This window comes from Anastrepha ludens, chromosome 5, assembly GCF_028408465.1.
Source record: "Anastrepha ludens isolate Willacy chromosome 5, idAnaLude1.1, whole genome shotgun sequence".
Classification (NCBI taxonomy): Eukaryota; Metazoa; Arthropoda; class Insecta; order Diptera; family Tephritidae; genus Anastrepha; species Anastrepha ludens.
In genome coordinates this window covers 45,999,314-46,143,492 of record NC_071501.1, presented here as the reverse complement: position 1 = coordinate 46,143,492, position 144,179 = coordinate 45,999,314, and the positions used below count along the sequence as shown (strand labels likewise).

The following is a 144,179-nucleotide window of genomic DNA, read 5'->3' as shown; positions in this document are numbered from 1 at the left end:
TCATATGTTAATCCGACCATTTGTTTACAAGTTACAATGCTTTAAGTGACGCTACTTTTGAGTATTTAAAAAAAATGAATTCAAAGCAATTCCGTGTGCTGATTTATCATTGTTTTTTAATGAAAAAAAAAATACTATTCAATACCAGGAATGGCTTGAAAAACATTATTCGGACTCTGCTCCATCAAAAAGAAGCATTTGTTATTGGTATGCCGAATTCAAACGTGGTCGTACAGACACCGATGACATTCCATCTACTGGAAGGCCAAATGACGCTATTATTCCGGAAAACGTTGAAAAAACACTGAAAATCATTATGTCCGACCGTAAAGTGAAGGTAAGGGAGATCGCTGACATTCTAAAGATATCAGTAGGCAGTATACACACCATAATACACGAACATTTGGGTACGAAAAAGGTGTTTTCTAAATGGGTGCCGCGTTTGCTCACACCGGAGCAAAAACAACAACGAATCGATGATTCAAAGAGCTGTTTGGACATGTTTACGCGCAATAAGTCGGAGTTTTTGCGTCGGTACATCACAATGGATGAAACATGGATCCACCATTTCACTCCAGAGTCAAATCGGCAGTCTGCTGAGTGGCATGCAGCCGGTGAAAGCCGCCCAAAGCGACCAAAGACGCAGCAGTCGGCTGGCAAGATTATGGCGTCTGTATTTCGGGATGCGCATGGAATAATATTCATCGACTATCTCCAGAAGGGGCAAACCATTAACAGCGACTATTAAATAGCCTAATTGGAGCGTTTGAAAGACGAAATCGCAAAGAAACGGTCTCATATGGCGAAGAAAAAAGTGTTGTTACACCAACACAATGCACCGTGTCACAAATCAATGAAAACAATGGCGAAATTTAACGAATTGGGCTTCGAATTGCTTCCCCATCCACCGTATTCTCCAGATTTGGCCCCCAGCGATTACTGGATTTTCGCAGACCTCAAAAAGATGCTCCGTGATAAGAGATTTGGCTCAAATGATGAAGTAATCGCCGAAACTCAGGCCTATTTTGAAGGCAAAGAAAAATCGTTTTACAAAGGCGGTATCGAAAGATTGGAAAAGCGTTGGAATGATTGTATCTCCCTAAAAGGGGAATATGTTGATGAATAAAAACGAATTTTGGCAAAAAAATGTCTTTTAATTAATTAGTCACACACATTATGGAACGAAGTTATGTATATTCAAGGTACTGTTAAAAACTCGCAAGCCCCCACAACGCTTGTAAGGCAGCTATCAGATATTCACAGTATTCAGAAAATGCCTGTGAATAACTCGAAATTGAGGATTAAAAACATTTTAGAATATTTTATACAGTTTTCAGTACTTATTCATAGTACCCAGCTACTGAATTTCTGTTGTTCCACCAACTCTGTTCAGTCATAGCAAATATACATTCCGTCAAAAAAGTACCGGGAATTGTTCAGTAAAACGCAATGTAATTGTTTAATCATCGAAACTTATTTTTAAACGCATTTGAAGAGATTTTCTTCAGCTCCTTCAACGAATTCTCCTTAGTAGCCTCTATCAACTCAGAGCGGCGTCCACGGAGTGGCAATTTAAGTTTGGGGAAAAGAAAAAAGTCACAGGGCGCTAAATTCAGTGAATACGGTGGTTGTTGGATGATATTTGTCAAGTTTTTAGTCAAAAAAGTGTTCACAATATGAGCTTGTGAGACGGTGCGTTATCATGGTGCAAGATTCGTGCGGTTTCTTCCCATAAATTGGACCGTTTCCTAAGCACATTCTCTCTCAAACGTGGCATGATTTCCAAATAATATTCTTTATTTACCGTTGAAACATTTGGAATGAACTAAGAGTGCACAACACCATGATAATCAAAGAAAAGGAGTAGCATGACTTTCACTTTTGACTGACTTTGACGTGGTTTTTGGGTTTTGGCCCATGTGGGTCAGCCGCCTGTTGACTGGTTTGTATGTCAAACTCATATACCCACGTCTCATCACCGGTCCGAATTCACTTCTTCAAGCATGTCTTCAGCCACTTTCTTTCGATGAATTCGATCAGCCACGCGTCTTGGCGTCTCATGCCCAAATGTTGGTGTAAAATGTTGCGAATTGATTCGTGAGACACGCTAAGTTCACGAGCTACCTCACTCAAACTTAAATGATGGTTTCATGGTTTTCCAACACCATTTCCTTGACTTTGTCGACGTTTTCAGCCGTTGAAGACGTTGATGGGCGCCCAGATTGGGGCAAATCTTCCACGACTTCTCGGTCCTCTGCAATACCACTCGTAGACCCGTGTTTTTGATAAATCACTCTCGCCATAGGCCTTCTGCAACATTTTCAACGATTCGGCACACGAAACCGCGTGCAAAACTTAACGTTCAAAAATTTAAGACAAATTCCTTGTTCAATATTTTTATCCATAGTGAAAATCGCAGAGCACACCTGCCCCACACACATAGAGGACTGTTGTTCATTCCTGCAAAACAAATTTAGACGTAGTTGTTTGTGTAACGCGCGCTTTTTAAATGAACAATTCCCGATATTTTTTTGACAGAATGTGTAAGTGCATGCATGTGTGCATAGGTATTCAGCTTTATGGGCAACGGAGCTTTCACGAAGAACGCTAATTTATTATCATCATGAGCAATGCAGTAGTAATGCCTTTGTTCCACATACATACATACATGCATGGATGTAACTGCCACAGAGAAGAATTTGAAATTGCAACAAAAATACATAACAGAATACAGAATAGAAAAAATGCGGAAAGTAAAGTAGTGAGGCATAATATGCGAATTGACGAAAACTTATGGCAACACAGAAAACCGAAAGAAAAAAAGTATAACATAAAAATAAATTTCAATATTGCAACAGTTAACGGTTGTGCGAACGGTGCTTGGCGAATGCCACTTTTGTCACAACCAATACAAGCATACACACACACATACATATGCACAAACATATTGTTTATAAGCATGGAGCTCCTTTGGCGCACTACGCAGAAGGCTAGCGGAAATAGGCGTTTCGGCCGGGCGATTTGGTCCAAAAAAAGCTGTGACTTGCTGACTTGTTGCCTTGTTTCTGCTGTTCGCTGCCATTGGCTTGCAACAACTTACAGCCTGCCAGTGTTGACGCTTCAATGCTGTTGCAATTGTTGCAACTATACAACTGTTGACGGATCATCTTGTTGCGATTGCAAAGTTGTTGCTATTGCAGTTGTCACTGTTTGTTTACACACCGCTGGCGAATTATACGATAAAAACACAACACATACGCATATACATACAAACAAGTACAAGTACTTTAAACTGGTACACGGTGAACGAGTGCGCGCGTGCGCATTGCCATGGCCGACAGCGGCTCAAATTGCTGCACAGTGGCACAGTACATATGGTATTGTGGCAGTTGCCACAACAACGACCGCTTGGTACTACAAGAGATGCTACTGCGCACATAATGCCCGTGTGTGAGAAAAGTCACTTCTTATTGTATGTATGTATGTGTGTATATATAATTTTTGGCAAACAAACAATTCGCAACGCCAGAGCGACAACGCCAGTGAAGTTCAACCGAGCTCGATTTTATATCGCGCCAATTGCAAATTGTTGCTTTGGGGGCATTACCGGCCTACAGAATAATAAGCGCACACACACATACACACATATTTTTATTTGAACAAATATATGCCATTATGATGGTAGTAAATTCTGTGCATATCACAAACAAAAATCAACTGTCATGTCGAATGCACGTACATACAAATGTGCATATGTATGTAGGTATATGCGTAGGTATATCAATGACGGAAGTCACATGTGCACATACATATTTACATGCGTACATAGAAACTTAGATGGGCACGTATGGCTCTACAAAGCCTACTATCAACTGTATCTCCAACTATGACTTTGGCTCAGACGTTGCTTTCAAGTGAGTGCCTACATACATATGTACATATTTATGTATTGTATTATACATACACACATGCATTTGTATATAGGTTTTATTTGTTGCCAATAATATTGCTGATGCGGTCTATGTTGCCTATATCTTTATGGTTGCTGTTACTGTTGTTTTGGTGTTTATGGTCTTTTGTTTTTTTTTTTTTGTTTGTTGCCGCGCGTATTTCGCTCTTGCAGTACAACTGAAATGGTCTACAAAACTTTATATAAATATAATCATATACACATATTTGTATTTACTTTCGTATTGCTACTTTCATATCTATTTGGTCAAGCTAATTGTGTATAACTCTTTGGTACTTGTAAATTTTATCTGAGATTTAGTGAAAAATCGCTTGCCGAAAGTACAAATCGTTTTTTACAAGCGCACATATACACATACTTAAGCCTACATACATATATTACATACATACATAGCTCCCGACTTATGAGCTTCACGCTCGCAGCTCGCGGATTTGTACGAGCGCGTATTGGGGAAACATACCTACGTCTATAGCTGCTACCTACCACCCAGCTTAACTCTGACTGAAGCTACCAGCATCCTAAAGAATCTCGCCCAAGATATTAAAGACCATAGACCTGTGGTCGTAGCTGGTGATTTTAACGCTTGGGCTGTGAACTGGGTATGCCCGCAAACAAGTCCAAGCGGTCAAGCGCTTTTGGAAACTTTCGCCATGTTAGACATAGCCCTTATGAACACAGGGAACCAGCAGACATTCCAAAAGGCAGGAACGGGATCGATAATAGACCTTACCTTCATGAGTCGCAACCTTGCTCGCTCCACGAAATGGTTTGTTAGCCAGCATTATACCCGGAGTGACCATCTCGCGATAATTTGCGAAATAAAGAAACATGGCGAATCAAAGGTGCCGTATACTTATGTACATACGACGCGAGATACAGGCTCGACTCAATGGAGGCTGAGGTAATCGAAGTCGTGCTGGCAGATGTAACACTCACTGGTGATGCAACTGAGAAGGCTACGCAAGCTATGAAGCACCTAACAAAAGCATGCGACGCAGCCATGTCTAAAACAAGGCCTAACAGGCATAACGGTGAACCCGTTTACTGGTGAACAGCGGACATTGCGGAATTGCGTAGCGAGTGCAACAGAGCAAGGCGAGTTTATCAACGTTCTAGGGGCACGCACAGTTTCCAAGGGAACCCGCTTCAGTATAAGCAAAAAATGAAGGCCCTGAAAAAGGCAATTAAAGGGAGTCAACGACAATGTTTCCTCCAACTATGTGACGAAGTCGATAGTAACCCTTGGGGACTCGGGTATAAGCTAGTCATGAAAAAACTTAAAGTTTTCAAGCCACTCCCAACAACGTGCCCGGCCGCACTGCGTAATGTAGTTGAAAGATTGTTCCCAGCACAAGATGCTCTCCGAGCATACGATTTGGAAAAATGTTGTGAGGGGGACCAAAATATGCAGTTGACAGACAAAGACGAGCTCTTGATGATCACTAAACGGATCAAAAACAATAAAGCTCCTGGCCCAGACGGAGTCCCCAACGAGGCACTAAAAGTGGCAATTCGAAGTCATGCCGACATTTAAGGCGGCGAAAGATCCTACAGGCTACCGCCCCTTTGCATGCTCAACACCGCAAGCAAAATTCTAGAACGGTTGATCGCTAATCGTCTAGAGGCTGCCATTGATGACGCAGGCGGTCTATCATGCTCGCAATTCGGATTCCGCAAGGCTCGCTCAACCACAGATGCTGTAGCTGCGGTTAAAACCATTAAGCAGAAGACAATCGAAGGAACTCGGTGGTTATACGGTAGCAAGGAGTACTGCCTAATGGCAACGCTAGACGTAAAGAATGACTTCAATACCGCGAACTGGAACCAGATCCTGATGGGGCTTGATTGCTTCCAGGTTCCAACGCACCTATATACGCAGGATTATCGTCAGTTATTTCACTGACAGAACCCTTTGTTATAATACCGATGGGGGTGTTAGGGCATATAAAATAACAGGCGGAGTGCTACAAGGCTCAGTCCTAGGCCCTTTGCTGTGGAATATTATGTATGACGGAGTCTTACGTCTCAGTTTACCCCCAGGGTAAAAAAATTATAGGGTTTGCTGACGATATCGCTGTTATGGTCGTAGCTAAGGTACTCCACCAAGCTGAAGCAACCTGCAACCAGGCTTTCCGTATGGCAAAAGAATGGCTGCGCAAGAACGGTCTAACTCTTGCGGATCATAAGACGGAAGCAATGCTCATTAGCAGCAAGAAGGAGGTGGAGTCGGCACATATAATGGTGGGCGAAAAGACCGTAGGATCGAAGCCGTTCGTTCATTAAATACCAGCACTGACACGCATAATGATGAACACTAGAGGCTCTAGGCAAAACGGCAGGAGCCTACTTAATACCGTGGACTCATCGATCTTGCTGTATGCAGCTCCATCATGGGCGGAGGCAACTAATTGCAGCTCACATGTGAATTGTATGAAATCAGTGTATCGACTGAGTGCCCTCAGAGTGTGCTGCGCGTTTCGCACGGTATCGGAAGACCCCATTATGGTTATTGCAGGACTACTCCCAATCAATTTAATGGCAAAATAGTACGCTGAACTTTACCAAAACAAAGCTACTTCAGAACGGCAGATAATACGCAAGGAAGCAAGAGAGCGTAGCTTGCGTTCATGGCAGGAAAAATGGAGTTCGTCTCTGAACGGACGCTGGACGTACCGTCTGATTCCCTTAATAGCCAAGTGGGTTAACCGTAAACATGGACAGTTAGACTATTATTTGACCCAAATACTGACGGGACATGGGTGTTTTAAATCCTATCTATATAGGTTTAAGCACGAAGACGACCCGTACTGTTATCATTGTGCACCAGCTGTAGAAGAAGCAGAACATATTTTGTTTGTCTGTCCGCGATTTGTGTTCGAAAGGGAGGAATTAAGCACTAGGGTGGGAAGCCAATTTCGGCTGATAACCTAGTGGATATTAGGTTAGAGCCAAGAACATTAGTCCGCTGTATGTAATGTGGCAAAAATAGTAATCTCCAAACTGCGTCGCGCTGAACAACAGCGCAGATCTTCATGAAGAGGCAATAGGCCGCTCCCCCTCCCGCGAAGTCAGGCGGCGGCGGCCATTTGGCCGATCTTTTGTTCCATACGTAATTGAGCTATACCAATACTTTATCATAACAAAGAGAAATTACAATAATTTCTTAAGGGGGTGGTAGGGTTTAGCGCTAAAAAAAACACTTTTTTTTGAATTTTTTACAGAAATATGGCTTAAGATACTTTAATAAAATCAGTTGCATGTTATTGTACATCTTTTCAATAAGTTTTTAAAAAATATTAATAATAAAATATTGACAAATAAGCCCATGACAGAGTTTTTTTGGAGATATGTTTTTCGAGAGGTGCTCTGCGGTGCCAATCGGCATTCGTCGTAGAATCATCTGAAACTAAAAAAGGCGAATTTTTCAGTTAAAGTAAGACGTAATGCTCCCCCTCCCCCCCCCCCCCCCCATTAATAAAATTGTTTTTTTTTCATTTTTGTAGTTTTGGTGGCAAAAAAACGTAAAACGAGCATTTTTGGCGAAAAGTTTCGCCATATTTGTAAGTGAAAAACAACCTTAAAAAAAAAAAATAAAAAAAAAACAGTGGGAAGGGGGGAGGTATTTTTGATTTAAAAAACGTGTGCCAAATTTGAAAAGAATCGGTTGAATAGTTTCGGAGTTGTGATTGGCACCGACTTTTAAGAAGTCGTTTCGGGAAAAACGCGTTTGAAAAAATGACTCTGAAAAAGTATCGATGCTCCGCATTCGAGGTAGAGTGCCTACAAAGGCTATAACTTTGAGAGTTCTGCTCCGATCCACTTAAAATTTTGACACAACATTCTTGAAATGATTTACTATAAGATGAGTGAAGAAAAAAAATTTCGATTTTGTGACCCTACCCCCCCCTTAAAAAGATGTATTTTATTCAAAATCAACACCGGCCCTTGAAACTTAACCACCCTTTACAATAATTTTTCACACTGTATTGGTAATTTTCTTTATTGAACTACATTGAATCACTTTTTGTAGACTTTATGTAATGGGGCGGCATTAGTCTTGGTGCCTCAGTATGACACATTAGGCAACTCCGGTCCTGGCCAGGTATGTGCACAAAAGCGTAGTAGGAAACTGGAAAGTAAAACACTTGAAAGTATTGTTTTCTGAAACCTAAGTAACTACTCAAGTTAATGAAACTGTGCGTACTTACTTATAAGGCAGTGGAAGCGAGCAGAAGTACAATGAGCAGTGTTCTACGAGTGCTTTTGAACGCACATACACACATACGGGTACATCTTCACATACATATACATACAATACATCCATATAAGAATATTTTAATACAATTACAGTTAATAACGCATCATAATTAACAACAATATTAGGCAGATGCTCATAAATATTACATCTACAATAACAATGCAAACAAAGGCTATCAAGTAAAGCTACAGTAAAACTAAACTTGTGGGATATACATACATACATATGTACAATATATACAGGCTTTGAGCCATAAAGGAAAACGCAAAATGGAAGAAATAGAGATTGGAGAAATAAATGCAGGAAAAAGTCACAAAAATTGGATTTTTATTGCAGTCATAGTTACCGTTAAATTTATTGCCTATATGCAATCGAAGTCACAGTGGCATGCATTCAAATCGTATATACGTACATACATACAAATGTGGATGCGTAGGCCGTTAAAACTTCCGCTATCATTGTCACTCTCTGCCCGTCTGCACAAAAGCCCATAAAAGTTAAATACAACAAAAATTAATTTTTTCGACAAATTTGTAATCTGCCATAAGTTATATCATTTAACAGCGCATGCTACGCGCTCGTAACAGCCATCAGTACAATAACAGCAATAAAAACAGTGACACAACAACAATAATGTCACCGATAAAAGCGCTCTGGGGCATCTGCTTCTCATTGGTTTGGCCTCAAAGCACCTCGACAATCAAACTTTATTTTATTTTGTATTTTGTTATTGTACTTTTTTTTTTTTGCTGCTGCCGCCGCCACTACATTGCTGCTATTCGTATTATTGCAACATTACGTAGTGCGAGATGCAAGAAAATCCTAAAGCAGAAAAATGAGGAAGACACCGAAATACAGCAGCAGAAAAAATGCAAAACCAAAGGCTTACAACAACAATAGCAATGTGCATCTTATCAGCCGGTAGCAGTCGAGTGAGAAAAAATCCTAAAAAATAAAGATCAATTTGAACCTTAACCCGGGTAGCATTGCAGCCAAAATAAATACCAACGCCAGTAAGGAGAAAAACTTCAAAAAATCGCTATAATAAACCTTCAATATACTGTGCATAAATTTTGTATTATCTTATTTTCTTTTGCCTCATTTTGTTTTTATAAGATTTAGGTTTTTTGCTCTTGTTCGTAGGTCCGAGAGAATTTCGTACATGCAACCGCTGCCGCTGTAGCATCCATATTTGCTGGTTGGTCGATTATGTGGCACTGTTTCACATAAAGTTCAAAGCGCGGGTCAGTAATCGATCGAAGGAGGAGACGTAACGCTGTGCCGCGCAGACGTGCTGGCTGGCTGACTGGCTGGCAGACGGCGGTCTAGTGTATGGTTAGACAGTTCGGCAGGCAGTCGGTGATAAAACATCCGAGATCATAGCAGAATCAAAGGTTATGTCATACAGTGTTTCGGAGTTCACAAATTTCGCGTTAAAATTTTGCTTTTTTATTTAACTAAATTTTATGAAGTCGAAAGCTTAGTCTCATCGATACTTTCTTTAACCCTAAGACACTAAGCACCACCTGAAAGACGCAAGGAACTATTTTTAATGTGATGCTTCACGATCGCTTTCAAATATCAACACGAGCCAACTCCGACAAGTGCGATGCGAACTTGTGTGCGAATATTCATCGCATGGGGTTTTTTGTTTCGAGAGTAGTTAGTGTCGCCCGACGAGTTTCTAATGTCGCCTGAAAAGCGAGATTTGACATTCTTCTTCTTAATTGGCGCGATACCGCTTACGCGAGTTTGGCCGAGTTCAACAACCCGACTAGAATTACAGTGAGGCATGCTGAAGAATCAGTTAGGCCCGAATTAGGCAGGCCTTACTGAGGCACGCCTCACTATTACCTTACCAGGCCCACGTTAGGCAAGGCAAAGATTGGCATGCCAGAACAATACCAAATTTGGTTGTGGACACGAAAATCTGTGGCAGTGTCTCACTTAGGCATAAATTGTAAAGGGCATTCGGAGTATTACCGAAGTTCGGTTTTTCGAACCTGCGCCTAATGAGGCAGATGTGTGGCGATATCTTTCGGGACTTGGGCCTAGTTTGGCTGCCTTATGAGGTGCAAATTTGGAATACGGTCTGCCTTATTTGCGCCTAATCACCGCCTTACCAAAATTTCTAGTCGGGAAAGCGCGCCAGTCGTTTCTTTCTCGTGCTAACCGGCGCCAGTTGGACACACCAAGTGAAGCCAAGTCCTTCTCCACCTGATCTTTCCAACGCAGAGAAGGCCTTCCTCTTCCTCTACTATCACCAGCTGGTACCGCATCGAATACTTTCAGAGCCGGAGCGTTTGTATCCATTCGGCCGACTTGACCCAGCCAACTTAGCCGCTGGATCTTTATTCGCTGCGGTATGTCTATGTCGTTGTAAAGCTCCTACAGCTCATCGTTCCATCGTCTGCGATATTCGCCGTTGCCAACGTGCAAAGGTCCAAAAAAATCTTACGCAGAATCTTTCTCTCAAACACTCCAAGCGTCGCTTAATCGGATGTTGTCATCGTCCACGCTTCTGCGCCATACGTTAGGACGGACATGATGAGAGCCTTGTAGAGTGTTAGTTTTGTTCGTCGAGAGAGGACTTTACTACTCAATTGCCTACTTAGTCCAAAGTAGCACTTGTTGGCAAGAGAGATTCTACGAGATTTGACATTAGCGCATTTTTAAGTTTTTGCCCTTAACTATGATTTCGACCGCCTTTGTTTTAATTTTTGGCAATGTGTGCCTCTGAGCCCCAGTATAACAAAACTGATTGATATATCATTAAATGAAAGTAAAACTGTAATTAAGAAGTGCATTCTGATTCAAACTACAGCTAAGCTGAGCCAAATTTGATTGCTGAACCTGAAGATAACGTGGCCATCACCGTCGGAGACAATCAACAATCAAATATCAATTTTATGTAATATTTATAATTGGAAGAATGAAAAACCCAGGTGTTAAATGCGTTAACCAACGCGTGTCGAGCCTTGGATCCCCTTGTATCGGAATAAAGAGAGTAGGATCATTACAATAGAGTCAATAGCGTGCATAGCGCAGCTTTTTACGCCCCATTACATGTTTTAGTTAATTAGTTTAACTTAAACTTTAGTTAAAATTTCTAACAAAATTTCCGGAACGAATAAGGTCAGAATGGGGCGACGTCTCTCTCCACCGGCAGGTTAGTAGTAGCCAGAACAATAGATTACTAGGTTTCGCCTTTAGCTATGGTGAAAAACCATATTGAGCGAGTAGGCTTCAACTGCCACGTCTTTGTTTGTCCGCTTATTTCACTCGTATTCACACACTCGTTCAATCAGTCGTTGTTCAGACGGCAGCGAGGCAACATGGACGAAGACTGTAAATCACCAGCACAATCTCAGTTTTTTTGTAAACAGTCCGCTGCGTGAGCCAATCAGCTGATGTTTTCGTTTAGAGTCGCTCTGATATTGGCTACACCTTCTAAAGTTTTTCACCACGGTCTGTGCTGTCGTTGTTAATGACTTTCTGAAGACCAGTTCCTCCAGAAGGAGCTGCTGGATGATTGCTTATGTGAATGACATGACACTTAGACACTTGTTAGAGGGAAGGCTTTGGATACTTTGCACGAATTAATGCAGGGCCACCTAACACAGTTGTCAATTGGACCGCAGATTGCGGCTTAATTCTCCTCAAAACCGAGTTCGTGCTATTCACCAGGAAATATGAAGAGCTCAACTCCCTTCAAAAGGAGATGATTCATTGGTGATTTTTGATATAGTGAAATACCTAGGCCTATTTCTTCACAGAAAGCTGACGTGAAAGCCCAACATTGAGAAGAGTGTAAGGAAGGCTACAATCGCCGAATACGTATGCTAGCGCTTCACTGGGCAATACTTTACGCTGATTTTGGAACTTTCAGAGATTACTCAATATAGTCTCAACTATCAAAAAAGCCTCGGGGATAAAAACCCCGTATTCTGATTTAGAACTCAATTTCGTATGTACGATGACGTATCCCTTCTCCTCAAAAATATGCTTTGATATAAACTGACACGCAGCTTTTAGACGAAGAGACCAGACGACATGCAAAATCAGCAGAACGTTGTGGCCCACCTGCAACCTCAAAAAACATTGATAAACATAAAATCACGGGACGTCTGGAGACTCATGGCAGTCGTATCTGGTATTTAGTCTGTCGTAGAATAAGCAGCCAAAACCAGAGAAAATCAAAAATCGTTTCCTGCCCTGCCTTATGGAAGGATAGAATATCAACCCTGGGCAAACCACTGTTCAAGAGTCTCGAACAACTGTCTGGCTTAGATGTCAAAGGTTCTAATGAGGTTCTTGAACCGCACAGACTGGGTATAGTCATGCCGGAAATAACTGGAAAACAAGTTGATAACGAGGATGTGGCAACAAAATGGTGCGGAAGCGCAAGTTGGATTCTGGATGAATCCCCACTTCAACCAACCAACAAACTGACTCTCCAAAATTTTTTTGTCACATACTTCTCCAAATGTTTCACTATGCACCACCGCAAACTATGTTATGTACATCTATGTAAACACAAAAACATACCAAAGCGAGAGTTTTTTGATATTTTAAACACTGCAAAATTTATGACTACCTGCAAGCGAGGCATGGTCATTTAGGTTGGTTTAGTAGGTGGCGCTGTGGAGAGAGGCGTATTAAAAGTTACATCACACCGACGTAATGAAAATGCGCTTGCCACTAAACTGCACAAGTAATAAAAGACACAAGTATTTATGGGTGCACAGCTATGACTTTTCTTATGTGGGTTTTAATAGACTTCCCATGGGGGTCACTGGCGGTGGGCAAAAACCTAAGAAGAGAGAAGATTGATTAAAAATGTTATCACATGTGTGAAGAACTGTTTTTAAACCTTCTAAGAAGATGCTGCATGAAACTCTCATACATGGAATAAAACTAGTCAGAAAATATTAGCTAACATCTTTGGAGTTTAAAAAAAATATATCGAATTAAAAAAAAATGTTAAATTTATAAACTTCGTTAGTCAGGTGCGAACAAAAGAAGATGGAATTAGCCAACGCCAACTTTCACAATGAGAAGTCAAAAAAATCACAAATCCCACAGATATTCGCCATCAGCTAATATTATTTCACTTACGCGCTTTATTTGTTCTTTCTTCAATGATTTAAAAAAAAAAACAATTCGCCCTAAGATAGAACAACTCGTGAAAATGTTCGTGCAACGATTTATTACGATTTTCGAAGTGATTATCAAGACAGGAGTGCTGATTGCTTAATTCGACTTTTGGCGTTGCAGCACCACACTTAGCTGCTGTGATGTTGGTTGAACTGTTGGTCGTCAGGAAGATTTTTTCTTATTGGTTACCGCACGGTTTGACAATTGCCGAAAAAAGACTCCTGTCGACTGATGTAAAGAAATGTTGAAGAAATTCAGTCACGGTGGTTCAAAGCACGTTTATGGCATCGCAGGTGGTTCTAGGCATATGTGCTGGAAACAAAACATCAATCGACAGTATGGATGTTCCAAAACGAGCTTAATTCAACAAAAGTTATTCGCAAAAGAAGCATTTCAAAGCAAACTTTCGAATGTTTTTTGCGAAAACCTAGTCATATCGCAACTGTACCACTAGAGAAGCTTAAATCTTGATGGCCTATGCTCCAAGGTAAACGACTGCCTCGCCAGCCTTTCTCGCTTCTTCACTGCGAGGAACTTATAGCTTTCCCCCACTAAATCCACCGCGACCCTTTTCCCCACCTGGGCAAAGGAGGTCAAGCTACAACTCAAGGTGAAAGTCGATGATACACAAATGATACAAAATATTGGGAGTTACCTTTGGCAGCTTGCTCTCCTTCTCAGCGCATAGAACCGCTATTGCAACTAAAATACAGAATCGCAACAAGGTCCTCCAGTCGCTTGCCGGCAGCACTTGGGGCAAAGACAAAGAAATGTTGCTATCGACTTTCAAGGCAATAGGCCGGCGGGTTCTAAACTATGCTGCGCTTTCTGGTCGCCTGGAACCAGTGATTCGCAGTGGACGAAGCTTCAGACCTGCCAAAGCACTGCATTAAGGACCGTGACAAGATGTCTTCTGATGTCACCAATACAACACCTATGTACATGATGAGGCCCTAATGCTACCTGTTAAGAAGCATAACAAATTGCTCAGTAAGCAGTTTCTGCTAGGCTGTTACCGCAGGCCTCACACATGCAGACACCTGCTCGAGTCGAGCCACCAGGCAGATCAGGAGGTATTTCCTCAACTACGCGGACGAGATCCTAGACAAAACAAATAGACAGCTACTGGATCGAACAGTGTACAGACAGGCCATAAACGACATTCATCGGGGACACTCACCCCCTTCTTAAGTTCCCGACCCCCGAATGCCGTTATCGGAGTCCAACCACCACCAATCGCATACGAAGAGCTCCAACTTCCCCGAGAGTCCCGCGTAACTTTGGCACAATTACGTTCTGGATATTGTAGCAGGTTAAACTCCTACTTATCCAGAATCGACCCCGACATACTAAACATATGTCCAGCATGTGAAGGCACCCCGCACCACACTAACCACCTTCTCACATACCCTATTAAACCCACTCATCTAACACCCCTCTTCCTTTGGACCGAACCCGTCGAAACAGCTAGTTTCCTGGGCCTACCGTTAGATGAGCTAGACGACAGGGCAAAGGTACTGCTACAACAACAACAACAGAAACTTAAAACGATAAATTCTGAATGGTACACAACAAGTTTTCGGAGAATTAAGGAAAGTCGAAAACGAACCATCCTTCACCAAGCCAATGCAAGCTCTCACGTATCGGCTCACACAAGAGAGTTTTAAAGCACTCCAAATATCGAATTATTGGGTCATCCACTTTACAGCCCTGATTTGGTATTTAATGATTTCTTTTTGTTCCAGAAGATCAAGAAAAAAGTATGAGGTCACCGTTTTTGAACGCCTGAAGGAGCTGTTGGAGCTTTTAAACAGCTCATTTTGAAGGTATCTACTTTTGAGTGGTAAATCGGTTTAAGCGAATGCGCACTGCATTGACTTCCAAGGAGAATGTTTTGAAAAACAATAAATTCATTTTCATTATCATATTACTGGGTTTTCATTATTGGGCGCAAAATATAAAATGCAAGCCTCATACAATAAGGTGTCTTACCTTTTTTCTTTATCTCAGCTTTTCTTTCCAATGTTATTGTAAAGAAATAATATAGAAAAAACTACATTTTATCAAACATACAATAAATTATATTATATAAACACTGGTTGTTTTAGGTGAGCAGAGAAGCAATATTTCCGTGCTGATTGCCATCTGTGAATTGGCCATATATTCGCACAGCTGAACAAGTGAAACATCATTCATATGAATTTGAATATAATTCATTTAAATCTTGCGTTGACTAGCACTAATCAACTTGTTAACAACTGTGTAACTGTGTTTTGTGTATTTATATGAATGGATGAGTGCATGTATGTGTGCCTGTATGGGAATGTATTTGCTTTCTTAGCATGCCTCCTTTGTGCTCATTCCTTTGGCTTATCTCCATGTACTATTTAAATTAGAAAATTCATTTGTTCGCCGCTTTGTTATGTTTGCTATTGTTGTTACAGTCTTGAAACATTTTGTCAGCTGCGTTTGGCTAGATTGCTGATGATTAGTTAAGTTGCTTTTTAAACGCATATTTTTTCTCGCTTCTTGCATTTTATGATAATTTTATTGCTTCCTTATCGCCTCGCGTCCAGTCACTGTTCGTAATAATATGTACATGTCTATGTGTGTGTGTGTTTGTACATAGTAGATATACCTAAGCAATATGTTTTATGACTTTAAAACGTCTTTCTTAGTGCAGTTTTGTTTATTTTTGGCTTTTCTGGTGTTATTAAAATGCACAAGTGTATGCAGCTCATTGTTTAGTTTATCTGCTACGTTGCTGTTCTTAAACACGTTGACCCACATAGATATTTCTAACATGAGCGCAACTGTTCTAACAGCCATATATATGTATGTATGCATATCCATGTAAATATGTACAGGCACACCTACATATGTATGTAAGTGCATACCTGCATACAGGCCTTCTCTATGTTCATACTTGCAGACGGACGTTTCTATGTACAGGGTCGCTCAAACTCGAATTTCGTTTTTAAGAGTGCTTTTTTCTGCCGATTGTCTTATGAGAAATCATAAAAAAATAGTAAAACCATCTTCGAAAATAGGGGATCTGTTAAATCTATAACATATTTTGAAAAAATTTAGTTATTCTCCGTCATTAGAAGCAGCCAACAGAGACCGTAATGAGAAGTTAATCGAAAACCTTGAATCGGCTGACTGCAAACTAAATCTGGCATAACAAAGGTAATGAAAGCGGTTTGTTTACGGCAGAGATTGGTGATATATGAAAAAATCAACACAGCCATTGCTCATGTTAGTCCCGATTAACACACAGAGACATCTGGAAGCGAGACATTGGAAATTCTCTTTTGAAGTTAGGATCTTTTGACATTTATCTCATTTGTGCGGCCGTGACGTGGTTTTTAAATATTAAGAAAAATAAATAAAATACTTTGTTTTATGGACTTAGGGGTAGTCAGGAGCCCGAGAAAAAGATGATTTTCAATCATTTTTTCCCTAGTCAATTGCTTTATTTACAAAAATAAAAACATAGTATTAATATATCATGTTTCAACTTGACTTTAGCAAAATTTCAACAAAAAAAATTAATAATTGTAAAAGTTATCGCTGTTTGTGTGGAGCCCGTTTCTCTAGAAGTCCCTTGCGGTGATCATCACAAGTCCTTGGAAATTCATCTAAAATTACTCGGACACTTGTGCTTGATTGATGCGTTTTTGTTTTTTTTTTGTTCAAAATTAACAATATGGCGGCCTCGTGAAATATTTTTCAGATTTTCGAGAAAAAACCGACAAATAATTCTTTCAAAAAATCGAAATTTTTGGAAAAAAATCCTTCGATCAGGCACAAGTGTATATGTATTTCAAAAGCATTATAAATTTTATTGAAATCTACCAGGTTTTTAAAAAAGCGCTTTAAATGCCGGAGCGCTCGAGCGTCCTTTGTTAAGTATTGAATAACTCGAAAAGTATTTGTCGGATTCACTTAAAATTTTCACACAAAAATTTTTGAAAACTCTGGCTACCCCTAACCCATTATATTTAGCCCCAAAAAATATGATACTGCAATTAAAGCCATTAATTCCGCTAAATTTTAAGTTAAGTATTTATACTTGAAATATTTTTTATAATTTTTTTATTCAAATACAAAAATTTATGTATATATTTAAATTAAAACAAAATTATCTATCATTCAACCAATACAATTTGCCTTCTTCACTGAAATATTTAATAAACTATTGAGGAACGTTCCCCGCTTCACATTTTCACGAATTCTAGAATATATCCAAACTAATTGAGCGGTTACTTGTTTAAATGCAGCATCAATTTTTTCTCATGCTTGAGATCCAAAAGTGGAAACAAAACTTTAGAATTTAACATAAGCATGTCCCATAAGCTTTTCAAGTCATACTTTCCTTACCAGCAAAAATCATACCTTATTTCACAAGCAGCCAACACAGAACTTTCTCACACAAAAGAAGACAACGAACGAAGCAACCGCCAACAATTGTTTTGCAGCCCATTTGATAATACGAATAAGAAGCACAAAGTGTGTCGTCAGTACGTGAAACAAAAACCCCTCTTTCTTCGCCGTCCGTAATTCTCCCACAAACAAATTGTTTCCCTTCCAAATATTTCCCTGTGTAAATCAAGACTTAGAGATACGAAATTCTCTCATTTAATGTGAGAGTGTGCCCGGGTATTTGTTTGAGTGCGTGTCAGCACTGCCAATGCCTGGAATGATGACGTTAATGCCGCGATATGCACATTTTGCAGGAATTTATATTAAAATAAGAGAGAAAAATAAAAATGCAGAGAGTAAATATTAAAGTTACTGCAAGGTCGATGTTTTGAGTTTTCAACTTCCCCAGCCAGCAGGAAGAAAAAGCTGAATTGTGATCTCTTTAATTTGTGATATTTTACAAAATGTTTACTAATTGCGCTTATTTTTATTCTATGCATAGATACCAAATGTATGTCTGGTGTGGTGATGTAGAAGCTACAAAACTCCCAATTTTTGTTTAAAACATACCCAGTGTGGCTAAAAAAAGAGTTTTACACCTGGTCACCTATGGCGTGTACAACGACTGATTGAAAGAGCGTAAGAATACATGTGAAATGACCGAGCACAATACGCTGACCAAACTCTTGTGATGTAACAAGCAAAATTACTCTCAAATTTTGGCTTCGGACGGCCAACGCTGTAATCTATCGTCCTTGGCTGATTCATAGAAGAAGATCAAAGTGCAGCTACGGTCTGCAAACTGCGATATCGAGATTTGTTAACAAAATTTTGTTAGCCTAATGGCGATGATACAAGAATTATAGAATAGAAGTTCGGGGCTTCCCAAGGGCCGTGATTACAGTACAGAAAATATGCAAACAGAAAGTAGAGTAGAAGAGTAGGCGAAAGTGAATGGAAAACGAAGAATGTGGAATAAATTGGACACCACGGTTTATTTATTTTCTGTACTGATGTCACTCAATTGCCAAATTCGCCAAGGAAAACGTAGTAGTTTTCGGAAGGCGCTTCCTTCTGTATTCTCTACATCGTGTCGATGATTTTATGCACTGTGCACTTTCTATTCGCCCTTTCTTCGCTCGCTATGTTTCGGTGCCTCTCGTTTGACAAAAGATCTGAATGTGAAAGTCACAGCACTGGTTATTTTTGAGCGCAATAGACTGGATTCATACAGGGTAACTCTTGTAGCTTAAGCTCGTAACTTAAATAAGTTATGAAGAAAGGAAAAGAGAGGCACCAAGTTGCTCTACCAACATGCCTTATGGCCTCATTTTTCTCAATATTGTTGTTGGCTGTAGACTAAAAGCTCAAACAATTGCAAGCAAAAGAGAATTCGCAAAGTTGAAGCAACAAAATTTTGCCTATGTAAACGCGCGAATTACTAATACTCACTAAACGAATATAATAATTGGCTGCTCTAAAAAAGATATTTATTTATGCAATTTGCTTCATACTATATAATCGCCACTCGCTAAAGCATGGCGAATCGAAGACGCTTATTAGTAATGTTCTCGAACGTGGCAGTTTGTACCGTCCTTTGAGTACAAGACAAAAAAACAACACTTGCAAGGAAGGAGAAATTGAGAGCGCACAGTGAAATTTCATTTTGAGGGGAGGTTGTACATTTTTATTGGACAAATTTCTACTTGTTAGAATTAGTCAGTAAGAAAAACAGCTGTTTACAAGCTTCTGCTCACACAATAATCAACGAAAAAGCTGGCTATGAAAATATCTGTGCTAAAAAAGTTTTAATAGAAACAAGTTAGCATAAGAAAAGTGTGCAGTCATACTTAGATTGAGGTACAATTTCCCTTTTTTTATTTCTTTCTTTGTGCGCCATGAGAACCCACTGTGTTTACAATTTTTGCGTTCTTGTACTTTTAGTAATATTTATGAAATTTGCCTCTCCAAGAGCAAATATTCTCAAGCTCTTAAAAATTGATTTAATTTAATTAATTTTATTTTTATTTTATTTAATTTTTAGTGGCATAGATTTTGGCGATATGAGCTGTCAGCAAGACGGTGCGTCATTCCACATTGCCAACAAGAAATAAAAGATGTCAGAGAAAAATTATTAGAAAATATTATACGGCAATGAGGCGGCCAAAATCGCCTGTTTCAACGTCGTTGGGTTATTTTCTATAGGATATAAATAAATCAGCTAAAAACTAAGCTTTGAAACATAATCTTCGGCACAAAGTTGTCGAGATAAAGCTCCAGTTTTGCTTACTGTTCTTCACCAGAAGATTATAAATATAAAGGGTGGTTAAATTTCAAGGGCCGATGTTGAATGTGAACCACACTTAAACGTCAACGACACCGTTGGACTTCTTTCTTTGGGGTTATTTGAAAGAAAAGGTGTACATCGATAAGCCAGCAACAATTCAAGAGCTAAAGGATGAGATAATTCGGCACATTAACGGCATAGAACTTCAATTATGCCTCAGTGTCATCGAAAATTTGAACCATCGGATGGAGGTGTGCCGCGGAGGCCGTGGCGGTCGTTTGGCCGATATTTTGTTCCATACGTAATTGAGCCATACCAATACTAGCATAATAAAGAGCAATGACAATAATTTCCTAGAAAAATTGTATTTTATTCAAAATCAACACCGGCCCTTGAAACTGAACCATCCTTTATATATGTAAGTATGTATGTTTTAAGACTAATTTGTTGACTGCGCAAATTCTACTTCTCGCAAGTGTTCTAAGTGGTTGCATTTGTTTTGTTTACTTTTATGATAACTATTTTTTCAAATGCTGTTTAGCCCTACATATTTAATTCATATGAAGGTAAATCTGATACTGCAATACATAAATTCTAAAAGTGTTCATCGTAAATTCCATAGCCTCAAAAAAATGTATGTTGATAGCCTGGTTAAAAAATATATTACTGATAAACACTGTATGTATGTATGAATCCTGAGATAAGCGCATATTTGATAACCTCACTGAGATATCTATGCATGCAACTATGCGCATATTTGTCTCTCTATCACATGATAGCTAAGAATTTGTCCCACTGCGTCGATGGAGTCCCTTTTATGACTGACTCCTCTTCACATATTTTTACAAGCAGCAGTGAATACCTAACGAAATATTGCCAAAAAGCAAATGGCAAGCAGGTATTTTGAGTATAATTGGGAATTTGCAATCATGGACTAAATAAACCGGCCTTGGCAGGAAATTTGCGGATTGAGAAGATTTCGAGCATTTGTTATATGGAAGTAAATGCATAACACCGGCAACCAAAAAAAAACACAAATTATCAGAAATAAATTCTAGGTTTGAGCCACTTCAAAATGTTACAATACTGGTTTAGAATTCAATGCACTGCAAAAATGCATACCTAGAATTTTTCTAAAATGCTGACTAAAGTCTTCAAATTTTGATAAGAATTATTATTTTTTTTTAATTTTATAGGAGGCTTAACTTTTTAAGTTACATGGATTTTGTTGTAGTGTAGATAATATTTTTATAAAAAATAATATTTGTATAAAAAATAATACAGAACAATTTTTATGAAAAGTAAAAAAAAAACATTTTTATAAAAAATCTATTGTAAATCAAAAACGTATAAATAGTTAAATTTTTATGAAAAAAAAATTTTATAAAAAATATAAATCAAAAACATATTGTATAAATAATTAAACCTTTGCTATATGACGCGCTGCTATTATTCTGGACACAGGTGTACATACATATAAATGGATCTGATACTAAGCTCGATATGGCGATGAGTGTTTCAAACTGATGCCCTAGCAATTTTATCCTTTTCCAGCATAAACCACACGAATGATTTTAAAGACGCATTTATTGTCAACTTTTCAAGTGGAAAAGCTGCTCTCATATTTCTAATCATATTTTCATATAAATGGGGATCAGATTGTAGGCACTTTTTTCAATATGGGTTTTCCGCCAGATCACGCGTGATTACTGTCAAACTAAATATATCATTATTTTCAATATTGATTGATATTTCATCGTGGAAAGACTTACGCTTCAACAACGTTAACAAATCGGTCAAAAAAATCGACGCTCTGTGAGAAATGTTCATCGCGCGCTCAGGCCTACTTATGGTGTTCAGCAATGATCCCCTTTTATGGCTTAATGGCTACGTCAGGAAGCAAATTTGCTGTAATTGGGCTGAAAAGCAATATGAAGACATTCAAGAACAGCCATAACATCCATTGAAAACCACCGTTTCGTGCGGTCTACGGGCTGGAAGTCTACTGGCTGAAATCAGCGGCCCATATTTCTTCAAAGGCGGGGCTGGCGCCAAGGTAACAGTGTTTGGCGAACGCTATCGCGTCATGACAAACGACTTTTTGATACCGGAAATTAAAGCGCTTGATCTCCACAATACTTGATTCCAAGAAGACGGCGCTACTTGCCATACAGCCCGTGGAACCATGGATTTACTGTGTCGTCATTTCGGTGAGCAATTTATCTCTTCTCTCGGACCAGTGGACTGACCACCAAAATCGTGTGGTATCACACCTTTGGAATTTTATTTGTAGGGGTATGTAGAGTCTAAATGCTTTGTGTTTAAACTAGCTTCGATTGAGGCATTGGAAGCCAAAGTTATTCTAATTACTAAAGTTATTCACGAGATGCCGACCGAAGATTGATGTAAGCCAGTTGGATAGAGCCCTCTGAATGTTGCATACAGGTTACCTCACCGGTCATAATCGCTTGCGTTTACATCTGCACCGATTTGGTCTTTCTACTGAGACAGAATACGGAGTTGGTCCGGAAAACGATGAAAAGCCTCAACAGATTTTCTGTGATGTGAATGCCCGGCCATGGCTGGATCTAGATTAATATTCCTTAAAAAAAGTATAACTAATCCCTTGATCCTGTGGAAAGTAGATACCAAAATCATGTCAGCTCTCAATAAAGAGTTTGAAGGTGGCTTCAATACTTGTACATCGGGACGTTATATCGTAACTCAACAAACATCTTTTGGCAGGCAAATATCTGCCAGCTAAACTACCACTTTCATGACGAAGCTCCCGAAACGACCGCTAAAAATGGTTTCAATGGTGCGAAAACATTAGAAATATTAGGAAACTGTTTCGGTAATGATACTCTTAAACAGGCCAACAGCCGCTAACGATGGGCATGAACGCTTCAGAAGAGATCGTGAGTTCATCGAAGATGCCGAAGGTTGTGACAAGCCGTCGACGTCGAAAACTGATGAAAACTTCAATAAAGTTAAGGAAAAGTTGATCAGTAACCACAAATTAACCATCAGAGAGACTTGGCAGAGGACTTGAACATTGCTTATGGATCCGCTCAGGACATTGCAGTTACTGATTTGAGTTTGCGCCATGTTGCTGCAAAGTTGGTCGGGACCTGAATTTGATGAAAAAAAGGAACCGACTGAATATCGCCAAAGACAGATTTGATTTCCAAGACAGACGAGACGTGGGTTTATGAGTACGATACGCAATCCAGACATCAGGCGAGTGAGTGACAAGCTCCGAATGAACCAAGACCTAAGAACCACGTTGTTTTCAGTCAAAAGGGGAAGCGATGCTCACAATTTTTATGGATCACAACGGTATCGTATAGCACGAAGTTTTCCAGAAGAACAGTTAATATGGTCTATTATTTGGTCATTATGAGACGTTTATGTGAGGATATTTGCAAACACAGAATGGTTTTGTGAGAAAATAACTCTCGGATTTTGCACCATGATAACGCACAGTCGCACATTGCCATCATTATCATTGAATTTTTGACCAAGAACGAAATAAATACCATCCAACAGCCATCGAATTCACCTGATATGGTTCGCTTGGGCTTTTTCTGTTTGACAGAGTCAAAAAACCATCACCATCATGGCAGTCTATGCGTAGCATTTTAAAGATATTTCGTCATTCCCGAAAAACACTTTAAACAGCTACGTAAGATAAGAAATTTTATCAGTGTAGAAAACGAAATATTTGGAAATATACTATAGATAAATAATACTTAGTATATAAACCACGCAGTGATTCATAATCTCTGATGGATCAAAGTACATATAATAAAATTTTATATGAGGCGACGATATTTCTTATCTACACTCTGGGGTAAACAAAAATACCAGTGAATTAATATAAAAAAATGCATTTTTTTTTATATGAAGTTTTAGGGCATCCTTAATGTATTTATAAGCAAATTTCTTCTCACAAATGTTCTTAGCTGTTGTTGCTTTGCTTCGTAGCTGAGAAAAGTAATTTCATGTCGCTCGTCACGTAAACCATTTTTTACACTAAAGGATTTTCCCACGTCAACTCAAGGACTCCACACAAGAGGTTCCTTTTTGACCTACTCACGAAGAGAGTCATAAAGCATTTTTTCTTGCCAAGTGAAGCAATCTCGTAGAGAACAACAACAACAAGAGTGTTTGCGAGTAAATTCGGTATTTACCCTTTGTTATTAGGCTTTGTATGAAGGAGGACAGCCCAGCTGTTCGGATCTCAAAGAAGGTGTGGTGTACGTACATACATATATATTGGAGCAAGTGTATACACGCGCAACCGTTGTTGCATGTGGGCATAATGTTGTAACACAGCGCACAACATTAAGCGAACAGGTATGAAAATCTTGCATTCTAGTTGTTTTTGTTTTTTGCTGTTCACTGATGGATATTCTGGCGCTGCTATTGCCTTCATAGCGAGTTGTAACAAATCAGGCTAATAACGACAACCTCATTTTTGTTTGGGATTACAACAACAACAACAATAATAATAGTAATAACAACAGTAGCTGCAATAACCACTTGGCGCACAGATTTGAAATAATTGGTAGTGTTGGCGGCGGCCGAGATTGTGTTAGTAGAGTGCATGGCATCCCTGTGGGGAAAACCATTGATTTCGAACTGAGGCAGTTCTATTGGATTCGTAGTAATGACTGGTATGGTTTCAAGCGGGTAACCACACTCACGATTTGCGTAGTCGTAACGTGCGTTTCAACTAATATCCGGCAAGAGTAGCCAAGAGTATGCAACTCAAATCGGAACGGTGCGAGTTTTCATCTGAAGTGGATTGCAAAATAATCGCATCCGGGCATCGGAACACCCGTAAGAGACTGTTAAGCCTTTATGCGCGAGAAAAGCACGAGACTTTGGCGCAAATTTTGTTGTAGTGGCATCAAATGTCTATTTTTTCTAACATGCTACTAAAAGCTCCATTTTTTGGAGGCTGAAATTGCAGACAAGAGCTTTTGTTTCAGCAGAATGGCGCGTCATAGCAGGCAGTCTTTAAAAAGTTATCTAACTTGCTATCAGTTGTCACACCTTCGAGGTTAAGACTTGATTCCACTGCCATTTTTCTGAAACGCACTGAAAGTGCGCGCAATCTCGAAATGAGGCAGACCTGTTCGTACTAATAATACGTAAGATAGAGCCAGAAGCATAATAATAGCGTTCATAATAGTATTGGAAAATTGGGTTGACGGGATGCCTGACTATTGAAAATAGAGGCATGTCGTGCAAGCCGTACGATTTTAAATTGGTAATAATTTTTAATATTCGTAATGAAAGTAATAAATTTTTCAAAAGGAGGTGACGCTTTCGTCATGTTTTGGAGAAATCATCAGATGTTCCTGTCATTTTGCCTTCTAAAAAATTTGTCCAAATATCCTACCCTAACCCTAATTTAACTGTGGGCTGCAAAGATTATAACTACGTTTTGTTTTTTTAATACAAAATACCGGTACTAAAAGTGGTAAATTTTACAGAAAGCAACTTTGCTTGACCATAAAAAAATTAAAATAAACCATTAAGACCAAGAAGAACTTTGGCGAAAGACCAATCGAACCATCTAGTAGCTGGTTCCCTTCGAAGTTTTCCTCAAAATAGCTGGTGCATTTAAAATTTATTGTATGTAAAATAATTTTATCTGGTAAAGCGAATGATTAGAGGCCTAAGGGTCGAAACGATTTTAACCAATTCTCAAACTTTAAATGGGTAAGAGCCTCACCTTTCTTGTTACGAAGGTTGAGGTTATGATATAATGTGCCCAGCGGGCCAATTTTGGTATGCAGAACTGGCGCTGTTGGGTGAACCAAACGTAATGTTACGGTGCCAGAAAACTGACTCAATATATACCTCTTTTACAAGCAATGTATATTTTTACAGAAGAAAATTTTTCTATCATTTCTACGGCGGACGCCAATAACGAATTAGTGTCAAAATATTCACCTTTTTGTTAAGAAATCTCCAAAGTAGGTTTTGTAAAGCACACTGATTTCAACTCATACGATCGTCTGTTACTGTAATATATCGGAAAAAATAATTTCTTTGTTTTATTTTTTTTTGTTTTATTTTTTTTGTTTTATTTTTTTTTTGTTTTATTTTTTTTTCTTTTATTTTTTTTTTTGTTTTTTTGTTTTCGTAAAAACAAACTTTTATCTACTTCACATTTGCCAAAATAACACTAGTTGCGAACTAGTAATTTGTGTGCCTAGTTCAGTTTGTTCCTGCAGGGTAACTGACTGCCTTAGCGGTGATGAGAGCCACTAACCAAACAAAGGCGCACACACACACACACACACATTCATACACATGCAGGTTGGCAGGCGGCCACATATTTGGAGTGGTTATGGGAGGCGAGTAGTAGTCAGGTAGTACTGCATACTAGTAGGTTGGCCAAGTGCGCTTGGCTGTTTGGCGGCTTGACTGACTGGTTGACTGGTTGTTTGCCAACGTCGCCTAGTGGATGCTTAAATTGCATAGTAGCTGCAACAACAATCACAATCTGACAATTTCCAAGCAAAGTCCAACGGTAGTAGGCAGTTGTGGCAAAAATACGAATAACACAAAGGCAAAATAGGAATAGCGAAAGAAAAAAAAATCAATCAATTTGGGTTAACCGACAATAACAACTCATTGTTTGACTTGGAACTAAACTACTTAACAGATTTTTGCGCTGTTTGTTTAATACCTGTAATTGTTTTTGCTCTTGCCGTTGCTGTTGCCTTGCGTTGCACTGCAATTGCAATATTTTCCAGCAAAAATTTACTGTGTGAATTTTAAGTAGCTATGCACGCAAAAAATAAACAGTGGCTTGCAACTATTTTCATCAATTGAATTGTTCTTGTTTCCTTTAATTTTTTATAGTTTTCCAACCATTTTTCACATCGGCCTAACATTGAACTCCCTAACGAATAGCTTGTTTTAAATTATCTACTTGCATTCAATTTTTTTGCTGAAATTTCAATTTCGAGTGAAATTAGGGCAGCGGAAAATGAAGCAATCATGTGCCAATCATTGGCTAACTATTGCCGATATGTACCTGAAAAAGTTTTTAGTTTTTCTGCTTTACTTTTCCAACTAATACAAAATAGTTTTTTTTCTGTTTGTAGGTACTTTATTTTTATTTTTATTTTTTGTGGCAGGCATTACTTGCTTCCACATAAATGTAATTGGGTCAGTGGTATCAGTGGGGCAACCCAGCTATGCGCACAAATACTAATCGATATTATCATTTTTGGCAGAAATTTGGCAACTACCTGAATATACATAAATATATTTTATCGCAATGCTTTTTCTACTTGCTGCTGCTGCATCTCATTCAAAGGTTCACTAAATTCAAGTGCTCGTATGTACAGCCCGCGATAAATGATAGCACATCAAGATTTTTACCAGTATTGATATTTTTTTCTTTATCCTTTTTAAATGCGCGTTTTTTTACAAAAGTGTATCTCGTTGACTAACAAAAACCATACAAATTTGAGTTCCATTCCATTGTATTCCAAAATTAGAAAAATTGCTTTACATCATGAAGAGAAAAATATCATAGTTTTATTATATGGCGAAAAGGCACAAAACCGTCAAGCACAAAAAAAATTTTAAAAATCAGCGGACTGGGGACCTAAAAATTCTTTTTCTTTTTAATTTTTGTCTGAGGAGACCCCTAGTGATATGTGATGGCGCATAATTTTCCAGAACATTTTAATCCTCTGCTGACCTTCAAAGTGCCATTTTTTTAAAAGGGGCCAAAACGATCCTTTCGTGAGAGAGCTAATGGGTTAAAATGTTCTACAAAATTATTGGTCGTAAAATTTTAAAATTTAATATTAAATAATATTTAATAATTCAATGCACCTCTTAACTCTTTTTTCATTTATTCTAAAAACACTTAGGCAAAAAATATTGCAAATTTGAAATGGCCATAGCAAAGAAATTTGACCAAAATATGCAAAACGATTTTGAGGTTGCACTATCAATTTCAATTTCAAACTTTTATTAACAAAAAATGGTTACAAATTTAATCTTTAGCGACACATTTTTTCCATCTCTCAGGCAATTTGTGGATGCCGCGCCAAAAACATTGGCCGTCTTTGGCCGCAAACCAATCATCGAGCCATTTTTTGACTACTTCGAGAGAATTGAAGCGCTGCTCGGAAAGTGCGTGGCCCATCGATTCAATCAAATGATAATCGGAAGGCGCCAAGTCTGGTGAGTAAGCCGCATGCACCAGCGGTTCCCAATCGTACGTCTCCACCAATTCCCGGGTCGCTCTTGTTCGATGTGACGATGCATTGTCACATTGTCAGTTCATGCGGCACCCATCTTCTAACATTTAAAATCATGCCCATGTCTTTCAAACGTTTGGAAATGGTTTTTTGGGTCGCTCTCAGCTGCTCTGCCAGCATTTCTTGCGTTTGACCATCATCTTCATCCAACAATGCTTGCAATTCGGCGTCCTCAAACTTTTTCGGTGGCCGGCCACGGTCCTCTTTCTCCACGCTAAACTCACCACTTCGGAATTTTTCAAACCACCTAAAGCACTGTGCTCAACTTAGAGCATGCCCACCATAAGCTTCTGTAAGCATTTGATGAGCTTGAGAGGCGTTTTTCTTCAATTGATAACAAAAAATCAAAGATGTCCGGAAATCGTAGTTTGAAGGCACGAAATTCGACATTTTTAAGAGCGGCACAAATGCATTGTTGTATGAAATGTAAGAAACAATGAACTGAATATTGTTGACAGACGACAGACGAAAAAAACAAGACCTTGGGGAAGGTTTAAAAATACTCCTAGCGACATCTATGGACTAATAGCTGAAGGTATCATTTCATTATTGGGTGTTTGGCCAAGTTCCTTCTCCTACTTGTGGTGTGCGTCTTGATGTCGTTTCATAAATGAAGGAACCTTCAGTTTTAAGCCGACTCCGAACGGCAAATGGTTTTTTATGCGACGCTTTTTCATGGCAGAAATACACTCATACAATATTCATTCCGCTACGGCGACCGCCGTTAGTTCTACCCTTTCTAAACCTTCCAGCGAAGGTATTTGAAGATAAGCGAGGACAAGACGAGGAATGTTCTGTCTTCAAAGTCTCATTTCATAGATATATGGCTCTAGGACTTCCATCCAGCGGTGGAATCATTCCGCCCCAGACAATAACATTCAAATTATTGCGCAGTGTATTAAATGAATAAAAAATGGAATAAAAAATTAACCGTTTTGCCTTGTTCATCACAGGAACAAAACTCGGCCGTTTTAGTATCAAATTTTTTTCTCTAAATCGAAAAGTGCTTTAGGATAAAGTGTACCAATTCTTTTTTGCACAACTTTTTTGATGCCACCTAAAGTGGCTCCTAAGGGAGGTTTTCGCCTGGATGTAGGTAGGTAGGTGAAATGGTTGAAGTGCCAATCTGGCACTCCTCAAGTAGCACTGAAGCGCCATTTTGATGGGATTTAGGTTGGCACACTGCCCCAGGCAGTCGAAGAAAGGAGCACCCAGTGATCTTAGTCGTCTAGCTGCCAAGCCCGGACATTTACAGAAAAAGTGCTCAACAGTCTCCTTCTCTGAAAGGTCTCCACAGCTGCTGCAATGGGGGTTAACTGGTAACCCTAGCTTTTCTGCGTTTTTTGCCGATCGTCCAGTGACCGGTAAACACAGCTACAAGTTTGGAAAATGAATGCGAGGAGTCCAAAGGACTTTCTGGGTACTCCATATATTATACTGGGGCCAAAGGGTTTTCGAAATAGCACATGAAGAAATGGAGCTCCACCTTTTCTGCGCTTTTCTGAGAAATAATTTGTGCAGTTCCCCTTTAACAACAATCAGGGGGGTGCCGATGACCGGGTAAGAGGTCCCTGAGGCCAATTCAGTCTCCTTCCTGGCAAGTTCATTAGCAATTTAATTTCCCTCTATGTTCCTATGACCTGGAACCCAGATTAGAGTAATGTTACCTGCACACCCAAGAGACTTGATCTCCTCCTTAGAGGAGTTTACTAATTTCGTTCTGCATCATGGCGTCGTCTGAGCCTTAATTGCGGCTTGACTATCAGAGAAAATGTTGGGTGTAGATTGTTCAGCAAAACTTTGCGCTACAGCAGCAATATTCACAACAAAATGTTCAGTGTTTGGTCTGCCAGTCCTTTTTTCTATCCTCGACAGTTTCTTTCAAATTTTTAACCAGCCTTTGAATTGTCAATTCCACCAAAAAAGTGTCGAATTTTGCCCTATTTTGTTCTTTAAGACGCACTATTTTGATAATAAATAAAATAATTTTAACGCGTTGTTCTGTAGTGTAAATTTGTCAATCTGACTACTTGACAAAGTCAAAGATGACATCAAACGAGTATCGTTTAGGAACTATTCGCTACTGATATCTGGGCGCCACTTTTGAAATACCCTTTGTATATTCACATATCTCCAATTGAATTGCAAAAGACTGTAACTAACAAACAATTTTTTTTCTTTGCAGCTGAAGCTAAAAACGATATAAAATAAGAGTTGATTAGAAAGGAAACCCGTGTTTGGTAAATTTTCACAAAATACTAAATCCCAGTTACCGCTCAAAAAATGCATCACAATCAATCAAAAAGCGAATTTTGGATTGTTTCTTAGTTACGGCTTTTGCATTTCAGGCAGCGACATGCGCTTACACAAGGATCCATATAAATATATACGTTTGCATGCATGCCTATGCATATATGTATGTATGTGTGTAAGTATGTAGGTATTGTTCGCCAAAGTCTACCTTTCCAAAAATCAAAGTGAAAAATCGGTCAACTTGAAAATGAGTTCGTCTTAAGTCATTAACAACCTTGCGAAAAAAGCAAAAAAAAATGAAAAGCCATTAACGTTTGCCACCATTAATTTGTTGCAATTATAAAATTACCGCTTAAATGCACTAACAACCAAATGGAAGCAAATTTTCAGTAAACGAGTTGGCAGCAAATTAGAAACAAAATTTAAATAGAAAAAATATATGCCAACTAAATGTGAAAGCAATTAGGGGAAATCGGTCATCTTAAGTGCTATATAGCGCATCCACATTAATTTCCGCAGGAATTTTTAAATACCTTTCAATTCTATTTATTTGATAGATTTTATTATTATTTTTATACTTTTCCTGAAATTTAAGGCACTGCATTTCGCTTAAGAGTACATTTTTCCTTTCAAGAAAATAATTCACATTCCTATTAACATGGCCGACCAGTAGAAGAACTAGTAGCATTTTGTCTGGTACACAAATTGGATAGACTAAATAAATGAATAGCGAAATAAAAGTTTAGAAAGTTGAACCTGGAACTAACCGAACGTTTTGACCCATTGACGAATTGCTGTTGGGGTTGATCAGTGTTGCCGCTTTGTACCGGGTGTGCTTTTGTGTAGAATCAAAGCTCATAACGCGTAGCAGGTTTTGGAGAAGTAATTCTCTTCCATGAATAAGCCTAACTTTTCATTACTGTTCAAAAGTTCGCTATTAGCTTCTTAGCTCTCTTGCATTTAAAATAACATACGCCTCGGCAAAGTTACTCATTCTTCTATTTTAATTTGTGCAATGTTGTATTACGTTATTCCCAAGAATGATAGAAAGAAGATTGCGCCCATCAGAGAGTGCGTGACGTCACGTTTTTCCGTATGCAGTATTGCCAACCATTTGCTCTTCGCAATAACTTTAGTGCTTTTTTATACTCAAAATGCGAAAATTTTGAAGTTTCGTGTTTGTTTCTTTTTTTTTTTACTTTACAGCTACCGAGAATTTAAGTTAAAAAAAACTGTAAGATTAAAAAAGGCCACTCTGACAAGATTTTAATGCTAATGAAAATTAGTTGGTTATTATAAAATTTGATATTTTGAAAGTGTAAATTTAATTTTTTGCTCCTTTCAAGGCTATGCAAGAATATTAAATGTACCTCTCTCAACTCTTCTCTTCTAAACCTTTTTACACATTTTAAAAGGCGTTTGAATTTACTGAATGCGGATTAAAACCATAGAGGTGTAATCGTTTCTTTCGGCCATCAATCATTAGTGGGACATAGGGCATCAAGAGTTGTATTCATTGTAAAAATAAGCCACAAAATACCAGAATACTGTGTGGACCATTAAAACCACTGAAATTAATTAAATAGAAGCATATATGCATGGATATATGGAAGAATTCTAAGAATACCCTGGACAGATAGAATAACAAATGCTGAAGTATTGCGTAGAATTCAACATGATCGACCATTACTAACCATCATAAAAAGCAGAAAAGCTTCGTATTTGGGTCATATTATGAGAAACGACATATATCATGTATTTCAACTAATCCTGCAAGGAAAAAAAGAAGGCAAACGAGGCATAGGCAGAAAACAACTATCCTGGCTGAGAAATATAAGACATTGGACTGGAATCGGCAATGTAGGAACTTTATTGGAGGCAGCGAAAAATCGAGACTTTTATCATGAAATTATAACAAATTTATATTAAACGTAAAATATTTTTGTAATTCGATATTTAATTGTAATACTATATATTGTATAAATTGTATGATCACTTTTAATCGGAATCGAATTGGCAAATAAAGAAGAAGAAGGTCACGCATACTCGTACAAAGTTCTTTAAGTAGTTCAATAGAAATTTGCTGTTTTATTTTTTTTTTAATGGACATTTGAGTGCGTTTTTATATCTAAAGCTAGGCAACACTGCAGTAGCATGAGAGAGATTTGACTGCCGAAAGCAGAAGAACATCAACAACACCTGCAATCGCGGGCAATGCTACCAGATGTTAAAAAAAGTAAAGTGAGTGAATTATTTAACTAATTTTTAAAAAATGTATATTTCACAAAATTATGTATAAACATTACATTTTAATTAGAACAGGCTAGAAAAATGCCATGAAGAAAGAACTAATACTCCGAGAGTAAATAACAAAAAAAATACTAAATCCAGTTACGAAAATGGTAATCTGGTGCTAAAATCACTTAACTCGTTGTCAAATTCGCTGAGAGCAAAGTAATGGACACGGCCAAGTTACTCATTCTTCTATTTGAATCTCTGCACTATTTTATTACGTTATTCCTGAATCCGAAGGACTGGTACTAATTGTTGTCGTTTTCCACTCTTCTTCATTCGACAATAGAACAGCAGAGGTTTTCCGCTACTTTGCTCTTAGTGAATTTGACAGAATCGCTGTGTGTGTGACATCGCACTTGTGCAATTTATTCCCACGTTGTTTGTGTAATTTCTTTTTCTTCTTGCATTATTGTTTGCTTTTTCAAAACTCTCTCATGCAACTGCAATGCAATGTGACACCATGTACTCTCTGATGAGAGCAATCTTATTTCTATCATTTTTTAAGCTTTTCCTGTTCGAAAGAGAACTTTGCTACTCAATTGGCTACTCAGTTCAAAGAGTAACCTTACTTTAGATTTCAAGGCCGACTTTATTAACGATGTTATGAATACTGGTTTACAAATAATATAGTCACACATGATATAGACGTGAAGTCAACATCAGACCGTTAACTGGCGCTCAGCGACTTTGATGGAATGAGCTGATTGGCTGGCGCAACCGGAGAACGCAGTTTGTTTACGAAAAAACGGAAATTGTGGTGATCTTATATGAACAAAACAAAAAAACCACACAGCCCTCACTCATGTCGCTTCGTTCCCGTCTGAACAAAGTCTGATTGGATGAGTGTGTAAATGCGTGTGAAGTGAGCGGACAGAATTCTGCTGCCGAGACCTGGCAGCCGAAGGTACTCTCACAATTTGGCTTCGGATTACCAAACCTGGTAATCTATCATCCAAGGCGGGTCTATTATAGCTGGGATGGCATCCATTTGGGTATGAATAACTTCAAATTGATTTATTTTGTTCACATCGATGTATTTACTTTACCATTTGTGTACATTGATACTTCATAGCTTGTGATTCAAATAATATCTAAAGTGATATCAAGGGTGGTTAAGTATCAAGGGCCGGTGTTGATTTTGAATAAAATACAATTTTGTTAGGAAATTATTGTCATTTCCCTTTATTATGATAATATTGGTGTGGCTCAATTACGTATGAAAAACAATATCGGCCAAATGACCGCCACGGCCTCGGCGGCACACCTCCATCCGATGTTCCAAATTTTCGATGACGCTGAGGCATAATTGAGGTTCTATGCCGTTAGGGTGCCGAATTATCTCATCCTTTAGCTCTTTAATTGTTGCTGGCTTATCGACGTACACCTTTTCTTCCAAATAACCCCAAAGAAAGAAGTCCAACGGTGTCATTAACGTTAAGGTGTGGTTCAGATTCAACCACTGCCCTTAAAAATAAACCACCCGGTATAACAAAAACCAAAAAAAACATCAAATTGTGTGTGTTGTGCTTGAAAAAGTTAAGTGGGGTAAAGAACCATTTTTTGACGTTCCTGGTGAGGAACCGAAACGGCAAGCGTGAGGCAAAACATGCTGATTTTGACGTAATAAAATCAAAAAGGGGGGGAAAAAAAATAAATACACGTATATTTTTACTTATATTCGGATGTCATTACCTGTAAAAAATTTGCCTTGCTATTATCCTTGCAATGAAACGATAGAGAAAATGAATTCTAAGTGCATCCAAAGACTCTCTAAAAAGTCTAGATTTTCATTATTATTTCTAGTCTTAAAGAATTTCATGCAAATCTGACTGCTTTCAGTTCAAAATGTCTAATATGGAATATCTATCTTTTGACAAAAAAATATGAGCATCGGTATGTATAGTAAAGTGGTCCCTACAGCGAGAAGATACAGCAGATCTACAAACTCGTCTGTAAGTATTCCCTTGCATTTATGGGGTCTATTCATTCACTCGAATGGTGCTAATTAAAAACAAAAATAGCCAACCCAGCTCAGCCCTACCAGTTTCATTGCCAGCCCTAAGAATCGCATTATTTATTTCTTATCATTTATACACCATAGTTTACAAGCGCACACATACACACATATACACCTATATAAGCTTAACAAAATTCCTACTTTCCTATTCATTTAAATTTTTTGTTACTAACTGCTTTTTGGCAATTTGTTGAATAAATAAAGTAAACTCGCTTTTACAACTGTTTCGCACTTAAACACGGCTCCCCCTCCTCCTCTACCATTCCACACTTGTACATGCATAGCTTTGTATCTACACTTTCAACTCTTCCCTTTTTCTTTCACCTTTTCAAACTCACCGATTTGTGCCTAATTTCCTGCTCGTGGCTACTGTGGTGTCGCTGTCAAGCAATCAATCACGAAATCATTTCGTATTTAACTCATTGCAAAATGTTGAATTAATTTTTTGTTATTGTTATTTGTTGTAACATTTTGCATGGCACGTGATCGAAAGCAACAATTTCAAATATTTTTGAATTCTTTTTTCTTGGGGCTTGGCCAATGAAAATTAAAATAAAAATTTAGCTTTCGTTTGGATTATAACGAGTTTTTGTATGCCCTAAATTCTAGTTAGGTACGTACGTACATAGGTATCTACTGAATAGTTAGCTCTGCAAATATGCACGTTGAATGTTTACTTACTGGTAATTTTTCAAAACTTAAGCATCTGGATATGATCGGCATACTCAGATAATGGCATTTGAACTGTCAGCTTCGAGGAGGCCCAGGCGGTGGAATGCGTTGTACGCAAATAAGGGAAACAAAATCATCTGCGCTCCCTTTTTGTGAGCTGAGAGTCTTTCAATCTATTCAAACATCTTAGACGACATTGATACCCAGACAAAATTACTTTAATTCCTGAACTTATTTCGTTCTTTTTACTGTAGCACTTCCAGAGAAAAGAAACACAAAACGCGATGTTTTCTTGTGTACGAAAAAAGAATAATTTGGTGCATTAGAAAATGGCATTTCTAAATACGTTTTGTAGGGGAAACAAATTTAAACAAATACCTTGTAATTCAGACAATTTTGAGCTATGCCGAGACCAACGTAAATTAAATATTAAGAAGATTCTTCGGAAGATTTCACACTTCTACATTATAAGCAGTGTAAAATGGAGAGCTGTTAGTAAAGTAACTTGCCAGATTTTCTATATTTATTTAGCAATTTAGCTGGTTGTTGCTGTTTTGGTAGCAGTTTAACAAGCCCGGTCGTCATCCTCTATCTCATCTAAGGGTAGGCGCAAGAAATATGCTGTTTTGACGGCTTGGATCCAAAGGGAGAGGAGTGTTAGTTGAGTGAGTTGAAGTGAGCACGTGAATAGGTGGTTAGTGTCGTACGGGGTACGTTCATATACCGCACACATGTTGAGTATTTCGGGTTCAATTCTGGATATCTAGGGGTTTAACCCACTACGTAGCCTTCCCAAGCCAGCTGGTTCCGCGTACGGGAATGACTCGGGTTTTCCCCGACCAAAGGCTGCCGGTAAGCTAGCTCAGCCTAATGCGCTCCCCCCTGAACTAGCCCTGTCGAGTGCAATAGGGCTGGTCGGTGCTTTCGGTGTGTCAACATAGAAAAAATGTGTACCACGTACAGTTTCAGTACTGTCTTCTCTCATCCTCAGATTTAAACTCAATAACATTTTGTTCATCCTCGGACCCAGTTATTTGTTCCAGAAAAATCTGTCTTTCCTCAGTAGTTCTTGAATTTCCAAAAGGAAGAGCGACCGTTATTCGAAAACACTTTTTCTTTATTTTGGTGTTTTCCGGAGATTCGAACCCATATTTTTCAAATGGTGATTACGCACCATCTAAACAGCTATGTTATACAATATTATTTCTTCTTTCAGTCAGTCCCATAACCACTGCAAATGTAATCGACAAGATGCTAAGCAGCGAGGAAACGTGGGAAATCGTCAGTGATGTCGCTGAAAAAAATTCTGAATGAAAAACCCTGTTCACAGGCACACAAGCATAGACCTTGTAATGAGGAAACTGGAACGCCACTCTGAAGTAATGCAAAAGCGGTCCCAAGGTGGGCGATGGTTCCAAATGAGGGGAAGTGTTTTAGACTTCGGTCATACCATTGCTGCGACGGCAGCTTTGATGATGAATTAGGCATTTTAATCCTCGTCATCTTGAGTTCTCAATGACATGACAAATATTCACTGTTGTCAAACGTTCCAAGACTAAACTGGGCAATAAAAAGACCTGGGGAGGGGTTATCTGAAACCGAAACCGAGAACATGAAAACAATGGTACACGAACGGATCCCAGATACTCGGAGGCGCTTGGCAAGAATACAAGGCTTTTTCAACAGGAAATCTGCTCAATAGAAATATACGCTCACTTTAGCTTTGAACCCCAATTTAGCCTGATAGCCAGACAACAATCAAGGCTGTTAAATTTTTTCAGGTTACATCAAAACTGGTTCTGGAATATCTTGATAAGCTGCATATCTTCAAAAAAGACAACCGCAACGCGCTAGTATGAATTGATGCTCTCACGGCAACTGAGTGTCCTTGGTAAATATCTAGGAAGCGATTACCCAGGAAGCGGGTGCATTTTTGGTGTTGTAACGTAAATTTTTTTTTTTTTAGTTGGAAATTTCACTGATCCCACGCCCTTAATTCTGTTAAATATGAACACACATGGCATTTAGGTACTTATTGTTGGCCCATAGACTTTTCTTTCTCAATATATCCCCTCATCTACTTTCTTCAACAAATTAGAAATAAAAATTTTTTGTATTTGACTTCGCCTCTTTGGCTTCAGTTTTGCCTTTTCTTCGTTTTTTCCCCCTGTTCACTCCACTCGGGAGCATAGGGCCTCGACAAGACACAGTTTTGCGTTGGTTTCGTTGTTAATCTTTTTTTGCTTTCTGGTAGGCTAGGTGATTAGCCTGCCGCTACCAATTCGAAATAGTGGGAATGTCCACCTGTCGTTGCTTAGGAACAACGCCTTCTAACTGTTTAGAGCGCCATCTGCGTTTCAAATTTGTTTGCCAGAAGGATCACAAAGGTGGTTGAGGACTTCGCTAAATTTGATGTGTCTGCGCTATTACCGCGATTGCCCGCTTCTCTTGCTGGCGCCACTGATGCAATGTGTAACTGTGTCTTTTCCTTTTGGATTTTTGCGTGTTTTAGCAGCCAATGCGCAGACTTTCGTGCGGGAGTAAGGATTGGAAGGATACGTTTTTTGTTTCTTTTGGGGTTGAGGAATGATTTTTTTTGTTTTTAGAAAGTAGGAAAGTAGGTAAGTTTGGAAAACACACAACCTCTGGGAGGGCAGGCTATTGACTACCGAGGCCGCTTACAAGTACGATAAATTCTCATAAAACAAGTTCCATGATTTTTGGTGAGCAAGTCCCTGACTAAAAGATAGATCCTGGCTTGGAATGGAATGAAATTTTGGATAGCCAAGCCCTCAAAAAATATTGCTCATTCCGTTTAAGGCCTAGAGAGGAGATTTAAAGTATAGGTGAAAAGAAGCAAGAAAGGAATTCATTCCTCTGAAAAGCACCCAAAATTTTTTTTAAATATTACAGTTTATTGAGAGAAAGGGGAATAATGCAGCTCGGCCATTCTCAATAAATCCGACCCATAAGTGTATCATCAATGTTTGAGGAAAGTCGAAAAATGCTCTGCACTGGCCTCATGCTCCAAACAAGATGTACACAGCGGACCGTCGATGATACCTATGGTGATCTGTGGTCGTCCCCATGGATTGTGCCCCATAATTACTCCAATTACGGCTCGTTGCTTACTTCACCTCTGTCTGAGAAGGAATTTCGCTACCATCCTGTCAGACTTTTTCAAGAAACACTTGGCTCTTTCGATGGAGTCAGTACTGCACCAGTGGCTCTCATGAGCTCTATTAATGAAAACCTTGATGTGCTCGTTCGACTGGATGCTCAAATTCATCAGTCAGTTCGTTGTCTTGAGCACCAGCGTCCTGGTATGCACATAAGTCCAAGCTCATTCCACCTTTCAATCGAGCTTAGCCGCAGCTTACATATGTACGAGTGCATACATCCCTAAACAATTTAGATGAAGAGCGAGTGGCTCCTAAGGCATTTAGAGCAGCTTGACTGTCAGTGAAGACCCTGATGTGATATCGCTTTTTGCCTCAAAGTCACTACAGCCTTTTCTTTAACTTCTGACTAAATACTGTAAATCTGACTAGTATCTAAATGGACAAACTTGATGCGTGTACATATGTTTATATGTATACTATATTTGTGGCTACGCTTTGTGGCAAATAAACAAATTGGCTGCCTCTTTTCGCACAACTTTGTTGAGTTGTATAACACAGCCCCGTGTTGTGCTGTTGTTCTAAAAAAAACTTACATATGTCTGCATTTATGTATGGATGTGTGTATGTATTTTTGTATTTTATGGTACATGACTGCGTTTGATCGCGTGTACGCAGGTATTGAGTGGCGTGGCATGGAGTCGTACCGGTTCAAAGTCATTGTATTTATAAATGTACAACAAACATGCAAGAGACGGAGGAGGATCTGAAAAGCAGCAACGAGTAAGCACAGCAGCTAAAGAGTATAGCCAATGTGCCAATGCACAAACATACTTACATACTGTAGTACATACAAATCGAGCTACTGTTAACGGTATAAAATTCAATTACCGATGAACGAGCGAACAGAGAGCACAACCAACGTGACAAGCTAGAACAAATGGAAGAAATACAACAACGCGAGAGCATGAAAAAATAAAACCCACTGATAGAAAGAAAAACGTAGCAATCGAGTAAGAAGCAAAGAAGTTGTCCGTGTTTCATCAGGTCTAACTTACGCTTAAACTGAGCGTCTACAGATCAGTGATGGAAATGTGGGTAAATCTAACCTTTTCCGTGTCCTAAATGTACAAGGTGGTCCATCTAGCGTCTGGAATTTAATTTGATTCAACTAAATATAAATGAAAGACGCGTAAATATTTTTCAATGAAATTTTTTTTTATTGGGAAGAGGCAACCTCGCCACCAAACATAGAACACAATTTCACTCAAATGGCTTTCAGGGCTGATTTACAGCAGCGCATCTTGTCAAACCATTCACTATCAACGTACCTTGTCCCTGTCGCCCCTTCTCTTCGCCATTGACCTTGGTGACGTCATGAGCCAACTGTCCCTGCACAAAAAAGGCATCATATGGAGTTTCAACAAACATCTTGAGGACCTGGACTTCGCCGATGACAACTGCCTCCTCTCTCACAAACTCTCTGACATGCAAGCGAAGGCGGACAAACTAGTCGCGCTGGCACGCACTGTCGAACTGAAGGTCAATATCGCCAAGACCAAGTCTACGAGAGTTAACCACAATAACGCAAGGCAGGTTTGACGGATGCTCGGTGGAATTCGGCGGAAGCTTCTGCTACCTCGGGTGCCTCATCACGGCAGATGGTGGAGTAGATGAAGATATCAACTGCAGGCTAAACAAAGCAAGGGCAGCATTCGGGCGAATGCATACAGTGTGGGGAAGTTCGCTAATCTCCAGGCGCACTCAACTACGAATATTTGGCTCACGCGTGAAGTCTGTATTGTTGTACGGAAGCGAAAAATGGCTGGTATTTAATCATCAAAGGCTACAATCCTTCATCAACAAATGCCTCTACATCATCTGCAGAATATTCTGGCTAAACACCATCAGCAACGGCGCACTGTGGAGATTAATGAACGAGGAATCCATTCTTAGGCAAATCAAACGCAGAAAAAGTGGCGATGGATAGGTCACACATGAGAAAATCAGCAGATATCATCACAAGAATGGCACTGGACTGGAACCCGCAAGGGAGTAGAGATCGCGGTCGACCAAAAAACACTTGGAGAAGGTCGATGCTGCGCGAACTAGCAGATGCCGACACCTCATGGGGCGGTGCAAAAACAACAGCACAGAACCGTGTATGATGGAAGAGTCTTGTCGAGGCCCAATGCTTCCGAGAGGAGTGAACAAGAAAAAAAATCTTGTCAAACCAAATTTTCAGTACATTTTCGCGACTTCGATTTCATGTTCAGACTCTTGAATCGCCTCTGGCTGGTTGGCACTAAATTTATTCGTAACTCCTTTTATCTGACGTCGCATGAATAATAGCCTAATATAGTCAAATCACAGTTTGCTAATGGGCGGATGACATTATCATCTGAGCTGATTAATCAATCTTCGAAAACAGTGTATTGCTATGTTTTGATTGATAAAAAAATAGTTTCAATTTAAAAATATATTAAATCGGTGAAAAATTAAATCCTGTAGCCATTTTTGAACAAAATTAGTCAAAGAGACTAAGTCGGTACGGAGTTGGTACTTCCCGTTAAAACCGCCTATTTTGGACCTTTGATTTCGGAAGTCTGAAAGCTTCATTGTGATTTGATTTTTGTTGCAAGTCGAAAATTATTTTGCAACAAGCAATGAAGCTCCACATCCTATTGCCAATTTTAATATGCAAATTTCCAGGTCGTACGATCTCTCGTTTCGGAGATTTGAATTGTCCGAACAGATAGTTAGATCTGACGGTGCCATACTCATCTTTTTAAGGTTTCTGGAAACCATGCACCAATCTGGTGATAGGGGTAGAAGTACCGAAGGGATAAATAGTACTAAATGACAAACAAAAAAAAAACTGTAGTAAAAATGAAACACCAAAATGAAGAAAAAGCGGTTTTCTATATTAATAGCGGTCGCCCCTCGGCAGGCTAGAAAAAGCTCCTCACAAAGACCCATTTGCCGTTCGGAGTCGGCTTGAAATTGTAGGTCCCTCCATTTGTGGTACAACATCAAGACGCACGCCACAAATAGGAGCAGAAGCTCGGTCAAACACTTAAAAAGGGCCAATCATCTCTTTTGTTCGTATGGCAAGGAGTTCAAAGCTTTTCAAATATTCCCAACGCTGCCAGAATGAAAAATATTTACATAAGCAATCATAGCAGATTGTGATCAAAACGAAAAAAAGTTAAAAAATAGTCAAAATATAGATTGAAAATTAGATTTTTAAAAAATCGTAGTAAATCTACCACGATCGCTGTAAAGTGCTAACTCTGACTTACTCTTCTTGAAAGCTAACAATGAAAATAAAACCAATTTGGAGCCAGAACAGCAACCCGAAACGCCAAAAAATGTGCTCAAATGTGCATTAACTAAGAAATTAAATATTTAACTGATATTATTTTTCATACAAGTTTAGATCTTAAAGTAAACTTTGAAATGGAAAAAAAGTCCATATTTTTCATTCCTTACAACCCTGTTTAAATAAGGTTTATTCCAACTATACTGAGTATGAGCGATTCCATGTCGAGTGATCCAAATATTCTGGATATTATCGTAAATTTTTTGGAGAAAATGTTAATTTGTAGGTTTAAGTATGAAAAGAATCTAAACTGAAAACATTACAATAACATTTGCTTCTGAGATTTATTCAATTTTGAAAATTTTCGTATAAAGGTTTGTCAGCCGCATCGCACATAGAGACAACGATGCCACTTAGACCACGAGATGAGTCCGCGAATTAGTATTTCGAATTCTTTCATATGGGTTTTGGGATATTTGCAAATTTTCTTTATATTTAAATATTTAAAAATACATTGGCATTGCTTAAAAGTTATGTAGTTTTAAATTTAAGAAGAGGAGATTTTTAGAGATGCATAGATATTTAATATTCGTTCAGTAAGTTCACTCAATAGTACAATGGACGAACTGTGTCAGAGTCTCGGTTTTATTTCATGCACAAAAACCTTCCTCGGTGGCTAGTAATCAAGAGAACTTCATAAAAATTTAAACGTACATATACATATGTACATACATATGCACCTAATAAACCGTATCTAGTTTTTTAAAACCTTTCCTTTGAGTTCTTTGAGTTGACCAGCTCCTTCTACGTTGGTAAAACAAAACTTCAACTAACAACAAAATAAAACTAAGTGAAAAGAATGCGATTTTTTTAGCAGCTATATAGACTTGTATGTATGTATGCGTAACCACGCATTGCACGCCATACGTACACACGTGCGTTCGTCAAGCCTCCACAACCTCCTAAACATCTTTCAAACCAGCAGCAAAACCAACAAATATCTACACGCACCAACAGTGGCTGCTGTAACTACAGGATGATCATCATACTTTACTTCATTGTAGTCTTTTATCGCTAGCTAACATTGGTATTATCATCAACATCATAGTCTGCAACATCATCAGCACAATATGCATGGGTAAGTGTGTATGTGCGTTACAGCTGTGATGTTTTTCCTGAGAAATTTCCGCCTACCTCGTCACAACTCGCTGACTATTCACTAAGCACTTGCCCACAATGCGGTTTCATCTACTGAGAATTCACCACTGTAGGTACTTCCTGAAGTGATCTCTTTAAACATCAGCGCAAGTCTTTTTATTATATGGCCATGTATGTGCATACGCACACAGTGGTTCAACTGTGCAAGAATAAAATATTTTATTTATTTACTAAAAGTTAGTTCCAGTCCGGACTGAACTTTATATACCCGCGCATATTTTAGTAAAAGTGAATTAGTGCAAAATTTTTTTGACTGAAACAAAGTTATAGGCAATGAGAGTTATAAGTTATAACATCAGGTGGACGTATGGACGGAAATTTAGTCTTAGCAAGCACAAAATGGGCAATGTTTTCATCGTTTTTTTTTTGTTTTTTGTTTGTAGTTCACAATTTGTACGAATTTTATATCAGTAATTTTTCTTCGTTTATAACAGGGATGCCACGTTTTTTTTTTTTTTTTTTTTGAAAATTACCGTTATATAACAGATGGACTTGGTGTTATTGACCGATTTCGCTCACTCACAATACCATCCTGTCTTGTATAAGGAGTAATACGCGTTCCAAGTTTCTTTAAAATATATTAATTTTTGCTCGATTTATCATGCGCAGGTGGACGGATGGACTGTCTTGGATAAATCGACCCCTGAACACAATTGCGCGGGTATAAAAAATTCAATTCCAACCGAACAATATTTATTTGAAGAGTGTAAATATTATTCCCAAGGTGAGTGACTTGAGGCTATTTCACAAATGGAGGGACGGGCCGACAATTTTATGCCAACGCCGAACGACCGACGATTTCTTTTCGAGGCAGACATGCACTCGAAAGTTAGGCAAAATGTGCCGAGAGGCGACCGCTTTTGAAAAACCGTTTTACTTCGTATTTTGTGTCCTCAACGGGCTTGGAACCAACGAACTTAGTCATACAGAAATATACTCGGCTACGGTGACTACTAGCCGATAAGCTCTTTAACCAAAAAGTGCTACTTTGAACTGAGCAAAATCACACTTTTTAAGTATCTCAATGACAATGACATCACTCGATGAGATGGTTCATAGAACATTTGTTGGTGATGACGAATATCGCAAACTATTGTACGTCGGGGTGGATGAACTGTTTGATCTTCAAGACAACAGAGTTATAGTGAAGCAAATAAATATTCAACGACCCCGTTGCCCAGGTTATACTAACATATTATTCAGTAGGGGGCCTACTGGTGGTGGCACAGGAACAGGAATGTCTTACTGGGTTTGAAAGATCGGGAAGTGTCAGTTTGCTCAAGAAAGAATAAACGACTGGCGCGAATTGTGTACCACGAGGCGGCTACTGCCCTATCCAAGAAAAAGAAGAAATATAGTGAAGCAAACATGGCATTAAGGACTTTACGGTTGCCTCCAGCGTGTCCTTGCTTCACCAAAGTAAATTTATTTCCATCGAAATGTATTTGAAATAAGTTCCTCGTCATCAGTGTTGGTGTGACGGTCCGGCTTGAACCTTAGCCTCACTCAATAGCTTCGACCAAGAATATCGGTCCCTTCAGCGACTCCTTTTGTACGGACATACAGCTTACTATTTCCAATTTTATTGGGGTACATCCTAAGAATATGAGCAGCACACTTAAGATGCTAAAGGTTGATGTAGTTGGTGATTTGGAAGTCGTTTACCTCTACAAAGCCCTCATCGTTGTAACGTAGGCGATTGACGTCATCTATCCGCCGACAAGGATGCGACGTAGGATTTTTCGCTTAAATATGTGAAGCTTTCATTTATCTGCTTACGCATCTCCCAGGTTTCAGAAGCATAAGTCACGCAAGGCCTTATTATTGTTTCAAAGAGTTTGAGCTTCGTTTGCTTAGAAAGAAACTGAGAACCTAGAGCTTTGTACTGCGTAAAGAAGGCCATATTTCCCGCCTGAAGTCTCGCAATAACTTCTTGTTTGGACGTCCCTCCTACAGCGATGATAAATTCAAGATATTTTAAGAACGCCACCCGCTCGCAAGTGTAAGTGCCGATCGATATGGTAGATTTCTATTCATTTGGAACTTTTCGAGTGTACAAAAATTTAGTGTTTGATCCATTTATGCGGAGGCTCAAGCTTCTAGCTGCGTTCTCAAGTTTTACAAAATCTGTTTTCAAAGCTGCTGTACTCCTGCATATTAGATCGATCACATCCGCGAATTTGTGATAAGTTCACCATTATAACTCAGCAAGGCCGTTAACGCATATACAAAAATATTATAAAAATTATAACTAAAATAATGAAGAGGGCTAATTTTAGGTATACGCAGCACAATTATTTCAAATACTCTAAATTTAAGCGCAATAAAAATGTTTGAAAATTGGACATAGACTTACGAACTGCAAAACCACACACTGTGCGTCTTCAAACATGTGTCCCGTGTGTCTGAAATGCTTCATTGCTCATAAGGCAATGTTAATATGAACTCAATAACTGTGTGCACACATGCCAACAAACCCTGCCAGGAAATCCTGAGCAAATGAGAAAAATGTTCACAATCAATGCTCCTACGACAATTTTGTAGGATGCGTCGGTATTGAACAAAAGTGTGGTATTGAACTTCAATATGTCGGATGTACACTTAGATTAAAGATAACATTTTACAAAAAAGAGTGTTTTTTATATAGAGATGAAGTTCATTTAAACTCAGGTTAATTTAGGTTACAGTGGTGGCAATGGCGGAGAGTGGCACTCCATAAGGGTGTAGAGGGGCCTACTTAGGCCTGAAGGTCTATTGTGATACCACTAGTTGGGGCTCAAGTTCTCCCTCTAATTCCCAATTTGGTAAAACCACTTTGTTTCTCGCAAAAGCGATACAATTGTGTGGATCGCTGCCGTAGGTGTTAGTTTCCATTATTTATTTATTTATTTCTATAGGAGATTTTATAGGAATACAATATTTTTTAACAAAACCTAATTAGTCAGTTTGCCCACTTCATTTTTTGTACATATGAAAATAAAGACTTTGTTCAACCGAAATAAAGGAATTAAGTTATTTATTGCGGAGAACTTCACCACAAATTTTTACAAAACTTAAACTAGTTATAAATTTTAAAAGTGGAATACTTAGTATGTTTAAATCCCAACTTTTTGAAAAGGCAGTTGGAAAAAAAATCAACTTCTTCGAAAACTAAAAAGCTCACCGTTGTGAGTTTCCAAAAACAACGTTTTAAAAGTTTTAAGAATCGTGAGATATTTCGTGCAACTTTCAAATTCGTAAAACGCGATAGCTTATGATGAAAAATGTTTTTTTAAACGGCACCAATTAACACAAATAATCAAACCAAATTAAAAAGAGTCAAAAAGTTGAGTCTCTCATTCATCAGATTTCCGATTTGTAATTTGTTAAGTAACTTCCACACATTCATTCCTACAATCACCTACTCGTTTGTAAATAAAATATTTTTCCGCCAGCCATTTCTTTAACTTAGGAAACAAATAGTAGTCGCGAGGATCAGAGGGAGCCAAGTCTAGAGAATAGAAAAGATGTTAATCGAATTGGAACGCTATTTCCATTAATTTTGTGCCCACAACTGTTGAGGCGTGAGTTGGTGCGTTATCGTGATGAAAAAGAAAAAATCACCCGACTTCCTCGATTCAAACGAATGGCAAGCAAAAAGAAATAGACCCATCTGGCTGAAACTTGCTGTGCGCCCTTCCAAGAGATACTCCTAACTAAACATGACCTCCATACGCACCAGTAGTGTCATCTCCCTGACTCTGCACGGTCTTTTCAGGAGACCCGCGTATTGCAATACCTATGAAATGAGACTTTTTTCAATTTCAAACGTTTATTAACAAAAAGTGGTTACAAATTTAATCTTCAAAATAATAGCCATCACTAGCGACACATTTTTTCCATCTCTCAGGCAATTTGTGGATGCCGCGCCAAAAAAATTGGCCGTCTTTGGCCGCAAACCAATCATCGAGCCATTTTTTGGCTTCTTAGTGAGAATTGAAGCACTGCTTGGAAAGTGCGTGGCCCATCGATGCAAACAAATGATACTCGGAAGTCGCCAAGTCTGGTGAGTAAGCCGCATGCACCAGCGATTCCCAATCGTACGTCTCCTCCAATTCCCGGGTCGCTCTTGTTCGATGCATTGGCGGTGCATTGTCATCAAGGAAAGTTACTTTGTGACGCCGAACGGGATATTCTGGGCGTTATCCAAATCGGCCAATTGTCGTTGGTAGCGTGCACCGTCAACTGTTTCACCTGGTTTTAATAGCTCGTACCAAATCATACCACGCTGATCCCAGAAAACACACAGCATTGCCTTGCGGCTGAAGCGATTTGGTTTGGCCGTTGTTTTTGGCTTGTGGTCGAGCAGACCTTACGATCGTTTACGCTTAGAATTGGAGATATACACCTATTTTTCATCACGCGTAACGATTCGATGCAAAAAAGACTTCCTTTTGAACCGGGAGAGCAGCATTTCACAAGTGGTTTTTCGGTTATCAACAATGTCCGCAAATCGTAGTTTGAAGGCACGAAATTCGACATTTTTAAGAGCGACAAAAATGCATTGTTGTATGAAACGAAACAAACAATGAACTGAATATTTTTGACAGATGACAGACGAAAAACACCAAGACATTTGGGAAGGTTTAAAATACTCCTAGCGACATCTATGGACTAATAGCTGAAAGTCTCATTTCATGGAATTATTTCGATTCAACTTTGTGGGCATATCTTCTTTGCAAGCAATGCAGAAGTCAACATCTTCTGCTTCGAAAGAGAAGATAATGCTTTGTTTCTTCTTCGCTGTTGAACGAACTGTTCACTTCTTAGTCAAAGTGGTAGCCATAACACAGAGTGACCCGCAATTCCCCATAACGTACAATTCCCCAACTTCCCACAAAATAGTTCAAATTCTATACTATAAAGGTGAATGTCTGTACGTTGTCCGCGCATCACTACGAAACGACAACACCAAATGACGTAAAAAACTTTATACATTCATATTTTCACCCAATGAAGGCATGTTTTTATGATCGAATTCCCTTCCCACAGCCCCCAGGCCGCGCCACCACTCTCATTCGTCACTAATAATCGAATATTTGCTTAAATTTAATCTAAAAAATCTTAGGTTTTCCTATTTCCCACTATTTATAGCACACTTTAGACTTCATAATAAGCTGTTCAACTATGGCCCAAATGCATAGTTCAAAAACGGTTTGAGATAGAAACTTAATAAAAATAATTTTGCTTGATATTTTTCTGATTGGTTGTTTTGATTTTATTCAACGAGGTATAGCAACGGATACCGGGTATTGTAATATTATGGTTATTAATAAAAAAATATTTTCTATGAAATTATTGTTTGTAATTCTTTTATATACATATCCTAAATCCCTCAAAACTACTCCTACGCGAACGGGGCCGCGGGTTAAAGCTAGTATTCAATAAAAGAAACCTCAATTTTTTAAGTCAACACGAAATTATGCGCCATTATTTTGAATGTGTAATAAAATATTGTTGTATTTAATAAATCAATTAATCCAAAGTCACCCGAAGCGCGCCGATGTGGAGTGAGTGGATTTCCCTACAGGGTAGGCTGTGGTATACCACGAGTGAGTTTGCCTTTACAAGTTACTTGAATAACAGAACCTCATGTTTTGATTATCTCTCATTTTTGTTTTGTTACCGTAGCTGTTGGTTTTGTTGTAGCATCACTTCTGCTACTTTTGTTATCGCTGGATGCTGCCGCGCTTCGCTCGCGTGTGTTATTTTATGTTTTTGTGATGATGAGGTTGATGACCGAACTTCGTTTCTTTCTTCTGAAGACATTTCATTTATACTTTCTTAATAGTTTGTTAGTAGAAAATTTTAATGATTGCTTCAAAAATTGAAAAACTCGATTTTGTATTATAAAAATTCATCAATTTGTTAACTCACTGCCACAAATGCCAGATTGCTTTTTATGCAGCTAATAAAAAATAATCAAATGAATAGAGATAATTTAGAAAATTGTCATCACAGACAAGTGCCACATTTCTATTTTCGATACTCAACGGCTAACCATTTTTGGTATGTAATTGAGCAATTATTTTTAATTATAAAAATAAAGTAAAAGTCACACTGTCCTCACTTCAATGCCTTTTATTTGCCATTACCTCTTCGAATACTTTTTGCTTGATTTTTTCAATTTTATTATTTCAACATTTTTATGGCCGTTAACTGTATGAGTTGTACGCTGGCCAAATTTGTGCGCCGAATAGTTAAATTCTTCTTCAAATTTGGTACAACCAGCATTCTCATTCACATTTGTATTCCTTGGCTGTTTTGGCTGTGTAAGCCGTAAAAGACAATACGCAGCAACAATTACGCCTGCCAAAAAGGTAGCAGTCGAATAAAAAAAAAACGATATGTTACATACATACATATGCATATAGTATGTCGGTAAGAGACCCAAAAAGTCTCGAAAAGGCACGCATATGTGCGAGTTTATGCAAACGTATATGTGTATGTATGTATGTCGAGTTTGTAGGCACGGTATTTAGGTCACAAACGCAAACTTCTAACATTTTTGGCACAAATTTCGACATAAATATGTACGTATGCACATCTTGGACATTTGCCGCACAATTGTAGTCAATTGCACATGCATGCACACTATATATGTATGTATGTACATACGTAGAACATCCATCTAGTGCAAAATACTAAAAATACTCTTACAGATTTTGAAGATGGATGCGGTGAGCAGAGCTTTTAATTATGAGTATCACGGAAGCTGGCGCCAGAATATTGTTTCAATAAAATAATGTTGCCAAATAAATCTAAAATGAAATGTGGGCACATATGGCTCATTTGCTACAAGAGTGCCATAATTAAAAAAATAAAAAAATTCCAGAAAAATGTTTTAGAGTTTTAAATTTACTTTGTCTCCCGAAGTAAAGTAAACGCACATTTTTATCTCATGAGATATTGTGAATAGATATCGTCGTGCATTTTTTAAACGGCATATTCTTTTTTTTTACGTGATAACGTCTTATACTTCGATGTAGCCGGCTGCACACACCAAAAAATGCGTCGTTATCTTGCTCATGCGTCGTTACCATGCTTGAACTGCATATTACGTTTTATTATGTTATATCATGTTATGTTATGCTATGTTAGTTATGTCATGTCATGTCATGTCATGTTATGTTATGTTATGTTATGTTATGTTATGTTATGTTATGCAATGTTATGTTATGTTATGTTATGTTATGTTATGTTGTTATGTTGTTATGTTTTGTTATGTTATGTTATGTTATGTTATGTTATGTTATGTTATGTTATGTTTTGTTTTGCTATGTTATGTTATGTTATGTTATGTTATGTTATGTTATGTTATGTTATGTTATGTTATGTTATGTTTTGTTGTGTTTTGTTATATTTTGGTTTGTGCAATTTCGCGCAATTTTCAAACAAAAAGAACAAATGTATATGTAAAGATGCATACAAATGACATCAAATGCCCGAGTCTATTCTCTACGATATGATATGATAAGAAAAGTAGGAAATGAAAGGGAGTGTTTCGAGTGTAAAGTGTCTTGAAAAAGGCAAATCGATGATGGTGCCTCTTAGTGTTGTTGACTTATTAACGTCTGATGCACAATCGAAATTGAAGATATCTTTCATGAATTTGATAAATGTTTCGTCATTTTTCACGTTTGTGTAAGTGTAACTTCATCAATTCCATTGCAATTCCATTTACATCCTCCTCTATATCCATACAAAATATCTATCAAACAAATAAAATTAAAGTTTTCTTTTGAAAAATGCAACCATTCCATCAGTATTTTCTTATCACGTTAAACTATCTTCAGTAAACCGACCTTACAGACAACCTCTTTTTTTTTGGTGATTATGACACTCACGCTGCCAAAAAGCATAAGTAATCATCGGTCAACAAGTCCCGGGCCTGGCCTCTAGATGACGCCACGAACACCATATCGATTTTTTTATTTAATAGTGCTAACCTTTAAAGGTATACGGTAAAAATTTCAAGACATTCGGTTTATTATTTACCAAGTTACAGTGCTTTAAGTGACGCTACTTTTGCTATTTTTAAAAACAAGGAATTCAAAGGAAGGAATTCTTATGAAAAACAAAGTACCGTTGAAGCAAAGCAATGACTCGACTGACTTTAAATGTGGCCGTACAGACACCGATAATGCTGAACGTCCTGGTCGCCCAAATGAGGCAGTTACTCCAAAAAATATTGAAAAAACCCTCAAAATCGTCATGAGCAATCGCATAGTGAAGTTGCAAGAGATTGCTGACATCCTGAAGATATCAAAAGATAGTGCATTCACAGTTTTGCACGAGCATTTGGGTATGAAAAAGCTGTTGGTGAAATGGATGCCGCGTTTGCTCACGCCGGAATAAAACCAACCACGAATTGACGATTCAAATCGCTGTTTGTAAATTGCTAAGCGGGATATGTCTGAGTTTTTTCGTCGATATGCGACAATGGATGAAACATGGATGCACCACTACACACCAGAATCGAAACGGCAGTCATCTGAGAGGGCTGGACCCGGTGAAAGCCGTCCAAAGCGACCAAAGACGCAACAATCAGCTGGAAAGGTTATGGCGTCGGTATTTTGGAATACCATGCGAATTTTCATTAATTATTTGGAAGAAGGCGAAAAACACTTAATTCTGATTATTACTGTGAATTATTTTAACGATTGAAGGAGATAATCGCAGAAAAACGGCCCCATATGAAGAAGAAGAGAATCCTCTTTTACCAAGACAGTGCACCGTGTAACAAATCGATGAAAACTATGGTCAAATTGAATGAATTACGTTTCGAATTGCTTCCCCACTCACTGTATAGTCCAGATCTGTTACACCGCATTTTTTCGAACTTCGAACAGATCTCTCTATCCGCAAACTAGAGTTTGAGGGTCGTGCTAGGGCAATATTTCCAAATAGAAAGGACAGTTGTTAAAGGCGAACTGCAAAAATTATTTCTCAGGAAAGCGCTGAAAAGATGGAGCTCCATTTCTTCATGTGCTATTTCGAAAACCCTTTGGCGCCAATACAATATATGGAGGACTCAAAAAGTTCTTTAGACTCCTCGCCATTCAATTTCCAAACTTGTAGCTGTGTTTACCGGTCACTGGACGATTGGCACTCACGCGGAAAAGCTAGGGTTACCATTTAAGCCCCATTGCAGAAGCAGTGGGAAGACCTTTAAGAGAAGGAGACTGTAGAGCACTTTCTCTGTAAATGTTCGGGTTTGGCAGCTAGATGAGTAAGGCCACTGGGCGCTCCTTTCTGGGGCAGAGCGCCAACCTAAATCCAATCAATATCCTCCATTATATCAACAGCTCTGACTGACTGCAGATATCTGCCTGTCGGAGGTCTCATAATGGTATCAAACAGCGCTTTAGTGCTACTTGAGGAGTGCCAGACTGGCACTTCAACCATTTTACCTACCTACGTTTACCTTCTATTGTTAATTCTTTAATTCCTTTAATATTTTGTAGTTAATTCTGTTCGCAAGCTTACCTGCAAGAAAAAAAGCAGAACAAATTATTAAAAATGGTCTAGTTTTAAATTTTAAGTGAATAGTTGGAAACTAATTAAAATTGTAATTATTCTAATAAAAGGATTCACATGAAAAATATAACGACGCTTTGCCGATTTAACCTCATACATCAAAATATTGTACACATCGAACGAAAACATTGATAATTCAATATTCCCAAAAATATAAAAAAAACACCAGTCTAACGGTTAGACGCGATAGAAGTGAAACCTTCCGTAAAACAAACTGAGAGAGAATGAGACGAAAGCAGCATTAGGAGCGGGGTAATTATAGGATCATTATAATATTGCTATAAAGTTCATATTTTATTTTCTTCATTTTATTATTATTCATCCTCAATGTTTTCAATTTCAACAAATGATACGAGTAGCTTATGATAGCTAAAATATGATACAAATGCTTTGGTTTCGATGTTGTCAACATGTCTTTGAAATACCGCGTCAATGGTTGTTTTTGATCGTGTTGTCGATTCAGTGCGATTGTTACACATTTTTAAATTGAATGTTGTATTGAGAACGTCAATTAAAGGAACCGCTGTGTCCAATGCAAAATTTACGTTAAAATCGCCACTTAAAATCATTGGAACTTTATTGTAATCTTTTCTAAGTATCCGCGATACTTCTGGTGTATACTTTATTAAATTTTCGTGAATGAATTCCGTGATGCTATTTATTGATTTTTTTTTCTGTCGATATTCACGACACTTTTCTGCATTATTTTTCGGCATAATTCCGGTAAATATTTAAAAATGAAAATATTTACGAATATAAAAATACACACGCGGTTGCTATTATGAGCGTCCCCAGCAAAACCTGCGTGACCGAAACTCTAACACAATTACATTTTTTTGAATGTTACAAACACATATGCACGCAGGTTTTGCTGGGGCGTGACCGAAACTCTAACACAATTACACATATGCACTCGTATTTGTTTGAAAATCGACTTTTTTTTTTGGTTCTCCGTCACCTTTGGAAAATGTGTAAACAGTAAGCAAACTTTATTCATATATTTTTCCTCATTTTTGCATCAGTAAAATTAAACAAACGCCGTAGCCGAATGGGTTGGTGCGTGACTACTATTCAGAATTCACAGAGAGAACGTCAGTTCGAATCTCGGTGAAAACACCAAAATTAAGGAAAACTATTTTTCTAATAGCGCTCACCCCTCAGCAGGCAATGGCAAACCTCCGAGTGTATTTCTGCCACGAAAAAAAGCTCCTCATAAACATATCATAAAATAAAAAAATAAAATAACTGTATAAAAAAAAGTTTTTTCTTGTGATTCGAACCAAGGATTTTGGATCGGAAGCTCACATTGCTAGCCGCTCGGCTATCGCGCCATGCTGTCGGCGCTGGCCTAAAAGTTATTTAGTTCGTCGCTACGTGTATATGTAATATTCGTAGCCAAGAGTGTCGCTTTTCTCGTTTCACTTTTTCTCAAATCACTCCCAACGATTCTAAAGAAGTTTTCACTTCAAAAAGTTCAATTCGCTGAAGGAAAAGGTAGCCCAACAAAGTTGGACACAGTCTTGTGCAATCTGCGCTAATTTAAGAGGAATCAGTATTTATGATATTGCATATAAATACGATCTATCGATCATTATACTACAAAGGCTAATCTGCCGTCAGTCAGATATGCTCTATTAGTCAAATAAAGGAGTGGAAAGAGGATCAACGCCTGGATGTGAATAAAGTGTGAATGAAAGCACATTCGATAGCACAGAAAGCAAGCATATTTGATGATTTCTTCTTACAACTTATAAGCTCCGTCAGAAGTGAAATTAATGCATTGCCGCTTCACACCAAATAATGTTGAAGTTGGTCGTTTCTGCAACCAATCCTTGGAGACTCCAATACACCTTCTCCTTGAATGCGGCGCTATAGCGCAGACAATGTTGAAACATCTCGGCCAATTGCTGTTAGAAGAAAGGCATTTGCACGCAGTCCAACCCAGCTCTATCTTAAGTTTAATAAGGGGTAATGGGCTTGGATGAGGTACTATGATGAGCCGAGAGCACAAAAGACCATGAGGTCAAAGCGCTTTTGATAGATAGATAGGTTTGATTTGAGGTTTGCACCTCCTCTAGCTATAGGATAACGATTCGAAATATCTTTCATCGCCAAACCAATCAAAGATCATAATAATTTTGAAGCAGTAACAGAAGATGTGTAAAGAATTAGATTCAATTTTGAACCATTTAGTTTTTTGTATGATCCAATTTCATATCCGAGTTTCGTTAGAGGAACGAGTTGGGGTTAGAGATTCTTGGCTTTATACGTTTCTTAATAGTACAGAATCTAACAGAAATCTGCCGTAGGATTACTTTTTACGAAATTTGCAAACAAATCGACTTAGTCAAGTGAATTGAAATTCAGTATTTCCAGTACCCGGGGCATGTTTTGCATACGGATACATGCCCTGAACCCTGAATATGAAGCAATACACTTTGATTGAATTTGGCGTTCACCATAGCCGAATAGGTTGGATCCCAACTACCATTCGGAAGTGCACAGGTTCGAAACCACGCTCTCTAATAGCGTTCGTCTCTCAGCAGACAATGGCAAACATCCGGTGCAGAAAAACCTATGCAATCGAGAAGCTCCTCATAACAAACTGCCGATCGGAGGTGGCATAAAAGTGTAGATGCCTGCACTTGGGGGAAAAATAGCAAGACCCACACCACAAATAAGTGAAGGAGCTCGACCAAACACCCAACAAAGCGTGTAAGCGCCAATTATTACTTTTATTTTTAAACGTTAATAAGTTGGGCTTCGCTTGATGTGTATGCAAGGCACGGCTGTTCAATAACGAGTCTGGCCTGTAAATAATTTTGTTTTCATACACACATTTTACTTGCTATCCTTCAATATAAACCCCCCTATTGTCCCTACAAAATGCGAATTTTCTATTGTTCAAAGGCGTGCTGAAAGAGTTCTTCTATCTGAGCCGCTTTCTCTTTCGCAGCTTCGACGAGTCCGACTAATAAAGTGGATAAACCAACACTGGGAATGTTTTTTTAACTAGAAAGCTTTTGAAAAATAAAGTGGAATAAGACGGCGCATTGTTCTGTTGTAGAACCCAAGACTTGTCAATCAGTGCTCAAAAACTTGCAATTTTTTGCTGCTGCTTAAACCTGTGCTTCCCAGAATTTATCGGTAGCGGCCGAAGGAAAAGCAAAAAACGATCCTTGAAAGTTTACGAATTACTTCGACAGTCGTCAATCGGCAGTTTTACGTTTGACTGACTGCAACTTTTGGCGAATTATGAATTTGAAGCAGCAGCATCTTTTCTTGCCCCTCTTCGGCAAATATGTAATATAACTGCAGTTGCTGTTGATAGTTTTATGGTAAATTCTTCTGATTTATATTCGGTTATTTCACTGTTCGTTCTACATTGCTTGAAGCAGCAGAAGTAGCCAAAAATGTGCGAAGTTGTTAAACGCTCCTAAAAACTGCCGAAGTTGTCCATCAGTCTTTCAGTGATCGTTCATTGCTTTTGCTTCGACTACGGCTGATAAATTCTCAGAAGCATAACTTTAAGGAACATATACGACTTATGGGTTGACTATGTTGCTGTGCAGCTTTTCTTCTGGAATTCGTGAGGTTTTTACCTTATTTTTTCACAAAGTTCGGGAAGAACGTGAAGATCGTAATGTTAGCTAATATTTTGGCCCATAGCAGCCAAGTGAAAGTGTCATATCGAACCAGGTTACCAATTTTTTCGATATTACCATCCGTTTTTGACGTGGAGGCACGACAAGGGCATGAACCATCTGCAGCCTCTTCTCGGCTATCTTAAAAGCGCTTAAACTACTCAACAACATGTACACGCGATAAGCATACATTGACATACACTTTTTCACTGAATTATAAGTTTTAGTAGTGATTTTCGCCGGTTTCATTGAAATTTCAAAACAATTGGTTTTTTAGTGTTACATTTAACACTTAATCCGAATGAAGGTTATGGCTGTACTGAATTGTTTACCGAATCAAGAGGTGTTGCATTAAAAAATAAACCAAGAGAGCTTCAGGCTAAACAGCTGGCGATCGCTGGCATTTGGCGAATGCAAACTGCTTCTTTAGCAATGTAAGTCTCATTATCAAAAGCCACACCTCGTACTAATCATTAGCAGAGAACGTCTTAATAAAGAAACTGCAAATCACGACACGTTTCAGCACCAAAACTCGTGAAAATAATACTGAGGCTGCTAAAACAAAAAGTGGTTCAAATAGGAATGAAATAGAAAACAAATTCGTTTTTGGTGTCGTGAATGTCATTCCCAATTTTTGATGGTGGAATGGGGCGAGAGTGCAGTTTCTCTGATTACAGATTTTCGAATGCCTAGCTAGCATGAGAAAGAGTTGGTGAAAAGAGTTCCAATATTATGGTTAAAGAGAGCAAAAATGAATCCAAGTGGTCCAAAAAAGGGGTCCAGAAATACTTCCATGAGGCATACCAGATGTGGCATCAAAGACGTATGATTTATTATTTTAAGCTTTTAAAAAGGAAATTGCGTTGCTGGGATAAGATCACAGCCACTTTAGAAACATTGAATGGAATCCCAAGCATTCAAGCTTAGGCTAGAGAATGTTATGTGGCGCTGTATTCTCGAAAGCGAAATCTGTAAAAATGGTGATTACCTGATGTCCACTCTTAAACTCGGAGATGTAATAACCAGCGAAATCTTTCAAGTTGGTAACTGAGGAGCAACCAAAGACAAAACCGTGTTGATTTGATTAAAATATTTCTTAAATTAAAAAAGAGGTTGTCTGTAAAGTCGGTTTACTGACGATAGTTTAACGTGATAACGTCATAAAAAAATACTGATTGAATGGTTGCATTTTTCAAAAGAAAATTTTAATTTTATTTGTTTGATAGATATTTTGTATGGATATAGAGAATGAGGTAACATTAACATAACATAATATACTTTAACATAACATAACATAACATAACACAACATAACATAACATAACATAACATAACATAACATAACATAACATAACATAACATAACATAACATAACATAACATAACATAACATAACATAACATAACATAACATAACATAACATAACATAACATAACATAACATAACATAACATAACATAACATAACATAACATAACATAACATAACATAACATAACATAACATAACATAACATAACATAACATAACATAACATAACATAACACAACATAACATAACATAACATAACATAACATAACATAACATAACATATCATAACATCACATAACATAACATAACATAACATAACATAACATAACATAACATAACATAACATAACATAACATAACATAACATAACATAACATAACATAACATAACATAACATAACATGCTGTTCAAGCAAGGTAACAACGCATGAGCAAGATAACGACGCATTTTTTGGTGCGTGCATCCGGCTACATAGAATTATTAGACGTTATCACGTCAAAAAATAATAATAACACTAAAACAACAGGTATTATTAACAAACTTGGTTTTATTTTAAATTCTTCAAGTAAATCAAATTAATAATAATCAATAGGAAGGCATATGCAAATACAAATACGTGAATTTATATATGTACATATGCGCATATACATACATATATACGCTCACTTAAGTAGGAGAGAGCAAGATGTCGAACGTTGCCTTTCGTTTGCATTGTTTGCTTTGTCGTTCGTTCCGCGCTTTCGCTTGCAGCTCATTCAAGGTAACGACACATTTTTTCGTGCTTGCAGCCGGCTAAATCGAATTATAAGACGTTATCACGTCGAAAGAAATATTTTGAAAAGGTAGCTAATTTAGATATTGGGCGATGATTTCCAACATCACTTTTGTTACCAAATGCAAAAGTCGCTGCAATTCAACCCACATTCCAAAGTTAAAAAAAACCCCAGAGTAGAGGCAAATATTGATGAGCCAGGAGGAAGGTTTAACAAGTAATAAACTACTTTTCAGCGGCAAAAAATTAGATTTGAAAAATCACGAAAAAATATTTACTGTGTCAGACAAGCCAGCAGACAATTTATCACAAAGTCGTACAGGTTGGGATATTTAAAATCTCTTCCGGGGCCGAATATATTTCCACTTACGAGCATTATTTATTTTTTTCTTAGTGAGTTAAAAAAGGTATCTCTCTCAGAAGATGGAATTAACTTGTAAAAATTTACGACCAACGATTTGTTACCATTTTCGACGTGCACTATCGAGGCTGGAGTGCATTGAACAACTAACTTCGACTTTTGGCGTTGAAGTCCCACACTTAGCCGCTGAAAAAAGCTGCAACAACGAGTTCCAACGTGACCATCGATACTTGCATTATGAATTCCGTGAAGTTCATCCAAAAACGGGTGTTATGCCAGAAACAATCGACCCTGTGCATTAGCTGTAAACACAAGATCGTCATGTGACATATCACGAGATAGAGACATCCATTTGTGCGACCAACATACATTCAATCTTGCATTAACATTTGGTCGTCAAGAAGATTGGTTCTCGTTGAATACCGCATAATTTGGCAATTACTTAAAAAAGGATTCATTTCGCGGTGTCCGCCGTATCATCCTTCACCAAGACAAAAGATCGAATTAATGGGTCACCTTCGAACCAGCATAACACCGACAACAATGTCACCCAACGTAGGATCAGTCTTGCCAACAAGTGCTACTTTGGACTAAGTAGGCAACTGAGCAGCAAAGTCCTCTCTCGACGAACAAAACTAACACTCTACAAGACTCCCATCATGCCCGTCCTAACGTATGGCACAGAAGCTTGGACGATGACAACATCCGATGAAGCGACGCTTGGAGTGTTCGAGAGAAAGATTCTGCGTAAGATTTTTGGCAACGGCGAATATCGCAGGCGATGGAACCATGAGCTGTAGGAGCTTTACGACGACATACCATAGACATAGCGCAGCGAATAAAGATCCAGCGGCTACGTTGGCTGGGTCATGTCGTCCGAATGGATACAAACGCTCCGGCTCTGAAAGTATTCGATGCGGTACCAGCTGGTGGTAGCAGAGGAGGAGGAAGGCCTCCTCTGCGTTGGAAAGATCAGGTGGAGAAGGACTTGGCTTCACTTGGTGTGTCCAACTGGCGCCGGTTAGCATGAGAAAGAAACGACTGGCGCGCTTTGTTAAACTCGGCCAAAATCGCGCAAGCGGTTATTGCGCCAATTAAGAAGAAGTAGAAACTCGAAGTTATCAGAACAAAGCTCCTATCATTTCTATTTCAGCTCAGTCTGGTTTATTTTGGACTTCATCTTGAATAAACAAAAACCCTACTGAAAGGGTTAATTAAAGAAATGTGACTCAGGTGTGCAAAAACTATGTCTGGCTATGTGCAAAAACTCCATTGGATGTGAGCATGAGAACCTATACAAACAACCGTTACACATTTACACCTACACCTAGACCAGCCGCACAATCAGCTGGCAAGAATGTCGGCGCTGGTGTTGAACGAGCCGGCGCAGTTACCAAAACTTGATTCTAATTAGATATCGTACAAAATTCAAAATTACAAGCCACAACACTTCTATTTGTTTACGTTTTATGGACGCTACCAATTCTGAATGTATTTTTTCCTTAACAAGCACAGCAACACGTGTACAGCGCCATTACTAAAGAGAAGCGCCGAGGAAAATCAAATAAAAAAACCAAAAACAAAAATTAATAAAACATTTAAAAGCAAATCAAGATATATTGAAAAAAAAAATTTACGAAATTCGTCAAGCCGCTCCAAATTTGACTTTACTATTGTTACAGTTTTAGTTCTGTTTATTTGTTCTTTTTTTGTTGTATTAATAAAGACGATAACAATGAAAAACAGAGCAAAAGCAACAAAATACCACAGTTAAATTGAGAAAAAATTAATACAAAAAAAAAAAAAGAAAAATAAACAAAGCGAATTCATATGAATACAAATAAGAAAAGGAATATACCGAAATAAGCTTTTTTTAACGGAAACTCGTTTACTATGCGCAGCGCACAAGGTAGTCAAAATCAAAAGCAACACCAACACCAACACCGACAAAAACACCTACACTTTGCGTCTGGTAATGTAATAAATACAACAACAACAAATACGAGAAGCATAATTCCAAGTATAATAATGAATTCAACACTATCGCACAGCATCACAGAACCCTGCAGGAAAAACTTCAACTCTAGCAACAAATCAAACTTAATAGCACGCACTACTGCCATTTCCACCCGGTATGCCTGTCATGCTTGGAGCAGGCGGATAGCACTGAGCACTTTCTCTGTGAGTGTCCTGCCTTTGCTAGAGCGCGACTACGAGTATTGGGTTCCGATGTCATGAGAATGAGTAATATTCGTTCTCTAAAACTGGAGGATATTTACAGATTTGCCAAAGAATCTGGAAAATTCTCATAGGACTAACTATCTCTATCTCTGTCTCTATTCTTTCCTATCTCTATCTCTGATACTTTTCTCCCTCCTTGACTATCTACCCCCTTTCCAGAGCTTTAAATACAATGGGCTCTTTAGCCTGAGTGTTTTAGGAGCCACCAAATCTCCTGGTGCTCCTTGGCTTGACCTTTTCAAATTTAAATTTCTCTGAAACTTCTGTGAAAAATGTGGTTTTTCTTAGGCTATTACGTAACAATCGACAGTGGAGAGCAAAATCGGCTGCTAAGTGCTGCAAAATTTAACTGTTTTGAGAAAACATATGGACGGGTTTGCTTCCAACTGTGCATATTTTTTTTACTTACTCACTTATTCCAATCAACTAAGTTATTGTACTAGGTGCGCAACTAAGTTCTCGCTGTTTTTTGATGAAAATACAACTTTATTCTGAAAAAATGGTTACAAGTGAACCATTCAAAGTATTGCCCTTCGCTGGCTACTACTTTCTCCCATCTTTCTGGTAGATCTCGTATACCGTCGTGGTAAAACTGTTCATCTTTTTAGACTAACCACGGATCAAGCCATTTTTTGATGTATTAATTTGAATGGAACTGCAGGTCAGCTAGACCATGTGACATCGATCGATCGGAGGTGATAATCGGACGGTGGAATATCTGGAGAATATGGCGGGTGGGGTTACATTTCCCATTTCACAGTTTTAACGGGTTTCGCAATGTTCAGCCGAGCTTTGTCATGCTGTAGAATCACTTTTTCATGCCTCTCCGCGTATTGCGGCCGCTTCTCGCGAAGTGCTCGGCTCAATCGCATCAATTGAAGTCGATACTGATCCCCAGTGATGGTTTCGCTTGGTTTTAACAATTCATAATAATAACTTTAGCTTGGTCCCACCAAATACATAGCATAACCTTCGCAGCGTGAATATTCGGCCGAGGCGACGACGTAGAAGCCGACGTAGACCGGGCAGTACCTAAGACTTTCTTTTATTTGGATTGCTGTAATGAATCCATTTTTCATCACCCGTCACGATGCGGGCAGTTGTTCACAGGCGAAAAAACGACGTTCCACATCCCCTGGTTTTAACTCATAAGGAACCCAAGTTCCCTGTTTCTGAATCATTCGCAAAGCATGCGATCGCTTGGAAATGGATTGGCGGGTAACTTCGAATACTGAAGCAAGCTCTTCTTACATTTGACACGGATCCTCATAGAGCAATGCCTCCAAATCAGCGTCTACGAAGGTTTTTGGCCTTCCTTCACGCGGACGGTTGTCAACATTAAAATCACCGTCTTTGAAGCGACGGAACCAATCTTGGTACGTTGTTTCACTTAAAGCAGCATCTCCATAAACTTTTTGTAGCTCTCGATGCGCTTCAGTCGCCGTTTTTTTGGAATGAAAGAGGAAAATCAACACTTCCCGCAAATGACGATTATTCAGCACAAAATCAGACATTTTCACAAACCCAAAAGTATATGAAACCAAAACAAAATCACTAATGTGTCAAAGCAATTTGTTTACCATATGTCTAAGCTTGGTTTATGACGTTTAGGTTATGTTAGAATCGACTAGCACACACTGCTGGCGGCATCTATTGACAAACAGCGATAACTTAGTTGCGCACCTAATATTTCTGTGAAATATTTGTTATACATACTTACGAGTTGAGTCAAAAAGAGTCTTTTGTAAAACAAAAACCCACCATCCGTGCCTTGGAGCAACTTTCCTCAAAACTCAACAATTACAACATTTGGACACTTAATTTGACAAGTCAGGTCGCCTTCATATTCAGCATTTTATGACATATTATATTATCATGCCATTTAGCTAAGCTAACAAATTGTAGAGATCTCTTTTCAAGATCAGTATTCATTATAAATTTCAATCTGTGATGCTTAGCCTTATACTTAGTGTTCAGTGTCGAGGCCCATTCTGTCCTGAATAAACAAAAGTTTCGCATTTCGTGCGATGATAATCCACACGTCTAAAATCTTGTTCATCCACACATAATCCACATCTAAAATCCTATTCTTTGGGGTTTGTAAATATATGGTGGCGCAAAATAAATCATCCTGTCGGAAGATTTATAATTTTTGCAAACGGAGTGGTACATTAATCATATTTGACACTTGTGAAATAAACAGCTGCGGTATACAAACTGACCAGCACTGGAGCGCGTGAAGGTCAATTTAAAAATGTCCAATACTCAAAATCATTTTTGTTTTTATTTAGTAAAAAAGTTATTTAAAAACAAAATTGGATGATTAATTTTGCGCCACTATCGCGATATATTGTACTTCTTCGAGCAAAGTAAAGATGCACATCACTCAAAATCATTTTTGTGCACTTAGTTAAAAAATGTATCAAACTCGAAATTGGATGATTAGTTTTGCGCCAGCATATATTGTTCTTCTTTGAGTTGTCACCGCTTTTGGAGGTCGTTATAGAGTTATGCTCAATTTTTTTTTTATTTGTTTCATTTGTTATTTCTTAATCTTAAAATTGCGTTAAAATTGTCTGAAAGGCAATGGGTCTTAGATATCATCCAATTTAGCGGCCATATACTATTTTTTGGGACTAACTGAAGCCAGTGTTTTACTCGAATAAGCCAACACTTGTGGTCCAAAATTTATGACTGGTTGACATACCACAGACGCTCTCGTAGTGTTCATATACCCAAGTTTTTGTTAGATAATATGGGGTTTTCCAATAACAGGTGTTATTTTCAATGTGATTGCGCTATCGAGAGATGATTAACGATGTTTTATGGCCGCAATTGGATGGTATTGATCTGGACAATGTTTATTTTCAACAAGACGGCGCTACGTGCCATACAAGCAACGAAACCTATGATATTTTACGGGAAAAGCTTCCGGACCGTGTTTTCTCTTGAAGAGATGATCACAATTGGCCACCGAGATCTTGTGATTTAACTCCTTGTGACTTTTCTCTTTGGTTCCACGTGAAAGAGAAGATCTACGCCCCATAGCCCAGGGTCGATTTAAGACGTCAAAGATGGTATTCGTCAAGCTATCGAGGACATAGGGCAGCCACTTTGCAATTCGGTTATGGAAAATTTCATGAAAAGGATATTGTCCTGTAAGCGTAGTCGTGGTGGTCATTTGCCTGATGTTATTTTCCACTATTAACGGCACTATTTATAATGAAATAAACATCGATCGTTTATATTAAAAAGTGGCACTTTTCTTTGAATATCAAATTAACACCTCTTATTGGAAAACCCTTTATTAATCCCCCAGAACTGATGAATCTTAGAAAAAAGTCTCGACTACCTAAGAGTTGCTTTTTTCATTTAGACAAAAAACTCATTATTTTAAGACAACTTCAGCAAAAGTTCAAAACTGGATCACTTCCTAAGTCATCGATATTAAAACTGTGTGAATTGTATGCGAATTGGAAAGAAAATACACATTTGCCAGCTATCTATGGTTCTAAATTCACAACTAAATCGCCAGTTCAGAATTAGTAGTTTTCTCTACGGGGAACTTCAACTTTACCAATACCAACCACAATAGTGCTAACAACGATTGCGACTGCACTAACGCCAACGGCTTCAACAATATAATATTTTAGGTGAATGGTTTGCTTGTGTTAGTACAGCGCGTTTCCGCCGGTACTCTACTTATGGTATTTACTGTTGATTTTTATAAATTTTTTTATCTTTTTTTGATATTTCATATTTCAGACCATTTTCTGTACTTTTTCACCCACTTTTTGTTTTTTGGTGAAGCATCGGTCTCAGTAAAATAGTTTACCGATCGTATCTCATCGTTTCTTGTTGCAACAACTTGTCCCTCATACTCACAGTTGTACTCGAATTTGTTCAATATTTTGTAAGTGCAGTCGTTTTTATTTCATTTGCACAATAATGGGTGTTTTTTCGTGTATTTCATGTTGGTACATGTGTATGTACATATGTACATACTTAGAAATTGTAAAATGATGTCAACGTTGTTTATGAACGATTTTTTTTTTTCGTTGGCAATGCGGCTTAATTCCGAAATGAATCAATAGAAGCACCTTTGAGTCTATGAAAAATAAAAAAGTAAAAGCTAAATGAAAAAGAACTGACGCTGCTTTGATTAAATATGCCAGAGGTTAGATCGATATTTCTCATTACTATGAGAATTAATGCTCACTAACACTGCTGAAATAACGTTGTTTTTGCACTGAGAAGTAAACGCACATATGTATGTACGTCTGAGAGAGGTGTGTAGAAGTTTGCGTATTGAAAACTTTTATTCATATACAATATATTTTTTTTGGATTAAGAAATTATTAAATTATTAAAAATAATGTTTAAAATTACCAAAAAATAGCTAATAATCTCTTATTTTCCATATTTTTGCTGCGGCTCAGGACTGAGAAAACTGCGAGTGAGAATGTTCCGTTTCAGCGAGTGTGAGAGAAAGGAATAAAATTCAAAAGGTGTTGTTGTGCTCTAAAATGTATTGAGCCTTATTGAGCCTTTAGGTCACTATACAAATTTCATTTTGGTTTTACTTAAAAAATGTCCTATTATGACATACTTAGGATTAAGGCGGAGAAAACACCTAAAATTTTATATATGAATTTTTGCTTAGCGCCTCTCAGTCTTGTATCGATATCTATCCGGTACCGAAAGTTTTAATCGCGCTTTCCTCGAAACTACATTTTTTAAGTCGCTCGGACTGATAACTCGAACAAATTTTGACCAATTCAACTGTAAACTCACAATTATATTATATTTTTTTGATTGCACATGTGAACATGTAGAAAAAAATGGTTGAATTTTTTCTATTTATTACTTAGTTTATTCATAATAAATAAAAAAAAAAAAATTGTTAATATTTTCGTATGTTTTTTGTTTTATCAAAAGCATTTAAATTTCTATATTCTCCTCGAATGACATCCTTAAAACTATCCACCTTCATTCTTCCCACTTGAAAAAAGAATGTATGGTCTCAATTTACTCATCCATACACCTTTATAAATCCTGATTGAAAAAATCCCCATTCCCAACTTCCCTTTTCAAACACCAAATCACAACTTTCATACGTCTGAGTCTCGGTCATACTAAACTAACACACGAACATCTTCTCCTCGGCTCTCCTTCCCGGACTTGTGAGTTTTGTGGAGGGCATCTCTCAATCGAACACATCCTAGATCTCTGTCCAACACCAACCACCAAACGAACTACTGCATTTGGAACTATGGTACCATCCACTCTATTAAATAATGTTACTTTTGACAATGTGATTAAAGTATACAATTATATGAAATGTACTGAGTAGGCCAAATAAGACCTACTAATGTTAAGCACAAATAACTTTTTTATTTTTTTGACATATTTATTTCTCTTTTTGTAGGTTATAATTAAATTGTTGGAAATTTATTATGGAACCCTACCGCAAGACCACCGACAACGACTACAATACGCTATTCGTTTTACACAATTAGCCACACAAATTGATTTTTTAAATAATGTTTTGATGACGAATGAAGCGCATTTCCATTTAAATGGTTATGTCAACAAACAAATCTGTAGATTGTGGGGCTCTGAAAATCCAAGGGCAACATACCAACATCAGTTGCACCCATCTAAATGTACTGCTTGGAGCGGTGTCGAATCGATCGCCGGAATCGATTTCAGGAGCTTCTTACAGAACATTGATTGACAACTTTTTGCGGTCAATGGCGGAGCAGTATCGTAATTTGTGGTTTCAACAAGATGTAGCAACTGCGCATACTGCTAGGCAAACTATGGACCTGCTGCGTCAAATTTTTGGCGAACGTCTGATTTCCAAAAATTCAGATTTCCCTTGGCCACCTCGTTCGCCAGATTTGACTGCGCCCGACTTCTTTTTATGGGGATGAAACAAAATATTCGAGACGAAATACTGAGCCTTCAACCTTTTTACTTCGGGCCAGGAGTTCTCAGAGGGGCCCGGACTCGAGATTATACGTATTTATATGAATTAGACATAATTGGAAAGGGCCCGCATATGCAATTTTCCCCCGGGGCCCGGACATGCTCTCTACGGCCCTAGTCCTCACCATTCCTTTTCCGCAGCATTTGTGGCTAGTGAAGTTCTGGATGAAATTCTATACCTTTCAGAGTATCAAATGGCAGCCCTTGCAGCTCTTCCTTTATGGAGTATATCTCCATGTAGACTTGAAACATTGGGTAACTTGTTAATACTAAAAACGTTTAGTTTTGTCCGACAAGCCGGATCAATAATTGTAGTGTTGCCGCACGACTTCGAGGCAGTTCCTTCTGATAGTGTAGCCATAAGCAGAAATAATTTCACGCTTCATGGCAACATAAGAGAAACGGAAACGTTCAGGAATCGCAAAGAGGAATTTAAATGCTAGAATTCTAACTAAAACAAGGCATTATCTTAAAAGATGCCGTACAGAAACACCAAGCTTGTCTACCTTAAGATTTTTTAAAAAGCTCAAAACTTGAATAAGGAGGAACAAAATTCTTCTCCCTTCTGCAAATGTTTTGCAAACTTCGATACCTCAGACAACTCTTTTAAATAGGATATATCAAGTATTGGTCACTGGTACAAATAAAAAAATCAGATGTGAAACATTTTGATGTTTAAAAATACGAGAGTTGCCTTTTACCTAATGGGCCCAGTAATGAAAATATTGCAAAATAATAATGAAAATGGCTTTATTCTTTCTCCAAATATTCTGCATTCGCTTGAACTCATTTTCAAATCGCTTTGCCCCTTAGAAGTGGACAACTCCAAAACGCGCTATTTAAAGGCTCCAACAGTCCTTCAGGCGTTCAAAAACGGGGACCCCATACTTTTTTCTTGATCTTCTCGACCAAAAAGAAATCTTTGAGTACCAAATCAGTTGAGTATTCAAAAACTCTCTTGTGTGAGCCGATACGTGAGAGCTCGCATTGTCCAGGCGGTTGGTTTTCTTTAATTTTCCGAAAACTTTTGGAAAACAAATGATTGTGTACCACTCACAATTTATAATTTTAAGTTCCTCTAGTGGAACATTTGCAAAATTACTAGTTTTTCTGAAAAAAACCGCCGCCCTTTTGTTATGAGGTGCTTCTTCCGCGACAAATTTTTGGTGGATTAAGCTCGTCTGGTACACCTATACTGTCGATTGCTGTTTTGTAAAAAGATCAAGCTTTGATTTACCGAGGATTTCTGAGTCGAAATATTATTTCTATTCAAGACCTCAAAACTGTAGTAAGCTTCTCCAAAATATATAGCTTTCTCATATTTGAACAATTTACAGTATTTTTGGAAATCATTTTTCTATGCTACAAGTAGGTTTTGAAATTGATCTCAATTTATAGGAAAATGTTAAACCATCTAGTATATTTCTGTCATTACACTTCTTTTTACCAATTTTTTATACAAAACAAAATCTAGAAAATTGGATGCTGGTGGGTATACAAAGAACTCGGCCACAGTTAAAACGAAAAAACGAAAACCAAGAGTCTCTTACTTGACAAAAGATGCAGCACAGATGAAATTAAAGAAACGAAAGTAATCAAAGTTATGTCAGATAGCCTAAGTTACCTTCCTACCTAGAAGTGGTAAAGGTGGAAGACACAGTCGGTCTTTAAACCAAGTCACTTAGAGCGTTGTCCATCCATTGTGATACTACAATAGCAGTTCACCTATCAACAGCTAAAACCGAAAAGAGAAATACTAAAGTAATATCCTGACTCGGAAAAAGTGACATACTATATATGAGGATTAGAATGGTAGTCGTACAGAGTTATGGATATTTGGTTCTTTATGGTTTCGAGTTCGCTGATGGCTTTACATTTTTACCCGAATTTTTGACTAAATGTCCAGCTGAAAAAGGTATTTTGAAATGGCACTTCGAAATCTGTGTAAATATAAAAGCTCAGCGAGGTATTAATTAAAAATGGTAAATCGATTTCCCAATAAATAAAAATAAAAAAAATATATAAATCGATTTCCCACTGAATAAAAAAAAAAATAATTTCAAAAACTTCGGCAAATCTTCAGCATACAATCGTTTACCTTAAAATCTTCTGGAATAGTAAATTTTCTTGCCTACAATTGTTGTTGTTTCGCGCCTTAGCCTCTCTGCAAAATGGCATAATGTCATTTACATACTTGGAATATTGTTGAAATTTGAAGAAATTAGAAAAATATTATCTCATTTAAAAATGTAAAACCTAGATAACTAAATTTCATCATGACATAGCAAAAATAAAAAAAAAATAAAAATAAAAAAGATTAAAATATTAAAAAAACCCAACATTTCAAAAGTGTATTCACAAACCGCCAATTTGGGAGTCAATGATCTTATGAAGATGATGACAGTGGGAAAACATTGACAGTTTGGCAGCGTACATTGCGACAGTGAATGCGACTGTCAACTTGGCTGATGTCAACATTGAAGACAATTCAAAAGGAATGACAAGTTGAGGAGGAGCTGTCTTATGAAAAAGATGATGGCGTGGTGTTGTTCGGTAATAACCGACTAATTCAATTAAGCGAGCAAACGGCAAATACATAAATATTCAGCGACAAATAGCTGAGCAAAAGGAATATGACGGGGGAAAGGGGAGGAAAGGAGTATGGAAGGGTCAAAAAAATATACACATCTACTGACGGCAGAGTAATTTTGCGATGGCTTGTTAAAAGTGGCAGATATACAAATGTGTATGTCGACGTGTGTGTGTACAGACTGACAAGTTGAAGATAATGGATATATTCATTGTCAGCATGCAACCAAATGTATGTACATATAAGGCAAGCATACAAATTTATCTACCTTCAACGAATAAACAGAATAATATAATTGGCAATAATTAAATGATACTTTGCCATAACAAATGCTTGAATAGAGCGATTTTCATTAAGGCGGGTCGATTTGTGATGAATAAATGACATTTACACACTTTACAATGAAAATGAGAGAATTAATAGAAGATTTCATAAAAATTATTCCTACGCCAAGTGATATTTTCATATCACATGCAATTTTGGGGAAACTTCTTAGACGTCGATGGACGAGCGAGAATGGAAAGTTAAAATTTCAAGGCCATGCAACGTTTTGGGCATTTTAGTTCCGCGAGAGAGAAAAAAGATATAACGTAGAGGAAAAGGAGAGAGAGAGAGCTATACCTTATATATATCTTAGATACACTTTAAGCTATTTTTCCTGAGTTTTTCCTTGTAGTTGCTAATTTCTAGTGAGAAATAACACTGACTACTTTTTGGCGCTTGTTTGTTGGCGCAAACTTGTGGGTAATATATATTTGGTGCCAACTTTTTGGCGTTATATTTCCTTGGTGCCTACTGTTTGGGGCGTTTTTTGGTGCCTACTTTTTGGCGCTTATTTCCGTTTCCTGGCTAGTGCTGGCGCGTACTAAAGCGTAGTTAAGTTTCAAGGGCCGGTGTTAATTTTGAATAAAATAAAATTTTGTTAGAAAATTATTGCCATTTCTCTTTATTATGATAATATTGGTATGGCTCAATTACGTATGGAATAAAATATCGGCCAAATCGCTGCCGTCGCCTCGGCGGTACACCTCCATCCGATGGTCCAAATTTTCGATGACGCTGAGGCATAATTGAGGTTATATGCCGTTAATGTCCCGAATTATATCATTCTTTAGCTCTTGAATTGTTGCTGGCTTATCGACGTACACCTTTTCTTTCAAATAACCCTAAAGAAAGAAGTCCAACGGTGTCGTTAACGTTTAGGTGTGGTTCACATCAACATCAGCTCTGAAATTTAACCACCCTTTATAAAGTGCTATCCATTCCGGCGTCGGATTTATTGGTATTGCCTTGCGGTAATATGTGCCGTTGCTACGGTGCTGGAATCGCTGCGTTTGTGCGGGTGATAAACGCTCAGAGTAGTGCGTGTTGTTGCCACGGTTTGTGTCCGGCGTTTACCTACACCGGTCGACCCTTCTCAGCTTTTTGTAAATTTTGTCTATTTGTATTCTCTGTAAATATTGTGAATTTATTTAGATATATATTCTTTCTCTCTCTCTCATTTATTCTCTCTCGGGTCTCTCCCACTTTCTTTGTCTGCCTTGAAAGTTTTCACTTTGTTTGTATTAAAAATTGACTGATGATTAAACTTTTTGCTCAGTCAATGCTAGTGAAGGAAAAAATACCAACATCGAGCGCTTGAAGCGAATCCGCAGATGAACATGAAAACTCATTGGTAGACATAGGCCGTATCGCCGGAGCAGATAACTACTGCTTCTAATGCTACTGCCGCAATGCCACAAAATGTGTTCCAAAGGGCTCCCCAAGCTGCGATGCTTCCATGGGATTGAACAGCATGCAAAAGAGCTAAGCATCGATCACTGAGTTTGCTGACTGAAGGTTACATTTAAAGTAGTCCTAGAGCCATCTTGGACTGTAAGGAAAATGTTGATGTAGGTAATATGCCATCGAAGTCTAAAAAATAAGTACTTGGCTTGTTTTTTATTAAAGTGGCTAAGAAAGTGCAATGTTGTGTAAGTTATCTCCAAAAAGAAATATAGTCGCTTTGTGTACTTAGGAACCAACGTAAATACCACAAACACAATTCAGCCGTAAGATCAAGCGAAAAATAATTCTTACTAAGAGGTGCCTTTTTGTGCTTGTCGATAAAAAAGTTCTGCAACTGAAATCGTCCTTCCTATTTTGTATGCATAGGCGATGAAGCTCCGGTGAAACGATCTTTGACACCACCACCCATGGGTGAACACCGAGAGCTAAGCTGCTTGCGAACACAATTGAAGTGCTATGCTCAGAAGGACCCCTCTGCACTTGGTATGATTAATTAACTTGATTTCGTAAAAGAGACGAAAAACTTGCGAAGGTTTTTGGTATTGGGACGAACCGTCAAACGTTTTTAGATCTAAATAAGAAATGGAAGATTGACCAAGCGTCTAGGTTTTCACTTTCACTATCAAATTTGTATTGAAAGCAATCAGCAAATGACTCTCACACGTAAAGTTTAAGTTTAAGTTTATATTTTGTTAGATTTTGTATTCCACAAGCTCTTTTTAAATTACGAACACACACTTTTTTGAAATCCTATACATTGGCCATTGCGGAGCGTATAGCTGAATGGGTTGGTGCGTGACTCCGATTCGAATCTCCGGGCATGAAACACCAAATGATAGAAAAAGTTTTTGAAGTGAAACTTCTTTAGGCGCGTCGGGGGCCCCAAGGCAGATTGAAAATAGGCGAGTGAAACGGTAAGTTCGGAGCGTTACCGAAATCCGTCAAATGGGCGGGGCCAAGGAGCAGCTGCTCCTTCCCACTCTCGCCTATTCGCTCTCTCTGTCGCTCTCTCGCATCGGAAGCGCTGAACGATGTGAGGGAGCCACCGAGACACGCCGTCTCTCCCCTTCTCTCTCGAATGCCTTTCTTTCTCTCCCGTTTGCTCTATAGCAAACTACCCACGCCGTGCATCAGCCGTTCAGTAAGTGTGAAGCGAGGTTAGGATATTGCGTTGACCTGTGATTCGCACTGAATAATTTCGAAATAATATGAACTAAAATGTATATAGCACACAAGTAAGCATTGAAGTAGACTGGCGACATGCAGGCAACCGACAATCGACAACCGACAACGGGTATTATAGATAGCCATAGCCCGTGCAAATGAGTGCTGTGAGTGAGTATCAGATAAAGCGCCGATTGAATGTGTGTAAGCGCGAAAGCAATAAGAAACTGCTGTGAAGTAAATAGATGGTAGGTATGGAGGAGACGAAGTGATACAATGAGTGCGTTTGCCAAACGAGTGACGATAGTTGAAGTAGAAGGTTGTAAAATGACATTTCAACCGTTTCGGTGATCAAAGCATATTGATTAACGCGCCAAAAATAGGCAAAAAATACCATTGGAAGTGCAAAGAAATGTCAGCGTCAAGTGCAAAACTGCACCCAAGTGTCAAATTTGAAGCTAATAAGGACAAAAATAAATAGTACAAATTTATGTGGAGTGATATAGAAAAAAAAAATATGAAAACCTGAATTTAACACGAGAGAGGGGGGAGAGATCTAAACCGGGGCTCCCATGCATGGAACAACCAACTTAGAAGTTTCACTTCTACCGTGCGTGAGTCTGACAGACCCTAGTTTTTTTTTTAATAGCGGTCGCATCTCGGCAGATATAGGCAAACCTCCGAGTGCTTTTTTTACCATGAAAAAGCTCCTCATAAAAAACCATCTGTCGTTCGGAGACGGCATAAAAATGTAGGTCCCTCCATTTGTGGAACAACATCAAGACGCACAGATTGTCCCACCCTAATAAATAAATACTTCTACATGTCTATAGATGAGTGCGTGTATGTATGTTTGTAGATGAATTCGCTGCAAGTCAATTGTTTGGCCTTTCACATTTGACGAGATTGTGCGAGACGTGTGCATGTATGTAACTATTTGTATATATGTATGTATGTATGTATGTATGTATGTATGTATGCATGTATGTATGTATGTATGTAGGTATATATATGCTGCTCGTAAATCATTTTTAGCGCTGGCTGTGGCATTAGAATAATCCACAATGTAAGTAATAAAAATATATTAATATTCAAACAAGAAAAATTTAGAACACAAAAACAATAGACAGGTCGAAAATTGATGCAGTAGAACTTTGTGAAATTAATTTCTTATTTTTATATTTTGATTAAAATTTCAATTAAGTGAATGCTTGCCCTCATTATTTTGATTGAAGTTAGTAAATCTCACGATAATTATTCGGGGTTTTTACATATTGAAAGAAATTAATTTTTTTTAACGCTTGATTTGTTTTTATTTAGCAGTTTACTGTTATAATTTCATGCTATCAGACTACTAAGGGACGAAAGCAAGTTAAAAAAAGCACAAAGCAAATCTCTCGATATGCATTACAACTCAAAATAAATCTTTAGCAATAAATAAATTGGGTCCATTAGTATCAAAAAACTTATTGTATTTTGCTTGGATTAAATAGCACTGGGGAAATAAATGGGCAAACAAAACAAAAAACACAGGAATGCAGTATAATAAATTTGAAAGAGGAAGAGCTGTTGAATATTAGGCAAACTGCCGTTTTGTAACTGAATATCACAATTTTTAACAGCGTTTTGCAGTTTTTCTAATTTATAATATTTGAAAAAAAATCATATAAAAATACATTTACCATAAATATTGTCCTTAAGCGTCTATAATGAAATTTAATGCCGCATATTTCTGTGGAGCATTTGTATCCAATATTTCCTCAGAGAGTGGATAATTTTGCCCCTTATTTTTAAAAATCTGAAAAATATTGTACTTGTAGCGTCAATGTAGGTTAAAATGTTTCGCAAAAGTATTCCCCAAAAAATTTTAGTCGGGCTCTTCTCACACGAAAATAGTGTGCAATAGCGGACAATAGTTCACCATTACGAATAGTGAAGGAATACTTTCTTCTGTACTGCCTTACCAGCCAGTTGTATACAAATATTTTACAAACAGCGATCGGCCCTCAGTTATAAGTAAGAGCAACCTGCGATTTTTTCAATTAAAAAGCATCAATTGAGACGCATACAAATTGGAGTTGAAGCTTGGCCAAAGATGTGGATGTGGCGCCAATTACACTACTCAACAAATTTCCAAATTATGGGACAGCTTCTCTAATACACGAGTAAAATCCCGAGTAATTCGGGGTGGATATCAGTGCTATTGCCAGAAAATTTCAATGAAATTCAATCGGATGTGAATTACAGAACCAGCCCATATGATTTTATTTGAGGTCGCAGTAAGTCATTATTATTTCTATCTTATTTCAGTTCCTTTCCTTTTAAATTCGATTTCCTTACAAACAGAAATACTCTTTGGACTTTTATTTTGGACTGACTGCATTGATCGGTAATCAGAGCAGATGATAATCCGAAGGTGCAATGCCTGGGGAATACGCCGGGTGGTGCTAGATTTGCCAATTCAGCTCCTCCAAATATTTCTGAACCGATTTAGCAACATGTGGCCTGGCGTTGTCATGCAGCAAAATCAGTTTGTCATGTCTACCGTGCCATTTCGGCCGCCTTTCTTTGAGCGCTCTATTCAAACACATTAGTTGCAGTCGGTAACGATCGCCAGTGATGAATTTAGATGCTTTAAGGAGTTCATAATAGATGACACCTTTCCGATCCCACCATATCGCGATCTTTATCACTCACATCGAAATTACCACTTCGGAAGCGTCGAAACCACTCTTTACAAGTTGTATATGATGGATCGTGATTACCGTAAATATTTGTCAATATGCGACACGTTCGAAGTACATAAAAAATAAAAACCCATATGCCATTGTCACCGCTTCCAACTTCCATCTATATAGATGAAATGTATACATTTATTTATTATCCATCAGCTGCATTATCAAAGAATATGTACACATTAACAAAGGACATCAATTTTCTCGATTTGTACGATTTCGAGATGTTCGGGATCTCGATATTGCAATAACGTGAAACCGAAACTGGCCCCGGGATATAGATAACAACACACGTATTCATTCATCAAGCGGTGGATTTTGTGTAAAAAATTTATGTTTTTGTATTTTGTTTTTAACTTTCAATTTATCCTGTTTCCCTAAACAATCAACGTTCAAACATACTCATATTTGCTCAAAAGTTAAAGTCAATGTTGCTTTTTGGTATGAAAAGAGATTTTTCTATTTCCATTTCATATGTTTCGTAAGAAATTGTAGATCCCGGAAATCCCGGGATTGTAGAGTAAAAAAGGCATCCCTAGTATGAGCCATGGATGATAGATTACCAAGCTTGGCACTCAGCTGTGGTGAAAAACGATAATGAGCGAGTAACTTCGGCTGCCACATCACCGGGTACTCTACAGCAGAACTCTACCTACTAATTTCACACGTATTTACACACTCATCCAATCTGCCGTTGTTCAGATGAAGAAGAATCTATATGAGCGTAGACTGTGTTGATATTGTTTCGCATATCACCAACACAAACTCAGTTTTCCATGACTCCGGTTGCGTTAACCAATCAGCTGATTCTTTTGAATTCGCTGAGAGCCAGTTAACGGTATGACCTTCTGAATTTCGTTCATGAAGCTGTTGTATCAGCTGTCTCAACGAATCAATACAACAGCACAGGTATTCGAAAAAGTTGTTGGTATTACCTTGTTGGCTGGTAGATCCACATTAGCCTTCGCCTTCTTCAGCTTCAATTCACCAAGAAAAACCGCTGTCTGAATTTACTTTGACCTCTCATACATATACATATTCCGATGGATAAATGGATGGATCGGTCAAAAACTCTTTCGGTTAGCGAGTGAGCATCAACAAATCCTATTGTAGAGTCTACAAATAAAAATAGCGGCGGTTGTATATTCTAAGCAAACGCAACACACATTTAATGGATTGCGGTTTCATATCCAAATATTTTTGAAATAAACTAAATAACTGAACAATGTGGTGAGCCTCTTAATGCATTCGCCGATCGCTTATTCGATCGATTTATTGACCATTTCTGGTGTACTATTAAGCCTAGAGAACCATAAAAGTGCACTTAGTAGAGAAAATCCAAGTACGTTTTTCCTCTAATGATTATCTTTTGAAAATAATCGATGGTAGAAGCTGCAGGGAAAGACTTTGCCCTTGGATTTCCAACTTCTTTAGTGAAATCCTTCAATTAGGCGTTGTAGAACAGCCTCTAGGCAACTACTTTTGGTCGATCTTAGTTCATTGCCTAGTTTGATTAGTTGACATGGCCCGTAAATGCACTTAAAATGCTGCCAGAGTTCCAACTAACTTTTATGCTCTTTTTAAGGTTTTAAAATTAATTGACTAATGGAAGTGTGAATCACTTACAATTTGACTTACTTAATTGATGAATTGGAAATTAGGAGTAATCGAAAGTTTAATTGCTCAAATTTTAGAAAATGCTATCAAACAAAAAATTGGCTTTTCATTTAATCATAACATTAAATAAAAAAAATGCTCCTGATATTTTTAAATTTTTATTGCATTTTTGATAACTGGGCCTTTGACAAAATTTTCATAGATAGAATTTACTATTTGCGTAGAGTTTTTACATTTACGTTATTTTAGTTGTATTTTTTTATTCTTAATGATATGTAAATGTTCTTTATAATTTTTTTTTTTAATTTTCAAACATAAAGAAATAATTTTTTAATTACACAGGCCAACAAAATTTCTTTGACCTTCAGCACCAAACATCAGATTGGAATTTGAAAAAAAGCGAGCCAGGAAGCACCGAGAAATTTAGTAACTCCTAAAACACTCAGGCTAAAAAACCCATTGCATTCAAAGTTCGGGAAAGTTAAAGGGTAGAGAGTCAAAGAGGAAATGAGAGAAATAACAGAGACAAAGAGATAGGATAGAATGGATACAAGGCAGAGATAGCTAGTGCTGTAAAAATTTTCCAGACTCTTTGGTTAAACTAAAAATAGAAAGAAGGAATATTACTCAGTCTCATGACATCGGAGCCCAAAATTCAAAGCCTCGCTCCAACAAAGGCAGGACACTCACAGAGAAAGTGTTCAGAGCTATCCGACTCTTCTAAGCAAGTCCTCAGTGATTTAGGTGATGGTCATATGCTGACGTCATGGGTTGTGTCCTGTAATGATACCGACCATCAACCGAACGTCTTTCCTTCTAAGTTTTAGTAGAAAGTTTGACAGTTTTCTGTTCGGGCTTATCACAAAATGCACAACCCTGGTTTTGCGCTTCGAAGCAACAGCATGAATCTGTTGTGCGATTAAGAGCAATTTTAAGGCAATTAACCAAAATTCTGCTGAGTACCCAATCAACCTCTTCGACCAGTTTACGAGCAGTACTAATTCACTTAACTGCGTCTGATTAGTGACGCTGGACTAAAAACGCACAAGAATCAGAGAGAGAGCGGCAGTAAAAGGGAAACATTTACAAAACAGCCAAAACAAAAAAAAATGTATGTAGAACCTATCTTGATTACCTTTTGTGGTGAAAAATCGATTACCAACACGTAATAAAACTAAGTGTTGGCCATCTTAGATAGAGCTAAGGAAAATAAAAATGAAATAGCATGAAAAAAATGAAGAAAAAGTAAGTTGAGACTCACTGATGGGCGCTGAGCTCAGCACTAAATACCTGTATATATGAACGTATGTTTTTGCCATATCTGTACTCGTATGAATGGCGGCGACATAGGAGAAAAACAGAAATATAATGAACGTAATGAAAATATCAGAAACCAGTACAGAAACAATGCGATGAAAACAATTACGAAAAAATTCAGTTGTGAAAAATGAGCTGAAATGAAATGAGATGAGTTTAAAAAAAAAAAAAGTTGTGAAAAAATGCAGAAAATAAATGAAAGCAGTTCAGTGGGACTGAAAATTGTTATATAACACATAACCAGCCAACAATTGCGGCACACACACAAACAAACAAACAGACAAACAAACAAACATGCTAACTAACTTATTGTAAGCGCATACAGACATCCATACACCAGTTAGCATGGAGCGAATGGTGAATGCTCTCTGACAGTCCGGTGCATAAAGTGTTACCACCAACTAACTTCATGTCAATGCGATTAAAAACTTTCCTCTGTGGGGCGCTCAGCGCGCTAGAAATGCCTATAATAAAAATGAAAATTACGTATAATGAGCTGTTTGGTTGCTTGTATGCCTGCTCCACCACTAACCCCAGCCTCCCCACACAAGTATATTTATACGTTTGCATTTGTGGATACACATACAGACATACATGCATACGTAGGATTACAATTGACTTCCCCAGCTGGCCGTTGGCTGTTTGGGAGCGCTGCTGGAGTAAATTAAATAAAGTGAAATGAGAACCCCTTGTTCGGTTAACGCATGCCGACACAAAAAGAATTAGCTAACACCAGTAGGTGTGTGTGTGTATATGTGCATAGATGTACTTATGCATGAATATTGACACATGTACATGCCTGTACACATACGAGTACATATACGCGTGTACTTGCTGACAGGTAAGTAGTCAGGTGCCCAGTAAACATTACACGAAAGTATGATAGTTAATTTAATTATCACAAATAGAAATAAATTTACTTCATTTTCCTAATTGAATGACTATTTGCATAAAAATATGTAAAATACGTGAAGGCAATATTTTTTTATTAGAAATATTTATTATATTCGTATTTATTGGATTGGAGAAATCAGCTGAACTACGAAGGGTCTAATAGTCCGGGAGCCAGAGGTCGTTTTCCCCTCATCATTCCATGCCGACTGAAGGCAGACGCCATCCAATGGAGGACGAAACCAACCGTCAGTTGGTCTAGTAGCGGTGGGTACGTGCGTGGGATGCTGCGAAACGTGTTGAAAATTTTTTTTTTATTTTTTTTTCATTTAATACCGGCTGAAATTTTTTTTATGTATTGTTGACACTTAGTAGAATAAAAAAATAAAAAAATAGTGCTGCGCCGTAGAGGGGGGAAAATACGTCAGCTGAGCAGGCGAACTTGTAAAATAAAAATATAATAGTCCGGGAGCCAGGGGCCGATTTTGGACTGCGTTTTTATACCGTCAGCTGAACAGGTGAACTTGTAAAAAAATTGAAAAGTAAAACTACTTTATGCCGATTGAAATTTTGTTACATAATTTTGGACACATATGAAAATATAATAATGATGGTCAGCTGCGTTTATAGCGGTGGGAATACCGTCAGCCGAAGCAAGAATGTATCATTGCGTTCAGCTGACGTGTTTAAAGACGCACACCACAAATAGCAGGAGGAGCTCGACCAAACACCCAAAAAGGGTGTACGCGCCAGTTATATATAAAAAGTTTTCCAATAACAGGTGTTACAGGTGAATGGATGGCGCTATCGAGAGATGATTAACGACTTTTTATGGCCGAAATTGGATAGTATTGATCTGGACAACGTTTATTTTCAACAAGACGGCGTTACGTGCCACACAAGCAACGAAACCCTTGATCTTTTACGGGAAAAGTTTCCGGACCGTGTTATCTCTCACACAATTGGCCATCGAGATCTTGTGATTTAACACCTTGTGACTTTTTTCTTTGGCCCCACGTGAAAGAGAAGTTTTTCGCCAACAGCCCAGGGTCGATTCAAGACCTCAAAGATGGAATTCGTGAGGCTATCGAGGACATAGGGCAGCCACTTTGCAATTCGGTTATGGAAAATTTCATGAAAAGGATATTGCCCTGTAAGCGCGGTCGTGGTGGTCATTTGCCTGATGTTACTTTCCTCTATTAACGGCATACCTTCCTTTTTACAATGAAATAAACATCCCATCATTTATATTAAAAAATAGCACCCTTTATATATAAATTAGAAAGCTCTAACTGTTAGTGCAGTACGCGTACTTGCAAAACAACCAAGAGTTTCCTGAAAAGGCCTGAGAGGATGGTATCAAAATTCCTTCTCAAACAGAGGAGGGGCAAGTTTCGAGCCCTGTTAGGACTAATTACCGGGCATAATCCATGGGGACGATATATGGCCACCACAGGCATCATCGACGATCTACTGTGTACAACTTGTTTGGAAAATGAGAATAGTACAGAGCATTTTCTCTACCGCTGTTCGACCTTCTTCATGCTTAAATGTTAAATTTTTGGTCGGTTGTCTTCACGATGGAGGGAATAAAAGGTGGCGCCGATTGTGGTACTGTACCAGGCTGCGGTTTGCTCTCAGCGAATTTTTACAAAATCGCTGTTTGCTTGGCGTCACATTTATTTAATTTATTCGTGTGTTGTTTGTGTAATTACTTCTTCTTCTTGTATTCATGTTCGCATTTTCAAAACGCGTTTTCTCTAGGGCAACTCTACAAGTGTGACGTCGCGTCTCTCTGAGGGGCGCAATCTTGTATTTTACCATTATTGGATTGTATTGAGAATGGAAAAGCTGCTATGATTCATGGTGAAAAGATTTTTAGAGTTGTACTACCGTTATTCGGCTCTGAGCGAATTTGACAGATATGCCGACGTCATTCGTTTTGTGTTTCACTAAGCTAAAGCTAAATTTGGTGAAACACAAAACGAATGACGTAGAAGCCAAAGTTCTCCCCAAAAAAAATTTTTTTTTCACCATACTTAACGAGCAAACCTGGCTAAGATTCATCCTTGGCTAAGATTCATAACAAAATCTGAGAGGTTTGCAGAGGAGCAATGAATTCCCTCCGTACCTGTCTCTCCCTACCCTTTAAGTGCTCTCTCTTGGTCTTAAGTGCAATATCGTTTGCTGAGTGCATGGACTGTCTACAATTACATTCCAACCTAAGGGTCTTATTAGTTGGATGAGCCTTTCAAACTCTGTAGTTGCACCAGAAATCATCGATTTTCAAATGCCTGTTAAGGGCGGATCCTCATGTAGAAGCCTAAAAAATCGATTTTTTCGATAATCTGAAAGTATGTTATCCTAAGAATATACTGTGAAATTTTCATGCTGAAATTCTCAATATTATAGCTTCTACAGCCCACTAATTAGGTAGAGAGCGGTCCGCGCGCTTTAAACTCAATTGTCTCAAAACGACTTTTTTAAAAACTGCTCGTATCGTAACTCAAAAAGTTATCGACAATTTTTTTGAAGTTTGGTGAGGCCTTTCTGTACATTACTATCGGAAGGATAAACCTAAAATTTCAGATATTTCGCGTTGATAAATTAATTTTTGGGGGTTAAAAATGTCAATAGTCAATAAAATAGCCCTAAATTCTGACTTTTTTTCAAAGGCTTATTTTATAATTAATTTTATACTTGCTTTTAATTTTATAGGTTTATCCTCTCCGTTAATGTGTTATAAAAAAAACCAATTTCATTTTTTTGTTTCAGATCGATAGATTAAGAGTAATAAATAGAGCAGTTTGGGACCTCGCGCTGTAGACAGCCGACAAGGAATGATCCTGAGCCGTCATTTTAGAAAAAAAATTAAAAAAAAGGTTAAATAAAGTTATGTTAAAGCTTGAAAATAATATAATTATTTTATAACCTTTAAAAATATGTTTAAAGAATGGCCGATTTTGAGGCTTCTACATGAGGGGGGAGCCCCTTAATGCCTGCCAAAGGCCCGATAGGGCAAATTTTCAGGTTATCAAATTGTGGATTTTTATTTGTTTTTCCCTTAGGCTTTCAAGAAAACATAGGTAATATTTTGTCTATAACTTTCGCAATTGGGCACAACAGGTGTTTTGAGAAGAGAAGGGTTAATGATATATCCCACCCTATACTAGGGAATTTTTATAATACCCGATAACTTAAGCACTCACATTAAAATAAAATGTAAAATGTGTTACCTAAGAAACGCAGCAGGGTTAGTAAAACAAAGCTTTTCTAGCTCAAAGAAGATCAAGCAAAACTTTTACGCAAAAATAATGGACTTTGTAAGCAATCGAAAAATTAATTGTTTTCAAAATGAATAATTAGGCACTATCAATGAACATCATATGTGGACTTGATGTTTCTATACCGAGATTTCCTCATTCTCTGATTTTTTTATGAGTAAATGGGAGGTCTTATAGTTTAGCATCTGTTTCGAAACGAACATTTTGCAATAAACATTCCAAGTCTGCAGTTCTTCTATTAAAACCCAAACAATTCGCTGCCTGGTATATCAGACATATCTACGTGCATATCTGTGTATACTCCATTTAGTTACGGCGTGTGAGAGATGTATTTCAGTTACTCGAGTATCTGCATTTCTCATCTGTCACTGCTTTTTTAGCTGTGACTGCATAAGTGCGACTTAATTATGGCATATGGCAAATGTATGTAAGTACAAAAGCAAAAAGCACAAACATTGGCTCAGAACAACAATGAAGATATTGGGATAAGAGGGAAGGCAATCGCACATGCTTACTTTGCAAGACCAATTGTTTGCTTACGGCTGCGAATTTTTGGCTACTGCAACTGACTGACTTTTTTAAATGTGCCGGGTGATCCAAATATGCATATATATATCGTATGTACAGGGTATTTCAAGTTCGAGTTTTTATTTCGGCAGCGTCTCATGATTTTGTCACACGACTGTCACAATTCGCTGGTGCTTTTTTCAAAAGTGAGTTTGATTTCGATCGAAACCCTGAAGAAACTACTTAAAGTCCATGGCGAATGTGGGAGATCTGTGAAAACTACATTTTTCAAAATATTTACATAAATGTAGACACATTTATGTGCTTTGCTAGGCCCACAAAAAATTTTGTGTCATAAGAAGTCACTCTAATTTCAAAAGTTTCACTATGCCTGGTTTCATTGTGGCATTTTTATATGGGGCATTGTGGTATTCTTGAAAATAAAAATGCAAAATAATTAAAAAAAGAAAATACTGTCTCGGCTATCTTTGTGGAAGAGTATCTTTCCAGGCCAATTTTGTTGTTGTTGTTGTAGCAGTGTACTAAACGCTGCAAGGGCGGTGTAGTCACCGATCGTCTTCGTCTAACTCATCTTACGGTAGGCCCAAAAAACATGCAGTTTCGACAGGTTGGGTCCAGAGGGAAAGGGGTGTTAGATGAGCAGGTTTGATAGGGCATGTGAAGAGATGGTTAGTATCGTTTGGTGTGTACCTTCACATGCTGGACATATGTATATTGAGCATATCGGGGTCGATTCTGGATAAATGGGAGTTTAACCAATTATAATATCCAGAATGTAATTGGGCCAGAACGGAACTCGCGAAGCAACTGAAGCTCTTTGTCTACACCAGGTGCCGGTTGAACTCCGATAACGGCATTCGAAAGTTTAGGAAAGTGGTAAAGGTCTTCCGATGAATGTCATTTCATATCTGTCTATATATTCAGATAATTTTTGAAGGCCTTGTTGAAAATTTCCTGCGATATTTTTCTCAAAATTTCTCCGACAATATTCTCTTTAATAGTCTGAACCGTTTCTGAATTGTTGGCTTAATTTCGTTGTTGAGTTACCCCTGCGAAACACAGGAAACAACTTGCAAAAGGTTAATGAAGTCGAGATTACTTACCAGAAACCAGAAACTACGAATTTACAAAACTGTCATAAGACCTACTCTCACATTTAGGTGCAAATCTGGGTTCTAAAATCAGTTCAAATTTTTTGAAACAAAGATTCTAAGAAATATATATAGACCTAATTTGAAGACGGTACTTAACGCATTCGGTAAAACGACGAGTTAAACTCATTTATCAGGGGTCCAAATGTAATCAGGCACGTCAAAGCGCAAAGGATTCGATGTTACGAATGAGCAACGATAGAACTCTAAAAAAGATTTTCGAAACAAATCCGCAAGACGATAGAAGAGGCCGGCCGTGAAAACGATGGAGAGACGACATCGCAGGCGATTTTGGAACTATTGGCATTTCTGATGTCAAACGAAAAGCTAATGGCCGAGTGACGTGGAGACGAATTGTAACGCAAGCAATGGTTCACCCCGAACTGTGATGCTATGATGGTGATGATGATGATGATGAAAAAGCCAAGTGTCATCAAATCGGCTGATAAAATTACTAGCGAATGTAATAAGCAAAGAAAAAAAAAACAATTGTCTGCGGATCTGTGTGACATGGAGAACCATCCGAAGATCATCTTATCTTATGTCTTAAATTTTGGTCGCCAATCTTATTTTTTCTGTGATTGAAGCAACAACCGCTTAAGTAGTTTTAACTGAGTTTAATAAACACATTTAATCTTCGCACTAACCGGCGTCCGCTGGATTCACTAAGATAAGCCAAGTCCTTCTCTACCTGAACTTTCCAACACAAGGAAGGTATTCTTCTTCCCCTGCTACCATCACCGAGTTCCGCAACGAATTTTTACAGGCGCTAAAGTGTTTATATCCATTCAGACCTTTGTTCGCTGCGCTATGTCTATCGGACACACCCTGAGAAAGAGTGACGACAACATTACCAAACAGGCGCTGTGATGGAACCCCTTCCAAAACACAGGACGAAATGTAGGCAGACCACGCACCACCTGGCGTCGTTCAACAGAGGCGGAAATGAGGTATTTTAATAATACTTGGAATGAACTTAGAGCCCTTGCACAAAAGCGTGTTCGATGGCGAAGAGAAGTTGTTGGCGCCCTATGCTCCAACTAGGAGTTAGAGAACCCTATATACATATATGTCTATGTCGTCGTAAAGCTCACACAGGTTATTGTTCTATGCTCTGTGATATCTGCCGTTACCAAGGGGTAATCTCTCCGCAGAATCTCTCCCTCATACACTCCTCATCGGACGTTGGCCAAGCTTCTGCTCCATACAATAGGATGGAGCATAATGAGAGATTTATAAAGTGGTAGTTTTGTTCGTCTGGAGAGAACTTTAATACTCAATTGCTACTTAGTCCTTAAATGAAGTCTCTTACTACTTTAAAATAATAACTGTCAACAGTGACGTGAGTGCCGATACGCGAGTGCGCCGACTGCTTGTTTGATGACAGGAGGTACTCCGGCTAGTCCTCGTTCACCACCAGACGCATTCGAATGGCTTCTTTATGTAGCTAAGGAAAGGCAGAACTAATGACGCATAAATATCATCGGCATGCGCCAGCAATCGTACGCTCTTCATGAAGTCTGAGAGATTGGGTTCTGTATCATCATTCATCGAAATGGCAGTATTTAAAAAACAAAAATCCCAAATGATGTCACCACTCTAAGTCCCACATTTCTTCTCATACGCCAGTTTTGTTTCAGTTAACTTCGACACCCTGATGGAGCTAACACAACGCTTAAAGTGGCAATTAGGGCCCTGGGCTCGATGATGGTGCACTCCAAACTTGTTGCGAAATGCCTGACTTCCGGGTACTTGGTCATGACGACATTACAGGAAGGTGCGAGGCAGACGCGCTGGCTAGACTGGTGACCTGTGAGGTCGTTACCCCAGGATGCGAGAGAATTTGGATCCCCTTACCTGCGGTCTGCTTCTGGAGAGGTGGGCTTCGCGTCAACTCAGCAAGCGTTGGGCAAGTACACAAACTTGGAAGGTCGCGAAACCGTCCTGGCCATGAGTGGATCGGAGGCGCTCGAGGGATCTCGTGCGGTCAACAAAATATCAGCTCTCGAATTTCGTGGGTGCTCTTACAGGATGATGTGCTTGCTGCGGGAGTCCGCATTACTCCGAGTCCTTTTTGCGTCAGTTGTATCGAAGATGACGTGGATTCATCTCAACACTTTCTCCTTAACTGCTCTGCTTTTGCAGGGCTAAGATTTAAGACTCTTAGCGTTCATCTCTTGGCCACACCTGCTGATATACCGAGCATTGGTATAAAAACTTGATGAATTTTAGCAGTAGTACGAAGCGGCTAACCGCTAATCACCCGTAAATAAGTCATCGTTCGGTTGTCTTCAACAAATACACATCAGCCCTCCTCTTCCTTCTTTTCCTCTCCGCCTTTCTATCTACACCGCATTAGTATCAGAAAGGACGAATTCTTGATTTTCGTCCAAGTGTGCCCTATTTAAGGCTAACCTAAGGCTCAAACTGAGAACCGATAACGAATGGAAAGTGATTTGTCTTCAATTACTAATGCAACTAAACCTTCTAAGCGAAAATTCGGAATATTAAAAATTGTTAATTAAGTTGGCGTGTGAAATGTAGGGTTCGTTGAAGTTTACGACGAGTCGATTTGTCTGGATCCAGTTGAAAACTCTCAACCACAGCAGCCAAATTCGCATTGGTACGCACCATACGATGACGGTGGCCGTGGGTGTTGTCTACTTGCAAACCAGTCTCACGAAATTTTTGCACAAACTTGCGCATGGCACACGCATTTTGTGCTTCATTACGAACAAAACTTCTTTTCGGTAAACGCACACTTTGGACAACACAACATTCACTTTGCCAACAAGTTTGCAATATTCTCCTCTCCCTCGGCGGAGATATGATGTTGATTGACAGCTGAATGTTTGAGCGGGAAAAGGCTGTGAGTGTCCAATACAAGTATTTGGACCACCCAGTATGCTAACTGTTCTAGAGGTATATAATAGTCAGACAGTCGAACAGTTAGCGAGACATTTCTACAAAAAGAAAATATACTCTTGATTTATCATTTAATTTGCTTTTTATTATTTTTTAGCTGAAATTGATATAACGTCGCACAATTTTGCTATCACCACATTTATTATTGCGTGTGCACATACATACATGCACACATACACACATACATACATACTCTCATATGTAAGAATTCCATGTAGTTTTTGTTGCGGCTGTGGTTGGCACGGGTGTAAAGTAAGTATAAAAATAAAAGGCAAAAAAACTGTACACGTAATAGAGCTGGCTGCTCGTGGTTACGCGCATTTAATGAAAATCTTTTGTCACTACATTACGGGTCTAACCTTCCACCGCCAGCGCTGAGTGCGCAGCGCGAGACCAACATAGACACCGCGCCTGCCATCAGCCCCACTGTACGTGTCCCCGCTAAAGCTACTACTTTACGAGTATTATTGTAAAATCACTGAGGATGTATTTTTTGTAAGTATGTTTGTAAGTAGAAAATAAATACTATATAGTCACGCTTATACATCTGTACATATACATACTTATACATATACTATGTAGGTGTGTGTGTGCGCGAATGTGCGCTTTTGACATTCCAAACTGGTGTTTGGTATTTAGCAGCCAACAAGAATGTCTGGCATGCAAACTGGATTTGCTAACATTTGCACAAATGCAATGAAGCCCACAGTACAAAACCAATGCGCTGCTCTGCCACCACCCCACCTATCCTCGACATTTACATTTACCACTTCCCTGCTGATCAGCAACAAGCAACAATTCTCCACCAAGCGGTACTACTGTTGTTGCCTTTTACGCTTTGTACAAACTTCTATCGTTCTTTTGCCGCAACAAAAGTGAGAACATAAATTGTTAAAGCTGTTTCGTTCGCCCAACCAGACCGCGTACTCCTCCTCCACCCTTAAGGTCCCAACACCTCAATTGCGTTTAACTATTGCAATTGCAATACATACGGGCTTGTACATATGTATGTGTATGTATGTATGTATGTATGTATGTGTGTATGTATGTATGTATGTATGTAGCATATAATGTATGCGCGCTTGTGTTTATGTTTGCTTACGCTTGGTGCATCACTTGTGTTGTTTTTGTTTTTGTTGTTGTTGTTGTTCGTGAATCATTGGTGCGGTTTCGCGTTTGGGTTCAATGCACAGCATTGATTGCTGCAACTAATTGTTGTTATATGTATTGCAAATGCCGTGGCAGAGGAGGAAGTATCTACTCGAAAAGTATTATAAACTTATGAAGCTTCCACCGTTTTTCTTCAATTTCATTTTTTCATTTGTTTCCCTTAGACTGCTGTTTTGTGTTTATTTTATTCCTTTGGAAGAAAAGTAACTGTTGATGAGATCAATGACTTCATCCGGCTTTGCGGGATAATCAATTCATTATATGTAAACAAAACAGGGAGGTACGAAAATGAAATAGTACAAACCGTAAAACAGGACAGAGCTTTGTTTGTCGTTTTTTATAGCCAAAAAACTAATATATTTGTGCTATATTAGTATTAATTTATTAGTAGAGTAGGGGACTCGCTATAAATCACGCAAAAACTGAAATAATTCTCTTCACAAGGAAACATAGGCTTCCTATAATCTTCCCGCTGGCTTTTAAGGGTGTGGAGATTCCTTTGAGAGAGAATGTCAATTATTTAGGACTCATATTAGATAGGAAACTCACATGGAAACCTAATATTGATTGGCTATATACATGCTTCGGTAGTTAGACCAATCTTAATATAATACCACGTCTGTATTTTGCACCCTCTGAACAGTCACAAACAAGAAATAGACTATTCTACTCCTAGACTTACCTTCGACAAGCTCTTTAAGAAAAGTATACCGTCAAGAAGGAAGTGACAGACACCAAGGCCATGGAGAAGAGGTAATTAAATTTTTATACAGATGGTTCCAAGCTAGACGATAAAGTTGGCTATGGAGTATTTGCGAAAGAATTAGAACTGGAACTATCCATTCGACACACAGACTACTGCAGCGTCTATCAGGCAGAAGTTCTAGCCATAAAAGAAGTGGCTACATACCTAAATATGCATGCCGTAACAAAAATGACTATAAATACATATATTCTCGGTCATTAAATCAATGAATGCGGCTATACTAAGATCAAAGGCTGCACAGGAATGCCGAGCAGCCCTAAATGATATTAGCGTCGTATTCAAGGTCAGCCTTATTTGGGTTCCGGGACACAGAGATATTGAGGGAAACTGTAGAGCTAATGAGCTAGCCAGAAAAGGTACTGCTCTTCAACTGTTTCGTGATAAAAGTACCATTGGAATATCTTTGGCCACGAGTAAATTAATAATAAAAAACAACATTACCCAAGAGGCCAATAGGTCATAGAAGATGAAGCTACAAGATGTTTTGCACAAAATAATAAACATTTTTTTCCAAAATTGTTGGAAACATTTTTTTCCCCAAAAAATGTTTTTCACAAACAAATATTCTAACAACACTTTTGACCAAAAACCTGAGAAAAAAAATTTTCCACAATTTTGCACAAAAAATTAAAATTTTTCCAAGAATTTTGAAGAAAAACATAACTCTTTTTTTTAAATTTCAAATAACAATTTTGAGTAAAAACTAAAAATTGTTTTCAAAAGTAAAGAAGAATAAAAATAAAAGATTAAGATGACACCTTTTTGAGAAATGATAAAAACAAATTTTCAAACAACAACAAAATTAAATTTTTCCCAAATAACTAAAATATAGACAAAATATCTGAGGTGAGATCTTTTGAAAAACGAAAAGACTTGTTTTCCAAAAATTTTCACTAAATACAATAATAAAATTATTTTTCCAAACACAAACACTCAAGCACCACTTTCGAACAAAAACATGAGAAAAAAAAATTTTTCAACAAAAAAGTACAAAGTTTTCCAACAAAGAGGAATAAAAAAATTAATTTTTTTCAACAATTTTGAACAAAAAAATATTTTTTTTTCCAAAAAAAGTTTTCCACAAGCAATCAAACAACACTTTTGACCAAAAACATGGCAAAAAAATTTTCCACAATTTTGCAAAAGAAAATTAATTGTTTCCAACAATTTTGAACAAAAATATACTATATATATTTTTTTTAATTTGAAGCAACAATTTTGAATAAAAACTAAAAATTGTTTTCAAAAATAAAGAAAAATAAAAATAAATGACACCTTTTTGAGAAATCATAAAAACAAATTTTGAACAAAAAATAAATTTTGTTCCAAAAGAACTAAAATATAGAAAAATTCTCTGAGGTGAGATCTTTTCGAAAAACGAAAAAAAAAAATTTTTTTCCCAACAATTTTGCACAAAATAATAAACATATTTACTCCAAAAATGCTGCTGCTTGAATTCACTGGTGAACAAACACTTGACAACAATTTTTTTTTAACAAAAAAATTAATTTTTTCCAAAAACAATATAAGAAAATTTTTTAATAAAAAACTTAATTTTTTTCCATAAATAAGAAAAAATAAGAAAAAAAGACTGAGATGAGATCTCTTTTGAAAAATGATAGAAACCAATTTTGCAACAATTTTGAACAAAACCATAAGATTTTTTTTTCAAAAAATTAGAAAGTGATCTCGACACCTTTTAGAAAATTGACAGAAAAAAAATTTCAACAATTTTGCACAAAAACAGTTAAATTGTTTCCAACAATATTATATTGTACAAAAAAATATTTTTTTTCAAAAAAAAAAACAACGATTTTGAACAAAAAACATTAAAAAAATTTTTTTGTAAGTATATTTTATTCTATAAAATAAAAATAAAAATCTATAAAAACGAGTAGAAGAACCAAACATATTTCACTTTAAGAAATTCTATAGCAGAGATTGCGAGACCTGTGAGAGTATTTCTATCTGTGAAGTAACCAGAAAGAGAACGACATGCTTAAGAAACTTCTTGCCTTTCATGGTGGCCAATCCGTGAACTGCTATCTCACTCTCAGAAGATTTGACTGAATGAGCTATTGAGCTGATGTAATACCTAAGTTGGCATTCGTTTTCATTACATTACACTGTGTGACAAAAAAAAGAAAAATTGAATATACTTTTATGGAGACTTTGCACAACTTGTGGCTATAGAAAAACTAAACAAAATGGTATAGGTGAAATTTCCAATACACCCCCAAAATCTCGTTTTATGGCCATAAAACCGTTTTTCAGTAGGTTGATGTGAAGAATCACTCCTAACTTCGCCAATTTCCATCCGATTTCAAATTTGTTTTTTTAGTTCGAAAGAACAAAAACAAGCCTTTTTGACAGTGTGTTGACAATTTTTCTGAAATGACAACTGACGAGACTGTAGGCGGAAGTATTTGGATTTTTTTTATTTTTTCTCTATTTTTTCAACTTTGACATAATTTTTACGATATTATCCGATATTGAGGATTTTTTTAGTACACTACTGTTATAGTAAATTTAATTTTGCGTCGAATGAGCTATATTTGACTGGAATTGAATTAAAATTAGTAGAGTTGTGTGAGTTTTAAGATTTCATTTTTTTTTTACTAATTTGGTATGTAGGCATCGAAGCATGAAAATGATAACAAGTGTCATTATAAACACATAATATTTATTGGAGTATTGTGCAGTGCAGCACTGTACGGTATGGTACGGTGCAGTACACAACGGAACTGGTTCCAAACTTAAAAATGCATTGGAAACGGCCCTTTGGAGTTTAGTATGGTACGGTACATTTGTCATTCTCTTCATCAGTTTTGAATACTTCTCTGTAAGAAATTCGATCATCATCATTCATCTCAAGTCGTCATCAACTAAATTCTATTGTTTAAATCGAGAAGCGAGCGTTTCAAATTGTCTTCCCGATAGAAGTAAATCACGAGAAAGGTCCTGAAAATCTGAATTTGATGTAATGTGTCGTTCTGAAGACTTAGAACCAGACGGAAAGTATGCTTCATCATCAGGATTATTGTTATCAGTTTGATCGTCATCAGCAATGAGTTGAACTTCCTTCAGTTCCTGCAGTTGAGTCAATCATATCATCCAAGACTACGGGGTTCTTAACAGTTGCAACATCAGCATACTTTATGTGATTTCGAGTTTTATAATGATGACCGTTTACGTCCGTTTTACAAAAATAACAATCATCTGGTTTATGATAAGGTTGATGATGCCACATCATCGGAGAGTATTGAGAAATTCGACTTTTCTGGCAACGTTTTGATTTATATCTCTTGAATTTCAATGAAACAAACAATAAAACTTTGACGTTTTAATAAGGTTAAATTATAATAACAAACTTCTTTTGTTAATCAATGTACAGTGTGAACTTAGTGCTATGTTAGTGTGAACAAGTGCTATAATATGTCAGATATTTTCGTAAGTTCTAACCAGTTCTGTTATATGCAGTACAGTGTACTCTTATGTATACATATATACTCCAATAAATATTACGTATCTATAATAACGCATCAAAACACGCCCTTATTCCCCTTTAGCGTAAAGTTATACCTACATACCAAATTAGTAAAAAAAAAATGAAATCTTAAAACTCACACAACTCTATTAATTTTAATTCAATTACAGTCAAATATAGCTCATTTGACGCAAAATTAAATTTACTATAACAGTAGGGTACTAAAAAAATCCTCAATATCGGATAATATCGTAAAAATTATGTCAAAGTGGAAAAAATAGAGAAAAAATAAAAAAATTCCTAATACTTCCGTCTACAGTCTCGTCAGTTGTCATTTCAGAAAAATTGTCAACACACTGTCAAAAAGGCTTGTTTTTGTTCTTTCGAACTAAAAAAACAAATTTGAAATCGGATGGAAATTGGCGAAGTTAGGAGTGATTCTTCACATCAACCTACTGAAAAACGGTTTTATGGCCATAAAACGAGATTTTGGGGGTGTATTGGAAATTTCTCCTATACCATTTTTCTTAGTTTTACTATACCTACAATTTGTACTAGGTCTCCATAAAAGTATAAAATCACTGTCGCACAGTGTTATTTTTCATTTCTAGTGTTATTAACGAGCGAAATTATCATAGACACCGCTCTCTTTATTATCTGACAATTGTCGCGTCACAGCCAGAAACACTCAAGAATAATTGGGAACTATTTCACGGGCCGTAAACTAAAGCCATTGGATTCGCGGATTATATGGCGGTGGTAATGGTGGCAAAACATACCCACGAAATTAAGAAGATCGCCAGCGAATCAGTAAGCAGGATGAAGGCTTAGTTGGCGTCTATGATGCTAGAATTAGTTGGAGTAGTGACTGATAGTCCTTTAAATTTCAAAACGCATCTGGAACATGCTGTGAAGAAGGCATCGAGCGTGCAGTCTTGTCTGTGCGAATAAAGCCGAACAATGGCGGTGCTAGCTATTGTAAACGAATGCTATATAGTGAGGTAGTCAGCTCGGTTCTTTTTCTATGCCGCACAGATCTGGGCTGACACACTGAACATAAAAAAACGTATAGCCGTCTATTGGCTAGACGCTTTGTGGGCTATCGGCGGCTTCCATACAATTTCGTATGACACTTCCTTCGTCATTGCAGGACTAGTCCCATCCCCAGGACGACGGTGGTTCAAAATGTAAGATATTGCAGCAGGAGAAAGGCGTCGTTTGATCACCCACCGGCAAGACCGGTGGAACAGATCACTGTAGGGTAGATAGACGCATGAGTTAATACCCATTCTTCCGTCATGGTTAAAAAGGAACTATAGGAAACAAACTACCACCTAACCCAATACCTTTCAGTATCCTAAACGGAGAGAATATTATAAATTTTATGGTGAAATCAACTGATAACTGGAAAGGAATCTGCGCGCATTTAAAACATATTCCTAATGATTTAAAGCGCGCGGAACTTTGTAGACGTCAACAATAACTTGCAGCCTCTGAGCTAACCAGTCCCAAGAGGTCATACCTTTTTGGCTGTCCCGCTATTTCGTAGATGTCACTTTTGAAGCTGTCATTTTTTAATATTTGACAAGTAGAATCTACGCCATAAATAAAAATGGAACGATACACTCTTAAACAGCGCATTGAAATTATTAAAATTCACTATAAAAATGGTGAATATTTGGCAGAGACGGTTCGTAAAACTCGAACATTTTTGGACCGCAATACAGAAATTGATGAAAAAATTCGAGCTGTTCAGAAAATTAGGTGATGTGAAGAGTAAAACCCGTGCACGTCGCTCAAGAACAGCCGAAAATATTGCTGCTGTAGCCGGAAGTGTTGAAGAAAACCCAGGTTTGTCCATTTCTCGCCGTTCTTTCGAATTAGGCATTCCACAAACGTCAGTACACCGTATTTTGCATAAAGAATTGGGTCTTAAGGCTTATAAAGTCCAGTTAACACAAGAATTTAAGCCTGCCGATCATCAACAACGTCGTGTCTTTGCTAATTGGGTCGTTGAAATGCATGAAAATGATCCGGAATTCTATCGAAAAACCATCTTGAGTGATGAAGCCCATTTCCACTTCGGTGGCTTCGACAACAAGCAAAATTGTCGGATCTGGGGCTCAGAAAATCCAAGAGTTATTGTTGAAAAGTCTCTCTATCCTCAACGTGTGACTGTTTGGTGCGGTTTATGGTCCGGCGGAGTCATTGGACCCTACTTTTTCGAAAATGAAGCTGAAGCAAGAAGTACGGTGAATGGATTGCCCTATCGAGAGATTATTGACGATTTTTTGTGGCCGGAATTGGATGGTATTGATCTGGGCAACGTTTATTTTCAACAAGACGGCGCTACGTTCCACACAAGCAACGAAACCATTGATCTTTTACGGGGAATAACACTTCTGATTGGAAAACCCTTTACAATATGAAGAGTTTCTTTTTCACGGACGTCATCCCGAATAAAAGCAAGAAATACTCCCACGGATGTCGCAATCTTTTAATTTATCATTCTTGTCTGGTCGTCATATGAACGAGAGGCGAGAAACAAGTAGTTCTTGGGTTGGCAAAAACAAAGCTCCAAGACCAGCTGAATTCGACTCGTACCTACACATGAAAGGCTGCTTTTCTTAAGTACCGACAACTTGGTGTAGGGTTTTTTAATAAGAGGTGTTATTTTGATATTCAAAGAAAAATTCAGTTTTTTGATATAAACGATCGGATGTTTATTTCATTATAAAGAGGAAGGTATGGCGTTAATAGTGGAAAATAACACCAGGCAAATGACTACCACGACCACGCTTACAGGACAATACACTTTTCATGAAATTTTCCATAACCGAATTGCAAAGTGGCTGCCCTATGTCCTCGATAGCCTCACGAATTCCATCTATGAGTGCTTGAATCGACCCTGGACTGTTGGCGTAGACCTTCTGTTTCACGTGGTTCCAAAGAAAAAAGTCATAAGGTGTTAAATCACAAGATCTCGGTGGCCAATTGTGATCACCTCTTCGAGAGATAACACGATCCGGAAACTTTTCTCGTAAAAAATCAATGGTTTCGTTGCTTGTATGGCACGTAGCGCCGTCTAGTTGAAAATAAATGTCCAGATCAATACCATCCAATTCCGGCCACAAAAAATCGTCAATCATCTCTCGATAGCGCAATCCATTCACCTGTAACACCTGTTATTGGAAACCCCTTTATATTATGCCGCACAGTACTTATATGTATGTCTCTTCAAAAACCCTCATGGGTTTCAAAAATCTAGCGAATTCACGCAATAGACTACTTACTCAGAGAAGAGGAGATGTTCTTCATAAACTTATGGAAGACTGTAGGCGTTTTAAAGGATTTAATAATTTGCAGAGCAACTTAGGTCAAACATTAGTAATGCAGTATCTGTTGTTACTGTTACCGGCCTTCGTGTCAGTTAGTTTGTGGTTATTTCCAATGATGAATTTCCATTCCTTTCGTGCCTTCGCATAAAATCAAAGCAACTGATTTTTTTTATGTATTCCACCAACTTAGCAGATGTATTCAGTTTTTTTGTTCACTCTTTGGTGCTTGTCATCAATTCATGGCAAACCTTAGTTTTGACAAGTTTACTTAATATTTATGTTTTCTACCTGGCAACTTAATTATGTACGTACATACATATATATGTATGCGCATAGCTTTTATTGTGCATAAACCAAAGAAGATACATAATGAATTTATGTAAATGTGCATATTTTTAACCTTTTAAAATTTAATTGTTTAGCTGTTTTCGAATTTACATACACACACAGACATATGTACATATGTATGTGTATTTTTTTTATTACCACACATGTGTGCGTTATGATCGATCTCTTGTAATTTTTTAAAAGCTCTTATTGCCTTGACTGAAATGCCCGCAGGAAAGACAAATAGATACAAATAGACTTCCAGCACTCCGCTTACTTCGGTCATATGTAGATATGTAAATAAATAAACATAAATTCTTCGTAGAATATAAATAATTTGGAGTCTGAAAAACTGGAAACAATTAAATGAGCTGAGAGTATTTTTTCGCATAAAAGTCTTTGAACTTAAACGAGTGCTCACTTGAGCAACATCGAAAGAAATTCTACAAAAGTAGGTACGAGGGTCGTTTAAAAAGTACGTGCAAAAATAAAAATTATTTAATTGGTCGAGGTATACCTTTTTGATTTTTCGACATACAGGGTTTGATTGGAAAGTAATGAGCCTTATTTTTTTTTAAGCAGTTATATTAAACCTTTTGGCTTATACAACTAATATTCTTCAAAATAGGACCCTTGAGCGTCATTACACCCCTGGTAGCGGTCCTTCCACTGCAGGAAACATTTTTTAAACTCATCCGCCGGGATCGCGATTTAATCGGCTGTCACAGTTTTTTGGATCGCCTTAATGGAGTCGAAACGCCTCCCCTTCAGCTTTCTTTTCAGGCGCGGGAACAAAAAGAAGTCCGGAGGGAACAGGTCTGGACTGTAGGGAGGGTGGGCTAAGCACCGGAACCCCCATCTTGGCCAATGCAGAGGTGCAGAGGAAGGCGGTGTGCGCCGGCGCATTGTACTGATGAAGGGTCCAATTGCTGACGAGGTCGGGCCGAACCCGGGTGACGCGGTTTTTCAGCCGAAGGAGCACTTCTTTGTAAAATGCCGTGTTTACAGTGCTTCCTGGAGGTACAAACTCCTTGTGGACGATGCCTCGAGAGTCGATCGCTGTTCGTCTTCGACGTCCTCCCGGCCTTCCTTGAACGACTTGTGCCACCGTTTTACCTGGGCACTGGACAGAGATTGGTCCCCGTAAGCCTCCTTGAGTAGCCCAATGGTTTCGGTACTCATTTTGTTTAGCTTTACGCAAAATTTGATAGAGTAACGTTGCTCCAACGATCGCTACATTTTCGCCACTGCAAAATCCTAACACACTTTTAAAACAGCTTTCACGCGCGGAGCGATGTTGACTGCACCGCTGTTACCAACGGACTGGGACCGGTTTCTAGTGGAAGGGAAAGGTCCAACAATCATTTTCCCCCACCAGCCGATTCGGTTGATTGCTTGGCAGACTTTTCAATCAAACTCTGTAGATTCCTTTTAGGCTTATTCACTGCGTCCAATGCTGTTCTAGTTTCTTGATTCTTTGCGAATAATAGAATTTCTACAACTGTGAAAAATAGAAATTCGTTTCTGCAATCAACTCCTCATAGAATCTTTTTCCCGTCAGCCATTTCTTCAAATTGTGTAAAGAATAGTAGTCCAAGGGATCTGAGAGAGTCAAATCTGGAGCATAGAGCGGATGTGAAACGAGTTGGGACCTTATCTCTATTAAATTTGCGACAACATCTGCTGAGGCGTGAGCTGGTGCGGTTTCGTGATGGAAAAGGAAACTCACTTGACTTTCTTGATTCAAACGAATGCCAAACACAAAGATATAAGCCGATCTGGCTTAAACTTAGTGCGTTTTTTTCTAAGAGACGCTACTAACTAAACATAATCTCGATACTTGCCAGTAGTGCCACCCTCTGACTTTGCACGGACTTTTCAAACGACCCTCGTATATGACTTATGCAGTATGAATTTGTAAACGCTTGACGTGTTTTGTCGTTAAAATTGATTTCAACTAGTTCTGCACTAGTTCACTACAGTATTACAACTTTGATCATATAACGGCTGCTGTTACAATCTAACATAATTAAAATATGAAACCAAACTATTCAGAATAACAATAGGAATGTCTATCTAAAATGAAAATTGAAATACCTCCACAAAACTTCAAACACCTTTTACAGTACAATATTTCACTTTAGTATGAACGTGCAGAGAACTCTAGATAAAATCGATGACTGGTGCACGAGACAATATTTTTCCGTCAATCCGAACAAAACTACCTTAGTCTTGTTCACAAGAAAACGAAAATTGGACAGACTAGTCTTCCAGCACTGAAATGTGTGACATTCAGTCTTTTTAACGAAGTTAACCCTACTCCCATGTCGACGGATCGTTCGTGCCCGGTCAATTCGTTGAGAAATCATGAATTTTTTATGAAACTACCGCACGGTAGTTATAGTAAAATATTATTAAAATAAAACATTTTGAAAAAATCTCTTCGGATATGTTTAGTTAAAGCTTAGAAGATACCTTATGCATTTTTTCTAATTTTCTGTTGGCGTTATACAAGGTGAAGTCCAAAATAAACAAGACTGAGCTGAAATATTTAGAAGCGTCCGGAGCTTTGCTCTGATAACTTCGAGTTTATTTATTCAAAATAGTCCCCTCTGGCCTCGATACACTATTTAGCGCGATCTGCAAGCTTTTCGAAAGATTGTTTTAGGTCATTGACCGGAATGTCCTTAAGGATGTCGGTACAAGCCTTCTGAACGTAAAACGTTTTCCTTTCATGGCCAAATACAATTTTCCGAGTAGGTAGAAGTCACAGGGAGCCATATCAGGCGAATAGAGTGAGTGATTGTTGATTAAAATACAATTTCCAGTCAAAAAATCAGTCACAAAAGGGATCGATGAGATCCATGCAATAAGCGTCAGCTTCGTCCTTGGCGGTATTTAGGGCGAATCCGACGGATGAGATGCACCAAATGTTTCAAAATGCCAAGATAGAAATTGGCTTTGACGGTTTGGCCCGTTGGCACCAACTCTTCTGGAAAATTCACTTCGAATCGTAGAAATAAATGATCATCGACTTGATTTTTGATTTCTCCAAATGCGATTTTTTGGGTGGTGGCTGTCTGGGGCCTTCCATTCGGCACTTTGACGCTTATGTAGTTTGAGGGTCACCAGTTACAATGTTTTGTCACCAGTTAAAATGTTTTAAAGGAGTTGTCGTCTTTTCTCGTCTCTTTAATGAGGTCTTTCGAATGTTGAATTTTGAGCAATTTTTGGGCCTCAGTCAACTTGTGTGGAATGAAACAGACCTATCGTAAGCACAAATGATCAGTTAAAATACGATAAATCGATGTTTCGGAGATATTCAACTCCGATTTCATGAATTTCAACGATGATTTCGGTTCATTTTTGATACATTTACGAACACTTTCGATGGAGTTTTCGGTGATTACTGATTTTGGGCGACCCGTATGTTCATTGTCATTTATGCCCTCATAAACATCTCTGAAACGTGTAAACCACTCATGAGCTCTGTCACGAGATAGACAATCATCAAACTTTTTTCATCAATTAAAATGTTTCGGTAAACGTTTTACCGATTTTAAAACAAAATTTGATATTAGCTTTTTGTTCGAAACTCATTTTTGTACCGATGACACAAACATACTGAAACTTTAGACACAATAACTTTCCTTCCACTGAACCGAATGTCACCAAGCTTTGAATGGAAGTCAGCTAGGGATGTCACATCCAACTCAATAACTCATTAAAAATATGGTGCCATCAAAAACATGTTTATATCGGCAGTCTTTTTTATTTTGGGCATTACCTTGTATAGTAGAAATAAGCACCGGGCGCAAAGGACCCATCGACATGGGATTAGGATTAAAATGGAGTTTGAAACCTGCTGCGGTCCTGTAGATATACAAAACACTTCTCAGACCAATCAGCACCTACGCCTCTGTGGTTTGGTGGCGACGGACCATGGTTAAGTCCACACGCCGGGAAATATCCAGACTATAAAGACATACGCTTGAGTACAAGCACCGGCGATGTCCTAAATACAGGGTTGCCCATATTCGACGGACCCATCTGGCAACCCTGTATCTTTTGACAGAGACGTAAGATCGCTTAATGAGATACCGCGTTTGAAGCGTCAGTCCAAGCTGATTTTTATCATGGAAGAATACACTCCACGCGAGCGCTTCCAAATTTTGGAAATTTACATTTAATAAAAGAAGTCAAAAGAAGAAGAAGAACAAAATCATCATGTCCAATGAGGCTCATTTCCAATTGAATGGGACGGTAAACATATTTACGCTAATGAAAATCCTCACGAAATTCAAGAGGAACCTCTTTACGACGAAAAAGTCACTGTTTGGTGCGGCGTTAGTGCGAAAACGATTATTGTGCCGTTTTTCTTCGAAATTTTCTTCGAAAATGAAGATGGTCAAGCTGCTACCATCAATCAGGAGCGTTATCGCGACATGATAACCACTTTTGTGATGCCAATTATTCGTCGAATGCGTATGAGGCAGTTCTGGTTTCAACAAGACGGCGCTCCACCACACACAGCTCGCACCACAATCGATTTTTTGAAGAAATTGTTTCCTCGTCGTTTGATGTCGAAAAATGGTGATTTTGACTGGCCACCGCGTTCGCCCGATTTAACGCCACCTTCTTGTGGGGATATTTAAAATCAAAGGTTTATATTAATAAGCCAAAGACTATAGAAGAGCTCAAGAACGACATCCGGGAGGAAATAGCTGCTATTCCAGCCGAAATGTTAGCTAAAACTATGGAAAATGCTGCAAAATGGGCACAATACGCCCTACAGGCTCAAGGCGGCCATTTGAGAGATATCATATTCAAAAAGGTGATGTCAACATATCTACTTGAACCAAATAAAATGATTATTATCGTCAACATAAAAAAAATTGTGTTTTTCTTTGATTTAAAATAAAACACATGGGTCCGTCGAATAAGGTAAACCCAGTACTATCCTTCAATTGCTCCCCTTGCTCCTGAAAGATGGTGTAAAGTTGTAGCTTCCAATGGCACATACTTGACATACTCCACATAATATCATGTACATATTATTTATTTGTTTAAATAATTCTTATCTTTGGCTAAGAAAGGACGGAAACTTATTTCCGTACCCATATTACACAATTTCTTTGGAAGCGTTGTGCTGGCGTTAGAAGTTTCCTAATGACTTGTCAAATCTTACTGAAGAAACAGCAAGTAACAGACATATCAGCACAGTTCGCCATTCCCAGCTATCAAACCATAGTTATGGATATCGATAGTTCTTCTTCTTCTTCTTAATTGGCGCGATAACCGCTTACGCGATTCTGGCCGAGTTTAACAAAGCGCGCCAGTCGTTTCTTTCTCGTGCTAACCGGCGCCATTTGGACACACCAAGTGAAGTCAAGTCCTTCTCCACCTGATCTTTCCAACGCAGAGGAGACCTTCCTCTTCCTCTGCTAACACCAGCTGGGATCGCATCGAATACTTGCAGAGCAGGAGCGTTTGTATCCATTCGGACGACATGACCCAGCCAACGAAGCCGCTGGATCTTTATTCGCTGCGCTATGTCTATGTCGTCGTAAAGCTCATACAGCTCATCGTTCCATCGCCTACGATATTCGCCGTTGCCAACGTGCAAAGGTCCAAAAATCTTACGCAGAATCTTTCTCTCACACACTCCAAGCGTCGCTTCATCGGATGTTGTCATCGTCCAAGCTTCTGCGCTATACCTTAGGACGGACATGATGAGAGTCTTGTAGAGTCTTAGTTTTGTTCGTCGAGAGAGGACTTAACTGCTCAGTTGCCTACTAAGTCCAAAGTACCACTTGTTGGCAAGAGAGATTCTACGTTGGATTTCAAGGCTGGCATTGTTATCGGTGTTAATGCTGGTTCCTAAATACACGCTTCGATAGTTCACATGCAGTAAAAAGAACACCCGATACAAAAATTTCAAAAAGTGTTTGCAGTTTTAATCTGATTTGAACGAATACCGCAGCGGTGTAAAAATCAAAAAATAGTGCATAGGTAATCAAAAAAATACATACGTACATATGTGTGTGAATGTGTGTATGTGTGTATTTTCATGCGACACAACCGAAAAGTTAAGCAATAATACACACCAAAACATACAAGCGATGTAATTTTAGAAGCAGTGCGACGACACTGCGGCCCGAAAAAATGTAAACAAAGCCATCGCTTTCTAAATTGGTGGGTAAGTTGAGAAAATGCAAAGTAAAAGAAAAAAGAGGCGAAAAATTATTGAAGTAAAAGGTAAGCTTTGAATAAAGTACGGAAAAGCTATCAAGAAACCATAAAAAAGTAACAAAAAGCATTTGATTAGAATAACAAAGCGACAGAATTTCAACTAATTATTTATGCTATGCCAGCGTGCAGGTCGGGTGAGCTTAACAAAACACGGCAACGATGCGACTTTGTTTTCATTTTCGGATTACACGCATATATACATACAAATATATTTACATACACATATAAAATTCTTTCGATTTACACATTGAACTTGTTATTTTAATTTTTTTCTGAATGACTCTTTGTGGCATATCTGTCTATGGCTATGGCTCACATACCATGCGGAGACATACATACATACGTATGTATGTGTGTACGCATGTAAATAAAAAACTTCTATTTTTAAAATAAGCGCTCTGTTGTATGGAAATATTTATGCAAGCATGCCGAGCATGCCAGGTTCCAAAAGCCAAAGCATTTTTACGTCAAACAGACAAGCACAAAACTACTCGCGCATGGATGTGTGTGGTATGTGTGAATGTGTATACATACATTCATTTATTTACTTTATATACTTAGTAGTCATATGTATGCATATGTAAATAAGTGCTAGTGCATCTAACTTACCCGATTACATTCCAAGGCGGCGGCGCTATGCTCCTCGCGCTGACGAAAACAGTGACTGCATTTGCTTTTGTTGAAGATATTTGGTGAAAATTTACGACAATCCGAGGTGCGTGTTGCCGACATTTTTGCGGTGTTTCTTTTAATTTTTGCTATTTTTTTGTTTTTTGTTGATAGCCTGGTTGTTTCAGCTGAGTTTGTTTTTATTGTAGAGCATACATATGTAAGGTTGGCATTGATTAAAGTTGTTGTAATTTATGTATATTTCTGTTCTTTTGTTGTAGTTGCTTAATGAATTAGTGGCTGTTTTAATTATATGCTGTAATTAAGGTTGTAATTTATTTATTTATTTTGTTTTTATTGTTGCTGCTATAGTCGATGTTGCTGCTTTTATTGTGGCTATTCGAAGTTAATTAAAAAACAAAAAACACAAAAATATTTTATTGGAAATTTGTAAAGATTTTGTTATTTTTGTTTTTTTTTGTACTGTATTTGCTGGCCCACTAATTTTTAATAGCTGTTATTGTTGCTGCTGCTTCCCAGCTCTTTGGTTTTTATTTTTCAGTGCTTTATTTATTGCTGGCGTATATTTTTTTATTTTTAAGTTTAAGTTTTATTACAAGACCTATTTCTCATTGCTGTTGCTGTTGATCTTGTTGAAGTAGTTGTTACTGTTGTAACAGGGAGGTTGAGTGTGTTGTTCTCACTGTATGAGTCTTTCTTAGGACTGACTATGACTACTATGAGGACGACACAGTTGTCGGAGCGGTGCACACTGTTCTCGATGCCGGTGGACAATCGGGTGCCTGTCGTTAGCTTCGGTCGGAAGTATGATGTTTTGATTCCAAATAGAGATCAATGGTTAAGTCCAGAGAACCTATTAACGGGATACTAGCACACTTTCTACACCGACGGCTCCAAAACCAGCGATGGAAGCGGATCTGGATGGTACTTAGACTAAGACACTAAGTACTTCTATGCCACAGAACAGAAGGCCACGGTATTCCTTACGGAAATCTATGCCATCTTGAATGCGGCGTACTGGCTAATTGAGGAAAAGTGGCGAGGCAACAGTATTGGAATTTGTAGTGACAGTCAAGCTGCACTGAAAGCCCTTGCTAACCCACGCTGCTCTTCGAAATTAGTCGGTGAATGTAAGACAAAACTGAACAGTGTTGCGAAACACAACAAAGTTAGTCTTATTTGGGTGTCTGGACATTGTGGCATTACAGGGATCGAGTTAGCTGATAAATTGGCAAATGAAGGCTCTGCAACTAGGCCCTGAACCCTTTCTAGGTGTCAATTCCGCATCGATTCAACTATGGATTGACGACTTCATGAGGTCTACTCACAGAGGTCGCTGGTCTAAGTTGAACTCGTGCAGAGTAGCCAAGTGTTTTGTGAAAGAACGAAACAGGAAAACAGCAACCTTCCTCCTAAAACTCAGCAGGAAGGACCTGAGAGTACTGGTGGGTGTAATCACAGGGCACAACGTCTGTGGTTAGCATATGGCTACGAGCCCCATGCGTAGACAGCCCAATATGCCTATCCTGTCTTGAAAATGATGACACTGCAGAGCATTTTCTCTATAGCTGTCCTGTATTTTCCAGAATCATACTTAGGATAATGGGTTGCGATACACTGAGTATGGACAAAGTTCATACTCTTCCTCTTCCGGATCTCTTAAAATTCATCAATGATTCCAAGAGATTTGTGGAAGAGTGTCCTCAAACTAATTTATCCGTTTTTACCAACCACCTTCTATCTTTCCTATCTCTATTCTTTCTACTGATTTCTATCCGGGTGTAGTACAATGGTCTACTGACTGAGTGCTTGGACTTGTCCAACCCCCCACAAATCTAATCTAATCTAATCTAACAGGCTTACTAAATCCTGCCAAACCCTTCCTAGGTAGACATTCCGCCAAGTGTTGCCATCGAGCATATCTAACAGTGGGCCCAAGAATGGTGCTGGTTCTAGAGGATGGACCATTAAGAGGAGTGTTAAATAAGTGGGTTTGAGTGAGCATGAGAAAAGCAGAAATTGTAGCACGGAGGGATTATTATCGTAGGCATGGGAAAATAGGCGAATGGTGCATCATCCAACAGCTACAGTGAAGGCTCTCTTGGGCGAACACTCACCGTCAGTCAGCTTTTATCCGTCCATGAAAGCTGTCCACTCCAAATAAGGAACTTCTGTCAATACACAAGATTTGGCTCAAGGAAGTTGTCCAGCCAATAGAGGTGTCCGTTAGGAGAGGTTTTTTCTTTTTTGTACTACACTTGGATTCCCATTTCATTTTCTTTAAATCTACCCGACCTACGAAAAAATCTGAGTAGATCTTGTGGTGCCAAGAAGCCAAGGTGGTCGCTTCTTCACACATCAGTCTCGCCGTCTCATCCTCCTCTTCACAAGCAGGGCAGAGCACACTGTCTGAGATGCCTACCTTTTCCATTTGCTTCGCCCACAGAAAGTGGCCCGTCATCTATCCAACCAGCCGTCTGCACTCCCTGTTGCTTAATGACAGATGGGTTTGCGACAGTCGATCGGACATGACAGGTAACATCAGTTTATTCCATCTGCAGCCTCTCTCAGCCTGCCAAGCTCGCTAACCGTGGCTTTGATGCCCGCAGAAGGGAGTGGCAAAACATCATATCTAAGGAGTCAGAGGTCTCGTTACCCACAGAGGTTACACTGTATTTGAATTCCACCACTCAAAAGCTCATACAAATTATTAATATCAGTAATGATGCTTGGTGGTACGTAACTACAATTTGGAAGTGCGTATGTTCGAATCTCTTTGCATGAAAAACCAAAATGATGAAACAGTTCTTTCCAATAGCGATCGTCCCTCGACAGGCAATGGCAAACCTCCAAATGAAGGCATTTCTGCCATGAAAAAGAACCTCACAAAAAATCGTAGGCGCCCCATTTGTGTCTGATAGATGTGGATGTGGGGAGCTGAAAAGGACGAGTTTTCAGTCTCCGATTTTTCATAGCTGAGAGCCGGAAAGGCCTAGTTCCCAGTCTCCCTATTCTCATATAACACTGGCCTTTTATACCTGGTTTGAGAGTATGCGGACCTAGTAAGTACAATTTGAGTATGCATTAAAAAGTGCTGAAAATTTATTAAATAAAATTTTTTTAATAAAATGAAATAATGCATTTTAAAAGTTATACTACAAGGTGGCGCACAATTAACCATCCAATTTTTGTTTTTGAATAACTTTTTTATCATATAAAAAAAAATTTTTTTTGAGTGACGGAAATCTTTATTGCTTGTTTGCTTGTATACAGCAGCTACAACGTCGTTTGCAAAAATTATAAATTTTTCCATAGGGTGATTAATTTTACACCACCTTGCAGAAGACAAATTGTAAGAATATCAAAAGTCAAAAAACCTTCTCGACATTCTGCGTAATCCATATAACTTTGATATTTTATTATTTGAGCGTAAGCAGATAGATTTTCTCCAAATTTATCAGTTTCTAAATACTTAATTCTGCCTCGACAATGGCTCGATACCATTTACAAATGGAGGAACTTACTTTTTACTGCCGTTCGGAGATAGTTTTTTAATTTTTCTTTTATTTTTTTGCTTAACACATCGTTTTGTTTACTGAATCACTTGGAAGTAAACTCAAGACGAACAGTAAATTTTTTAAATCTTAATCTAATTTAACTATTTGTAAGCCCATGGAATTGGTTCTTTTTGATTTGACATCTAACGCGGGGCGATCTTTATTTTAATTTCATGTAAGTTCATCTTCTTTTATTTGATTATTTTTTATTTCATTTACTCTGAATTTATTTTATTTTATTTTATTTCGTTTCACATTATTTTATTATTTCAGATTTATTTTATTATTTCATTTATTTCGTGTTATTTATTTCAAATTATTTTATTTTTTGTTTTAATACAATAATATATTTTATTTATTTTATTTTATTTTATTTTATTTTATTTTATTTTATTTTATTTTATTTTATTTTATTTTATTTCATTTTATTTCATTTATTTCATGTTACTTAACTTTATTTCAAATTATTGTACTTTATTTAATTTATTTTTTATTTTAATATTGCTTTTTGTTTTTTAATTAAATTTCATTTAATTTTATTTTATTTTGTTTGAATTTTTTGATTTATTTAGTCGAGCTCAACGACTCAATGACGAACGGAGGCGGAACTTTGGCCACAGGGGCGCATCTGGTATGTTGCTAGAGGGCAATTACAGGGGGGCTGTTGTAATCTACAGAGGGGCTACCAAGCAAAGCTTAGCAATGTAAACTCAATTAAAATTATAGAGTTGGTAGGGCGAATAAATATTTATACTTTGCTTCGTGCTACCAACCATTCATTTATATCCATAAATTCATTAATTATGTATACACACACATATGCATTTCAAGCCAAACAAAATATACAAGTGTAGTATACAGTTTTATACTCTTGTTACAGTTTCATTGGCTTCCATGTCTTCAGCATTTGACCTTCACTTAAGCCAACCAATTATAGAATAACTTTTATCTTAAAAGTACAAATTCAATGATATTACTTTATGAATGTTAATGTCAAAAAACTGTTTTGATTTCTTTGCATACATTAACTGCACTCGAGCACTTGAAATGCGTACAATTTTTGACAGTTCGCTTTGACACGTGACACTCTTGAAATAGTGCACATTAAAAACATTCAATACGGCATGCACAATTCCAGCACTTACATATGTATGTACATACAAGTGCATATGCACCTACATATATGCCATATGTACATATGTATATACATACATGAACAAAAAATATGGCATGTGCGAAAAATTGGGTTATAAAAAATTAAACGACTACTATTTAATATTCAAGCACTGAAATGAAGTGTGAAAAGATGCGAGAATGAGACCATAAATCAAGCTTCTCTATTGTATGTGTGGTCAGCATATGACAGTTATGTTTTTTGTACTTCAATATTACTTCTGGTTCATGAGCTGGCATCTTTGAGGATCCCACCACTGAGGATGTACATACATATATGTACGTAAGTGGGTATACGGTCCATGGAGATCACATTTTTGATCTGCCAGTTCAATTTATACCAGCAATAACAACTGAATAATTACTTGCTCGACTTTTCAAACTGTTTAACTTTGCTCTCTTTGTATGTACTCGAATATGAGTAGTTTCTTCATCTTTGTCAAGTGGCTCTTCAACTATGTACATGCCTATGAGCATATATCCATACACACATACATACTTTTCACACTATGTAGGTGGACGTAAAGTGTGTGTGAACTTGGTGTAAAACGAGAGAGGTCATAAAAACTACACGAAAAAAGAAGTTATCTCTTGCTAAATAATGTGAGTTTGAGCGAAGCACTGTTATTCGAGTATTCGTTAGAAAAGTCAACATTAAAGTTAATTAAAAATAAAGTTAAATAAAACGAAAACTGATAAGACCTTTTAATTTAATTACAAAAGAAAAGCTGTTTCATACTTTTTTGCCATCCAAAAATGGGAGAGGCGCGTTGTGGATTCACATTTGGTTACGGTTTTTTTTATTACCAACTCACAGCTTTACTCGTATTTGCTTTAGAGACGCACCTGAAAATGAAAAACCGAAAACGGTTGTGGCTGTTTTCAACTTTTTTTATTTTTATTTTTTGTCTTTTATTTTGTTTACTTTTTATGAACACATTTTTGCTTACTTTTCATGATTTCATATTTTTACCTAAATTTTTGCGGTTTTATTTGCTTTTCATATTTGTCGCTTTGTGTATTTCTTATTAATTTTTTTTATTTTTATTTTTTTTGCTGTTATCATTATTGTGTTTGTTTTGCGGCTGTACCGTTTTTAAACTGTGCTTTTAAGTTGGTCAGCAGGTTGATGGTTTACGCGTCTTATTTCAGTGGAGTTTCATTTTTACTTTTTGTACGTCATTCACTAAAATCAAATGGATTATTCACTATATTACGATATTTTTCGCTCTTATGAAGAAAATAAATTCTTAGACTTTTCGATAAACAGACCGAAATGATAAGGACGACCAGGCGATTTTTACATCTGTTTGCCTTTCCAAGAGGTAGATCCCTTACACCTAATTCAAAACTCAGTCCTAAGATTTTATTAATTCTTATTTTTATAGCTACACAGATGTTTTTATTATAAACCTTTCACGCCAAACTAAAAATGTGGTATAATTTGTTAAAATCGATGTTATATGTTGCTCTTGTGAGATTTTTAGGAATTTTTTAACATATTCCGCTTTTATCGAGAGATGGCCTATGTTATTAATGGCTGATATCACTGACTTTGGAAGTATATTCATCAGACATTCGAAAAAAAAAACACCTTTACGTATTAAACTGCCTTCAAAAGTTGAGACAAATATCCTAATGAGGCAACGAGAACTTTGATGGATCACTTACTCTTCAATGAGGCATGATAACCTGCCAATTGACATATAAAACTCAAAGAGCAAGAGCGGAAACATCTGACATTCGGTAAAATTGGCATGTAATTGGTAATTTAACTGACTGCTAAGCCAACTCTAGAGAATTTGCTATATCAGACATTCCCTTTCAGTTTGTTTGTTATATTATTTCATCTCAAAACAAAGTTTCGGTGGGCTATTCTCTGATACACCTTGTTGTTGTTGTAGCAGCATAAACATTCCCCGTGCATATGCGAGGAATGCTGCTGAAGTGACAATCCTTGGCCGGTATAAATCTGGGTCGTTCCGGTTACGTAGAACCGACTGTCGTGGGAACGCTGATATACCTTCATTAAGGACTGTTGACACTAGTATAACTTTTAAGTTAAAAGAGTTATGCCTTAAAAATTAGAAATATGTCATTGGGAATTCTTAAACTATTCATTAGTTTCGGCTATGGCTGATATTTTTGTGCAGAAGTTATGGGAATAGTTGGATGATCTGCTTATAGAGTGTATATTTTTTTGATATCTCAGGATGAGTGGCAAATTTTCCAGTTCATTCAATAAATGTCTACCAGCCAGCATGTAAACTTATCCTCCTCCTAATTAATTAAAACAATGAATAATTAAGAATTTGATATATCTTTACAGCAATTGATCTTTGGAGTTAATTTCCCATAATTTTTCCACAAATCGGTAAAAAATAATCATGGGGCTTGAAGTGATCAAGAGGCTTCATTTTTGGAACTAATTTGATCTTGTAATGGTGCAAGTCAAGCTCTTTACGCAAAATTCTGAACAAAGTCACAAATTGGACTCGGAGATTGTCAATGAATTCAATACCAACAATAAATGCTACTCCTTGATCTTGTGAATGCAGTGGATTTCGCAAACACCTGGTTCATTATATTTTTCTGTTGTTCACAGCCCAATTCCGCTTGATCGACGAAGTGTCTTCATGCGGGTGATCAGAACGGTTTGTGCCTATGTGCCATGTACTTATCTTCGTCGTACCTACATACATGTAAGTTCGTATGTAGATATAATTGGCGCGTATATATCTTGCCGCTATTCGGTTCAGCGCTTAGACCTAATAGTATGGCGCTATGGAAGACACGGCGATTCAGCCACGCTTCTATACTGCATACTATGAGTAGTTCTACGAAATCTAAAGGGTTTTCCAAATAAGAGGTGTTATTTTGATAAAAGATCAATGGTTTCGCCGTCTTGTTGAAAATAAACGTTGTCCAGATCGATACCATCCAATTCCGGCCATAAAAAATCGTTAATCATCTCTCAATAGCGCAATCCATTCACCATAACTGTTGCCCCAGCTTCATTCCACGTTGTTGAGGATAGAGAGTCAGTCACACGTTGAGGATAGAGAAACTTTTCAACAATAACTCTTGGAATTTCTAGGCTCAGATCCGACAATTTTGCTTATTGACGAATCCACCGAGGTGGAAATGGGTCTCATCACTCAAGATGATTTTTCGATGGAATTCCGGATCATTTTAATGCATTTCAACAACCCAATCAGCAAAGACACGACGTTGTTTGTGATCGGCCCGCTTGAGTTCTTGTGTTAATTGGACTTTATAAGCCGTAAGATCCAAATCTCTATGCAAAATACGGTGTAATGAAGTTTGTGGAATGCCTAATTCCAAAGAATGACGAGGAATGGACAAACCTGGGTTTTCTTCAACACTTTCGGCTACAACAGCAATATTTTCGGCTGTTCTTGAGCGACGTGCACGGGTCCCAACAACTCGAATTTTTTCACCAATTTCTTTATTGCGGTCCGACAAGATGCTTCACCATGACCCAAAAATGTTCGAGTTTTACGAACCGTCTCTGCCAAATTTTCACCATTTTTCTAGTGAATTTTAATAATTTCAATGCGTTGTTTAAGCGTGTATCGTTCCATTTTTATTAATGGCGTAATTTCTACTTGTCAAATATCAAAACATGACAGCTTCAAAAGTAACATCTACCGAAATAGCGGGCTATTCAAAATAACACCTGTTATTGGAAAACTCTTTACTACTCTTTCGCTAAACCTCCCTCCGACAGCATCCCGTCAAGAAGGCAAACTCAAAGACCATGCAGAAGAGGAGAAATAAATTTCAGCACGGATGGATCCAAACTAGAAAATAAAGTAGGCTATGTAGTTTACTTTTTCAAAAGAATTAGGATTAAAATTATCTACCCGATTTCCGGAATACTGTAGCATCTAGAAGACAGAAGTGTTAGCCATAAAAGAGGTAACTGCGTACCTTAAACACACACGCCGCAATAAAAACAACGATAAATATTTTCTCGGACCGACAGGCGGCCATCAAATCAATGGAGGCAGTTATACTAAGATCAAAGGTTGCTCAGGAATGTCTGGTAGCTCTAAATGATATCAGCACCGTCTTCAAAGTCAGCCCTAAATGGGTACCGAGACATAGAGATATTCAAGAAAATTGCAAGACCGACGAGCTAGCCAAAAAAGGTGCTAATGTGACACTGCTTGAAAACAAAGGAAATACTAGAATTCCTATGACTTGCAAATTAAGTATAAAAAAAATATTCTCCAGGAGGCCAATAGGTCATGGAGACAGGAAGACAGGAAACTACTTGTGTTATAGCCAATTTGGATGCAAATAGATAAGAAAAGATCAGGAGAATTGCTCAAACTCTCAGGGGAGCACATCTCGAAGATCGTGGCTTGTGGCACCGTTCTTTGGTTGTTAGGTATGCACTCTTCCAGGTTAGGAGTATTTTCGCATGAATACTGCAGAAGTTATAGAGAAGAGGAAGAGGAAGAAGCAGTAGACCACTTCCTTTGCAACTGTCCAGCCTCAGCTAGGAGTCCAACAAAGTTGTTAGGAAAATACCATTTTGACTTTCTTACAGAACTAATCGGTGTTGGGATCAAACCTATCCTAAGCTTCATAAGAGAGCCTAATTGGTGCTATGAAAAGTAAACAGTAAGGTTCCCGTGTTGCACAGTGGTACCACAACGGACCTAAATAGTCTAAATGAGTTGGCTGCTCTAAGCCGACTGCCACAAAAATCTAACATAACCTAAACGTGCCATGTAAGGGGCCTACAGTTCGACGCCGCCTCCGAACAATAGATGGTTTTATAATGAGGAGCTTTTTCATGACAAAAATACACGCAGAGGCTTGCTATTGCCTGCTGAGGGGCGCACGTTATTAGAGAAAACTAGTGTTTTATGGGTTCCAAACCCGCGCACTTGCCTATGCGGCTACGGCGGCTGCCATTTATGCGTTTATGTATGTGCTTATGTATGTCCCAGTATACTCAGTTGAGCTCAGAGCCTCAAAGCTCTTTCATAAGCCGCTATTATTTATTATTATTTTATTATTGTTAAACATTTTTTTTTCACTAGCCAAGCTTGCTTCCCGATTATAAAATCTCATCACAGTTCATTATTAAATGCCACATTGAATGGCTTTGTATAAAAGAAAATATCCGTCAGCGCTTAATAATCGCATGGCGACAATAGCACGAATTCTACCAACAAATATTACAAACAACAGTATTGACAATTATGTGAATCTCAAGTAAGAACGTCAGCAGCAACAACACTAAGAACAGCAGCATACATATCTCAAAGTCAACTTCAGAAGAGCCAACAACAAAACAAGTTGGTAGCACACGCAGCCAGTTAGCTGTATTCAAGCAGTTAACTACATATTATATACACATACATACAGACATGCACACACATATGTATATGTACGTATGTAGATGTGTATGCATGAAGTCAGTTAGCCAGCGAGTCAAAAGGCGAACCACATCTTGCTGCATGCCACATCTCATTATTTTCGTCTGTCTGTCTGTCTGTCTGTCTGTCTGCCCGAATAGCCAGTTTATATTTGCTTTTGTATTTTCTCCATTTGTTTTCGTATTAGCTACGTTTGCACTTTAAATATTCTTTGCATATTTTTAGCTACGATTTTCGTTGATTTTTGCTGCATTGTTTTTTTACAATTCCAAACACACAGCCACACACACACACACACTTGAGCACTTTTGTTTTGTATTACAAACACACCCGCAAACACCTTTTTATTTGCCTTCACTTGTGCTTCTGCGTCTGTGACTGGTTAACTACCTGCTGTTTGATTTTTACATTTTGTTTTTTTTTATAAAATTAATATATAAATTTACAAACCAAAAAAACAAAACAAATAAAAAAACACAAAAATTACTTTTTTGCTTTTATGCACGACGTTTGTTGTTGTTCACTACTCCATCACTTATTTCGTGCCCATTTTCGCAGTCGCGTATTTACTTTTCACTTCACTTCCCACTCCACAACAGTTCGCGCATTGCACATTTGGATTTACTTAATAGCCAAAGAGCGACATTTTTCGGCAATAATCACTTGAGAATGCAGTGATTTTGGTTGAATTTGAATTTTTACTGCAATTCTTGTTTGCAATGACACGTTTCTATTTATTTTTAAGAAATTTAATTTTTATTAATTTTCTTTTCGGTTGATCTTTTGTAGTCATTCGATTCATGCGTGCACGACACGTACGCGTACCTATTCAGATACGTGAATACAACTCAACTGGTTTCATTTGTTCGCCGTTCATCGCTTGGCGGCCAATGAATGGCAATGCCGGCTAAACGGACAGCATGATGCCCAAATTGTACCTCAAACATGTTCGCTCAAAATGTTCGAAGAGCTCCAAATTGTTGGCGCAGAGTTGCACTGATGTTGGCGCTTGATTGGATGTATAGTAGGTGAGGTCAGGGTATGCATCGACAGCGAATGTGTGTGTTGGAGTTGTGGCGCTCTGAAATACTGAAAATAGTTCCATTCGCATGGAGTGAATTCAAGCAGTGCTGTTTTAAAAATTTATGTATGTGTATAATTTCCCTCCCAATTTCTGCTAATATGTAAAAAAAAAATTTTTTTTTAAATAAAATTTTCGCACCCAGGTGGAGATGCAATTAGCCAGTGCATTTAAAAGTTTATTTAAAAATAACTTAATTCACAATATTGCATTCGATTTAAAGATGGGAGGGGGGTCGATGTTGACGTACTGAGAACGGTCATATTATTTTGACGGCGTCGGTTGTTGTTGTTGTAGTAATTTACCAAGCCCAGCTAAGCGCGTTGAAGCCATCGGTTGTCATCGTCCATCTCATCTAATTGTAAGCCCTGGAAACAGGGTAAGTGCAGCGGTAAAGGTGTGTTAGATGAGTAAGGTTCTAAAGGTGTAACATACGTTCAAAATTTTCAAAAAATCGATTTTTTTCGATATTTCGAAAAACTAAAGTTTCAATGCGGAAATTCCCAATATTATATAGGTGCGCAACTAAGTTCTCGCTGTATTTTGATGAAAAAACAACTTTATTCTGAAAAAATGGTTACAAGTGAATCATTGAAAGTATTGCCCATCGCTGGCTACTACTTTTCCCCCTATCTTTATGGTAGATCTCGTATACCGTCGCGGTAAAACTGTTCATCTTTTGAGGCTATCCACGGATCAAGCCATTTTATGATGTCTTCATTTGAATAGAGCTGGTCAGCTAGACCATGTGACATCGATCGGAACAGGTGATAATCGGACGGCGCAATATCTGGAGACTATGGCGGGTGGGGTAGCATTTCCCATTTCACAGTTTTAACGGGTTTCGCAATGTTCAGCCGAGCTTTGTCATGCTGTAGAATCACTCTTTCATGCCTCGCCGCATATTGCGGCCGCTTCTCGCGCAGTGCTCGGCTCAATCGCATCAATTGAAGTCGATACCGATCCCCAGTGATGGTTTCGCTTGGTTTTAACAGTTCATAAGAAATAACACCAACTTAGTCCCACCAAATATATAGCCTAACCTTCGCAACGTTAATATTCGGCCGAGGCGACGACGTAGAAGCATGACCGGGCAATCGGGCAATCGACAATATGAATCAAGTGGCCACTTTTATTAGCAAATCACAATATTTTGTTCTATTCGTAATTGAGCCATACCAATATTATTATTATAAAGAAAAATGATAATAATTTCTTAAAAAAAATGTATTCTATTCAAAATCAACACCGGCCCTTAAGACTTAACCACCTTTTATAAGACCGTGCAGAATCTTACTTGCCGGTATTTCAATTTACGATAAAATCTAAAAAAAAAAATTTATGTGATGATATAATATATGATAAGAAAATTGTGAAATATTAAGCTATCATTTATAGCAATGTCGGAAGCTGGCGCTTATTGCATGATAATGAACCATCTCATCGACCCACTTTTGTGACTGATTTTTTTGACTAGAAATCGCATTTTAACCATCAATCACTTTCCGTATTCGCCTGATATGGCTCCCTGTGACTTTTACCTATTCGGAAAATTTCATTTGGCTATGAAAAGAAAACGTTTTGCGTCCGTAGAGGCCATCCAAAAGGTTTGTACAGACATCCTGAAGTACATTCCGGTCAATGAAACACTCTTTTAAATCGCGCAAAATAGTGTTGTTTATATTGGACTTCACCTCGTATTTGTCAGTGAAATTCTAACGGTAAGCTTAAATTCATCGTATTGGTTTTTTATCATTTTCGTAGTCATACAGGCGACAAAAATTATCACCGAAGCAAGACATGAACATCGATTCGGATAATAATGCAAAACTCAGAAAAAACCGGAACTATAACCTCAAGGTCAAGAGCAGGGCATCCTTTAAAATTACCAAAAAGGGAAAAGCGCAGGAAAAAAGCGCTTGTATTCCAGAGATATACGGGGGGTGCCTTTTATATGTCAGGATTAGAAAACAAAAACAAATTTGAATCAACGAAAATCACTTTATTGTTTTTCAAAATATTCTCCATGAAGATCTATACACTTTTGCATGCGTTTGAACCAATTGTCGAAGCACTTTAGCCACTCTGAATGAGGTACCTCCAAAACATGCATTCTGAATGCCGCAACCGCTTCTTCAGGTGTCGAAAAACGTTGACCTCTCAGTTTGATTTTTACGTACGGGAAGAAAAAGAAGTCATTCGGTGCCAAGTCAGGACTATACGGCGGATGACCCATTAATTCGATGTTTTGGGTGATCAAAAATGCAGTTGTATGAGCCGGTGTGTGAGAGCTCGCATTGTCCTGGTGAAGAGTGATCCGTCTTTGGCGATTCGTTTTCCTAATTTCTTAGAAGACAACTGGCAAACAAATGGTTGTGTACCACTCAGAAATTACTGTTCTGCGTTGTTCTAGTGGTACGGTTGCGACATGTCCAGTTTTTCCGAAAAAACAGGCGACCATTTGCTTTGAAGTGCTTCGTGCGTGAACAACTTTTGTTGGATTTGGCTCATCTTGAAGCACCCATACAGTCGACTGCTGTTTACTTTCGGGCTCATACGCGTAAATCCATGATTCATCACCTGTCACGATGTCATAGACGTGTTTCGAAGCCCCGCTATCGTATTTTTTGAGCATTTCCTTCGACCACGAGCCTTTTTTTGAGCGACTGACAAATTGTGTGGGATCCAACGCGAATAAATTTTTTTGACAGTCAAATGTTTATGCAATATTGAATGTATGCTGGTCCCACTAATGCCTAAGATTGTCTCAATCTCACGATAGGTCACATGACGATCTTGCAATATCAGTTCGCGCACAGCATCAATGGTTTTCGGAACAACAACTGATTTTGGACGACCTTCACGAAATTCGTCTTGGATGAACTACGACCACGATTGATTTCACCATACCATCGATAAGCACTGGTCCTTGATGGAGCTTCATCGCCAAAAAATGAATTATGTTCATCCATGCAATGTTGCTGAGTTAATCCACGTCGAAAGTTGTAAAAAAAAATCGCACGAAAATGTTCACGATCTAATTCCATTTTTGGACCGAGATGAATCTTTTAAGTCACTGTAAACAACACAAATAGCGCTGGTATTTCAAAACGTTCTCAGTACGTAAAAGCCAAAAAACATCAAACGATACAGCTGTCAGTTGCCAGATTGCAACACCAGGGTTGAAAAATCCCGACATATACAAGGCACCCCTCGTATTTGTGCTTCAATTGTCAGAAGAGTCTTGATCTCAACTTTTAAACCTTCCCTGGATCTTCACGGATATTTCAAGACCAAGATAAGATAAATCCGTTCAGCCGTTCTCGAGTTTTAGCGAGACTAACGAACAGCAATTGATTTTTATATATATAGATTCAGCTGCCTCCTCTGATAGTTCTTCAATTGGTAATAAACAATGATCGATCACCTCCGACCCCTGAATGAGCACTTTATGAACTGATGCCGGTAAATTATACCATGAATATTTACCAACTAGAATTTTAGCAGTGTCTAGTGCGTATATTTTGAATTTATTCGAATTAATTTTAAAACCAGATGAAAGACATTGTAGGAGATAACTACATCTGTCTATAACGTGTTTGTCTATTCCTGTGATTTCGGATGATATGGTTGAATGAAGGACAAATTTTCGTGCTGTATTTCCATCATTAGAGGTGCTACTTCCTCCAATTCGCGGTTTGTCAACTATCAAGCCTAATTGTTCTCTAAACTCCCTCTGAACAAATTCTTTTCTCTGCCACCTCTTAAATTCGATTCTATAAGAAACATGAATAAAGTATTCAAAAAATCTAATCCAAGAATGCAGGGGTGATAAACCAAATTCAAATCTACTGGAGTTTACTTGTTTGTTTCTACACTTTTCTAAGTCATTCTTTTTTTTAGGTGTCGCACCACAAATATAACATTTACTCGTAGATGAGTCATTAAGAGCACAGCACACTTTACCATCAACCATAGTTAATTGTAAAGAATGACTTACTTTATAACTATGGTTATCGATTTTAACAACAGTCGGATTCAAGACACTAATAGCTTTTTTAAAATGCTCTTCTTCTTGAACACAAAGAGCTTTAGTTTCTTTAGCAAATTGAAAACGTATAGGCCGACAAAACCTTGTGGAGGATGGGCGAGGGTTTTTCCAAATTATCTTATCTGGGTCAGAGGTAATCGATTTACAAATTAATTTCAAGGGTACATAAGATGTAACAATTAAACTTCCATCTTCCGTTCTCGGATCAGAAAAACTTTGCTTGTATTCGCTCTGTCCAGTGCTGCCATCGAAACCCCATTTACCTACTAATTCATACTCAGTGCAACTTGATTCAGATATATTTACCAATACTGGTTTTTGAGATTCGAGAATTCGAGAGCAAGTGTGGTCCAACAAACATTGTAAATTAATTTCGACAGAAAGCCTCCGTTGCTAGCGCTGCGTTATCTTTTTGTTTATTTAGCAATTGTATTGTTATTTAAGCTTTTAAAAAATAAAAAATAAAAAAAAATAAAAAAATTTCGGCAGATGATTATGTAACGCCAATTCCTGTTGGGTAACATAGGTACACATAGGTACAGATTAGACCCTATATCAAGCGCAATCGCAGGTCATCGCAGCTGGAAATTATTTTTCCTTAAGGAGGACATACGTAAGAATATTTTAATGTATGTTTCATTTGTGCAGATTCGTGCGAACTTAGTTAAAACTTTACAAACTTCTTATAAAAAAAAATAAACGGCAAATTTCAAAGTACCTATTTCGTACGGTCAGAAAACCTATTAAATAATAATTAAAAAAGATAACAAAACGTTAACATGTCGTACATACCTTCAACTTGAATTTCCATTGTACAACAGGACATAAACACAGTAATGCTTAGAAAAATAACACTTCCCGGAACTGCGTAAGTACGGAGCGGAGACCACGCTAACTATCACTTTTCAAATTCTCTTACTTTGGAGGCACAATTATAAGTGAATTATTTGTGCAGTTGAAATTTCTTTTGCACTCTAAGTTACTATGACTAATGAACTAACATTTAGCGAAATATTGCTGCATAATTTTATGGGGGGTTGAATTAGTTTTAAAGGTGACACACAGATGGCGCTATTTATCACTTTATCGCGTTGGCAATACTGAATATATATTCATGACAAAGCCTCATCCCTAGGCTTTGTTTATCAGTATCTGTCATTTCGCTGAAGTATAAACAACGCAGTGTTTTCGTGCTCCGAGTATGTCAACTTTCGTGCCGTCGAAACGCAATTTGCGGGAAGCTTTGCTTTTCTGCTTCAATTTGAAAAAAAAAAAATACAGCCCAAGCCCGTGAATTGCTGCAGGAGGCCTACCCAGACCATACTCCGTCGATTTCAACATGTGAGTACTGGTTTCGACGATTCAAAAGTGGTGATTTTCACACCGAAGGCAAGGAGCGTCTTGGCCAGCCCAAAAAGTTCGAGGACGCGGAATTGGGGGAATTGGTAAACGAGGACTCGTACCAAACCCAAGAAGAGCTTGCTGAATCATTGGGCGTTGATAAATCAACCGTTTGCAAGCGTCTAAAAGCGATGGGAATGATCCAAAAGCAAGGACATTGGGTCCCGTACGAGTTGAAGCTGCGCGACGTCGAACGGCGATTTTTCACGTGCGAATTGCTGATCGAGCGACAAAATCGGAAGGGTTTTTTGCATCGGGTGGTGACTGGCGACGAAAAATGGATCCACTACGATAACCCAAAACGCAAAAAATCATGGGGTTTGCCCGGCCACGCATCAACGTCGACGGCCAAGCAGAATATTCACGGCAAGAAAATCATGCTCTGCATTTGGTGGGATCAGGTCGGCGTCGTATATTTTGAGCTGCTCCAACCGGGCGAAACAATCACGGGGGATCGTTACCGACTGCAATTGATGCGTTTAAGCCGAGCATTGAAAGAAAAACGGCCGGAAACGGTAAAAAGGCACGACAAGGTTATTTTGCAACATGACAACGCTCGGCCGCATGTTGCTCAACCTGTCAAAAAATACCTTGGAACGCTTGGCTGGGAAGTGTTACCCCACCCGCCGTATAGTCCAGACATAGCTCCCTCCGATTATCATTTGTTCCGGCATATGAGTCTCGATTTGGCGGACCAGCGGTTCTCCTCGTACGAGGCTACCAAAATATGGGTTGAGTCATGGATAGCCAAGCAGCGGCCAGAATTTTGGAGAAACGGCATCCGGAAATTGCCCGAAAGATGGGCGAAAGTTGTAGCTAGCGATGGCCAATACTTCGAATAAAATATTTTGTACCGTTTTTTCACAATAAAGCCCCAAATCTTCGAAAAAAACCTTTAAAACTAATTCAACCCAATAACATGACTATTTTCATCCAATGCCCTATGGCGGAACCACTGTGCGGCCCCATGACCCACAAGCATGCTAAGCGTTGAAGCTTAGTCAGTGCTGCCGGCACATTAGAGAGACTCCACGTCCGAAATTTTTCCAAATTTTGGGTAAAGTTTGTTTCTCTGAGTTGTATTGTGATTGTTGTAGTATGAACTATATTTTTATAAAAATTCCAGAAAGTAAGTAAATAGTTACTACTTCGCGCTGGTATTATTGTTAACACAGGTGAAGGTTGTTATTGAAATTGGGCTGCGCATTAGATAGGCTCAAGCAAATTAAAACCAAGTATATGAGAATATGAAAATTGTTGAATTATTGAAAAATCAAGTATGACTTGCCTTATTATAAATTCTTCATCAAACTAAAATAACCTGCCACTATGTAATATACCCTCAATGCTTTTTGGATACTTGTTTTTTTTTTTGTTTTTGATTTTTTTTTACCAAATACCTGTACTCAGCTGTCTCGTCTTAGCCAGACAGCCGTGCATGCGCAATGCGTGCATTTGTTTATGCAGAAAATGTTGTTGTTGTTGCGCAGAGGAAAAGTTGGGCTCTTGTTGGGCCATTGCGCACTTACCGGTTGAACCACCTGCATAGCCTTTGGGTGCGCGAAACCTGCAATTCGTAACGCAAACGACTAAACAACAGTAATATGAAAACCCCAAAAAACACAAAACGAATAAGGAAAAAACTGAAAAATTTAAAAACAGCTGCACAAATATGTGGCTAACAGCCAAAGGCTGGTACCAATTCAGTTGCAGTTGCAGTACCACATTTTCGTATGCGCACACGACACTAAGCGTTTGCGAGCAGGCATTGCATGCGCAAATCGTCGTCTGCGAGTGAGCAAATCGGGAGTGTAAGGTGTCGCGCGGTGGGGCGGTGCACAGACGACCGTAGCGGCAGCCAGGCCGCCAGACACTTGTGTGCAAAATGCCGCTAATGCCACATGAAATGTAACCACGCTGCTGCCCAAGCGGCAGCCACGCCAATTTAATACTTAAGCAAAGTCAAAGCAAACAAAAATACCTACGAGCAAGTCGCGACATGCCATTTCTGCGCTGCAACGTCTCGCCCCACATGCCTTGGCGCAAACGTGCCAAAGACCTTTTGTGAAAGTGAAATTTCTTGCCGCGCATTTCTTTGTTTTTTGTTGTTGTTTTTTTCTACTTTACTTTGCTCTAACTTTTTTATGGTGTGTCGGAAAGCTTCCTTTTTTGGACACTTTCAAAATATTTATGAAAAAATGGCGCAGGAAATCAGCAAAAAGGTGAAAAAATTATTTCAAACGTTTACACCAATCACCACACATGGCAAGGATGACAAATGCCTTTGGTATTTATTTTCACGATTTTAGTGCTGTTATTGTACATTGCCATTTTAAGTAGTGGCGAACATTTTAAAAGGTATCAACAACTTATTGAAAAATGTTCCTGGTAAATATTTCGTAGTAGTTATGTTGTTAAGGAAGTGATTCGGTCATTGCCCCCATGAGGTTGCACCTATATGTATGTATGTATGTATGTATGTTGAGGTTAAGGTTATATCATAGCTCTACATATATATCTGGTAACAACACAAAAAGGTGCTGAGCAAAGCAGGTGCGTAGATATGTACAAACTGTATTGGGATAGGTCAGGATAAAGAATTTTGTCTCATTTTCGTCGGGTTGATTAAAACATTTTTTTTTGCTGTCACTCCAGGCCTGCAGATTGTTATTTAAAATGATATCCTATATTTTTTATATCCCTGTTCTGCGCTGTTGTTTTTGCACCAGCCCATGCGATGTCGGCATCTGCTAGCTCGCACAACATCGACCTTCGCCAAGTAATCTTTGGCCGACAGCGACCTTTGCTCCCTTGCGGATTCCTGTCCAATGCCATTCTCGTATTGCTATCTGGTGGCTTTCTAAGCATGTGACCTATCCATTCTCACTTTCTGCGTTTGATTTGCCCTAAGATGGGCTCTTCATTCGTTGACCTCCACAGCGCGTCGTTGCTGATGATGTTTGGCCAGATTATTCTACATACAGATCATGCGGAGGCATTTGTTGACGAAAGATTGTAGCCTGTTTGTGATGGTGTTGGAGACCAACAATACTGACTTTACGCATGAGCAAAATATTCGCTGTTTAATGCACCTGGAGATTTGCGCGCTTGTCCATACTGTATGCATTCCCTAACGCCGTCCCTGTTCATCTTTCAACACGGTTCATTTCTCATTCGGCACAGAAGTTTTGGAAATTTGTAAGTGTCGAGATCTGAAAGTGTTCAACTATGTACAGAAAAAATTCAACAGGTGATTAGAAATTTACAGCCGTGCCACCGTTAGGCATTCATTGAGAGAGGATAGTAGCGTTTTTTATGGTAAAATGCTGGTTCAAGATATCAAAAGTTCGGGTGTGAGAGGTAATATCTTCACGCAAGGATCTAATTGTTCATTAATGAACCTGAAACTTAGCGTCAAAGTGCCGAATGGAAGGCCTCAGACGAGCCACCACTCAAAAATTCACGTTTTGAAGTCGATGCTCATTTGTTTTCACAATTCCAAGGGAATTGACCACAAAGAGTTCGTGCCAATGGGCCAAATCGTCAATGCAAATTTCTATCTTGGCGTTTTGAAGCGTTTGTTGCATCGCATTTTTCGAATTCGCCTGAATACCGCGAAGGAGGAAGTTGGCGCTTATTGACTGATTTTTTGACTAGAAATTGCATTTTAACAATCAATCACTCACCGTATTTGCCTTATATGGCTCCCTGTAACTTCTACCTATTCGGAAAATTGCATTTGGCCATGAAAGGAAAAGGCGCGTACCGACACCCTGAAGGACATTCCGGTGAATGACCTGAAACACCCTTTCGAAAAGCTTTTGGAACGCGCAAAATAGTGTATCGAGGCCAGAGGGGACTATTTTGAATAAATAAAGTCGAAATTAACAGAACAAAGCTCCTGTCGTTTCTATTTTAGCTCAGTCTTGTTTACTTTGGACTTCACTTTGTATATAGATTTGGAATATAGGTATTATAAAAGGTGATCAATTTAGAGGTATCGAATTTTAAATTGAAATAAAACAACAGAAATTTAAATTGATTGGACAATCTTTATTATTTTTGTGTAAACCCATTCATGACATTTATTTTTCACATATAATCCCGCAACTGCGCCGTAATTCGGCCATCCATCAACACCAATGTTGAATGACTCGAAGTCCTCCGGTGGGTACCTCGCGTATAACTTCAGTAATATTGCTTCTAATGTCTCAATCGAAGCTGGTTTTTCCACAAAGCATTTAGACTTTACATACCGCTACAAATAAAAGCCCAAAGGTGTTATACCACACGATCTTGGTAGCCAATGCACTGGTCCGAGACGAGAGATAAATTTGCTCACCGAAACGACGACAGAGTAAATGCATTGTTTCACCGGCTGTATGGAAGGTTGTGCCCTACGCCGTCTTGTTGTGGAGATCACAGGCTTTAATTTGCGGCATCAAAAAATCGTTTATCATGACGCGATAGCGTTCGCCAAAACTGTTACATTGGTACCAGCCTTGTCTTTGAACAAATATGGGCCGATGATTTTAGCCAGTAGATTTCCAGCCCGTAGGACGGTTGTTTTCAATGGATGTAATGGCTGTTCTTGAATGGCTTCGGGTTGCTCTTCAGCCCAAATACGGCAATTTTGCTTATTTACGTAGCCATTAAGCTAAAAATGTTGTACCCCATAAGTTTGCCTTAGCGCGTAAGCCTTTCCATGATGAAATGTCAATGAATATTGAAAAAAATTATTTATTATACTCACGCTTGATCTATCGAAAAACCCCTCTGGAAAAAGTTCCTGAAATCTGATCACCCTTTACATTGGGGGATTAGTGCAGAATATGTTTATTTTCCCGTTGACGAAATATTTTGAACGAATTTATTTATAGGCCGATTTAGTTCACTACCTGAATGTACTTTTACCGAGGAAAAGAAAGAAACTGTAGACGTGAGCGTAGTAAAAGTTGGAGTAAAATGTAGCCTTGGAACTAAAAAGTCCTTTAATTGTTTAATTCCAATTTTGATAAAATTTTCTACACATAGTCTTTAACATAACAGAAAACATTTGTAAGCATGAGTGTGGAAAAAGAGGTAAGGTATAGAGGGTCTTAAAGTTAAAACCTCCGTTTAACTTTTTCTCCGAATTTGCTTGGAACTTGGCAGCCAAGACCATTATTATATGGATGAGACTAATGTTTGTGTGTGCCACAATCAGGCTAAGATGCTGGGACTACCAAGTTAAACTTACGCTACGGTACTCTAGTATTCTTTGTAGATTGGGCCGAGTGAGAAATTTTCAAAGGAAGGGTAGGTGGAGTGCAGTATTTTGAGGTAGAGGAAGATTAATCTTTTCCGGATGGCTCCAAATTGGAAGGAAAGGTTGGAGGACGAGTATTTTGCGAGGAGCTCCCCATCAAACAGAAGTTAAGGCTACCGAACCACTGCAATGTGATCCAGGCGAAGGTAGCCGCAATCAAAGGAGCAATTGATTGGTTGCTTATTTTTTTAACTTCTGTCAAAGAAGTAAATATTTACTCAGCCAGACAAGCGGCAACTAAGGCCCTGGACTCGTTCTTAGTGTGCTCGAAATTAGTCGTGGTATACCTGACTTCCCTCTCGACCACATATTAATAACTCGACAGTACGCCCATTTGGGTTCTTCGTTGGTCATAAGAATATGCAGGCAGGAAACTGCTAGGCGGATGCCTTACCTAGCGGATCGTCGAGAGGTTTGCCTGTGTAATAAGCGTGTTTGGATGCCCTTGAAACCTTGCAGTCTACTCCTGGAAAAAGGGGCTTCGTGTAAACTGTAGGTTAGTATTCTAATGTGCGAAGTCGCAAAATCCTTCTCACTACGGGTATATCGAAGATACTCGAGGGAACTTCTAAAGCTAACAAAACTGCAGTTTTCGAATTTTGTGGGTGCTATTTTCGAGTATTGTCCGCTAGATATTCACGCGGAGTGATTGCTTCGACTCCTTTCCTCAGCAGCTGTCTGTTTCAGTATCTTCTCCCAAGCTGTCCTGCTCTCGCTGAACTTAGATTTAGACATATTTATGCTTATTTTTTTCCTTGATAGATGAAGTTTATCATTAGTTTTAGGCAAGAGATTACTTCAATTAATAGTTTTATTTCGAAAAAGTTCTCCTTACATGTACATATTAAGGGAGGAAAGCGGTTTAGGAGGCCGAAATTTTGGTGTTCTTCGTGAATTTTTTGAACAAGGAAGGAATAATCAGAAATTGTTTGAACTTGGAGAGTATTTTACTCATATTTTTAAGTACACTTTAAAATTCTTTCAAGCCATTTCCGCCTGAAATAGTGGCGTTAGAGCGTGTTGTCCATGGACGATCGCCATCCTAGTATCTTGCTGGTGGGCATTCCTGAAGTTGTAATTTTTCTCTGAAATCAACAGCAATTTTTTTTATTAACAACATATTTTCTAAGAACATGAACCTAATTTTGATCAAATATATTGAAAATTACATATCTTTGAGGCGTTTGCACACAAAGTAGTGTTTTTATACCATATTTTTTCATCTATTTTGCTTAAAAATGTTTTTAATGATAATATAATTCCAGAATTAGGTTTATACGAATTAGGATTGAATAAAGAATATTCCGAAAAATATGTAATACTCCGAAAAAAATAATATGTATTATAACGATTGGTCGATAACTTTTTGAGCTAGAGTGCCCACCTGTTCAAATAAAACAGTTTCGAGAAAAACGTCGTTCTAATTAACGCGCGCTACGGTGCGGAACCGACGGGCAGTCACTGAAGTGCTCATAGAATCGGGAATAATGCGAATCTCGCTTTAAAATTTTTACCACATATTCTTGAGTAGTTATACTAACAATTTATGCAATAAAAGAAAGTCGATTTTTTGATAAGTCTAAACTGGTTTCCCCCCTTAAGTAACTAATAAAAGCCTTATCGGAATGGGTTGATGCGTTATTACTATTCGGAAGTGCACAGATTCGAAATTCCGGGCATGAAACACCAAATGATAGACATTTTTTTCTAATAGTGGTCCCCCCTCGACAAGCAATGGCAAGTCTCAGAGTGTATTTCTGCCATGAAAAGGCTCCTCATAAGTAACACAAACCATCTGCCGTTCGGAGTCGGCGTAAAACTGAAGGGATCGCTGCACTTGTGGATCAAAATCAAAATCTATCACTATTGTAAAACTTTCGAGTTTCCTTTAAAATTTCGTAAAATATCTAAGCCTTATTGCATTTAATTAATTGTATGCATATTTTTTCATCTACAAAATATGCATATAAAACCTAAATTTCAAATTTTCTAATTATTAGCTCAATGCATCTTTTTAGGTGAGGGAAATGGAATGAAATGGAATTTTTTGTTTTCCATATTTTGCATTCATAAAGGCATTTTTTTAGCTTTATTTTATTAATCGGGCTTACCAAAAGTGTTAATCACTTCCACCTATGGATGCAGCTACTCACAGTTCATTGATTGCAATAGTTGCGATCGCATTTCCTAAAACGTGAACAGCTTCAACTTTTCAATTTCATTAGCTACCAAACCTGGTAGCTGTTTCTTTATACCTCTTTTCGTCACCCGCCTGTCGAAATACTTACACACTGTGACAGCAACGCACCATGGCAATAAATGATTAATTGTATCAAATCTAATTTTTTAGTTGCATACTGTGTTTGGGAGTTTGGACGAGTGTGTGTACGCGTGTATGCATGTGTGTACAGCGTGTACCTTTTGGAGACCTGTATGATTGTATTTAGTTTTTATAAGTAGATAAGTGCGTACGATTGTTTTTGATTTCACTTATACACTTACATCCATACAGACATACATATGTTTGTACTTATAAACTTTCGCTCGTTAGAAGTGCAGCAGCAAGAGCTAAATACATAACTACAACAAATACCCCACAGGGAAATCCGTTAGTATTGTTAGTTTGTGTTCCTTCTCTTTTACAAGTAAGCAACTCAGCTACATATATTCTCTGAAGTGTCAATGGCTCCCTGTAACACACAGCTCTTGCGGTAGTTTGGTACAAGTACTCAATTTGACAGATGAGACGCTCTATGCTTTTTTGTCGTTCTATACTTCGTTTATTCGGAGAAAAAGAGGCATACATTTGGGAATTTTTCTTGGTGAAATAGTTGGTGTAGTTTATTCAGTCAAATTCCATATAATAATGAAACATTTAAACAATATTTTTCAAAATTTTCATTGCGAAATATTGAAAATTGGGCGAGTGACAGTAAATCTCCGGAGGCGTCTGAAAATAAAATTTGTTTTTCGGTGTACATCCTGATTCAGAATATCCTGATCCCCAAAAATCAAAACAATGCATTTGTTTAAGGAGATGTTTCTCGAAGTATTCTTGGGAGAGGTTTTTTCAATTTTTAAATTATTCGTAACACTTTGAAGCCAAAAACAAGATTTTCGCAAAAAATAAATTGCATAATTTTATTAAAAAAAGTCTCAGGAATTGGGCAAAGAAGTAAAACCATTTAAAAGCGTTGGTCGAGATTTTGAGTTATAACATACACGGACTTCAAAAGTAACAGATTTCAGAAAAAAGGTTTTAAAGAAGAGTAGTTTTTAAAACCCGGCCTAGAGCAATGAACACTTCCGATTGCTTTGATACAATATTATTGAGATTTAGAATATATGTATAAAACAATATAAAAAAGGTTAAATACCTTTTGCGCTAATGGGATAGCTCCCGAAGCGTCACGTCTTTATGCTAAAGCATATCCAAGTCGCCTTCGCATCAAATGTTTGGAAGGCTTCACCAAAGATTGCGTTACACCTGTTCATTGAACAAACAGTGCCATTTATCCGGAAGATTATGATCCGGTATCTGTCCCTAGAGTAAAATATGAAATTCTAGCGCGGTTATCAGCAGAGGTACAATGCAAGTATGTTTGGATTTTGCCGCTGGTTTTTACGCAGTGATTCTGAAAACCTCTGCCTTCTTATCAACATTCTATTTTCTGCTGAAACTAAGTTCTCACGAAATTCAGTAAATAATTTTTATAATTCACATATTTGGGCGAATGAAAGTCCCGTACTCTAAAGGAATCTGGACCCCCCAGACACATGTTTTTGTTTTGGAATTTGTATAGGTATTGTAAGCGATAAGTTTCTAAGTCCAAACTGATTAACAGACGCTACTTCTTTAGTTTTTCTGCACAACAGAATTGTTGATCTGTTGGACGACATTCCTTTGCATCAAAGGCCACAAATGTACATAGTTCCAGCAAGGCGACAATTGTTCGATTAGAGTTAGAGAGAACTCAACCTGTTTTATGCAAGAATGAAAGAATACAAGACTTGGCCATCTGAAGCCAAATTGCGAGAATAACTTTAGCTGCTACGTCATCGGGGAGTTGACGGCACAATTATGCCCACACATATTCTTACGCTCTTCCAATGAGTCATTGTTTAGATGACAACGAAAAAGCATTGACAGTGACTATGTTGATTTTTTCTCACATCATCAACACAATTTCAGTTTTTGCCAATAAAGTGAGTATAATCGCTATGATCTCACTTTTAACTTCAACAAACTAGTGAAGGAATCAGCCTTCACTGAGAGCCAAATAACAGTTTATGTCGACGACATCTTGACACTCTGTGCATCAAGTATCTCGAACTATGTTTAACACGCCTCCAACAACTCTGGTAACACTACGGATACTTGTAGTCTATGTGGGATCTATTCAGATTAGTCGTTCAATAGAAGTTTGGCCAAGATTCTTCTCCAAATTATAGTGTTCGTATAGTCCCTACAAATAGAGCAGCCCTCAACTTTATGCTACCTCTGAACGCAAGAAAGACATTATAAGAACCTTTTTCATGGATATTAGAAATGGGAATATTTTGCTCATTATTTGAAAGATATAACATTTGCTCTTCTGTTTGCGATAAGTACATAGGGAGGCAAATTTGGAATAGGAGATTAGTAAGGAAAACGTATCTTTTGGTAAGAATTTGTTTATGAAGAAATGCTGTCATGGTTATCCACCCAAAGGTTAAATTTACTAAGTTTTAGAAAAGTCAACTTTGTTATTATACAATCGGGATCGCAATAAATAACTGAGCTTTAGTGATTAAACGATGCCACCCTCAATTGTAGTGTGAGTGAGTGATTCTTTGTGTTTACTTTTCAGCTTTGACGCTGCCACACCTGCCTTACCTAAATTATTTTGTTTTAAAGCGTACCTCCATCGCTTTGGGCGACTCCATACTGCGAGCAGTGCAAACCAGCAATCAACAAAGATGCTTAACATGTGCGTAATGAAATACTACAAGATAACCTCAGCTTTAGCGTCACGCCAGAGAATCTAGTGTCACGACGCATAAAACAAGGTACAACACATTGCTACCGAAACGATGCAGCAACTCCGGTACAGCGAGCAGACAAGGCAGAAACGTGAATGCGAAGAAAGTTATAGCCAATAAATACGAAAATGCAGGTAAATTGAAGATGCCAAACTTAGCAACTAAACTTTCTATGGCATGGACAATGCCATAGCGGGTGTGGGCGTACAGAACCGCCACGGCTGGCTCCCTTCTCAAATGATTTTAATAGTGAGCGATAACAAGTAGATGATCACTTTTGAATTAATTAGCGAAGTGTTGATAGATATGAGCCCGTAGAGGAACTTAAAAAAGTGAATCTTTCTTCCTCTAAACACGATATGCTCCAGCTAGAATAAGGATTGTTACCGCAGTTTTTCAATGCTCTATATACGACTTTTATTATACGGTGCTTTAGTCTATCGACAAACAGATTCCTTTGCATACTGGCCAAAGAAGCAATAAGGCAGGGATCGCGTTAGGTTAGGAAGTGGACTAAAATATACAACGGTATAAATTGGTAATCCGTTGTTTAAGGTATAGAGAGCTAATTCTGAATGAATTTACTTAGTTTCATATTGATGTGCTACGCAGACATAAAAGGTTTTCCAATAAGAGGCGTTATTCCCCGTAAAAGATCAATGGTTTCGTTGTTTGTGTGGCACGTAGCGCTTGCAAATAAATGTTGTCCAGATCAATACCATCCAATTCCGGCCATAAAAAATTGTTAATCATCTCTCGATAGCGCAAGCCATTCACCGTAACTGTTGCTCCAGCTTCATTTTCGAAAAAGTAAGGTCCAATGACTCCGCCGGACCATAAACCGCACCAAACAGTCACACGTTGATGATAGAGAGGCTTTTCAACAATAACTCTTGTATTTTCTGAGCCCCAGATCCGACAATTTTGCTTGTTGACGAAGCCACCGAGGTGGAAATGGGTCTCATCGGTCAAGATGATTTTTCGATGGAATTACGGATCATTTTCATGCATTTCAACGACCCAATCAGCAAAAACACGACGTTGTTGATGATCGGCCGGCTTGAGTTCTTGTCTTAACTGGACTTTATAAGCCTTAAGACCCAAATGTTTATGCAAAATACGGTGTAATAACGTTTGTGGAATGCCTAATTCCATAGAACGACGAGGAATGGACAAACCTGGGTTTTCTTCAACACTTTCGGCTACAACAGCAATATTTTCGGCTTTTCTTGAGCGACGTGCACGGGTTTTATTCTTCACATGACTAACTTTTCCCAACAGCTCGAATTTTTTTCACCAATTTCTGTATTGCGGTCCGACAAGGTGCTTCACGATGACCCAAAAATGTTCGAGTTTTACGAACCATCTCTACCAAATTTTCCCCATTTTTATAGTGAATTTTAATAATTTAAATGCGTTTTTATGCGTTTTTCATAGTCGATATGATAGCTCAAAGGTTAAATTCATCGCATGGAACAATTCACCGCACCCGGTTTAGTTGGGAAAGGTTTCAAAGCTGGGAAAATGGGTTCCGCATAGAATTTCCGTCGCCAACCTTCAGCAGAGAGTGAATGTGTGTTCTCAGCTGCTGCAACGGCTTGAAAATGACACTTTTTTTAACCGTACGTTACTGGTAATGAAAAATGGGTACTTTACAATAATCCTGTTCGCAAACGCCAATGGTTAGATAAAGATGAAACACCAGAACCGACCTCTAGAGATGGCCTTCACCCCAAGAAGATTCTCGTGTCTATTTGGTGGGATATGACCGGTATTGTTTTCTATGAACTTCTGGAAGCAAACCAGACGATAACTGCTGATTATTATTCCCATCAGCTATCAAACCTGAATGAAGCACTTAACAAAAATCGACCGTCTTAAGTGAATAAACGCAAAGCTTTGTTTCACCACGACAACGCAAGACCTCATACCGCAAGGCAAACATTAGGCAAGCTGAGCGAGCTCGAATGGGAGCTAATGCCGCATCCACCATACTCTCCGGATGTTGCACCTTGTGATTATCACCTTTTCCGTGGACTTCAATCTCATGTGAGTAACAAAAACTACTCCTGAAGAGAAGCTATAAAAAGTGATATCGAAGCGTATTTGGGCTCCAAGGACAAACAATTTTTTGAGCAGGAATTAAAAATTTGGCTAAACGTTGGGGAGACATTGTAAATAATGAAAATCTTTTTTATTAATTTTAAAACCACCTTTAAAAAACGCTCGAAATTATGGACAGACCTGATATCTATGACGTCTTATGAAATAAAATATAAAAAAAAAATAATTAGCGAAGTGGCTCATTGCTGGCGAAATGGCTATTAGTGCTGCACAAGAAATTAGTTTCACCACTTCAAGTTTTTCCTGCTGGGTATTTGCTGTGCGTACGCAATTGCGTTGGTCAACCAACCGACCGGCCGACCGACCGCCCGCCGGCAATTGCACTTGTCGCTGTTGCCGTTGCCAGTGTTGTTGTTGCTGCAGCCGCCTTGCCAGACCAGTTGGTGCGCACAGCGATCATAGTGCAGGTGCTGCAATTGCTGGCGTGTTGCGCTATTGCTATTTTTGTTGTTGTTATTATTGGTGCGTGTAGTTATTTATTTTAAAGCTATAACAAGAAATATGATTTTTAAATGCATTAATTGCAAGTGAAAAGCAATAAATCCCCCCAAACGCGTAGTGCAACATGTTACACTTTTGGTGCTACAGAGAAGTAAAAAAATATTGTAAATAAACAATTTTAACTACGTGCGCGTAAAATGTAATCGCATTGACTGTATAAAGATATTTATGGCCTATAGTCGCTCATAAGTACGTTGTATGTGCATACATACTTACATACATACATACATACATATTATATGTAACTCCATATATGAGCTCGTTCGAATAAAGTAACGCGAATGTAACAATTTTTGGTCGAAAAAATCCCTCAACTATTATTATTTGATTCCTTTTTGTTATTGCAATGCAGAGAAAGTGTTTTAAAAATTCAATACTGTGTACATAATTACATACTTACACACACTCGTATGGAGGCTAAAATCGCATTGGCTTTGCTATTACTAACTAATCGATAAGTTTAAAAATTTCAGAGCGTAAATTTGATTGATGAAAGTGACGGAAAGAAATATTTTGTGATTATTAGCACTCGTTCTAATTACATTACAAAAGACGTGTAAGAATGTAGAAAAAATTCATACGTATAAAAATGGTTTATACGCCGAAGCGCACCAACTTTCACCTGCAATCAAGCGTATCCATTACATTGCCATTGCCGTTCTTTAATTTTGTGTTTTTTTCACTGCTTAATAAATTTACGACTTACAGCTGATATGATATTTCCGAAAATATGTATGGGACTACGCTGCACCCGAATTTAATTCGGCTAATCCTAAACCGGGTGCAGGGTGCTAATTAGTCGCGAGTACTTCAACTTGTATTAATATTTTAAATTTTTTTCAATGAAAGTAGAGGGCTAAATGGTAAAATATAGTTTTTTCAGTTTCGAAAATGGTGTTACCGGTAAAATACTTTCGGAAATGGATATCAGGTTCGAATTGCGATTATTATGAGGAAGCTTTAGCACTGCGACCTGAAAGATCCGCCTTCATGGATTCGGAGTGTTTCTCTGAACAAACTTCCTGAATAAATTTTAGTATTTTCCTATTTTATTTTCTCCTCTGGTAAAATATGTTTACCAAGCTCGATGCCAGCACATGGTTGGCGGTTTATCCCCCGCCCTACTGAATCTGCACATTACATTGGAAAATATTTCCAAATGAGTAAGCTGATAATTCATCTACAATGTCTTGATAGGTTTCCTGTGGTGATTCTAAAATAAATAAGGGGACAGATACCTGTAAAATTTCGAAAAAAAAATTTGTTTCCATAAAATGTTAATATAATCCTTTAAGAATATGTCAAAAAAATTTTAGAACGTAAATTTAAGTATTTCTTATATTGAAGATCGTCAAGCGTGACGACTCTATTCTTTGCGTTCGAACGCTGGGAGAGGTGCCTATAGTTACGTTGCCGACTTTAGAAGCGTTTTGACGTGATAACGTCTTATAATTCGATTTAGCCGGCTGCACGCACGAAAAAATTTGTCGTTACCTTGCTCATTGCCGTTACCTTGAATGAACTGCAAGCGAAAGCGCGGAACGAATGACAAAGAGCACAATCGGCCCAGGCGTTCGGCAACGTTCGACATCTGGCTCTGTCCTACTTGAGTGAGCATATATATGTATGTATATGCGCATATGTAGGTACATAGATAAATTCACATACTTGTATTTGCATATGCCTCTTTCCTGTGTGCATGGTAATGAACCATTTCTCCGTTGAGAATAGGACGATGAGAGGAAAAGTAGGAAATATGAAAGGGAGTGTTTCGAGTGTAATGTTTCTTGAAAAAGTCAAATCGATGATGGTGCCTCTTCGTGTTGTTGACTTATTAACGTCTGATGCACAATCGAAATTGAACATATCGCACCCTAAATACAAAAGGGTCACAACTCAAAATATACTTCTGCTCAAATATGAACGAGACGTTATCAATAAAACGGTTCGCGGATGACATATGGCAAAAATAAATTTTTTGTTTTTTGGTAGGACTGTTATAAGCTTACATGGCAAATTTCAGCGTGATATGTCACATAGTTTGTTTTCTGTGCTACTGTAAACAAGTCAAGCTCGAGTGTGGAAAATTTTGAGTTGTGCCCCTTTTGTATTTAGGGTGCGATATCTTTCATGAATTTGATCAATGTTTCGTAATTGTTCACGTTTGTGTAAATGTAACTTGACCTATTCCATTGCGATTCCATTTAACTCCTTCTCTATATCCATACAAAAATCTATCAAACAAATAAAATTAAAAATTTGTTTTGAAAATTGCAACCATCAGTATTTTCTTATGACGTTGTCACGTTAAACTGTCGTCAGTAAACCGACTTTACAGACAACCTCTTTTTTCAAAACTATATATGTATTTCGCATTGGCGTACATGATAACTCGAAAAGTTATTGACCGATCTCTCTGAAAGTTTGCACACATATTTTTTATGATATTACTATGTCTATGTGAATTTACAATTTCGAAAATTTTTCGAAAAAATTATTTTTTCGAAGCAAAAATAGTAGGAAAATTCGCCCCAAAATTCATTTCTTTTTTTGAAGCATTTTATTCCGCGAATTTTGTTTTCCATTTGCTTTTAATTTATATAGAAATTAGGACATTAATATCCAAAAAAAATTTTGGATTTTTGTATTCAGGTCACTGACGCCGATGCTATTGTAGCATCCAATTGAGGAGCCCCGCTGCGACCTTCCTGGAAGAATTGAGTGTACATCCGCCATTTTAAATGATTAAAATAAAAAAAAAAAAATGTATAATATTTTAATGTATAAATAAACTGTATGCCAATTTTGAAAAAAAAAATATTGACTTCTTCATTTTAAATAATTTTAATGAAAATCAGGGAAAATATGCCCGTTTACAGGTATCTGTCCCCTTAAGGTTAAAGCAACCTAACAATAATTTTGATTGTCCCTCTATGATCTTCTTTGTCTTTCCTCTACTTCCGGAATAGGAGCGGAGAAGTTACCCCCTCCTAGGTCGCAAAATTCCATTTCGTCACCAGTAATTCCCATGTGCCTTGGAATACTTAGAATGCGTGCCTGGTTGTTCTGGCCTCAGATATTGAGCTTATCTAATCATGCCAGCACCTGTTTTGATGTAACTTGGAAAGAATTGAGCTATGCTTCTGGTGTTACAATTTTGTCCAAGATTAAAGTGAGGGCGTCTTTCTATTGCGTAGACTTCTGCTTGAAAATTACTCGTATTCTTGCCTAATGACGGTTCCGAGGATCTTTGTCCCTCCTCGGGGAAGAATCCGTCCGTGTATCATGTTCTCGTTTACCTTTTAGGTTGCAGATAATCCGTCCCAAGTCTTTGTATTGCCCAGTTCAGTCTTAAAGCGTAAGACAAAACATTGGTATCATTATGCCCAATGGCACTGAGGTCTCAGTCGTTAGTTCAGCAAGAATATCAGACCTCCTGCCATTTCAATGAACGGCTGAGCCAATAGTAGTATTGGTTGTTCAAGGATAGCCTTCCTCGCTAGGGATTGGACATGATTGTAAGTGCCAATTATGTATGTCAAGGGTCCTTCAAATTTTAGATTCCTTCAGGTTTCACTCATTTGCCAAAGTACGGCTCTTAACAATTAGCCATATACACCATAAACACGCCTACAAATAAAATCTGCCAAACAGTCGATTTATGAATACCTAATGCTTGAGAATGTCGAGATGTCGATATTGAAGGTTCTTGAGCAATACTTTGTTCTTCTTCTTCTTCTTTTTGATTGGCGAATAACCGCTTACGCGACTTTTGCCAAGGATAACAAAGCGCGCCAGTCGAGTATAATACTAACAGGTGCCAGTTGGACACACCAAGTGAAGCCAAGTCTTTCGCCACCAGATCTTTGCATCTGAAGAGGCCTTCCTCTTCGTTTGCTACCACCTGGTACCGCATCGAATACTTTCAGAACTGGAGCATTTGTATCCATTCGAACGACATGACCCAGCCAACGAACCCGCTGGATCTTTATTCGCTGCGCTATGTCTATGTTGCCGTAAAGCTCATATAGCGCATTGTTCCATCGCCTGCGATATTCGCCGTTGCCAACGTGCAAAGGTCCAAAAATCTTCCGAAGAGTATTTCTCTCAAACACTCCAAGCGTCGCTTCATCGGATGTTGTCATCGTCCACGCTTCTGCGTCATACGTTAGGACGGGCATGATGAGAGCCTTGTAGAGTGTTAGTTTTGTTCGTCGAGAGAGGACTTTACTGCTCAGTTGCCTACTTAGTCCAAAGCAGCACTTGTTGGCAAGAGAGATTCTACGTTGGATTTCAAGGCTGACATTGTTATCGGTGTTAATGCTGGTTCCTAAATAAACGAAGTTTTTTACAACCTCGAAATAATAGCTATCAACAGTGACGTGGGCGCCGATACGCAATTTCGCCGACTGTTTGTCTGAAGACAGGAGGTACTTCGTTTTGTTCTCGTTCGCCACCAGAGCCATTGGAGCATGGTTCCATATGTAGAAGTCCACGCAAGTGGGAAAAGTTCCGGATCGCCATTCTTTTGGCAGTGGACAGGACGATTCTTCTGCATATGGTTCAAGCAGGTCACAACGTCCGAATTGTCGACTAATTTGGATGAAAATTTCCCCAAAAACATAACGTATTTTGGTGTTCTTAAAGATCGACCAATTTTATAATCAGCTTCAATAATTTTAACGCGTAAATCTATCGTGTAAAACTTGTAAATCTGTCACTTGACAAATGTCAAAGATGTCATAAAGGCGAAATAAGGAATTATTATAGGAATTATTTACTACTGACATCTAGGCGTCTCTTTTGAAAGACCGCTTATATTTTCTCAGCAAAAAATTGACTCTCGCTTTCAAGGTCTCGCCACGTTTATGTATCAGCTAGTTTTTGCAAATACTTGCTCAAGTTTTCGGACTCGGTATGCAATTAGGTCCGAAATCCTGTTTTTTCTACAATACAATAGTAAGCACAAATTTCGGCACCCAATAAACGCACTTCCTCTCTCTCTCTCTCTCTCTCTCTCTCCTATATCTCTGCCTCTCCTATATCTCTCTCTCTTCTATATCACATTCCTCTCCTATATCTCTCCCTCTCCTATATCTCTCCCTCACTCTCCCTCTATATAAGAGGAAAGAGTAGGATCTGAAGAGCTTCATCATCATCTTTTGGCTCTGCAGGTCTTTGTGAGCTTTGGCCTGCTGGACATGGGACCTTCATACGTTTCGAATGCTTGCGACTTTTTTCCAGTTCGTTATCCTAAGATTCTTGATGTCGTCCTCTAGTTCGTCGGTCCATCTTGTTCTCGGCCTTCCTCTTGCTCTAGTGTTGAACGCTCTGGCTTCTACGATTTTCTTTTGCGCCCTCGTACCGTCCATTCTTGTAATGTGACCCAGCCATCTTAACCGCTGCGCTTTGATGAAACGTATAACATTTTCACCCTTTATCACTTGATCTAGCTCGTCGTTCCATCTTATCAGCCACTCGCCGTGATCTTTGATTGATCCGAAAATTCTTCTGAGTACCTTTCGTTCGAAGGCTTGTAGTTTTGTTTTACCTGCTTCAATTAGCGTCCACGATTCAGCTGCATAGCTCTGAAAAATTGGTGATCTCCAATCACTCCGTATGGGAAATCATGGATGTCGAAGTCTGAGTGGAAATTCTAAGTATAAGCGAGGTCAGCAAAGTCTTAACGAATAGATTCATTGGCAAAACTACTGTAAACATATTTCTGATAGACTGGGCATGCTATTACCAATAACTTCTCCAGTAGCTAAACCGAAGTAGGTCAAGCAATGCAAAGTGTACAATGTCAAAGATTCCAGTCATATGAGATGGCGGACTAATAATCTTATCTGGATAAATCTATAGCAATATCATACAGATGTCTTTTTGAACCAATCCAGGTAGAAATTTAGCTGCACTTTCTTCAACTGATTTGCCGTTAGTATCTTCAGAGTTGTGCGCCTGACAAGTATCCCTAACAGCAAAGTCTCCATAAGCTACGGCTGAACGATAGCGAAGAATCTTTCTAGCATTTCCTGCTCGAATGTACAATAACCACTTTGAAAAACTACCAGTTATCACTATTTCGTGTTTCGTCACTATTAGCACGTCTGAAACATTTTTTTCTGCTGAAAACTGGCTTGCAATATATGCGTAAACTACTACTTTTTATGAATATTTCTTTGCTTTTCAAATCTCCTAAAAAATTACCAAACCGACCATTGGAGTATCAGTTGGACAGACCTTTTTTTTTATTATTTTCTAGGCTGTCAATTACAGTAGTTAATTTTTTCTTTTTTTTTCTTTGGTTACTACTTTGCAACGCATATCAAACATTGAAGGCAGGCCCACTAGCGAATGACTGACTGGTTGGTATGCAAAGGTATGCGGTGTTCCAAAAAGGGTGAATATACCAAGAAACGAGCACATAGCAAAACAACATACGCAAGTGCCATCCAAATGAAGCCAAAACAGCTTACGCCAAGACTAAAAGCCAATCAAAGATCCGAAACAAAGAAAGACATTCGGTATAATGCGTCAGTCAATCAGTCAGTGGTAGCCGAGACGACAAAAAATGCAACGAAATCATTGAAGCGGCTAATAGTAGTTGCTTTGCAACGCATTTTAGTTGTTGTTTTTGTTTCTGTTTTTTTCTGGTGCGTTGCGTACGCACCTAGTCGGCAAATGGGCTACCATTGGAAAATTGGGCGCGTTTCTGAGTGACAAACAGCGGACGGACGCAGCCAGCCGACAAGGTGCATGGATTGCCAGTTAGAGGAGGCATTAAGCGGCGCGACAAACTATGAGACGCTAATGTGCCGCTGTGCGCTACGGCAACAATTCGTTATGGTGAAATCGGTGTTGCACTGTCAACAGCATGAAAAAATTGAATAGAAAAAATATAGCAACTGTTAGAAAAAAAAAAATTAAAATATAAAAAAAAAAAGTTAAACAAGTGAGGAAGGCTAATTTCGATCCGAACTGAAATTTGTATACCCGCGCACATTTTAGTATAATTTTATGAGGACTGGCTGTTAATTTTTGGAATCTCATAGACAATGAAAGAAATAGCCTGAAGCATCATAGGGACGGAAGAAAATTTAGTCTTAGCATATGAAGTGGGGGCGTGGTTTTACCCGATCTTAATTATATTTATGTCGGAGCTAAATGAGGTGGAAAGCAGCACGTGAACCAAGTTTGGGTGAGTTGTTTTAAGTCCAAGTACGTATCGAGATACGCGCATTTTCCCGAAACTGGACGTGGCACCGCTCATGTTTTTAATTTTACTTACCACCCTGATCAAAAAGTTCCCGGAATATATTCAGAAAATTTAAACCACAAGTTTATTTCACAAAAGTGATATTATCGCCTTCAAAGTACTCCCCATCAACTCCAACGCACTTGAAATTGAAATTTGAAAAGGTCTAGCCGAGGAGCCCCAGGAGATTTGGTGGCTCCTAAAACACTCAGGCTAAAAAGCCCGGGTCCAACGCACTTACGCCAGCTTTTAATCCAACTCTTGAAAAATTTCAGGAACTCTATATTTGGTATAGCCATAAAAACCGTCTTCGATTTTTCCATTACTTTTGTCGGCTGCTAAAATGCGTATCCCATAGGGGGTTTTTTGACTCGATCAAACAAAAAAATTTCACAGGAGGCAATATAGGTAGAATTTAATGGCTGAGGGATGGTATTTGCGTCATTCTTGATCAAAAATTCACGGATACTGATGGAACTGTGCGACGGTGAGTTAGCATGACGCAAAATCCCCGAGCTCTTTTCCCACAAATATTTTCTTTTTTACCAAATTTCTTCGCGTAAACGTCTCTTAAAGCCCAAATAATAGTACTTATTATTTTCTGACCTTCTGGCGAACATTCGTGGTGTACAATATCGTTGTAATTCATAAACACCGTGAGCATCGCCTCATTTGGTTCAATTGGAGCTCTCCACCCAATCGCCTAATGTTTGGATTGCGTGTCGTTCTCTTAAAGTCACGCCTCGTCTACAGTAATGATGCGTTTGATGATTGTTGAGTCGGATTCAGCTTTAGAAATCATGTATTTGGCGATACCAACGCGGTCCCTGCTTGACATGACATTTAGGCCCTTCGGGACTCCCAAACCATTAACTACAGTGACCGGATTCTCAACGGATTCATAAGTAATGTTCAACTCCTCTGTCGGCTCTCTGATGATTAATTTGCGGTTACTGATCAACTTTTCTTTGACTATATTGATATTTTCATCAGTTCTATGTATCCTCAATGGCCTGCTACTATATTCGTCGTTCTCGATGGATTCAGAATCTCTTATGAAGCGTTCATGCCACTCCTAAACAGATGCCCTTCTTTAGAGTATCATTACCCAAATAGGTTCCCAACATTAAAGTTTTCGCACCATTGCAAATTCGAATCCATTTTTAAAACTGTAAAAAATCGAAAACACGTGCAGCGGTCGATTTGCTCAAGGCAAATGCTAAGCAATGGTCATAAAATTTCGGTAGAAATGTTAGTCACAGATGTGACAACCCAACAAAGAAGTGAAACTCAAATCAGTTGACTTAGAGCGTCACATGGCGGTCGACATCATCTGGGTCTTACGGTTTTTTGACGCACCCCATACCGCTGTAAGGCCACAGTTACTCTCGAAGGCGGCCAGATATTCCAGAAGGAAACTCTGTTAGCGAGTCCTCTGCACGATCCCAAGCACACCTTAACTTGGGAATTGGTTGTATTTTAGTTTTTTTAGCCCATCCAACATGGTTGAACCTGAGATGGCATAGCTCCTTGGTTCATTGACCCTACTTAAGTCCTTTCAACGCGGCAAAGTAGGCAACCGTCGAAAGAGTCTGACGATTGTTTCAGGAACTTTTTGACCTTTCTTAAGTTGATCATTCGTACCAAATATGAGTACATTTGTTTCATTTATTCTAAGATATCTCGTTCGTTTCTTTCATTTCCAACACAGGAGTAATAGATGCACCAAGCTTCATCGTACCCACGGACGGACAGGCAGGGCTAAATCGACTGTTCTCATAATTCTGAGTATTTAAACAAAAATATGCCCTCATCTATCTCGATTCCTTTACGCCGTTACATGCAACCGATATGTGAACAAGCTTATAATACCCTTGGCCTCAAGTGCGTGGGTATAAAAACGAAAAAATAACAGCATAAACACTGCGTAGCAAACATAAACAAACATAAACTGCAACACCTTCATTGCCGGTGACAACAACGGCGGTCAGCATTAGCCACCGGCGAGCCAGAGTCGGTGCCGCCGTTGTTAATCCAATCGATGTGATGGTGCACGGGTATTCACTACCGCATTTGGAGCGCCCCAAACGCAAAGAAGCACGCATGCACATACACGCACATACATATTTATGGTACAATCATTAGGTTACATGCTTTTTCCTATTGACCAAACTCGTTTTGAAATTTCGGAATTATGATTTTAAACACGTGCAACGCACTTCATGCAAATAAACCGGCACACACGTTTAGATGGGTGTATGTATGTGTGTAGTTGCTTGAGTGTGCATACATACACGCGTATTCATATTACCAACTCTTACATTTGGCCACTTAACGCTTTCGTTTCAATTTTACAATTTTTGGCCGTTGTCGATTGGTTTGTCTTTCTTGTAATTCTGCTCTCTGCTGTTCGTTCTTTTTGTTAATATCAGCTATGCGTATGGATTATTTTTTGCTGAGAAAAACATCAAATTTTCACCGTTTCAAATTTCTAGGAACTAGAAGAGGCTTTCGGGTTTTATGCACGAGAGGCGCATTGAAGTGCCTCATAGCTGTAAGGGCATTGTTTTATGAAAAATGATGCATGGCTGAGAATTGCAAAAGAGGTACTGAACTCATTCAAGGGACTGACTTATTTCAATCATATTTGCAATTTTCATTTACTATCCTAGGTTAGGTTAGGTTAAATGGTTGCCCAGCTTCTGCAGGACGAACTTGGGGCAATCCCAAGTTTCACCGCATGGACACCTAATGGACAATGTCCGGTAAGGATACCCACCAAATTCGAGAGCTGGGGCTTTGTTAGCCTTAGGAGTTCCCTCCAGCGTCCTCGATCTACCCGTGGCCAGAAGGATCTCGCGACCTTGCACGTTTGCGTACTAGCCCAGCGCTGGCGGAGTTGACTCGAGTCCCATCTTTCCAGGAGCAGACCACAGGTTCTTAAGGGAACCCCAATTCCCTCATTTTGCGACGAAACTATCTCCAAAGTTCCCTGTCTGGCCAGCTCATCAACTCAGCAGTTTCCCTCTATGCCGCTGTGACCGGGAACCCACATGAGCCTCATGTCGAAGTATTCGGATGCAATCGAGAGACGAGCCCAAGGCCCTAATTACCGATTGGCTATCGGAATAAATATTTACTTCCTTAACGGCAATTACCGAGGTAAGCAACCAGTCCACCGCTTCCTTAATTGCGGATACCTCCGCTTGGAAAACACTACAATGGTCCGAAAGCCTAAATTTAAGCTTGACGGGAGGCTTCTTGCAGAAAACTCCCCCGTTAAGTACGGCAATCCAGAGTAGTGGCGAGAGAACACCACCTTGCGGAGTGCCTCTGTCCACTTGTCGGCGGAGAGAGGTGTCGCCCCATTCTGCCACGACCGCTCTATCGCCTTATAAGTTCGGTTCCGACTCTTAGTTTACCCAGTGACCTGGTGATTGCCTCCGGGAGGACATTATTAAAAGCCCCCTCAATGTCGAGGAAGGCGCCTACAGTGAACTCCTTCTGATGGAGGGAGACCTCGATGTCCTTAACAATTGTATGCAAAGCAGACTCTACCGATCTCACTTTACAGCAAGCATGTTGAGCGTACGATAAACGCCCCCGAGGAATTTCACTCCTTATGTGCAGATCAGATTCTCCAAGGTTTTCAGCACGAACGAGGAGAGACTGATTGGTCTGAAATCCTTAGGGGATACGTGTGAGATCTTACCTGCCTTGGGTATGAAAGTAACTCTCACGGCCCTCCAAGATCTGGGTATGTAGCCCCTATCTATGCTGCTCGCGTAGATAGGGAGAAGCCAATCACATGATACCTCAGAAGATTTCTGCAGTTGAGCCGGTATAATGCCGTCGGGCCCAGGTGACTTGAAGGGGTTGAAAGAGTCAATCGCCCAATCCAAGCGTCGCCTACTCAGCCAGCGGGTTTATGCAATTTTTTTACTATCCTACAATAATATTATGTAACTTCAAAATTTATGAAACCATAACATTATACGCTACCAAGCCTCTTTTTCAAAACTCCAAAACAGACCTATAGGGATCTCGAATCTATCTATCGATTTTTTCAAACTAATTATCGACTTCTCCAATTTCCCTTTTTTATTACAGAAATATCTCAGTGTTTCCAATTTGTCAT

At 38.3% G+C, this 144,179-nt stretch overlaps 1 long non-coding RNA gene across 1 annotated transcript; it reads right to left on the bottom strand.

The window, feature by feature from the left end:
- Window positions 1–52,702: 52,702 nt before the first annotated feature.
- LOC128863058 (uncharacterized) lies at window positions 52,703–114,132 on the bottom strand. Its single transcript, XR_008454571.1, has 3 exons — window positions 113,783–114,132; window positions 103,128–103,443; window positions 52,703–52,824 (listed from the first exon to the last, which is right to left on the bottom strand). It is a non-coding gene; the product is annotated as an uncharacterized LOC128863058 (long non-coding RNA).
- Window positions 114,133–144,179: the final 30,047 nt, after the last annotated feature.